The sequence below is a fragment of the Cuculus canorus genome, chromosome 9 (assembly GCF_017976375.1).
Source record: "Cuculus canorus isolate bCucCan1 chromosome 9, bCucCan1.pri, whole genome shotgun sequence".
Taxonomy (NCBI): domain Eukaryota; kingdom Metazoa; phylum Chordata; class Aves; order Cuculiformes; family Cuculidae; genus Cuculus; species Cuculus canorus.
In genome coordinates this window covers 27225531-27368098 of record NC_071409.1, presented here as the reverse complement: position 1 = coordinate 27368098, position 142568 = coordinate 27225531, and the positions used below count along the sequence as shown (strand labels likewise).

Below are 142568 nucleotides of genomic sequence, written 5' to 3'. Positions count from 1 at the left end.
AGGGTAGCCAGCCGCCCACTCCCAAAACCCTCACACCCAGAATGCCAATTCAGAACAAAAAAATGGTGTTGGAAAGGTCTCTACATGCACCAAACTACACTCAGCTCCCCTCGTTACCCTCAGACATTATTAGCAATGTTGTTTTTGTCCACATTCAAGCCTAAAAGACTCCTTTCCACAGAACTTCCTTAATTTCAAGAATCCCTATGTATCAGTCTTCATCGCAATGTCCATGATGGCACAGCCACCAAAGGGGGACCACAGCTTCTTTGTTAGGACCAATGTGAGATGATGTAGCGCCTCATTCTCCAGGCTGAGCTTACCTCTGTGCCCTAGACCTTCTGAGGTGAGATTATCAGGGGCACCAGGTGCGTAACCTGGCTCTGTCATCAACAGCGGGAAAGGAAACCTCACCAGAAAGTCCTGCTAGTGATTTGATCCTGCACATTCCACAACCTTAGGACACGGGCACGTCGGTGTCCGTAGCAGAAATTGGGATCAACTGAGGATGGATTTTAAGCATCGTCATATTGAACTTAATACCCAGAAAACCACTTGCATTTCACCTCCAAGGCCCTTATCTCTGCACAGAGAATCATGGAATTACAGAATGGTTTGGAAAGGACCTCAAAGCCCATCCAGTTCCACGCCCCTGCCATGGGCAGAGACACCTCCCACTGGACCAGGCTGTTCCAAGCCCAATCCAACCTGGCCTTTAACACCCCCAGGGATGGGACATCCACCACGACTCTGGGCAACCTGGGCCAGGGCCTCCCCACCCTCACAGAAAACATTTCTGTCCAAGATCTCATCTCAATTTCAAATGATTGGTTTCACGTGTCACTGTTCAATAAAGCCACACATTTAACAGAACTAGTTTAGACACTGATTTTAGTAACGTTTCATTTCAATATTTTGGGTTTTAAACTCAAAATGAGTTCATGGAAGGAAAGCTTTTAGGTTTTACTTGCAGAAAGAAATTCAAGCAGTTGAACAGAAATCTTCTTCAAACCTCACAATGCCATGCCTCAGTCTATCCATACCCAAATACGTTCAGATCTCTGCGCGACACCATGATTTCCAGCAAAACAGACTGCTCAGTTCCATCCTCCATGAGCATGAGCAGAATCACAGATATCCTGATTCAGGAAATGTCTTTACAGCCTCACCTCAGGAGCATCTCATCTCCCATCACTTCAGCTCCAAGTACAGATCATGCTTTACTGAGTGTAAGGTAGGATGCTGCTATGGGACGTACAGGTTACCTTTATCATCAAGGTATGTCATTGCCCTTTTCCAGGAGCCTTTTCGAGGAGACAAGGTTTCAAGTGAGTGAAGTCCCAGTCTCCTCTCTTCCAGTAGTGCACAAAAATCCCCTCAGTTCTCACACCTTTCACCCTGGGAGTCTGTCTTTTTCTAATAAGCTGTTAGGCAGGAGAACTATTCTGGAGCTATGTTGTTCCTCAAGATAGTGTGAGGGAAGCTATTTTCTGATGTAAAGATAGTTTATCTCCCTTGACAGATTTCAAGGCAGTTTTAAAACTCCTAACAATACGCTGGGTTTCCCCATTACGGCCCTGATGGCGAGGGAGCGATAAGACGTGTCAGCGTTATTAACCTGGCAATGCTGAGGAATTCTTGAGATGCAACCCAAAGCCTATTAAAATTCTCCTTGTAACTCGGGGCCAGTAAAATAAAGTGCGACGTCGTTAATGATGCCGTGTGCCTCCACCCCAGGCACTGGGGACACAGACTGGGTGCCTGCAACCCCAGATCATCTTCACCCAACACACACAGCAAGTGGAGACACACAACATCTCGATGCCCATGTTACAACAAATGCCACCAGGCTCTCCCCATCTCCTCCCCATGCCTGACCCTGGGCAGAGGCACTCACACAAATCACACCCAAATGGTTCTTTTAATGCACTGGAAGTGGCGTCCGTCCTTTCTCTAAAGCAGTGTTGCGTACACCAGAAGGGAGATATTTTTTCCTACACTGAGAACTCGCCCTTCCTGGGAACCCAGGAGCCATGCAGTGCAGTAATTCCTGATTTGCTCAACTCTGATTTTACAGGGCATTGCCTTTAACAAGGCAGCACAGACAAATCGAAGAGTCAGGCAAGGAGGATAAGCAGGACAATGCTCAGGAAGATGGCCCAGAGGATCAAGGATGGAATCTCTTCAGGATACATCACTTCCCACAGTCTTTTGCTCAGAGCCAGAGCTAAAGATGCTATCAACATCCCATAAGTCAGGTTGGTGCAGTTCTGAAGTCCTTTTCCCCGCTCACAGAATCATGTCAAGCATCTCCTGATTATTGTACATTTCGAAGCAGACAATTTTTCATAAAACACTACTTTAGCATAATGAGAGTTTGAGTTTCACGATCAGTCTATGCATGATTTCATTAGCTGGTTTGACTGAAACTAATGACAGGCTCACCAGAACAAGAAATAACTTCTCTCGCCCGAAGGGCAAAGAACAGCAAGCTCTATAGTCCACCAAACCACAGTACAACAGCGCTGCCTGTAATGTCAGCCCTTGCTGCTCTGGGTTTGCAGGGCTCTTCCGTAACGGTTCATCGAAGGAACCCCGTAGCGAGGGTCCATAGAAAGCACAGCGAGCTTTAAGAGGCAGGACAGCTCAGGACAGGAGCAATGCAACTCCCAGATGTTTGCTTCCGTGACCAGATTCCTTGTAGTGGGGAAGACGGGCATGCCTATAGGAAGAGGTCCCAGCTTGGATCCCAGGAAAATGGGGACTGGAGTCATAGAATCATGGAAGGGTTTGGGTTGGAAGAGACCTCAAAGCCCATCCAGTCCCACCCCTGCCATGGGCAGGGACACCTCCCACTGGATCAGGGGCTCCAAGCCCCATCCAACCTGGCCTTGAACGCCTCCAGGAATGGGGCAGCCACCACTGCTCTGGGCACCCTGGGCCAGGGCCTCCCCACCCTCACAGCAAAACATTTCTTCCCAAGATCTCATCTCAATCTCCCCTATTCCAGCTCAAAACTGTTCCCCTCATCCTATCTCTGCCCTCCCTCATCAACAGTCCCTCCCCAGCTTTCCTGGAGCCCCTTTCAGCACTGGAAGCTGCTCTGAGGTCTCCTCACAGCCTTCTCTTCTCCTGGCTGAACAACCCCAACTCTCTCAGCCTGTCCTCATACAGGAGGTGCACCAGCCCTCAGATTATCCCCATGGCCTCCTCTGGACTTGCTCCAACAGTTCCATGTCCTCCCTGTGCTGAGCGCTCCAGAACTGGGCACAGGGTTCCAAGTGGGTCCCACAGAGAGAGCACAGGAGCAGAATCCCCTCCCTCCCTGCTGGTCCCACTGCTCTGGATGCAGCCCAGGACATGGGTGGCAGTCTGGGCTCTCCAATTACCATCCATGTTATTTAATCTGTCCTGCATCTTTCCATGTCCATGTGGAAAGCGAGATGCTGGGTGGAAGGAGGGAAAGGGAGGCAAGCTGAAATCCCCATGTGACCACAAGGCGATCAAGAGCACCTGATCATAAAAGCCAAGCACACACTTTCCAACAGAACAGAAGCAAAATGAAAGATCAGGTACAACTTAAATATTCACAAGGTCTGATCCCACAATGAACACGCTGACAGCCAGGGTAAAGGGAGAAACAATAACCAATACCGAGACAGAAGAATCAGTGATCCAACAAAAGCAGTTCCTGCTGCCTTGCTCAGCCTAGGTAGGACAGAGCTCTGCGGGTTAACAACACTACCGCGCTGCAAAAAGAGTCAAGCTTCCAAAGAAGTGAAGAAGAGTTTCCAAAAGACAGTAGCGAGTCCCTCAGGGTGTGCGGCATGTCAGCTGCGTATCTGTGCACATGTGAAACCTGAGGAACTATCACTCTAACGTTATTTTGTATGATTTTTGACTCTGACAAAAGCTTCAGCAATGGCTGAGGTTCTCCTGGATTTCTAACCTTGAGGTTAATTGACAATTGTCACCGAGAAAGTCTCTACTAATTGGTAAGCTTAATTAGACTGAAAATCCTTGGCACTAAGCCTCCATATCTGGACAAAAAAAAAGCCTTCCCAGAATCATAACACACAATCAAGTGAAATGACCTTTCTGCACCATTGTGATTGCTATCCATTATCAGCTGGATTTGATCATTCATTTCTCATATCCTCTGATGTGCCCAAGGTAAGAGGACGTCACATATTTAAGTTCTTTGTTACCCAGCCAACTGCTCTCTGCATTGTATTTAGTTGATAACATTAATTAGCAAAGAACTCTCCAGTCCATTCCCAACTCTTAGGCAGCCGGAGCGGTTTGCACAGATCGGGCTGGTAGGGAGGAGGATGCCCTGGACCGGGAGTTCGGATGCGGTTCTGCCTCGGCTGGGGGCTGGTGGGCACCCTGCTGCTTGTTCACTCGCTCTCATTCTGCTGTCTCCAGCGGATCTGCTGTGCATTCGCACAACTCCAAGTGCAGGCTGGCACTGATCTCAGCCGAAGCTTTTGAGTTCCAGCATCATCAAACTGCTAACGAATCCCAAGTGCACTGAAAACCACTCTGCTTCCTTGTTTTGCATTAATATAGATTCTGATAATGAAAAAACGGAAAGCAAGCATAGATCTGGGGGCATTCCCTCTATACATTATTCAGATTGGCAATGCCACGCTGTCTTGGCTGGGCTAAACATTTAATTACAGATTAATTTTCTTTTTGGTTTCCCTGATGACATTTAATCCTTTCAGCTGTTATAAATGACTCTGGAGCTGGGTGCTCTTTCACCAAAGCACCAGTTTTTTCATAACCTCTTTTTTATTGGAACATTTGGGGCTTCTGATTTTTTTTAATCAAAGCTCTGGGTCGAATTGACTGCCTGGCATAAACAGCCCTGACCGCACTGACAACCGCCGAGTTATGTTCATCGAATATGCTGCCTTCATTTTTTGCCTCCGAGAAATCACAAGAATGGCTCTTTTCTTGCCAAGCCCCTTTATGCCCTTTTCTACCAGAAAGCAGATTAGATTTTCCCCAGTTCTCTTTCCCTGCAAGTCTTGTCCACCAGGACTGGCTTTTCTTTTCCCACGCTCTGCCAGCTCCACTGGTGAAAAGCCCCCAAAGTAAATATTTCAATCCTTTGCTCCTTTCTCAGAGCCCAGCTGAAATCCAGCCAGACTGTACAATTGGATTATCCTCATCCAAGGATACAGACATCTATCATTTACTGACTCCTAAAGTCAAACAAGTTATGCAGAGCTTGGTACAGCACTCCTTTATTCCATCAGGCCGTTGAATAGGAAATGACAACAGCAGTGTGATAAATGTTGGGTCCTTTCATGAAGCTGATTGACTGTACGCTCACAGGCACAAAGCTGGGCCCTGGCTCTGCAGCACTTCTTCCTCAGCCGTTTGGTTTGGGTCATGTTCGGATGCACAACAACAGACACAGCTTGGAGTGCCCAAACACAAACTGTACTACAATGAGTTCGGTCATGCTTACCAGATCAGAGCTAATGGTGATGGAACTAACACAGAGATTCCTAGCGATTTCGGTTTGCTTTGGATCAGGATTCATTTCATTGAATGATTTGAGTTGGAAGGGACCTCAAAGCCCATCCAGTTCCATCCCCCTGTCGGGGAAGGGACATTTCGTACTGGATCAGTGTGCTCAGAGCCCCATCCAACCTGGCCTTAAACCCCTCCAGGGATGGGGCAGCCACCACTGCCCTGGGCAACCTGGGCCAGGGCTTCAAAACAAAACATTTCTCCTCAAGATCCCATCTCAATATCCCCTTTCAGTTCAAAACCACTCCCTCTTGTCCTGTCCCTGCACAAGGATCAAGAGCTCCTCCCCAGCTTCCCTGGAGCTCTTTTCAGTGCTGGAAGCTGCTCTAAGGTCTCCCCGCAGCCTTCTCTTCTCCAGGTTGAACAACCCCAACTCTCTCAGCCTGTCCTAGTATGGGAGGTGCTCCAGCCCTTGGATCATCTCCGTGGCCTCCTCTGCACTCACTCCAACAACTCCATGTCCTCCCTGTGCTGGGTCACGAGGCAGTCCAAGGGCTGCTGCACTGCCGATGGAAGACCTGAACATCAACTCTTGGGCTGGGAAATCAACAAGAGGAGCGGCAGATTGCAAAGGCGCAGCGCAAGGAAATGTCCTGCTCCAACTGCTGATTCCACACCACCAAGAACCACATTTGACAGGAACAAAGGCAAACCCTCTGCACACTAGTCAGCTCTGAGTTTCTATCCGTGCCTCAGCTGTTCCTGCCCAGGGCACAGCAGCTGGCAGCACAGCAGCACCTCATTTTCCAAATGGTCAGAGAGACAGGGGACACTGGCCCTGCTTTCAGAGAAAGAATCTATGCTGCAGAAATTCTTCATGCTGCCTGCACAACTGCTTGTCCATCTCAGCATCACATTCCTACTTCTACCAACTTAAGTCTCCCCAACACTGATAGAAGGCACAGAGATAATTAAATATTGAGAAAAAGTATGCTGGGAATGGGGCAGAGATGGAGCCGAATCAGCACCTTGGCTGTTGTATGAACTGAGAAAGCCCTGTGCTGCATGGCAAACACCAGCCCATACGAACCACCGACTAACCTGCTCCAGCGAGCACCAACTCCTGGCTGACAAGCAGTCACAGAGCACAGGGAAAGGAGAGGAACATGGAGGCTGCGTGGGAAGAACTAATATTACGTAGGGAGAGGCAGAGGGCAGGGAAGCAGGATACAAATCCAGAGGCTCATTAGTTCTGCTGCTTATGGAACAATTGCCCGATCTCACCTTCATTGCTGGTTGCTGAAACAGCAAAGTTTAGCTTGAAATGTCACAAACATCTTTCTAACACCCTGCCAAAGAAAAACATCATTATAGCAAGCAACAAAACAGCCCAAAAAGGCAGGAACAAACTCCTGCCCAAGAGCTGGGAAAATAAGCAAGGTCAAAGACTGAAAGTGAGCCTAATCCCACTGATCGTTTTGGGAAAACGTTTAAATGCCCTCAGCTGCAACCCTCTGGCCACCTCTCCTCACCACCTCGAGATCAGAGCTCATCACAGTTGAGGGAAGGGATTCTGCCCCTCTGCTCAGCTCTGGTGAGACCCCACCTGGAGCCCTGCATCCAGTTCTGGAATCATCAGCACAGGAAGGACATGGAGCTGTTGGAGTGAGTCCAGAGGATGCCACAGAGATGATCCGAGGGCTGGAACACCTCCCATACGAGGACAGGCTGAGCGAGTTGGGGTTGTTCAGCCTGGAGAAGAGAAGGCTCTGGGGAGACCTTAGAGCTTCCAGTACTCAATGATTCTATAAAGCACAGTGAGGCTGAGTTTTTCAACTACTGACAGGTTGTTTGGAGGCAGCCTTCTCCTGGCCTTGTCCTGCCCCAACACCCATCCTTAATGTCACAAAGAGAAGCAAATGTTGCAAGGACTTGGCAGAGCACAGGCAGGTGTGATGCCAGCCTCTCACACACCAGCATACGTCCCTACAAACGGGGGCCAAACCCCTCTGCACTGCTCCGGCCCCTCCTGCCAAACCTATTGCAACCATCCAGTTCTGTTATTTCTGGCTAATCCTGGCCCTGTCCTGAGCCAGCAGAGCACACACCACCCGGCCCCATCTGAAAGACAAGTGTCCTGGCCAGGGAGCCTACAAGCTCCATCTGACTCAGAACCCACCCAGCACCCGCCGTGGGAAAGAGAAAGCAGTGAATCCCCTGACCCTCCTGTGTTTGCCAGGTCTTCCCTGTCACCTCCCTCCTGACATTTCCATAATCCTGCTGTGCCTGCAATTAAGAATTTAAACAAAACGCCTGCTGCTTTCCTCCTCCTCTATAACACAGAGTAACAGAGCTCCACAGGCACCAGCTCCTGCTGAAAACCAAATTATAAAAATGAGCATCCGAGGTCAGAGGCTTTTTCACAGCTGCCGAGGGATGCGAGAGATAAAAGGACAGGAGTGTCAGAATTTCCTCCTCGGGATGTGAAAGTGTAGCACGCAGCCCGATTACATATTTATTTATGGGGAGATACACTGATAGCATCTGTCAAACCTCATTGCAGAGCTAGGAATTGTGCTAGTCAAACTGCTCAGCCCTGCGAATCACCTCGCTGGCTCCAGCAAGCAGAACTGAGCCACTGGTAGGTGGGTTTAAAGGTCGGATGAACCATTCCTGGAGGAAGCCAAGGCACAGCAGAAGCCTCTCCTGCCTGCAGGGCCATTACACCCTTGGTGCAGAGACAGCCTGCGGCCACAGATGGCCCAGCTTTTAGCTGGCTTTATGCTAATACCAGTTATTTTCTGCTGGGATCAAACACAAAGGTGGGAGAGAATGGAGAGCAGCCTTCAAATTTTCACCGCAAAGTAAATTCCTTCCATGGTTTCTACAAGAGAAGATGCCCTGTGATCCAGGGGTACAGCTGGGGTGGGCTTCCCTTTTAGATACAAGCCAGGAAGCTGCACAGTGGAAAAGGATCTAGGGTGCTGGTCGACAGCAGCTGAATATGAGCCAGCAGTGGCCCAGGCGGCCAGCAGCATCTTGGCTTGGATCAGCCACGGGGCAGCCAGCAGGAGCAGAGAAAGGATTGTCCCCCTGGACTCAGCGCTGAAGAGATCACACCTCAAATCCTGGGTTCAGTTTTAGGTCCCTCACTACAAGAAAGACATTGAGGGGCTGGAGAAAAGGGAATAGAGCAGGGAAGGGTCTGGAGCCCAGGGGTTCTGAGAGTGGCTGAGGGACCTGGGGCTGTTTAGCCTCGAGCTTCCAGAAAGGAGGTTATGGTGACAGGGGTGCTGGGCTCTGCTCCCAAAGAACAAGGGATTGGACAAGAGGAAATGGCCTCAAGTTGCACCAGGGGAGGCTTAGATTGGGTATTAGGGAAAATTTCTTCACTGAAGACATTTCTCATCTGCCCTATTTTGACCGACCAATATAATTGTGCCACACGCTCGTCTTGCCAACTTAATTCCATATTGATAAATGTCTTAACTTCAAATAATGGATTGGAAGAGCCAGGGACAATAATTGCTCATTATTTTCCTATTATATTTGCTTTGGTGATATGTAAATTAACGAAGAATCTTTGTGGTTCTCTTTCGACAATTCAGTGGAATCAGCCTTTTCAACCATTGCCTTAACAAGTCTAATTTGCTAGACTTATTTCCAGGGAATTCTGCCCCTACAATTTGTCTGTTTACTCATAATCCCTTTGGCGCTCACCAACCTACAGGACCCACAACCCAGGCTCAGGACCAATCCAGATCCTGTCCAGACAGCCTTAATCTACAAAACACACAAAAAAACAATAATTAAAAAGAAACCAAGATCACAACCCTAAACTAAAAAGACTAAGCAAAACCTTTGAACAGATTCTCTTGCTGAGGATTAAGGAAGAAAAAAGGAACCTCATGCCTTTACTCAGTTACTTCTTTTCCATTTCATTGGCTGTAACATTCATCTGGACAATCGTGCAGAGAGGGATGAACACATCTATTACTGATGTATTTATCTGTTTTCTAGAGGTAGCTGATGCCCATCCTGCATTACTGAAGCTGTGTTGCTGCCGTTCAGCTGAGCCAAACGGCAGCTACAGTGAAGGACCAGGCCTGCTCCACCACACCACAGCACCTCGCCGCTGACAACAACGACATTACAGCCCTGAGGTCACTCATCACACAAAGGCAAGGTGAAGACAGTAAAGGGACTGCATGGCCCCTCTGCTCTGATGAGACATTATCTGGAGCCCTACATCCAGTTCTGGAGTCCTCAGCACAGGAAGGACACGGAGTTGTTGGAGCGAGTCCAGAGGAGGACAACGGAGATGATCCGAGCGCTGGAGCAGCTTCTGTATGAGGACAGGCTGAGAGAGTTGGGGTTGTTCAACCTGGAGAAGAGAAGGCTGTGGGGAGACCTTAGAGCAGCTTCCAGGGCTGAAAGGGGCTCCAGAAAAGCTGGGAATGGGGTCTGGATCAGGGAGGGCAGGGACAGGACAAGGGGAATGGTTTTGACCTGAAAGGGAGGAGACTGAGATGAGATCTTAGGGAGAAACGTTTCCCTGGGAGGTTGGGGAGGCCCTGGCCCAGGGTGCCCAAAGCAGTGGTGGCTGCCCCATCCCTGGAGGGGTTCAAGGCCAGGTTGGATGGGGCTTGGAGCCCCTGATCCAGTGGGAGGTGTCCCTGCGCATGGCAGGGGGTGGGACTGGGTGGGCTCTGAGGTCCCTTCTAACCCAACCCATTCCATGACTTGCACAGCAAAGAGCCTTTGCATTAGGACAGACGTTCACCACTCCCCAATGCAGGAACCTTACCAACAGGACATTCCATACCTTGAAAAGCCAGGCTGCTGGAAGTCTGTGTTGATATCGCTGTATATTTTACATGGGGAGCACAAAGGGTGGCAGAAGAAACAGAAGTGGCTTGGGATGCATAAACAGTAATTAAAGCATTTTGCTACCAGAGTGCTCCAACAAGACAGCACACCTTCCTGCCTCACAAACTACTGCTGCTGGAGCTAACATGTATTGATCACCCTGCTCCAGCATCTTCATCCACACTCTGACCACTCTCCCACTTCTGCTGGAATTAGAGATGCCAAACACCTCTCAGTGCAGAGTCAGACAGACACAGCTTTCTGACCCTACTCACACCCAAACCAGGGACACGCTTGGGACCTTGCCATTTCCCTCAGCAGGGGGAAAAAACAAACCCAAGGAGTGTTGTCAAACAGACATCTTGAACCAGGAGGTCAGAAATCCAATCATTCTGACCTACCCAAGAGCTGCCAGGTACGAAGTCCAAGCAAACAATATGTTATTTCCTTTGATTGATTTGCACATTGTGAAAGTTGTGGGTGAGAAAAGGAGAGCAAAAAGGAAACCTATTCTGGCTTGACTGCAATATCTGCTTCAACCAAATTGAAAAAGTCCTTTTGGAATGGTTCTGAACTCCCCAAAAATAAAGTGAAAGAAAATGCTGAAATGAAAAGTCAGCTCAATGAATAAGGAAGAGTTTGGGAAATGTCAGCAGAAAATACTTGTGGTTTTCTCCCCATGGGCTTTTGTTCTAAAATAATCTGGTCAATCACTCCAGAGCCATGATTAGCAGCGGCACTGGCAAATCCCCATTTTGGGCAAAACCAAAGAAAATGAGTCAAAACACCTCTGAGGACAATCCCTGTGTGAAGAGGGGAGTCCAGCACCGAGTTGGTAGGAAATCTCTCTCCTCTAAGTACTGCAAGTGCCAGGGCTCTGCAGAGTGTCCTCTCCCTTGGCTGGCCAGAGGCAGACCCTGACAGAAGGGGCAACAGGAGAGATGGACATTCACAACCCCCTCTCTCTTTTCCTCCCTTAAGCCATTCTTTAGGGCTACACCCACCTGTGTGGCCCAGCAGCACAGCCCTCCATTCACAAGCAGACTGCACCAGCCCCTGAAAGTCTCTCAATGCCAGACTTCTAAGCACAGCTTAAGGTGATCGTGCAGATTTCTGATGCAGAAGTGTGACCTGAGCTGCCTTGCCCAGGCATCTCACTTGGCACCAAGAGAGTGTCATATGCCTGCACGCTTTGCAATCCTCTGTCATGCAGGAAACCATGTATGAATTCACACCCTGGCACACTAGGACAGCTTTGCACCTTCCAGACCACTGCCAGTTTGCAGGACACTATGAGAACTGCAATTTCTCTATGCTCGCTTAGCCACGGAGCATACAGGAGGCTCTGCTGGCCTTCTTCCCCAACCATCGCATCACCTTTACATTCACCACATTCTTTGCATCAGGAGGATGTCTAACTGGTCCAGGCATTTTCTATACCTACCTAGCACCTGATTTGCACCCACACTGCTGTTCACTAACACCACAATCAATTGTTGTGTCCCAAACTGTATTTCTACAGCTGCTACTGAAGGACCAACTCTAACTGGCTGCACCTGAGCGAGCAACAGACTCGTAACTTAGACATCCCACCTGAGAAACAATCATCATTAATTACTGTGAGGGTGGGGAAGCCCCGGCCCAGGTTGCCCAAAGCAAAGGGTGGCTGCCCCATCCCTGGAGGTGTTCAAGGCCAAGTTGGATGGGGCTTGGAGCAATGTGATCCCATGGGAGGTGTTCCTGCCCATGGCAGAGGGTAGGACTGGATGGACTTTAAGGCACCATCCAACCCAAACCATTCTGTGACTCCCTGGACTGGATATCACCAGCTGGAGTACACATGGTGGTTACGCACCCATCCCATCCTGAAGCAAACCAAACCACTCATGCAACATGCTACTCTACTGAAGCTCCCTTGGTAGCAGAGGCAGAAGCAGCAAGGCCACCAGTCCCAGCCCAGCTACTGGACAATGCCTGCAGCATTTACCTCCAACCAGCTTCCAAAACTGAATCCATCTACAGATAGGGCCTTCCCACCCACAGTGTAGCTCCTCCAGAAGTGAAGAGGTGGCTCTCTGAGCGACATCGCTGAACAATGCAAGAGCTGCAGCAAGCAGCACACAAAGACTGCTCAGAAATGATCAAAGGCGCTCTCAGGTAAACTCCTGGGTTCAACCCATATAGTGTCCAGATGCATCCACCAGCCAGCACCAGAAGCTGTGGGGAGTGATACCTCTCTCAGCCAGAAAGTTCATGTACTGAACACTTAAATCCCCTGCACTGAGGTCTGTGTCTCTGCCTAGAATAATAATGCACAGAAATGACTCGCTGCCTTTGGTTACCGGCATCATGAAATAACAGCTCCCTGTTATCATAGTAAAGCATAAAAGGAACAGGAGGAGAAAAAAATATACACCCAAAAAGCACAAAAAGCCTGAAGTCGCTCAATACGGGACTCACAAGCCAGCCAGACAAACCAATCTCCGCAAATAAATGATTTCTTGCGTATGTCTTGTCCTGTGCAATGCAGAAAGACCTTTTCGGTTTTTTGCCCTTCCTCCAACCATCTAAATTCCTCTAAAGGAGGAGGAAAGGGAGGGGAAAATGAAGAGTGTTCCCACATCTCTGCTGTCAGACGACAATCTTTGCACTCTCAGCTTACAGTTTTCTGTTTTACCACTGAGTTGCTTTTGTAAGGAGCCAAATTATGAGCAGGAATCAATGAAGGCTGCTGCAGCATTTCCAGCTGCCAGAGGGAAAGATTGTTGCTGCCATCTGCAGTCTAACCTCTGGAGACAGCTTTCTTCTTAAAACACCTGGGTCAAGCTGGTGGGATGTGCCGGGCTAACAAGGTGTCATTTCTGCAAAAGAGGGGCTTGTAAAGGTTTCCAGGGAGCAAGGATCCTGACGGTCTCATGGCATCTGCCAGCTTTTGATGCTAAACAACGTAAAAGGCTTTGCCAACTCTATAGATAGCTCCAAGCCAACAGAAATTCAGCAAATATGTTATTTATAAATCGCAAAATCATGGAATGGTTGGGGTGGGGAGGGACCTCAAAGCCCATCCAGTTCCATCCCCTGCTGTGGGCAGGGACACCCCCCACCGGATCAGGGGCTCCAAGCCCCATCCAACCTGGCCTTGAACCTCTCCAGGGATGGGGCAGCCACCACTGCTCTGGGCACCCTGGGCCAGGGCCTCCTCACCCTCACAGCAGAACATTCCTCCCTAAGATCTCATCTCAATCTCCCCTCTTTCAGCTGAAAACTGTTCCCCTTGTCCTGTCCCTGCACTGCCTGATCCAGAGCCCCTCCCCAGCTTTAAATGTAGGCCAACAGGTAACAAAAGCCATTGAAGAGAATGAGGTAGCAGAGATCACATCTGGACAGTATATTGGATTTTCCTTATACCCCACGATAACAGACCCCAAAGCCTCAGTATGCAAAGGAAACTGATCCAACAACCTACACACAGGGGTATTTTTTCAGCCAGAAACATCAGGGTAACATCAAGGTTTGTGCCAACTGGGTGATCTGAATCTGAGAAAAAGATGTGCAATTAATACTTGAGCACAGATTGGATAGATGGCAATCCTCCCAAAGCCAGAGGTAACGCTAAGCATCTCTTTCTCTATAAAAAGAGAGCTTAATCTCAAAGGACTCTAGATGCTCACATTCTTTAAAGGCACAATGCCAGAACACAGAGAATAGTTCCCTTCTTTGTGAAACCTTGCCTTCATCCCATTCTATTACTCAAATCAGCAGCCCCCCTCAACAGGAAACTGAACCCAGGCACAAAGAAACAGTTCTGCCTTCAAAAAACCAAACCTGAACACACACCTCACTCTGTCAGAGCGTCCATGTACCTGCAGATATGCACACAGGCCCACAAACCTCAGATCACCATGAGCTGAAAATGAGATACTAGGAGAACTGGAAAAGGATAGGAAAAGCCATCTACAAGCAAATTGTTCCTCAGGCTTCATCCCAATCTGAAGAAATAAGGCTGCAAGAGACCTCACTGGCCCTGGAAGGAGGGCAACTCTGTCAAAAAGAAATAGATGTGGCAACAAAGGCTTTTTGCTAATTGAAGTGACTAACAGTAAATTTGCACATCTGTAAAATCTACACACCAACACACACAGTTCTCTACATAAATCAAACTCTGATTTAAGAGGAAATGAAACCCATGCCAAATTATTACTCCAAAACCGTTTATGAATCAGTAAGCCCCTACAAAAGCTAAGGCAGACTAGAACCCCTGGTTCTACGGAAAGACATACAAGGAGTTGTAAAGTGCTGGGTTCATATTTCAGTATTATTCTGGTGCTAAACGTCTACTGATTTTGACAGAAATCCATCACCCAAATAAAATTTGAGGGTCTGAACCAGAGAGTTTAAGCATAAAACTATACTGCAAAGGAACATTGAAAATCCATGTCTAAAATTAGTTTTTTTACAAAGAGAGGTGCGATACTGCTGCAATCCCTCCTTTCTGCCCTACTTGATTGTCTCCTATAGCCTCACACATAGCTAAAGGCATGTTTTTCCTGTAAATTATATTCAAGCTTAGAAGGAAGGATTCTCCATGCTCTGCCATGATGATGGTGACAAGTTTCCACCACTTAATACAACTCTACTGTTATTCAGTCAGAGAAGCCAAAGTGCTCACGTTTGTTAACCAGGTCCCACAAATGTCACGTACACACATGTAAATTTGAAAATAAATGCATTTCACAATTCTAATAATGTATTTCTGCACAAAAAAAAGCCCAGTGACATCCATCTCTTTTTAAAAGGTGTCTTACCCTCTTCCTAACAGAAGAAAAATTCAAAAATCTCCTAATCTTTGAAAGATCTCTTCAAACCTTGATGCTACTCATGCTTGAAAATAAATCCATATGAAAGAGGAGCACATGCTCTGAATTTTAACATATTGTAGTATCAATTATGATATTTATCACGCAGCAAATTAGAAGTTAGCAACCATTTATAGTACAATTCCAGTAAACATTACTGCCTTTCCCAGCATATGTACCCACCCACACAATTAATCAGAGAAAAACTCTCCCTAAATAGCTGCGAGTTTCTTCACAGGGGCGGCTTTGTTTTATCGATCTCCACGCAACGTGTTTGATAAGGAAAGATCCCACTTACCCCAGAAGGGCTGTCGTTCAGAGAATCCTATGGGAAGACCGTCCTCTGCTCTCTTACCTCTGTGCAGGAGCTACATGTTCCAGGGAGACACAGCAATGCTCCTCCTGCATTCCGAGGGCTGCAGGGGCTGCATTGGCTGGAGGCAGCGGGATGTGCCCCATGCAGCCTTGCACAGGAGGCAGTCGAGGAAAAGCATCATGCTTGCCCATGTCGCCTCCACTTCCCGAGGGCCAGTGTGGTTTCTCCAGCCACCATGTAGAAGGGTGTCCAGACAGCTGCACCTCCCTGTGGGGAACAGTACAGTCAGAGATACCTCAATACAAACAATACACGTGGAGCACCAAAGCACAAACCCAAGTTTTTTCCTTTAAAGACAGAAATCAATGTCAAATTGAACAGTGTGAAACAATCGCTTGGGCAGCGCCTCGGGGGCTGGCTCTCATGCTAGGCTGCCCGTTACCCATCAGCAGCACCGCCAGCAAACCCTGCTCCATCGCTGGGAACCACAGCCCTCACCAACCCAACAGGACGGGCTGGTGCGGGGCTGGGTTGACCCCCGGGCAGGGGGGAGATGCTAGCAGGGCCGTGAACTGCCCAGTTCCACACAACCAGGCATCATCTCCAAGGCCAACTCGGGAAAATAGGCCCACAGCCTCCCCACTGATCTCACAGCTGGAACCTTCTGCACTCCCTGCCCAGACCCCTGGAGCAGGGATCCCCTGGAATAGGGATCCCCCACAGCAGGGACCCCCCTGCACCACCTCCCCAAACCCCCTGGAGCGGGGGGACCCTGGAGCACACCCTTAAACCCCCTGGAGCAGGGGGACCCTGGAGCTCCCCCCTAAACCCCCTGGAGCGGGGGGACCCTGGAGCACCCCCCCCAAACCCCCTGAACAGGGGGACCCTGGAGCACCCCCCCCAAACCCCCTGGAGCAGGGGGGACCCTGGAGCAACCCGCCAAACCCCCTGGAGCGGGGGGACCCTGGAGAAACCCCCAAACCCCCTGGAGCGGGGGGGACCCTGGAGCAACCCCCAAACCCCCTGGAGCGGGGGGGACCCTGGAGCAACCCCCCAAACCCCCTGGAGCGAGACCCCCACAACAGAGCCCTCCTTCCCACACCACCCCCCTCCTTCCCGGCGCAGAGACCCCCGTTCGGAGCAGGCTTCCTGCCCCCGCGGTGCCGGGGGCTCCGTCCCTCGCTGCACAACCCGACAAACGCTCTGGGCCACCGGACAGCCGCGGTGCCGCCGCGGGGGCGGCTGCGAGGGGACCCCCGGGACCCCCGTCCCCTCTGCCGCCCCCTCAGCGCGGGAGCCCGGCCCGGGGAGGCACAGGGAGCGCGGTGCGCTCAGACACTGCTGGGATCGGATCCCAGAACCCCGAGATCCTAGAGTCACAGAAACCCTAAATCACAGACTCCTGAAATCCCAGAACGCCAGAACTCCAAAATCCCAGAATGCCCGAACAATTTGTTTGGAAAAGACCTTTGAGATCCCGGCGCGGCCGCAGCTGCCCCGAGCCCTGAGCCCCTCACCCGCGGCCGCGTTAAACCTCTCCAGGGATGGGGCTCCACCCGCGCGGCCTCTGCCAGCGTTTCACCTCTCTTTCAGTTGAGGAGATTTTCCCTAATATCCAACCTAAACCTCCCCTGGCACAACCCGAGGCCGTTTCCTCTGGTCCTGTCCCTTGGGAGCAGAGCCCAGCGCCCACCTCGCCGCATCGCCCCTTCCGGGAGCTGCAGGGGGCGAGGAGGTCCCCCTCGCTGTCCCTCCTGTGCTCACACCCAGGTGTGAACGACTCCTCCCGCGGGACAACTCAGGTGTTTCTCAGCCAATTTAGGGCTTTCCTTTGTTTCTGGATGAAATCTCTGCGAAACTCCTTTCAGCTGTTTTCACAGAGCAAGGGGTGAGAGTTGGGCAACCGCTGCAAGGCTTCCATGACTTGGTCTCCATGTCAGCTTTTTCCCCGTTTCCTGGGTAGCTCGGAGTGTTTTCAGTCTGGGAGGCTAAAGCGAGAATCCAGGGGAAAAAAGATTTTTTTTATATCCGACCTCGGGTTCTGTGGTGACAAATATGAGCTCTGTGGTTACAGATAAGCGCACGGAGCCCAGGAGAGTGGAAGGCGGTTATCTGCGGCTGCCAGCCCCGCTCACAGCCCCTGTGGCACCCCGCTCCGCCGACACCGAGGGGTTTTGCCGCTTCACAGGCAAAGCTTGCCGCTTCTCCCACTGCCCAGGGAAGGGAAGCCGGTACGAGGTTAGATCGCGTCAGAAACTGGGCAGGAGAGAGAAAAGAAACCAGATAGAGTAGCCCAGGGTCTCTTAGGCTTAAGCCACACAGTGTTAGTTATAGATAAGGCCCTTCAAAGACTTTGTTTTATTTCTTTAAAAACGAGCTGGCTGGAGCCACAGCTATGAATTCAGGGAGGAAAGTTCTTCCCCAAGGCCAATGTTGCCTGTCCAGATGATCCCGTAATTCCGCTGAGGTCCAGCATTTCATTTTGGCCTCCCCGGCAGACCCGACCTTGCAGGAATATTTTCTTGGCATGAAGTGCAGAGGAACTATGGAGAGAAGGTATTAAACACTTTCAAAGGAGATGAAGGCAGAAGGGTTTTCTGTTTCTCGCTCTCTACTTGGTGATAAAGAGACGACAAATTGCAAGAATTTCATAAACCCACATTCGTTAATGATCTAGAAATGCAAAGCCTGGCTACAGATACATGCTGTTCTTTTGAAGGAGGTTCTGGTGGCTTCTGCAAAAGAAAACACAGGAACCTAATGCTAATAGTACGCTAAATAATTAAGAGATGTTTTCTCATTCCTCTGTATTACAGATGAGAGTGGAAGACAACAAGGGGATTAGCAAAGGAAAGAAGATAAGTAGTAGAGAAAACTTCATATTTCCAGTAAAAGAGATGAGTTTACTACAAGGAAGTTAAAAAAAAGAAGGGAAAAAGGAAGGGTCCACAGCTGGCACTGGCAGGTTGTCCTGAGGTGGAAGGTAGAGGGCACAAGCTACGGCTGTCTGTGATGGGTGATGGCTCATCAGAGTCAGCAAAAAGCAGCGGCCCTGTGCCTGTGGGGATGCGTTGTCCCACACCTCAGACGGAGACTGTTCACATGTGTTGTCATCTCAGGGCCAGAGGGGCATGAACTGTACCCTGAACACAGGGCAACAGCCCATCAGCACCGCACGCCTCAAGAAAATGTCTTAGATTTAGGTATCTTTCCCTCAATTCCCTCTGTCTCTTTCTTGGTCCTGAAGGTAGATACGTCATCCCCCAAATTTTAAGTCGGGAGTATGAATCACCTCAGCAGCCGGTACCTTTTCTGGAGCTTGCCACCCCTGAAAGCAAGCACTGAGGCAATCTGGGAGCTAAGGTACACATCTGTCCTGAGAGATGAGCACAAAATGCAATTACATTATCCCAAGGCAAGCGCCTGGTAGAGATTTTTCCACGTCTCCCTGATTTAATTCATGCTGTTTTCCTTGAAAGTGATAGCAGGAGTGGAATTGGAGTCCACCTCCAGGTTTCAAAGCCTTTTGATATACCAGTGCTTAAAGCAGAAGCTTCGCTCTCTGCAGGAGTCCCTCCGAGCACGCCTGGTGTGCGCAGCACTCCTGCTTTGAAAGATGCCTATGGCAGGGTCCCAGGATGCAACCCCAGTCAGATCCACTGCTCATATTGGTCCCTTTAGGCCACCCGCCTGCTCTGAAATCAGCCTACAAATGCTTTGGTCTGCTGACAGACTCTGTGCTTTGCACAAGTAACTGTGCACACACTGGTACAAAGGAAATTTGGGGCTTAATATCTCAGTTGATCCACACCAAACATCCACCCTCAGTCCAAATAACTTGTGCAGCAGATCCAGACCCAGTGACAACCCACCTGGAGGAGCGTCAAGGGGATGGGGAGCTTTAGGGCTTTCATGCGTGTCAGCAAAAAGTATTTACTGTTGGTTTACTGAGGTTCTGAAGGTGCTGTGTGTGCAGGGGGGTTTTAACTCAAACAGCTTCAGATGAGGACTACTGCCCTGTGGGATGGTTCTTTAACGGGTTGCTTTTGGAGCACCTACAAGTTGTCTTTTGTTGGGGGAATGATCACACTTGTATTCTATGGGCTGAAAGTCAGTCGTTTAGTCCCAGGTTGTCATTCAGGCTCTTTGACACAGCACTGCTAGTGCGTTAACTCGAACCTCGCAAGTTGCTCTGCAGAGGTACCTGTGCTGTTGCAGGAGCAGACATCCCTGTCTAGACGCCGGCTGTTAGATGGGCTAACGTTAGGCAAGGGGAATATCATCTTCTTCCATTAAGTAAAACAAAGCTTGACCCTATTTGCAGGACAGCCCTGGAGTCTTCTCAGCCGCCCACCTCCGATTAGGGGGCTGAGGTCCACGAGCAGTCTCTTCTGGTTTACTCCTGGAGCCAGTTTACATCCCTTGCCCCAGGCGTGATTAAAATGTGTCCAAATTTGGAATTCCTTTAACAATGTAAATTCAGATTTCAAAATTGGGGCCACCCAATTCAAGATTTCAAAGGCAAGTCCCAATTTTTCGTCACCAAGAAAAATATTCTGACGATACTTTCCTTTGACCTTCTTGAAGGGTTTTAATAAGACTGAAACAATCCACATTAACTGAGATTGAAATGTTTCATTTCCACACTACTGCTCCAATTCCTGCATGATACGAAATGAATAGAGCACAGCAATTTTACAAATGGTTTCAATAATGTCCCACTAAAATGTGCCAAAACCCAATTTCTGAACAAAGGACTCTTTCCTTGAGCAAATATCTCTGCTGTTGGAGAGCCAGGTTGTCTCAAGAGGATGAGTTCAGAGAACACCCTACAACACCCAGTGCTTCCGCAGTGCTCAGGTTCTGTGCTTGGAGGCTGTGGGAATGAGCCCCTGGAAAATGCTTCGGGTTTGCAGTGCATACACAGCCCAGTCCTGATCCTTCACAGCAATTCCTGGTGCTGCTACAGGAGTAACAGAAATATTAACACAGGGGTTTGGTCACTCTACATTCGAAGAATCTGTGCATGCTTTTGCAGGGTAAGATTTTCATGTACCCACCCACATTTGGATATCCAGGAGATGCAAGGTGTGCGGCCTCCCTTATGAGACCTGTGGGTAGAGCTGGGAAGAGCAAAACCGTTTTGGGCACCCAGGTCTCCTGCTCAGAAATCACAGAATCATGGCATGGGTTGGGTTGGAAGGGACCTCAAGGCCCACCCAGTCCCACCTCTGCCATGGGCAGGGACACCTCCCACTGGATCAGGGGCTCCAAGCCCCATCCAACCTGGCCTTGAACCCCTCCAGGGATGGGGCAGCCACCATTGCTCTGGGTAACCTGAGACTGAGCCTCCCCACCCTCACAAGAAAATATTTATTCCAAAGATCTCATCTAAATCTCTCCTCTTTCAGCTGAAAACTGTTGTCTCTCATCCAGTCTCTGCAATCCTTGATAAATCCTCCAGCTGCCTTGTGCACAGCATCACGGCTCCTGTGAACAGGACAATACCCTCAAAGCAGGTTCCCTTTCCACTGTTTTTTGCCCCGGTTGTTTCTGGCTTAGCTGGACATTGCCAGTAAGCAGGATGGGACCAGTACCTGCCCAGATGTGATAGGATGTTTAAGGCTTTTGTGCCTGGCTGTTATTGATAACACTTGAGAACACATGTGCCAGTAGGCAGATCCCCTCTCTTAGCCCTCCAGTCTTGTCTGCTCATTTCCAAAGGGTGAGCATGGGATTTTATACCCTCTCTTCCAGGAATTCCAGTGTTCGGACTGTATGTGTCTCCCAGAGGCTGATGTGCAGAGCCCTGCACCACCCTCAGCATGGGAAGAGTAGGAGGATTTCAGACTGTTGCTTCCCAGGTGTATTCTTTCTTCCTGCAAATCTGTCTCTCTGTCTACCTTTCCCTTTTCTCCTTCTCTGCAAAAAATCTTCCTGCCACCTCCTGGAAGAACCTGCAATTGCTGCAGTGCCTCTGCAAAAGGGAAATGCTCAGAGCCCCGAGAGCCTGCTTCAAGCTCTCCAGGTCTGGGGGCAGGTGGGAGCTGACATGAATCCCGTCCTGGCGATGGGCGCATTTCCAGCCCCTGCACTGTCTGCATCAGGCCTTGGGGCTGGGTCTTTCCACCGCTTCTCCTCTTTTCCCTCTCCATGTGTACAAGGCCGCTTCACAGAGAAACAGAACCCGACGTCACTGGTGCCGCATGCTGCTGCTCTCCCTGAGCCATTGTCCTCTCTTCAGGGAGAGAATTCAGCTAAAGCCCAGTAGATCAGTGAGACAGGATGAGATGCATGCGGAGTGGCTTTGTGTTCAGCCAACAACACCAGGTTCGGATGTCTATTATTTGTGTCACAAAACTGATACCCAGCAATCTGAACCAAGCCTGTCTTAGCTGTTGTGCAAACGTAATAAATTACCTTTGTCTCCACAAAGGTTAAAATAAGAGTAGAAACAAATGGTACTGATTTGCTGAAGTGCCAATAAATGTTCAAGCTAAAGAGTAACAAACTGGTTTTGGCAATCAGATAAATATTGGAATGCAATTTCAGGAGGTAACTTCAGTTACCAGTTACCTTTCAGTTGTGATAACTACATTTAACATCAGCTTTGTTTCAGCTGGAATTCTCTTATACTTGGGATAATCCCCTCAGTCTTGGATTCTCACTTTGTCCATGAGCATCATTTTAGCTCACCAGGACTCCTATGTCTCTCCAGTCAGTTTTATTTACCAGCTTCGGACAGCAAAATCCTAAGGCAAGCTTTCTGAATACAACACTGCCTTGTAGGTCGTAGAAAGTGCTGAGGTTGAGAAGTTCTGCTGGGTAACAAAACAATTCACTGGGATTTTTATTATGATTATTATGTTAAAGCTCTGTAGAATCTTTCATGTATTTATCACAGGTCGGTCCTCCATGGACATAAATATCTGCAAATCTTCCAGCAAATCTAATCCTTTGAGGCTTTCAATATTTGCCATACAGGGGCTGATTTAACCACCGTCATAGTGTTTGTACAAATGCATGTAGAGCTGTACACGTGTATACTGCTTGAACTGGGAGTCTGGGATGTTCCTGCACCACCGTCCTTTGGCTCACAATGCAGAAACAGAATCATAGAATGGTTTGGTTTGGAAGGGACCTCGAAGCCCATCCAGTCCCACCCCCTGCCATGGGCAGGGACACCTCCCACTGGATCAGGGGCTCCAAGCCCCATCCAACCTGGCCTGGAACCCCATTTAGCACCAGTGAGGTTTGCTACATGCAGGGAGGAGTGAGGGCAGAACTCAGGGAGTCCCAGGGAGGTTGTCGTGGAGGTTTTGCAAGCTGTGCCATTCCATGAATGATGCTGTTTCATCCATCCTGAGGCTGGGTCTTCAACTAACAGAGCTGCTGCCACATCCCCACTGAGCGCCAGTCAAACAGCTTGCTGCCAGCCCGCTCCTCCTCTGCAGCTGCCATCGGTACCCACAAAACAGTGTTAGTGGGCAACAAATGTCTTCAATTTCTTTTGTAGTCAGAGGGCTGTTACGTTTCATTGACTTCAAGGATGGCATTTCTCTATTGAATCCTTTTGCTGGTTAGAACTCCCCTGTCTTTAAGCAGCTCCTTTGAACACTTTACAAGTCATTTCCTACTTAGATAGTGATAGGGGTTTTTTTTCCAAATCAGCTTCCCAGCCCATGCCGTAGGGTTTGGATCCTTCCGAGAGAGTAATGGGCATCTAGAGAAGTAAACAGGGAAGTCAAGAAACCTCATTTTCTATAGGTCTGTCTCCTTACTTGTTAGACACCCTAGTACAGCTGTGCTTCTCCTCAGCTTTCCCTTGGTTCCTCACCTCTTGATGGAGATTTTACTCCCCATACAAAAATAAGCGAATGCATGAAGAGCCATTAATAATTTTGACAGCGTTCCTTATTCCTGCCATGCTTGTAGGAACTGAACTGTGCCCTCTTGGCATTTGGGTGAATCCAGCCTTTCCAAGTTACTGTGGGGAGGAAAATGGGCGCAGGCACAGCATGGTCACAGCACCTTATATCCACTAGAGACCAAGCTGAGAGGCAAATTCCTCTCTGTGTGAGCATTTCTGTATGGCCTCATGTTGAAGTGAGTTTTTATATCACTTCTGAGGTGACTTGTACTGAGAAATATCATTCAGTGCCCTTTTGGGGAGCAGGGTATTACCTGGGAGATCTCGGGACAAGGTGGGGCATGGCAGAAGGGCTCCTATGCTGCAGGTCCAACTCCCACTGGTGCAGTTGCCTGGACATCCCTGGGCAAATAAATCCCCTGGTGAGCACTGCAGCCTCAGCTGCTTTGAGCTGATGGCTTCAAACACCAGGGGACACTGCAAGACTGAGCAGTGACCAGGTGAGTCCAGGTGGCCTCAGCAGCATCTGCCACTCTGCATCCCTCCAGAGATACCGGCATGGACCAGCAAACCCCTTGCACTTGACTCCTCTGCGGCTTGGCAGTGTCAGTTCAAAGTGACCCCGTGCAAGGAGAGGGGGCAAGAGACCAGAAAAGCAGGATGAAAGGAGATGTTTTCCTGTCTTGGGATGATGTCTCTGAAAGTGGGCCCCAGGAAGAAGAAAGAGAGGTGGTAGTTGGGTTGTGCATCCGAGGAGAACCCTCACCATGCCTCAAAGCAAAGTCTCAGCCCTTGCCTTGTGCAACCCAGCCAGGAAGCATGGCTTAGTGCTACCCAGGGTGGGAGGGCACAGGAGCTGCCAAAACAATCACTGCTGTGGCTGGGAGAGAAGGAGGAGGGAAGGCACTTCGAGACTGGGCCGGGTGAAGCCGGAGGAGTCTGCTGGCGTCAGCTGGAGCAGGGTGTGAGTAGCACACCATGAGGGCAACAGCAGGCATGAGTTTGGCTTGACCTTTCTGTTTATGCCAAAAGCATCTCATCATTGCATCAGTCACGAACACATCGGTGTGTTTCAACTCCAAACACTTTGTAAGGATCAAGCATGGGCTAAAAGTGACTGAAATGCTCAGCTGCATAAAGCAGAGTTGGTCCTTGCCCTGTGAGACGTCTCAGATGGCTTTTTAGCCCAGCACCTTGCTGTGTCAGCTCTTGCAAGGATCCCCCTGTGAAGAGTAACAAAATAACTTCCTTATCTCCCCTTTACATGCCTTTAAGTTCTGGTCTTTAATTAACCAAGCCTCATTTGCCTTATGGGAACCGTGCTCAGAGTTCAGCACCACAGGAAACATTTCATCTCATGATGCTGTACTAACAGCGGGCTGAGAACCAGTTACCATTACCCGCCTGAGCCAGCCCAGAGAGGATGCGACGGCTCCACCAGCGGATTACATGGCCATCTACATAAAACAGCACTGTACTGTGGGGAGATGGCAACGAAACTGAAGTCAACAGTGCTCAGCTTTGCTGAAAGAAAAGCGTGAGCTGAATGGCTTTGCTGAGTTGTGGCCCAAGAGCTGCTCGCTCTCCCCACACAGCTCTTCACAACCACCAGCCCTTCCTTTGACAATGGTGCATCAGCCGAGCTGACAGGCCTGGTGATGCTGGTCAGGGCAAAGGCGTCTCCATGGAGTGGGGGGCGAAGGGCTTGCAAGGATGCCAGAGGAGGAGCTGGCAAAATTATGTATTCAGCCTGCTGGGTGCTCCAAACACCCCCTATGTTCACCCACAGCTAAAACCAGGGCTGTTTGCTTTCATGAGGCCAATTGCACATTTAATTGGTCACCACTGATATCCCAGTATCACTGAAAGGGACAGATAATAAAGAAATCGTTCATTTAAAGGAGTAACTGCAATGCAGATCAATTTCTTCAAAACCTTCATGTGCACAGAAATCCTGTGGGATGAATATTTCATAAGGGGAATAACACTGTTAAATTAATAAAACCCCTGCATGCCTAGTTATGAACTACAATGATTGCTGGAGTTGTTATAAAAACCCCCATCCTCTTCATACTTTGTAAATCAATTTATGACAGAGTCATAGCTGGACCCTGAGGGAAACAGAGGAGAAAAAGGGACCCTTTTGATGTGAGGCTCTCTCAGTAACTGCTAAGAATTGCACGGACATGACTGCCCACCGAGGGCACGCAGCCTGGCTGGTGCGGTGGGACTGTTTCTCACGTGGGAAGATGGACATGCTGAAATTAATCATGCTGAATATTTCTTTCTGCCTGCCTCAGGCAGTAGGTGAGGGTCCTGAAGAGCTGGAGTGACCTGAGGTGATGGATAAGGGATGTCTCCCTGCTCAGTTCCTCTCAGGGAACACCCGGGTGTTGTTTAAGGAGATGATGGTGCATCAGCTGAGATGGCAAGCATGGCGATGCTGGGCTCCACGGGGTAAGGGATAGGGAATGTCTGCCTTATCCACCTCCAAATACTCCTGGGTGTCTCTAGTCCTGGGGCCACATCTTCAACCCCAGTCCTTCAGAAGGCGAGGAGGTGAAAGCCTCATCCCGGGTGCCATGGGGACACAGGACTGGGGTGGTCATCTAGAGCAGGGACATCTCAATCTGTGCAACAGGAGCTTCAGCCCGTCACCCTCATCGTCCCTGTACTCCTGGCCATGCCAGAGCAGGGGGTTCCTCCTGTCTCCCCCAGAAATCCCATCCTGGCTATAGCTGCTCCCTCCTTACCCACACTAAGTCCCATGGGAAAATAAACTTCCACTGGAAAATTCCCAGCCCACTCTGCTTCTACCTCCACTCTTTCCATCTTCACGGAAGTTCATTCTTGCTGCTGTCAGCACTTCTCCCATCCCAGCCAGTCCCTCACAGGCTTGGTGGCAAGTTGGCGAAGGCTTCTCTCCTGCAGGCTGAGAGGAAACTTGAGAGGAGCTCATCAGCTTTTACAGAGGAAAAGACAGAGAAGACTTGGAACCCCATATTGATCTTTCCCTTTGAAAATCCTCTAAGTAGCGCCAAATAAAAATAGAACAAAAATATGTATCAACGTTTTCTACTTGTAGCTGATTTGTCTACTTGGCATTATTTTCTTCAGTGGGGGAGAGGGTGAGGCGCACAAAAGGGACAGAGGCACGGGATAAATAAGTAAGAATGTAAAACCGGCTGTTTTGATTTTTTTTTAATGTTAACCAGATAATGTATTCATAATCTTCCCTGCTTACGACAGAAAAATGAGTGCTCGCCTTTTGAAGCCCTCATCTGGCAGGGAGAGATAGCAGATTTCTAAGAGCATTTTTTATGCTCCTTTGATGACTGCGAGGGAAAAAAAAATATTCCGAGAGCCGAAATGACATTTTTCTATAAATTTCACACAGCTCTGCAGGCGTGGAGGCATGGAGGCATTCATTAAGATTAGTTGGAATTACTTAAGCACCGTGAATTTTCTCCATCAAGTTGGTAACTGGAACACTGCGGATTAGTTATTGATCAGCTGCCATTAATACTTGGGGCTCTTTCCATGCCTGTTGTTGGGCTTTTTGTTGATTCTTCCCCCCTCTTTCCTGCGAGCCGGATCTGTGAAATTCGCAAATTAAACAGGCGCTCTTCAGTCTCTCCTTTGTTTTGGAGAACAAAAAATACAAACAGAAAAAAAGAAGCCCTTTGTTACTGCAAATCTTTACCTGCTTTGCTTCACCGCTTCTCCTCTCCATTCCCTATAGCGGGTTTGCATCCCAGATTTTGGGTGGCTTTCAGAGCTGATGCCGCATCCTTTCCAGCAGTGCCGGGGTCTCACAGCATGTTGTGCCTGCAGGTGGATTCAGAGAGACGAGGAGGTGGCAGCTCCTGGGTTGTGTACTGAAAGGAGATCTGGGGAATGGCATCCTGACCCTCCTGAGGGGCCACTGGAGAAAGCAGGGATGCCTGGCTCCCAGCACCTCTTCCCTACCCAGGGGGATGTGGCAGCCACAAAGTATTCCCCAGAGCTGTGCAGACCGCTGCAGCCTCTGCTGACCCATCCCCATCCACAGCCAGGGACTTGGACCAGGGGCGAGCGGCTCCCAGTCCTGTCTAGGCTTCTTGGGGGTTACTTGATTTAGCTCAGGTTGAGAACACCCCTTGAACTGCCTGGGACCTTCAAGGATCTCAGTCCCTCCATCCACCTAGCCAGGCCTTTTACCTTTATCTTTCTTTCAGAATGAAAATCTCATGTCTTCTAACGGTGCTCATTGCTAGTGAAGAGCACAGCCATGGAGCTGGGTCCTTCCAAGCCAAACTTCAGCCCAGCAAGATTGAAAATGCAGAAGTTCTTTTGTACATTTAATCATAGAATCATGGAATCGTGGAATGGTTTGGGTTGAAAGGGAACCTCAAAGTCCATCCAGTCCCACCCCCTGCCATGGGAAGGGACACCTCCCACTGGATCAGGGTGTTCCAAGCTCCATCCAACCTGGCCTTGAACACCCACCTCCAGGCTAAACCACCTCACTTTATACATTCCCATTTTTAAAATATCATTTAAAGAAGAGGGAAAGAACAATTAGAAGAGCCACGTTTTAGATACAGGGGAGAGTTGGAGTTTCTTCCTCCCTGGGCACCCAGCTCAGTGATCCATTCTCGTTAGGATAATTTACCTCCTCTCTAATGAGAAGTCAATAGTGCTGCCTTTCCCAGGTCTGGGCCATTTGAGAGCAGGAAGGAAGATATGCCAGTTCAAGCACCACATCTGCACTTGGAAGAGCCAGGTTTGGCCCCAGCCTGGGTTTCTATGTGTACTTAGAACCTCTTGTAACCTTCTTGGCACCAATTTCTGCTTGGTAGCATACAATTTATGAAACATCCCCCATATGTTTCTCTGTTGATCCCCTTGAAATCAAGGTCTCTCATTATTCTGCTCCTTGCTGCCGTGTAGCACTCGGTCAGGCTCCAGGGGCTCCTGTTGCATTAACCTCCTCTTCAGCCATACCCACAGTGCCTAAATACCCTTCCCTGTGATAGAAGCGGGAGCAGAGCCTTTATAAAGAGCCTGGCAGCTTTTCACCAGGATTCCAGTGCTGACAGAGAGCTGCAAGAATTTTACAGACCCCGATCCTTTGTGCCTTATCAGCTCTAATGAACCTATGGTCCTAATTTGAAGCTGGCTGGCTGCTGGAATTGGACACCAGAGACTGCCATCAAGGAGGAAATGTGGTGTTTGACATGGAAGTCGTCCTTCAGTTCTGCTGTCTGGCAGTGTACCAGTTTGCAAGGCTGGTAGGAAAGCTCTTAATTATCCCTCCTTAGGGATGTGTAAAGTCCCATGGAATGCCTTGCACGGGATGTCTGTTCCTTTCCTGCGCAATTGCTGTTTCATGCGATATTTGTCCCAAAGGGTGCCTAGACACGGCTGGGCGGACTCCATGCATCGCTCCAGCTCCAGTTCCACAGGGACGTTTCACCTGATGTATGTTCTCAGGCCCTACTGGGGTCCACACAAAAGCCAGGAAATATGAGCTATTTTCTGCTTGGCTTTCCGATTTTCTGCTTTTCATGTGCTTTCTTTGGGAACCCCAAAACCTTTCTCTGCTTTTGCAATGCCGCAGCACAAGCCTGGGGCGCTGGTGTGGCTCTGACAGGAGATGATGCAGAGCCAGCCGCACAGAGTACCAAGAACGACCTGACATTTGTGATCCTGCCCCTGGACTCAGCACTGGTGAGGCCGCACCTCGAATTCTGGGTTCAATTTTGGGCTCTTCACTCGCAGAAGGCTGGAGAGAAGGGAACGGAGCTGGGGAAGGGGCTGGAGCCCAGGGGTTCTGGGAGTGGCTGAAGGCCCTGGGGCTGTTTAGCCTGGAGGAGAGGAGGCTGAGGGGAGACCTCATCGCTCTGTGCAGCTCCCGGAAAGGAGGTTGTGGTGAGGTGGGTGCTGGGCTCTTCTGCCAGGTAAGAAGGGATAGGACAAGAGGAAGTGGCCTCAAGTTTCACCAGGGAAGGTTTAGACTGAATAGTAGGAAATATTTCTTCACTGAGAGGGTTGTCAAGCACTGGAGGAGGCTGCCCAGGGCAGTGGTGGAGTCCCCATCCCCGGAGGGGTTTAGCAGATGGGTGGATGAGGTGCTCAGGGATCTGATTTAGTAGTGGACAGGTACGGTTGGACTGGATGATCTTAAATCTCTTTTCCAAACAAACAATTCCATGATTCTATGATTTGCATTCCTAGCTGGATCAGTTCTTATATAAAGAAATGTTGTTTCCAATATAACCACTGGTCTGGGCAACCTGGACCAGGGCCTCCCCACCCTCACAGAAAAAACATTTCTCCCTGAGATCCCACCTCAATCTCCCCTCTTGCAGGTCAAAACCATTCCCTCTTGTCCTGTCCCTGCCCTCCCTGATCCAGAGCCCCTCCCCAACTTTCCTGGAGCCCCTTTCAGCACTGGAAGCTGCTCTAAGGTCTCCCCGCAGCCTTCTCTTCTCCAGGCTGAACAATCCCAACTCTCCCAGCCCGTCCTGGTATGGGAGGTGCTCAGAGTATGCAGAGACAAATGAAAAGGAAAAGGTAGTGCACATGTTTTTAAGGCTGCGTTGCTTCATCTCCCAGTTTTCCTCATGAAAAAACACTTCTTGAAGCGCAGTAAGAGCTTTTCACACTTGGAAACTCAAGCCTTTTGAAAGCTTCCAATGGTTAATCAGAATGAATAGCCACATGGTTTTTAACATTAAAAGGCAAACTCCCACCCCATGTGACATTTCCAGGTGCTCGTTGGCCACATAAGGCTCCTATCGAATGGTTGAACAGTTGAATAACAAGCAGTCTGACAAAAATAAAGTCTTCTGCAACCAACCACACAACAGAAAAAAAGTCCCGACTCGCCAGCTCCATAAGTTTCTGCATTCACTTAACTTTCTGAAATAATAGGTATTAAATGTTCCCTTTTTGTTGCTGAAAGGGGGCTGCAGATAATTTAGAGTTTGTTAGTCATTAATTTCAGTTCCTCTCTTCCTCCTCGGGCCATATGCTTGGATTGAAGTAGTGGGAATATCTTAAACAGTGCCAATGAAATATTTAGGAATGTCTAAGTAGATTCAGAATAAATTTTCTCTAAAATATGCCCCAAACAAAACACCAGATGGTTTTCAGTGCCGGCTGGGGTAGATCCTCCACTCCGCTAGCCCATACTGCCTAGGGACAAGCATGGAATACAGTAGCAGCTCCACTGCATGTGGGCTTCTCCTCCTGTCTGCAAGTCCAAGGCTGAAGAACTTGACCTCTCTTTCCAAGTGAGTTTACCCACAGCAGCCCAAAGACTTGTTGTTTTCCCAGAGCACCCATGAAAACCATTGGCCGTTTCCATGAGCTCCCTGGCCCTGGGGCCAGAGGAGTCTCCCTCCTGATTTAGCAATGGTTATAGCCAGGCAGTTATGAACTGGGTCATTCACAGGAAAAACACAATAGAAGAGCATCTTCATTGCTACGTGACTATTGATATACCACAGCTCTGCTAGAAAGTGAATTATCTTTGAGTTGTGTGGCCCTTTGTCGTCTACAGTGGGACATGACCAGAAGGTGCACAAGTTATTAGACAGAGGAACAGCTGAGAGGTTGACACACGGACGTGGACTTGCAAACCTGTGGTGGGATTCAGGTGGCCACATTTCTTCAGGAAGCTGAAGCAAAATACCCCTTACATCCTTGGACTGTATAGAATCGTAGACTGTCCTGAGTTGGAAGGGACCTCCAAGGACAATTGAGTCCAGCTCCTGTCCCTGCACAGGACACCCCAACACTCACACCGTGGGACTAAGGGCATTGGCCAAATGCTGCTGAAATACTGTCAGGCTTGGCGCTGTGACTGCTTCCCCGGGAGCTGTTCCGGTGCTCCACCACCCTCTGGGGGAAGAACCTTCTCCTAATGTCCAACCTAACCCTCCCCTGGCACATCTTCCTGCCCTTCCCTCAGGTCCTGTCATTGGCCATCAGAGAGAAGAGCTCAGTGCCTGCTCTTCCTCCTCCCCCTGTGAGGAAGCTGCAGCACAATGAGGTCTCCCCTCAGTCTCCTCTTCTCCAGACTAAACAGAACTAGTGACTTCAGCCACTTCTTACACGTTTCCCTTCAAAACCCTTCACCAATTTTGTGTCCTTCTCTGGAGGTTTGCCAGTAGCTTTAGATCCTTTCTAACCTGTGGCACCTGACGTGGCTCTCCTAAAGCCCCATCACCAGGTGTGCTTGCCATCCACATCAATGTCCAATTTGTTTTTTGAAGCCTGCCAAGTTTTCAGCCTCAGCAAAATCTCCTGGCAATGATTTCCACAAGCTAATTGTGTGAAAAGAGTATTTCAATGTGCTGCCCTCGTTCTCAGACAACGAGAACAGAAGTTCCCAATCTGCTTGCTTTATTTCTCAGTGTATTTTGCATGCCAGTGTTGCCATGTATGGCGCTACCATCCTGTGGAGGCCCTTACACGCTGTCAGTAGGAAAATCTGCGGCAGGCTGAAAACTGAAAATGATAGGAGAATATAAAGTAAATGTAAAAGCAAAGCAAATAACATTGGGGCAGCAACACTGATTGGCTTTTCCCTCCCTTGAATTCATTTAACGCCTCTGTTTCCCATGCCACATCAGCCTGCGCTGCTGTCCAGGGACTTTGCTGAGAAAGAAGACCACGTAGCTGTGAAGTAAGATGACCTCTGTGTCTGGCACGTTGTCCTCTCCGCCTTCAGGTGACCTCTGCAGAGGGGACTTCTCATCAGGCTGTTTCTCTCACCTCCAGCCTCTCTGGATATATCTGTCAAATGTGTTTTACACATGCACCGGTGCAATCTCTTTCTCCATTTGTATTCCATCTGCCTCCAAAAGTTCTGAAAGCCTTGCCTGGGCTGCCTCATTTGTATGCACTTAATCTGGCTTTATCCTGTTTTATGAAGCGTCTTCTTTAAATTGATTCAGGCAAAAGCATAGCAGGGGCTTTGCATAGATTTCGCATGCATGACATTTCTGCACAGTTGGTCCCATTATACACCATCCTGAGCACATTCTGTCCATAAAACCACCATATTAAACAAGAAAAAAACGCATCAAAATAAAGAGAGCCATGGAAGGGGGATGAACAGAGCTGACCACTGTCCACTTCTCTGGTGTAATTAAGGGTAGCAATTTTCCAGTCTTCACTCCTTGAGGCTCCAGTTTATGTGGCATGAGCTTCATATGCCACCCATGCAGGGCCAGGCCTTTCTCTGCTGAGCTCCACAGAGCTGGATCAGACCCTGCTCGTGTCCCTGAGACTCTCTGAGATGTCTGCAAGGGGTTCTTGGTATCTCAGGGTACTCAGTGTGGGGCACCAGAGCATGGTCACCGTCCTCAGGAGCACCGGAGGCATCAGGAGCACCTCTTTGCCTGAAGCTCCTCCACACTGGTCGAACACCACACCGCCAGCGGAAAACCGCTGTAAGAGTGGGAATTCGGCCATCCTGCCCTCTGTGATCCTCACAAACCAAACCAATCCTCAAAACTCCTGGAGTCACCACTGAAACATTTACCCCTCCTCCTGGAACACGTAGGCAAAGGAAAGCCTGTGCTTTCCACGGCTCTGCAACCTGAGCACTCGCAGGTGTGATGAGGCGAACACCATGTGTTCAGGGTGGCTGGGCAGCAACAAAAAAGGTAATTCAATTAGAGAATTAATATCTCTTTAAAGGTCTGCTAATGATTTAACAATATTATTGTTATGTTAGGGTTGGGGAATTAGAGAACAAGTACTTGTGTTAATATGTCAACACATTAAAAACGCAGCTCCATTTAGGCAGACACTTGGGTTAATGTGTTACATATTAAAAAGTCCAATTTCCTTTGCTGGCTACAAATAACAACGGAGATTATTGACGCTGAATGATTTGCAATGTACTGTTTTACTTTTCACTTCTTGTGTTTGTGCGCTCTGCTTGATTTATAATGATTGGAGCTCTGGCCCTATAAATTTTCTGTATTAAGAAAACATGAAGCTGGTTTTATGATACAAAAAAGAAAGCGGAAAAAAAAAAAGCATGCTGCCTTGCACAGACATGGGAATGCTCGTGGGACCAGGTCTCCTATAAAACACAATAAAACCATTCTCATCATTATGTCAGCATTTTGTTGCTTTAGCAGGAGCCCATGGCCCTGTGCCTTGGAGCTCCTGCACCTCTGCGTGACTGCTGCCCGTCTCTGCTTGCACAGAGCCTGCCTCTTGCTTGGGACATCCCCCCGGAAGGCCATCCCACAGATTCTGGTGCGTGCGACATATCCCACACCTGACGGGACAAGCGCAAGGCAGGGCTGCACTCTCGCTCCGAGGTCCTTCATAACCAGCATCGTCAGAGAAACCTAAATCACAATCCCTCTGCTCCTGAGGAGCAAGAAAAAGTCTTGGCATTAGTGGCCTTCCCTCTGGTTGAGCGCTGAAGGCAAATCCACTGACCAAGAGCAAATGGGACAGTTAGAAAACCAGAGCCTCTTGAGGATAAGCAATGAATATGTGTAATTTTTTTGAACAGCTAAGAACAGAGTGAGTTTTGTATTGATAAAAAGGAGGCAAACATACAAATATTATCCTCCCAAGCCCCCAACCAGAGGAAAAACCACTCCAGTTTCTCCCAGGACACTATGCTCTCTGTCATGGGTAAGCCAGAGCTGGCCAGCCTAATATCCTTATGTCCATCTTGACTTTCTCCCTTGCTTCAGGCTAAAGCAAGGTATGACAGGAGACATCAGATAGGGAAAATATTTTAATATTTCAGCTTAGACAATCCACCTGTTTGTGAGAGCAAAACTAGGGTGCAATCTAAGGTTGTGTCCTCATTAAAAAGGCATTGTAATGACCATTATTGCCCTGGAGACTCACAAATGTTAGAGCCTGGAGAGGTACTGTGGGCATTTCTGACTTCTAATCCAGAGAAGAAAGGTTGATAACCTACCCTGTGACACTGCTGCGTCACACCCCATACCCATTGCTCATCCTCATAGAATCATGGAATAGTTTGGGCTGGAAGGGACTTCATAGCCCATCCAGTTTCAACCCCCTGCCATGGACAGGGGCACATCCCACTGGATCTGGCTGCTCAAAGCCCCATCCAACCTGGCCTTGGGTGGCCTCCTGCATGACTCAGACCTCCAGGAGGTACAGAGAATTCAAGAGCAATCCTTAAGTTTTGGTTGCCTTTAAAGTTTACTGGTGAACAGAAGAAGATATTTATCTGCCTGTCTGAGCTGTGGTTCAAAGACCCTATAGCAGCATGTACACTACAGAGATGAATTCAGTGTATGTTTCTGAATTGACTTTTTTATATACTCATCATCAATAAATCCTCAAAGGCCCTTGTATCAGAATGGAAACGAGCTATGGAAATCATTAGATCTACAGTCAGTAATTGATAACACGCATTTCAAATGCGGAAATGAATTAGCTTTTGGCTTATGGGGGGATTTCAGGCTGTATCCAATTTCATTAGGCAAGAAATTCAAATGATGAACGAATAGCCTTTATTGTTCTGCTTTTAAGAAGGAACCGTCTGTTATATCTTCGCCTCTTCTGAGCCAATCTTTTCTGTTGCCTAAAAAGTTTAAAGACCTCAAAAGTAGTCTTATGTTTTAGTGAGATGCGAACTTATGATTTCCCACACAGAATCACAGAATGGTTTGGGTTCGATGGTGCCTCAAAGCCCATCCAGTCCCACCCCCTGCCATGGGCAGGGACACCTCCCACTGGATCAGGGGCTCCAAGCCCCATCCAACCTGGCCTTGAACACCTCCAGGGATGGGGCAGCCACAGCTTCCCTGGGCAACCTGGGCCAGGACCTCCTCACTTCCATTGTGAAGAATTTCTTCCTTGTTTCTAATTTAATTTTCCCCTTTCCAATTTAAAGCCAAATTGTTCCAATTCAAAGCCACATCTTTCACCTCTCCAGAGCTCAGGGTTCTCAGATGAGTTTTACTCTTCAGCAGACATGGGGGGATTTGTACCACATCGTCAACATTTAAGTTCCCCTGTCCCTGCCACAACATCCCAAGATTTTGCTCAAGCAATTGAAAGGGCTCTGGGAAGTGAGAAGTGAGCTAAAACTCTCTGCCATCCATGTGTGGTGGCTTCTCTCACCATGTAAGTGCTTACAGGTCCTCTTTCTGCTCAGAAACTTTCCAGACGCTGCTCTCTTTAACTTCAAAACACACAGAAAAAACTTGCAAGGAAGCAAGTTCTCAAACTTCTGTTGGATGAGGAAGTACAGAAGGGAGTAGCCCTTCCACCCCGAGATGAGTTGCAGGATCCAGACTCCTTCTTCTCCCCCTCCACCCCACCCCAAGCTGGGACAGCAGGGGTCTGGCTGCGCTTGAGCACATTTTAGTGAGCAGAGAATGTGAAACAGTTGTTTCTGCTGCTGCTGGGGCCAGTTGAAGTGTTTCAGCTTGGGTTTCGACAGTTAAATAAAAAGAAAGGCATCCCTCCCAGCTTTGTTTTGTTTTATTTTTGCTGCAGGAAGCGAAGTTGCTAGTCGCAGTATGTCACAGCCCAAAGTTTGCACAACTTGGAATTGGTTTGCATTTTCAGAAGAAGAAAGGCAGGAAAACTACAATTATAGGCTTCTTTTGTAAAAAAAAAAAAAAAACCCCAAAAACCCAAGAAAAAAAACAAAACCAAAAAAACCCAACATAATTTATTATCAATATTTAGAAAAATCCTTCTTTTTAAGTGCCTTGAAACACTTCTTAGAGGTAAGGAAATGATTCCTCTCATTCTTGAACATATGACTCACAGAGAGATGTGAAAGGACACACATCAGTCTAACATCTGTCATCTTCAGGGTGGTCACATAGATTTTATGGCTGCTGGAAGGAAAGGCAAGCCCCTTGACCTGATGACTCAAGAGATCCTGGTATAGGTGTCTTCAACAGGTGGGAAAAGCTGAGCACTGAAAGGACTTTTAGTTTCTCTCAAGCTGGTGGCAGTCTGAGGAAGAGATAGATGCCGCATGGGAGAGCAATGCATGGCAGCTCAGAACAGTCGGTTTTGTTCTTCATCCGTCTTTAATAAGGATAAAAAAATGTATGGACTCTATGTAGATAAATCTGAAATTTGTAAAATTTATAGGAGAAAAAACAAAGAAAGAAAGAAACCCCCCCAGGTCTCCTTTTGTTTGCTCTGGGCAGAGTCCCAAAATCACACCAAACTGCAGGAGTGCTCTTAGCTGGCCTGAAAACACCAAGGCCATTAGAAGAATTGATTCCAGACCTTTCAAAAACATCATTTAAAATTACAGAGAAACCCACATGGATAAAGAGTATTAAAGTCAGAGTCCAGTCCTCAAAGGTTAGGAAGTCTGAGACTTAAGGTTGCTTGCAAATGCACTTCCAACAGCGCGATGGCAAAAAACAGAGCTGGGAGTTGAAAGCCAACCTGGAAGCATTTCCCATACTGCATTGTATGTGTTTCTCAGTGAAGGCAAATGAGGTTTGAAAAGTTGTCTTTAGCCCATCTTAGGCCCGAAGGCGTTCTTCCACCTCCCCTTGCTCTGAGGCACAGGGGGACGCCTTCTTCACTGGATCCCGTGCCGGAACACTGCTCTGCTGCTGCTCAGCCCGTGGCTGCAAAGCAAAGTTATTCTGGCACTGCTGAGCCTTCCAAAGGCGGGAGATTGTTAGCAATTCTAATTGAAGAAGGTCCAGAAACATCAAAAGTCCTCTCCGGTTGCTGTGAACCCGCGGGGTCGTCCCGATATGCCAGAATCAATAGTACCCGTGCCGTATTGATTTTGAAATTTGAGATTAAAGCCAATCATTTTCTCCTGCCAGCTGCCATCTAGAAAACCAAAGTAGGAATGAAAAGTTCTCACCGAAAGAAAGAAAAGCAAAACAAGAAGAAAAGGGATTGAGTTATGTTCCTTTTTTTTTTATGAAATAATCAGCTTTAGCCAAGATGAGTTTTAGGTCTCAACACACTGAGTGCAAACAGGGCTGTTTCATTATCATCCAGCCAATGATTTTGGGATGGAGGATTAACAACATCTTAAACAGATGCTTCCAAGGAACTTCGAAAAATACATAGAGTGGTTTTTTTTCCTCTACTAGGGATTAGAAGGCTGTGCACTAATTAGTTCTGAAATATTTTGGCTGGATTACTGTGTACTGCTGTATGAAGGAGATGTAACTCTCTCTCTCTCTAGTCTGGCTAATGCGTTCCATTTTGTATTTCAAATTCATTTATATTGTCTGCGGATTTGCTAGAAGTATAAATAGAAGAAAATCCCAGTTTTCATTTGCCGGGAATTTGTCGGTGCACATTCTTTTGAGAACCATCTTGAAATAAATGACTGGGGTTTTTTTTGAATGAAGACTGTGGCCGACGCAGAGCTAAAGCTGTGCCCTACACTCTGTGAAACAGCCCCCAGCCTCACCTTTGCAGTTTTGAGGTAATTGTCTTGGTCGATATTGGGGGGGGGAGGGGAGAATGAGTTTCTTCATTAAGAGCTTTTTGCCTGCTCCTTGGTGTTTGCACCAGGTCTGAAACAGCTGAGCATTCTCACAGGGTGACCACAAAACCCAGCACAAGGCAGGAGCACTTAACACCTCTCAAGAGCAGCAACTGCTCCCTGCACAGCGCGGCTCAGGTCCCTCTCCAACCACCTGGAGCGAGGATGGAGATTATTGAGGGCTGGAGCTGCTCCCACATGGGGACAGGCTGAGAGTTGGGGCTGCTCAGCCTGGAGAGGAGAGGCTGTGGGGAGACCTTAGAGCAGCTTCCAGTGCTGAAAGGGGCTCCAGGAAAGCTGGGGAGGGGCTCTGGATCAGGGAGGGCAGGGACAGGATGTGGGGGAACGATTTTGAGCTGAAAGAGGGGAGATTGAGATGAGATCTTTAGATGAGATGTTTAGATGAGGTGTTTTGCTGTGAAGGTGGGGAGGCTCTGGCCCGGGTTGCGAGAGCAGTGGTGGCCGCCCCATCCCTGGGTCATGAACGGACAAGGCAGAATCTTTTAGCCAATCAAACAAAAGTTTATTATGAAAAATTTATTACGAAGTATTCCATTTTTGCAAAGCAAGGAAGCGGCGCCGGGCACAGGCCGAGAGGCGCCCCTGGCCCAGGCGCCCCTCCCCGGTTAGACAGTGCCGGAGAGCCGTTACCTTTCGGAGCCAAAGCAGTTAAGAATAAGGCCCACCCGCCCCCTCCCACCAGAACAATAAGGCCCACCCGCCCCCTCCCACCAGAACAATAAGGCCCACCCGTCCCCCTCCGCCCGGGCTGGGGCTGTCAGGATGGGGGGAGTGGGGCGAGCAGAACCCGCACCACAGGCAATCTGGCGTCACTGAAGAAATACATTTTGGATCTCCACCCCCCCCTCAAGCCATAAAGTGCCAATAGCCTGTTTATTCCCTTAATATTTGATCTAATTTTTGGCTTGAGGTTGGAACTTTTAATCCACTTTTCTTTCCACCATTTTTCTGTACCTAAATTGAACCCATCCCATGGCTGAACTAAAACATGAGCAATCCACTAAATTTTGAACAATCATTAGTGTTTTATCTTTCCTCCCTCATAGTCCATCACGAGGGTCTTTAGGGGTAGCATTACGTGTCCTTATTTGGCATTATTCACTGGCTCAAAGCCAACCTTTCTTCCCCGTTTTTCACACCTGGAGTTGTTCAAGGCCAGGTTGGATGGGGCTTGGAGCAATGGGAGGTGTCCCTGCCCGTGGCAGGGGTGGAACTGGATGGGCTTTGAGGTCTCTTCCAACCCAAACCGTTCCATGATTCCCCAGCTTTCCTATAGCCCCTTCCAGTACTAGAAGGCTGCTCTAAGGTCTCCCAGTAGTCTTCTCCAGGATCCAACAGTTCCATGTCCTCCCGGTGCTGAGCACTCCAGAACTGGACCCAGGGCTCCAAATGGGTCTCTCAGAGCACAGGAGCAGAATTCCCTCCCTCCCTGCTGGTCCCACAGCTCTGGATGCAGCCCAGGACACGGGTGGTTTCTGGGCTGCGAGCGCACATTACTGGGTCATGTTGAGCTTCTCATGCACCAGATTCCAGGAAACCAGAGCTCTTCTCATGCATGGCTATCTCTGATGCTGCCAATCGCCACATTCTATTTCACTCCAGCAGTAGCCATTGCTCGTCTTGGTTCCAGAAAGAGGAAGGGTATGAAGTATCTACAGTATCTCTTTTATTTTCGAGGTCAACCACTCATTCAGATTTAGCAGCCTTAGAAGAAGATGAAAGCAAGTATCTTTATGACGTAGCCCAGAAAAATCTACAGTCCAAATGAACCAATTTCAAGTAGCAAGAGAAGTGGGCTCTTGAGGTCTTAGCTGTTACTTTTTTGCGTTCTGTGGCCTTGGAATAAAATGTAATATTTATAGAAAGGCAAACTGTGTGCATTTCGACTGACATTTGGAGCCAGCCTTCTTGTTTCTAAATATTCATGAAGCAAGTAGACTGTAAGCATCTCAACAGCGAGGAAAACACTCCTTCAGTGTGTTTTCCACATAGTTCTCTTTTGCATTTATTACATTTCCTGTATTTAACCGTCCTCTCTTCATTATATGGGTTTTGAGATATGGAGCTGTGTAAAATTGGCAATCTGCTGTAGCGAAACGCACGGCACACTCATCCTGTGCTCGGTCCTCCGTGTCCCCCTGCTTGGGCTGGCAGCGTGCCGAGTGCCGGCTCCCACCTGCCGCGCCACACAGGCTGCGCTGTTCACATCTGCCGCCGAGCATCGCCCTCCGCACTGCACCGTGGGCACAACCTGCTTACATATTGTCTGAACACACACATAGAATCGGTTCGTACACACCCAGGAATGGGTGAGGCACAACGGCTGGTGTTGACATGGGTGACAGATCAGGGGGTTTGCTCCTTTGGGACTCAGGTTTATCATAGAGTCATAGAATCGTACAATCATGCAATCATAGAATCATAGAATGGTGTGGTTGGAAAAGACCTTTGAGATCATTGAGTTGATCCATGTCCACTGGACACCTCATCCACCCATCTGTTAAACCCCTCCAGGGATGGGGACTCCACCACCTCCCTGCGCAGCTTCTGCCAGGGCCTGAGAATCCTTTCTGTGAAGGAATGCTTCCTGATGTCCATTCTGACCCTGCCCTGGTGCAACCTGAGGCTCTTTACTCTCATCCCATCACCTGTCACCTGGAAGAAGAGCCCAGCACCCACCTCACCACAACCTCCTTTAAGGGAGTTATAAAGCGATTGAGGAAATCTGGGATAAAAAGAAGATGGAAAAGGGTGGGAAGTAGAGGGCAGGAGCACCCTGCCATCCTATAATCTCACGAGGTGGGTAATCACACCCGCTGTGTTACTCAAGGTATCACAGGCTGAGGCACAGCTGTGCTCCCACGAAGCGCCCTGGGCTTGGGTGGATTCTCCTTCCCTCCCACGTTGCCATCACCACCCTCTCCGACTTTTCCCTCACTCTGTGATCTCCTCTGAAGTGGCACAATCCCCGAGATGAAACAGTGGTGTGGGCTGATGCAGGAGCATCGCACTCTCTATTTCATCCTCTCCTCCTCCCCTAACAGCCCCACCGCTGTCGCCCCTTTGCCGCGGCGTGTTGGGCTGAGAGCCGCAGAGAGCCGCCCTCGCCACCATCTCATTTTGAAGGTAATAGCTCATTTAGTTCCTTTCACAATGAGCGTAAAGCCAGGTTATTTCCCCGCTATGTGCTTTGCTTTGCTTCTAACAACACCGAATTGTCAGCTGCCATTTCGCTGCTGTAATGCAGCACTGGAAGCTCCTTCTCTGGCTCGACCCCAGTTCTTCGCTGTTGGCCATGATAAAGCCAAATAATCCAGTGCTGCAAAATAAGATGTGGAGCCAGATGAGCAGCATGGCAGAGCAGCTTCCCCTTCTTTCCAGGGCACCCTCAAGAGTTAAAACTGTGTTTTATTAGCACATAGATGTAATACATCCAAGCTAGGTAGCTCTGCACAGGCAGCAGGGGGAGGCAGACCAGATAAAAATGTCAGAAAAGGGTCTTAAGGCTCCTTTTCTGCTGCATCCTTGGAGAAGATGTCCTTATAGAGGCAGCTGCGTGTGCTGGACGAACCCCATGCACAGTCCTCAGTCCCTCTAGAGAGGCTCTTGCCTTCCCCAACTTCTGTGCCCTGGGGCACACCAGGATGCCTGGAAAACACAGGTCCCTGTGATGCTCCCCTTTCTGCAGAGCCACTGAGGTCTCAGCAGAGATCTGGCTGATCTGCCCCACTAGGAAAACTGCTGGGTGGTCCTATCGCTTGTTCCCTTGCTGACCGCCCTCTCTCTGTCATACTTCAGGATTTTTGGCGCAGGATCCAGTCAAAAGCCTTGGGAAGCTGCAGGAAAGCACATTGGCAGAACACTCTCCTCTCCATCCTTTCACAGATCTGCGAGGCATGAGTGCTGGTTACAAAGGACCCTTCCCTAGAATATCTCCTTTATCCAGGGGTGCTAACCCTTTCCTTAGCCCTGTTTTCCACCAAAGGCCAGCCTCCCCTGAGCTTGTTGTGAAGATTCACCTTGCCCGTGTCCCTGGTGCCCAGGCTGAACAGAGTATTTGGCAGCTGCTCAGGGCTGGGGCTTCTGGAGACGCGCTGTTTGCAAACAAAGAACAAAATAATCTGTTTCTCTTTTCCCTTTCCCTTGATTGCCCTTGCTGGTCTCTGCAGGCTTCCTGCGGCTGCTGGGTTTGGAAAGGTCTGTGGTTTCAGTTTTCATGTGCTCCCCACGCCTGTCCCATCTGTTGGGGCTCTCACGTTCACCCTAGCAGGGCGGATGCTCTTCTCCATCTTCCATCTTCCAGCCATAGCCTCTGCTTTTCACTTCTTTTTTCACCTTTTCCCTCCTTTTGGTTTGCGAGCGTAGATTCTCTCAAGCTCAGGAGGAAACCAAAACACCCAGGGACCTCAGAATCCATCACACAGGATTTCTGCCCACCCATCCCCTTCACCCACAGATTCTCACTTCTTTTTGCAGCACTGACCTGGTTTATATGTACATATCTTTGATCTCTGAGGGGTTATTGCAGCAAAAAGAGTAAATGATGCAGCGATGAATTACAAAAAATGAATACCTTAAGATGAACCTCGACACAGCCCCGTGGGAATCCCCGCTCCGCAATGGAGAGCCTGTGATTTATGACTTGGATAAAGATCTCCTGATGGAGGGAAGATGCAGTTGCAGGTAGGCAGGAGAGATGTCACATCATTTATGGGCTTTGATTTTGGTGCTAGAAACACGTATATCAAAGGCTATTTATCAGAAAATGAAGTTATTTTGTGGCAATTTTAACATACTATCACTGAAAAAAGTTTGCTTTTCCAGCAAGAAACTTCTGACCAAGTAGTAGATGTGGGTTTTTTGCCAAAATATTTAGATTTATTCCTAATTATTCTGTCTCGGACAGCAAGGAGTGCTGCATAATGCTCTTTTTTACTCTTAAGGTATAGGACTGTCTATCGATACTTTTGGAAGATGAAGAATTTGGAGCCTCTAGGCCTGGGTGTGATAAATTGAGACTGTCTGGGGCGAGATAATTACGAAAGTGTTGCAATTATCATTGTTCCTCATTGAAAATTGCGGGTGATTTGCATGCAAGGCTGTTGGGTTTGGTTTCAAGAAGGTGAACAAGCTGGATCGACAAATTTGTTAAATCTGCTTGAGAAGCACAGTTTAAAATAATAACAATAATTAGAAGTAATATAATTGATCTATTTTGTTCCGTGCATGACAGGAATTCACTTTAAATTGAACCACCAAATTATGGCGACATTTAGCATACTAAACAATATTGCTTATGAAAACGTCTATTTATATCTGCCAATAATTGTTATCTAACGATGAAGGATGCAGCAGGCTGTACAGTAACCTTGCGGTGCATTGGGGAGAGGAGATTTAAATCACCAAACAGCCGAGATGCCACAATAAAAGACTCCAGATCCAAACCATCACAGCAGTTCATTGCAAAGCATGTCCCCAAGTAACCCACCGTGGCTGGTACCAGAAACAGTCTCATTCTGCGCCTACAAGAGGTTAAATGAACTGCAGCTGCTTGGTCAGCCTGGCATTTTCACTGGTATTTGCTGTTTCGAAATGAAATAAAATGAACTTGGAGGCATGGGGGGAGGGTGGACTGCAAAAAAAAAAAGTCAGTTTGAGGGAAACACAGTCTTTGAAAATGAAAATTATAGAAGCTGTAGCATGATCCTCGGAAAATGAGAGGGACAACTTTCTTTTTTCTCCTAGAGTTTTTTAGAGAGAAGCAGCAGACATCTCCAACCAGCTTTTTCAAAATGTATCTGTGACTTTGGTCTGTCATTCGTAGTTAAATTATAGTAAGACTTGTATTATTGGTATGGTATGGTATGGTATGGTATGGTATGGTATGGTATGGTATGGTATGGTATGGTATGGTACGGTACGATATAACGTAATATTTATAATGTAATAATTACATATAATATCACACTGAGGAGGGGGTGGGGGGAGGCACTGGCCCAGATTGCCCAGGGAAGCAGTGGAGGCCTCATCCCTGGAGATATTCCAGGCCAAGTGGGATGGGGCTCTGAGCAACCCAATGTGGTTAAAGGTGACCCTGCTCTTGCAGGGGGTTTGGTCTGGATAGCCTGTAAAGGTCTCTTCCTACTCAAAGCATTCTATGATTCTACCCCAGAGAAATCAGAGCTGGCTTTTGGAAATGATCAACGTGTTCAAACCCAAACGGAGAGATGAGACTCAATGAAAGGCTCAGAGAATGCTTGCCCAGGGCCAAGCTTGTCCTGTAGCTTGAAGAGTCCTTTCACCCCAGCTCCACAGCTCTTCCGGCTTCTGAGAGTAGCTCCAGTGGGCAGGTGGAGGAGGCTGGCGTATGGGGCTTGCAGGCTGTGCCAAAGCCACCCCATGCCTTGCTAGTCTGGATAAGACAAAGCATTTGCCCTCCCTCCTGCCTGAAGGAAGGTTTGGAAGAAGTCCCATTATCTCCCTTGGCCTGGAGGGCAGCGTGCCCAGCTGGAGCAGTCACTCTGGTGTGAGGTGGTCTGCACTATCCCCTGCAATGCCCCCAGGAGCCACTGTCCCACAGCCTGTGGTGACCCCCCCCTGCAGTGCTGTCTCTTGCAGTAAAAGGTGTCTTCAATTATGGGCTGGGTGGAGAATGGGTTGATGGCACCCCTGGAGAGAGGACTTGGGGGTGCTGTCCTCATATAGGAGGTGCTCCAGCCCTCAAATCACCTTCGTGGCCTCTTCTGGACTCATTCTTTCTGCGATTTAAGCCTTGGGGTGGAATTCATGGCGACATATCTTATAGGACAGACCTCCTTCCTTCTCTGCTTTCTTACATTTGTGACCAATCAGATTTGCCCTGGGTTTGCAATAAAGAGGAATCTCCAGCACCTATGGCTTCTGAGTCAAACTTCTTCCTGGTACCCAGGATCTGGCCAAGGGTTAGGGTTTGCAGTAATTTTTGATGTGCTGACAGTCCGGTGGTGAAGGTGTTAATCACACCGGGGCAGCTGTGTTCCTATGAGATGCTGAATTGCAGCAGCTGAATCCGAGGAGCACAACAGGGCAAATTGAGACCCAAAGCCTGCTCAGATCACAGACCGATATCCTGGTGACAACTTCATCACACCTGACTTAGATGTCTCTGCTGTAGATGCCTCCAGGAGAGCTTCTCTCCCTTGGTACTTGGTGGAGTTGAGTCAATAAAGTTAATGGAGCTCAGAGAGGGACTCATCCGACCAAAGGAGATATTTAATTTTTTTTTCCTGTTTTAGGAAAAGACAGATGATGTCTCAAGCTCTGCAGGCAGTGAGGGCTGCCTGAGTCCTGGCAGAGGTTCCCTGCAGAGCCCACGTCCAGGCCAAGGCATCCCAGCCCCATGGCTATCATAAGAAAGTTGGTTTTACCTCCTAGAGCTGGTCTCTGCTCTGTGTCGGGATGAATCCATGTGCTTGCCAAACTGCAACCCATCATTTCCAGCACTGAAAGAGGCTCCAGGAAAGCTGGGGAGGGGCTTTTGATCAGGGAGGGCAGGGATAGGACGAGGGGAACAGTTTTGAGCTGAAAGACGGGAGATTGAGATGAGAATTTAGGAAGAAATGTTTTGTTGTGAAGGTGGGGAGGCCCTGGCCCAGGGTGCCCAGAGCAGTGGTGGCTGCCCCATCCCTGGAGGGGTTCCAGGCCAGGTTGGATGGGGCTTGGAGCCCCTGGTCCAGTGGGAGATGTCCCTGCCAATGGCACAGGGTGTGATTGGATGGGCTTTGAGGTCCCTTCCAACCCAACCCGTTCTGTGTTTCTATGACTGTGGTGGGCTGGGGCCGGCCGGCTGAAAGGTGGCTCCGTATCTGCCTTGGGGATGGCTGAGCTGTGCACAGCGAGCCCCTTGAAACACCGAAGTGTTTCCATTTGGGTATTTTGATGCTTAGAGAAGCTTCTATTCAGGCTTTTCATGAGAAAATATAATGTTTTTGTGGAAAGTGAAAGTCAAAACTAAAGTAGGAGAAATTCAACCCCAAATGTTTTTACCTCATGGAAATGAAACATTTCAATACTGTCAAAACAAAACGAGAAAGTTGAAACAATCTGTTTTGATTCTTCCCAGTCAGAATCAACACGTTTCCTTCAAAATGTTTTGACTTCAGTCCGACTGCATTTTCCTATGGGGGAAAAAACCCACAACATTTGTCTGAAATGTTTTCGACTGGCTCTAGTGTTGAATTTCTTACAAGTACCTTGTAGCAGGTCTAGAGAGGTGGTGAGGGAGCAACATTCCGTCAGATTAGATATTGAAAATGCATCCATGGTCACTGCATTATAACAGAACAGGAGAAAAAGACACCCAGTGCCTTCAGCATATTACAATAAACTAGAAGAGTGCCCTTAATAAAATGGGGTGATGATGGCATGTCAGCCTTTATGACCTTCAAATGGGAAGTGTTGTCCTGCAGAAGACACACTGGACTCCATGCAGGGAGAACAGGAGTATGTGATGGATGGTAACAGGTAACAGAGGAGGAATTTGCATAAGTGAATTACTCTGAGTGTAGAAAAGGAGGGAAGAAGAAATTGGAGGAAGCCAATAGAATCATGGAATAGCTTGAGTTGAAGGGGACCTTAAAAGCCTATCCAGTTCCACCTGGATAGGTGAACAGGCGTCTCCCACTGGATCAGGGTGCTCAAAGCCCCATCCAGCCTGGACTTGATCAGTTTATTACCATTTTATTACCTTAGTTTCAAACCATTACTCCTCAGCCTATCACAAGAAGCCTTGCTAAAAAGCCTGCCCCTAGCATTCCTGGAGCCCTTTCAGCACTGGAAGCTGCTCTAACGTCTCCCTGGAGCCTTCTCCAGGCTGAACAGCCCCAACTGTCTCAGCCTGTCCTTGTACAGGAGCTGCTCCAGCACTCAGAACATCTCCGTGGCCTCCTCTGGACTCACTCCAACAGTTCCATGTCCTCCCTGTGCTGAGGACTCCAGAACTGGACCCAGGGCTCCAGGTGGGTCTCCCAGAGTGGAGCAGAGGGGCAGAATCCCCTCCCTCCCTGCTGGTCCCACTGCTCTGGATGGAGCGCAGGACACGGGTGATTTCTGGGCTGCAAGCTGCCACCAAGCTTGTCTTGATCTTATGGAAAGACAATGAAAGACCTAACTGGGAGATGAAATTGCAATGTCAGTGTCTGAATTCATTTCCAAAGGATGTACAAGCACTGTTCCTGGGTTTATAACCTCATTTCTAATCACAGAACATTGCCCAAGGGAAGGAAGATCTCCCTAGGAGGGGTACCCAGACAAGTGGCCTCATGGTGCCGAGGCACCACCAGCCCTACAACTGGGAGGGGTGTGACCAGAAAAACCCTGCCAACACCAAATTCTTCAGAGGCGGGTGCTGGAGGATCCCATGTTCGTAACTAAAACTCAACCAGTCCACGTTCCTCTCTATCCGCAGGCATTTCAGGTTAGCAAAACACACAGGAGAGGCTAGAGGGCTGTAAATCAATGCACGGGTTACAGATGGGGTCCCAAACCACAGGATCACAAACTCCCTGCCTGGTCACAACCTCACATTGTTTAGAAGCATCTCATCCCTTCATCTCTGGCTGCTTCACTCTGATCATCTGAGAACAAAAGGCAAACTTTTCTCTGCTTTTCTTTTAACTATGTCTTTCTGGCAGACCAGATGCCTCCAGTCCTGACGTCTTGGCATATGGGTGGCTGATGTACATGGAGACAGGCATGTACTTCATGACTTTTCTGCACTGTTATTATCTCTTGATCTGCTGATTGCATAAAACAGACAATCTTTTATTTTTCTGGTGCTCTGCTGACCCAGGGTCACACGCTGTCCCCTCAGGAAAGAGGATTTCACCATTATATTCAACATGCAGTGATGATTGAGCTGCTCTGGGGTCAGGGAATTAAACCATCCTCTCGTGGTGGCATGAGAGGAACATTATTACCTCCACAGCAAGGTCAGATCTTTTTTCTGTGTTAATTAATCAGCAAAATTAAATAGTTTATTCAGTTAATATTTGTCCCTGGGAAACCAAGTCACTTATTAAAACGAAGCAGGGAGTCAGGTGTAGTACGACATGCACCATGGAGACCTGGCGGTACCTCTCAAGCTCACCCTTGGGCACCATCCTGACTCTCAGCCAGGTATTTCCATTCGATGAGGTGGATGTGCCACGCTGGGGAAAGAAGAATCAGCTGGAGCCTTCAAGGTCTCATCACAGATGATGCAAGTCTGTAGAAGGACCCCTGTGGACATCAACAGACTTTACCTCAGAGTGTAAGAGTTATTGGTTGTTGTTTTCCTCACCCTGTGCTAAATTCTTTTAGAAACCATGAAAGCTATGGGGCTGGAGCAAAACCTCAGCTTCATTTCTCACCTTGGTGTGCTTCAACCACTGATAGCAGCCTTTGTTAGGGAGGAAGAAAAAGTGTTTAATGTCTGCTGGTGAGGACTAGGGCTGAGACAGCAGACTAAAGAAAACAATTAAAGTAAGGCAGCACGTAGAAATTAACCTTTAGAGGATAGAACCAGATAAAATGACTGCTCTTCCCCAGCCTATCTGTACCAACAGCTGCTGATTCATTTCTCCGTGGTGCTCATTACCATGCTATAAAGCATGAAGAAAATTAGTAGGTAGCTCGAAGAGTCCCAAGCATTAAAAGATTTTATTTCCTGGGTCCATTTTCTGTTTTGCTTTGCCATTTACTTGCTGACTTCCCACACAGCTTTGCCCAGGCATTTGGGGATGTATTTGCCTCTTGTGCATCATCACGACTTGAAAAAAAATGGGTTTACTTCTGAAGTGGCTTATTTGCTGTAACTCAGACACCTCTGAAAGACCTGTATTGCTTTAGGTAGAGGGGGTGAGGGGTGAATGACCAGCAAGCTCCAGATACAGCTCTGCTTTCAGTGAGGGCATTGCTCGTTTGTTTCTTTCTCTCTTCCACTTTTGACTTTTTTTAAGAGTTTTAGTATTTGGGAGAGTGCTTTCTTTCAGCAGCTTAGGTTAAAGTTGGCTGAGAAAGAGCCCCTCCCCAGACTTCCTGTAGGCCCCAATGTCCAGATGCCTCTGACAGCACTGGGAGATGGGATTGAGGGTAGAATATTGAAAGCTTGCGAATATTTTCCTACATGTGATGGTTGATGTTCTCCTTCCACATTATCTCCCTCTTTGTACTGCTTTTACGTGAAGAACTGAACACCCAGAGACATTCACAGTGGGTTCCAGTGTGAGCTTTGTGCCCAGGAATTCTCTTCTCAGCTCCTGATGTCTTCACGGGCATTGCTGGAGAACTTTTCCTACCCGTGCACTTGCAGTGATAGCCAGTTGTCCTTTCCTCACCCACCTTTTCAAAAGCATTCTAGCCACACGCGCTCCTGAGTTATTGAAATACAGAAAAAGACATTTACTGAGATGGAATCGGGAACAGAAATGCAGTCGGAGCTGAAGTGTTTGTGCAGTGGCGCAGAGCCAAGGGCAATTAGCAAGCGACATGAATCTTTCTTGCTCGCCACTCAACCATGTGCAAATGGCACTTCTTGTCCTGTGGGTTAAGGAATGGCAGTTTAGTCTGTCAAGTCGTGCTAAAGTTTGCTGATTGAAGGGGTTTGGGGCTGCACTATTACAAAAACTGTGTTTCAAAAAAATGTTCTTAATCCCTATTTTATGAGGCACGCACTGAAAAAGGCAAAGCCATTTCTTTTTGGAGAAGTAGCAGAATCAGCAGCCAGCGACAGGAACACATTCGTACCCTCCAGTTTGAACAAAGTCAAATTGGAAACTACAAATAAAGGTGTTTATGTACTTGTGAGGGCTCCTGCAAATTATCTTGGGCTTTCACCAGGACCAGAATAACAGCTCAACGAGGCGTCCGTTTCCCCTCCTGCCTCCAGCCCCATTTCTTTCCCACTTTGTCTTTCTTTTTTTCCCTTTATTAACCCAGTGATGTGGGTTTATATTGTGATTTGTCCAAGACCATTTGCTGCTGGAGACAGTGTGTCCCACGGTGGGTGGCAGAGGAGAGGCCAAAGGATCAGATCAAAATTCGTGACCAAAACTGCACGCAGAGAACTTACTTTTAATTGCAGCAGATAGAAGCTATTATGCTGGGGCCTTTGCTTTTTTAATAGACTCCAGCCAATATCACACTCCTAATGTGTTCATAAAACACTCACACTCCATATGACCCATTGATCTCCACCGTGCGGGATGAGGGGCTGAGCTGGACCCATTAAATTAACAATGGGCAAGGCTCCAGGTACTCCGAGGTTTGTTTTGCCTCTGAGAAGAAGCTGTACTTGAGCTCTTTGTGCTTGTGCTGAGGGACTCTGTGCATTATTTTGGGGTCCTATCCCCTCCTCCTACCTTCCGCAGGCCTCCTCTGACCCGTTGCTTTCTGCTTTGGGGCATTTTTCCACCTAAGCCCAGCACCCATCCTCCCTCCCACCACGCAGGCAGTGCAGAGATAGGACAAAGGGAACGGTTTTCAGCTGAAAAGGGGGAGTTTGAGATGAGATTTTAGGGAGAAATGTTTTGCTGTTCAGGTGGGGAGGCCCTGGCCCAGGGTGCCCAGAGCAGTGGTGGCTGCCCCATCCCTGGAGGGGTTCCAGGCCAGGTTGGATGGGGCTTGGAGCCCCTGATCCAGTGGGAGGTGTCCCTGCCCATGGCAGGAGGTGGAACTGGATGGTCTTTGAGTTCTCTTCCTACCCAAAACATTTGTTATCCTATGATTCTGTCATCTGAGATGTCCACACAGGATTGGGAAATAAGGCAGAGGAATTATGAAGTTCAGATATCCTCCCTCAGTGGCATTCAGTAGCCCAGGCATTTCTGTGGGCAACTGAAACTGTCTGAGTCCCTTTTCTGCCTGCTGACAGCACCATAAATCAACTCAGAGCTGAGCCAAATTTCATCTCTGCCTCACTCCCTACCTCTGATCCCTCTGAACTGGGTTGGGAATTGCAGAGGTAAGTCCATCGCTCCTTGTCCATTGTGAAGAGCACTGCAGAAAAAAGCCAGGGCAAACGAGCCGTTCTGGGGTCCAGGACAGAATCTGCAGCAAATAACACAGATGAGGAATGTGAATGTTCAGAGTAAGCATAAACACTGACCTGTCCTCCCTGAAATCAGTGAGGGGTGGGTGGGAGCCCACGTCAAGCTTCCTTCAGTGGAGAGAAAAAGGAAGACCCTAACAATGGGATGAAAGACGTGCTGCTATGGTGAAGCCAAAGGAGGGATGCAAGATGTTCTTCACTCCCGGACTCTGCAGTCCTCACAGGATGCTCCTAAAATTTGATGCTTTTTTTAGTTCTACAAATAACTCCCAAAAGAGACTTGAAGTGCTTGGTGTGAGTCTTCCCAAAGAACTTTTCCCAGTTATCGGCACAATCTCCTTTAGAGCCATGTGGCAGCAGCTGCAGTCATTGATAAATTTGATCTGTGCATTTCTCTGGGCAGAATCCTGTAAATACAAGAGTCTCATTTCTCTCTCCTCCTCTGGTTTGTTTTGTTCTTCTTGTGGACAGCATGACAGATTTTGCTTTGATTTCCTCTTTCCTTCCTTTTCATCAATGATCTGGAAAGAAATACTACTTACAAGGATTCTCTTTTAATGGAATTAATTGAAATTATGTCAAATGCCACAACTTGCAGTGCAGGATATGAAGTACGAATTGTCCTCACCTCCGTGCACTTCTAATGACACAAAATGTGTGATTCTATAGCAACAAGAGGCGTTCATGGTAACAGCCCAGCATTGACACTAAGGACTGATCTCAGTGCATTATGTGCTACGTACCCTGCAGGCAGACAGCGCATACTGGCCCGAAACCAGGAGCAATTAGGCTTTGGCAAGTTTATTTAAATCCACAGAGAATGAAATCAACCCCAAATATGATAAACATAATGTCAGATTGTCAAACTGAGTGATGAGTTAGCCTGGGGAGAATTCCCGGTGAGAACTGAATGCTGTTTGCCTGTGGAGGACAGGTCAAGCTAAAACCTCACCTGCTGAGCAGAACAGCACTGGGAACTGGGCTTCTGTCTGGAGCTCTGGAGATTTTCAGCTGTGAAACGCAGTGGAACTTCATGGGACAGGACAAGCACTGTGTGGTGGCACCAGTGCTTCTTGTCCCTTGCCTTTCCAGAAACAACAGTTGAAGCTGAGACATTCATTGAGGAGTTGGGAGGCTGACTTGCGTGTCCTTCCCAGCAGGTTCTAGTGCCACCACTGCCCACCTTTCATCAATAAGCCCTCCTGAACATTCCACAGAGTCCTCCTGAAATTCATGTAGAATCACAGAATGTCCTGAGTTGGAAGGGCCCCACAAGACTCATGAGTCCAGCTCCTGTCCCTGCACAGGACACCCCAACACTCACACCGTGGGGCTGAGGGCGTTGGCCAAACGCTGCTGGAATATGGTCAGGCTCGGTGCCGTGACTACTTCCCTGGGAGCTGTTCCAGTGCTCCACCACCCTCTGCAGGAAGAACCTTCTCCCAATGTCCAACCTAACCCTCCCCTGGCATCTTCCTGCCATTCCCTCAGGTCTTACCATTGGTCACCAGAGAGAAGACCTCAACGCCTGCTCCTCCTCCTCCTCCCTGTGTGAGGAAGCTGCAGAGCATGATGAGGTCTCCCCTCAGTCTCCTCTTCTCCAGGCTGGACAGTCCCAGTGACTTCAGTGGCTCCTCGCACAGCTTCCCCTCTAAACCCTTCCCCAACTCCATGCCTTCCTCTGGACACTCTCCAGCAAATCCTTTAGATCCTTTTTATCCTTTGGCGCCCAGAACTGTCCACAGTGTTCAAGGAGGGACCACAGCAGAGCAGGGCAACCCTGCAACAAGGTTGTCCTGCTGGCTGCCAAGGCACTGCTGGCTCCTGTGGTGATACCCACGGACCTGCTGTCTCCTGCCGGTGCGTTTCACAGTTAAATGGGCAGCCGGAGCACTGCTCAAGGAAGAACGTGCTTTGTGCTGTAGGGCCAGCTCACCACCTTTAATCTGAGTGCATTAGATGAAAGATGATCCTCTTATTCTCACCATAAATTACTTAGCACGTTGTCACTTCCAGCTCACAGCTTGCACTCATTCAGGAGGATAATACAGAAATAGCAAGTTCCACCTGCAGCCTGAAACCAGTCTGCGGCTTCCCTACACTCCAGGGGACAAAAAATGAAGTGGACAGAGTGAGGCGTGCAGTGGCGTGAAGGCTCCTGAGCGGTGGGAGGACTAATGAGGAAAATTGTCAATCACTCGGTTGGACAGAGAGAGGCTTCTCCATCCTGCGTGGGCTCCTGTCAGCTTGTGTCAGGGACAATAAGTCTTGCCTACATTACCAGGAACAGCCTGAACTCCGTGTCCAAGTAGGTCCCCATCCTAACTGGGAGAAAATAAACAGCTCAGACCGGTACCAGTCTTAGAGAAGAGTTAGCTCTCACTCCAAGTTTAAACAGCATCAAGGCTTCCTTCGTGGCTTTGACTAATTAGCATTAAACCTAAACCGTTTGTTAAACATTTTAAAGTGTAAGGATGTATTTCTCGCTCTTCTGCATTAAAAACTCTTTTAGGAAAAAAAAAATCTACAAATGCCTCAATTCTTTGGGTTTTTGTAGCTGCTTTGGAAAGAAAAGAGCTTTCATAATAAGCATAAGAGACTCATGCATAAGGAAACAGAGATTTCATCTGTGAGTACGTGCTTGCAAATGATCTTCCCAGGCATATCAGATCTATTCAAATCAGATATCAAAACACTCAGTGCTGCGCACAGCCCAGGACAGCATGGGACAGGGACAGGACCGGAGCTGTGGTGGTAAATCCTTTTGCATGTAAAACACAGTTAGAGTTTCACGTGACCAGCTTTCTGCTTTGAACTTCCCAGGGCAGCTGGTGGGAAGAAGCAAAGGCAGGAGGAATTTCTACTTGATGTACTGACCTCCTCTGCTATGCCGTGGCTTTGCCTTGTGTCAGTGGGGGAGAAGGGCTGAGCTCAGCCTCTCCTGAAGCCTCGTCCATGACCACACAGAACTCAGAGTGGGCTCTGGGTATGCAGGTGCATCTGCAGACTCTCGAGTCTGTGGGACATGGAACAAATACATTTATCTGAGAGGAGAACCAAACAAATGAGATAATCACTGGCTTTATTTGTGGAAACACGCGACAGCATAGCTGGCATCAGGAGCACAGCTGCTCCTCCTGGCAGCAGGAATAATCATCCCTATTGAGGACCAGGGCAGATGCAGAGGTTCTGAGCTTTGCGGCCACTCTTATCCATCTGGGTGACTGCAGAAACAATGGGAGACACTACCGTGGATTACAGCCAATGTCTTTAACCTCGCAGAGGGAACCGCAGTTGATTATTCCATAGCATTACGAGGCCCTCGCAACATTATGGGCTGGTTTGGTCTTTCTTCTGAGAGTCCAGTGACCAAGAGCTGCCTTGACTCACTTGGACTGTGAGGAAAGTCATGTTTGAAACTGCCGCAGAAGGGTAACTAACCTGGATAGTAGATTTCGTGGTGAAGATGAAATGCTGTGTGTTCATAATGCACTGTGTGGTCCCTCAAACTCTGCCGTTTCTCTGCAGAAGACAGCAAACATTTCCACTGCCAGCTGGCAGAGCGCTCCCGAAGGGAAAGCAGACGCTCTCCTAATCCTGCCTGATATAGGGAGGCTGTGTGTGTAGACGTGACATTACATGAGCTCAGAGGAAGACATAGACATTCAGATAACTGCTTGGTAGAAGGTCAGAGGGAAATCCTTGCATGTTCATCCCCCATGCTTGGAGTTACCAGTCAAACCAGCTCGGACACCCACAGTGTCTGGAGGTGGAGGGCAAATTCCCACGCTTACAGCCTTCCCTAATTCGTTCCTTAACACTCCCACTCTGGTTGCACTTATTCTAGAGCTTGGCAATGAGTCTTCTACTACCCAAACCTGAATCACTGCTGAAAAGGCTACTGATGGAAACTGGGGAGAGCTGCTCCAGCAGGCTGAGGCTGACCAAGAGAAGCCCTGCTACCAAGAATTAGCAAGGAAAGGCAATACTGTGGAGAGGATTAAAAAAGAAATCAACTTGGCAGAGGACAACCTCCACCCAGGGCTGCAAGAGCAGCAGGCCTTGTCTCTCTGGTACTTCCAGATTTTCCCTCAGCAACCTCTGCTCCTCTCCAGCCAAGCACTGAGCCCATGTGAAGGAAGACCTTTAGAGGTTTATAGGTTGGACAAGTGTGGGCAGGTGTTTTACAGCTATGTCAAAAGACATCTCTGTGACCGCAGGGAGACTCCTTGCCAATTTTCAGATCCTCATTCCAGGCACTGGAGGTGTAGAGTTTCTTGAAGGAACCATTGTCAGAATTTGTTTAACACAAATGAAACCATATTTTTTCCCTGATCTCATTCATATTGATCCCTCCTATGAAACAAAAGAACATACCAGTTCTTTTCTATATTTTACAGGCTGTAAAGGTCACCCTTGATATCTACTCAAGCCAAAATATGAATTATGGCTAATATTTCATACCTGAAGACAGAATCTAGCTGTTCCAGGTAAGGAGAAAAGAGACCAGGATGTTACCAACATATTTATATTTATGGGTATGGCAGAGAAAAACCCTGAACAAGCACTCTGTGCCGACATCATTTAATGGACCCTACTTTTCATCCCTCTTCATGGAGCTGAGTTGAGTTCCTTAAGCTTCACATCATGAAGTCATTTTTGACACCTGGATGCTTTAAGAGCAGATTTGTTTGAATGTGCTCTCTGCTTCTTGTTGGACTTGAAGCACTTGTGAGGAAGGGCAATAGTACCCCAAGTGTCAGTCTTGACATTTCAAGTCAGTGACATCCAGCTCTCAGGCTACGGATCCCAGCTCTGCTTGTAGAAGGGGTGGGAGAAATGGTCCTGTCCACTTCCAGGACTAGAGCGATGTCCAGAGCCCTCCTTGCTTATTACCCAGGAGCTCCTTCACAAACTCTGTTTTGATTTCCAGCCTATGGTGCCAGAGTCAGAACCCTTTGTTAACTCTCTGATCAGTGGAGAGAGGAGTCTCCTTGGGAATGACTCGTTGCTGCAGTCAATCTGTCCTCACCACCAGGGCTGAAGGAAGTCTGAGAAGACACACCTTCCAGGCAGGGCATGAGGGATTAAATGCCAGATGGTGACAGCTCCTGATCCAAAGGGTTCCTGAAGGCTTAGAAGGCGTGGGCAATTCATCATTGCATTTAGGGGAGGAAAATGAGGCACCGTAGAGCCCTCACTCAAGATGCCGCTCTAAGACGGGCAAAACCAACAAATGAGGCATCCTCTGATCTTGGATGAGGTGCCAAATGTAGGAGGGACCTCTTTGGCAGTGAATTCTGGGCTCTTCTTCCCATCCTGCCTGAAAATGCTGGGTTTGGTAGAGTCTTTGTGATGGCTTTTCTTTCCTGATTGTACCTATGTGCATCTTTCTCTTGAGACAGGGAAGTAGCACTGATATCTGCCAACCTTCCTGGCCATCTGCCTGGGTTGCCTTGCAGAGAAGAACAAATTCTTGTCTGGCTGAGGTAAATTAGGGGTTGTTTCTCCAGATCCTTTTCCCTTTGTGAAACTCACATACATTTCAGAGGCTGTACTGCTGAGTATGCAAATGAGAAAGCCCTTCTTGGAGAAAACCAACCATGAAATGCTGCACAGAGCCACAGGACAGAAAAATGGGAAAGAAAGAGATTACTGAACAGGCAAATCTGGTCCAGGTAAGGCTCCAGGTATTAGCAGGTGGAATAAAATAAGGTGAATGCCGAGATAAATGTGGTGCCTCCTGATGTACAGAGACAAAAGCACATGGTCTGTACAGTGAACTCAAGCTTTTACGTCTGTCTGTTCTCTGGGAACTTTTGGAAAGACCATCCTGCTTGTGTTTTTTGGAAATAGAAGCCAGACTGCATAAAAATCATTAGGAGCTGCGTGGTTTTTTTTTTATTATCTGTGATTTTTTTCCTTGTGCTAATGGATCCCAGACGGTTCCAAACAAAACAATAATAGCTGAGGGGAGAGCTGGAGGGATCTCTTCCTTTGCCAATGCTGAGCGATTGAGCATCTAATCATAACCAGGAGATGGGAACCAAGCCCAGATCCCTTCAATGTCTGGTTTCCAGGACAAAGGAAAGAAAGAAAGGAAAGCACCCCAAAGTGTTTGGATCCAGCCATTTCAAATAGGACTCAAAGGCATTCACGCCTCTGAGACCATTAGGGCTCTTCCCATCCCTTATCTGGAGTAATAAGCGAGAGTGATATGCTAGATCAGAGCAAGGAAATGCAAAAATTCCCACAGCACCCTGAGCTACAAATGCAATGGGATTCCTGGAAAATCCTCTCTTCCTGTACAAGAGTAAGAAGATGGCAAAGGGAGAGAGCAGAACCTGGCTCAGACAACAAGGGTTCTCCTGCGTGCTCTTTATGCCAAAGCACACAGTGACTTCAGAGAGTCCGCACGGACTCAGAGGCAGTGAGGGGCAGGTTTGTGGAGAAGAAAATCATGAACAGAAAGAAACTACACCCAGACAATGAAACCCCTGCTGCTGGAGTCAGAGGAAGTGTTCGTGGGGAGCGTTACCTGGCTCAGAACTTAATTCGCATTGAAATAGATCCATCACCTACACAGACTGTAATCTGCCAGGGTCCAGAGAGATTATGCTGGTCCAGGCTTTCCCCCTCTCTCTGGTCAGCCCAGTTCACCACAAAATCCACTAAACTGCCTGTTGAGGTGGGCTAGATCCATGTTGAGGAGCTGTTATCTTCACAGCTGGGAAAGCCCTGCTCTCTGGTGGTCATTACACCTCATCCAAGTGAATGCAAGTGGATGCAGCCTCTTATTTTCAGTACGCAGCAGGAATAGTTCTACCAAGCAGTATCCCTTACAACTCATGGAACATCACTCACCGTCAGTGTAGTTCAAGTGTTCATCACTGCACGAGGCAGAGATCAGAGACAGGACAGGCACCCGAAGCAAATAGGTTAAGAAGACAAAACAAGTCTTGTCTCATTAACATACAGCAGGTGGGAACCTGGGGAACATCAATGATTCATTGAGCGCTACACAACGATGTTCACGGCTCTGCACAGAAGTCAAGCAAATACTGATGATTTCGGCAGGCGGAGAGCGATCCTTAGGGGAGAAATGAGTGCTTAAGAAAGCCAGATTGGATCCTCTGTTAGTGAGGATCAGTGTCTCGGAGCTTGTTCAGAGCTTGGCACTGAGAGGAGGGGAACACCTGGGGCACACACGAGTATGTAGGAGAAAAGATGAAATATTCCATTTACCACATCTCTGGCATCTGGTGAGCCAACTGCTCCATCCTTGGTGTCCCTGTTTATTAGGAGTGTATTAACCTCTGGGTGAAATGATAGGCCTCAGCGACTTCACAGTGGCCTTTCCGCTGTTTGCAGCGACTGCTAAATACCGCAGCAGATAATGGTATTTATTCAGCATGGAGCTAATGTCGGATTACGACGAGTCCCCCGTCTGGAAATGGAGAGAACCCCCTGCAAGAGGCTGGCATGAATTCATTACGAAGCAGCGCTGCTCGAATACAGCATCTATGGCGAATATGGAAGCAGTGACCTTCATACAAAATGTATCGCATAATGCTGTCTATTAAAATAATCATAAACACAGTAAGCAGTAAACAAAACAATCTAAATGTGGCTTGAAAATGAATGCAGGGAGTGGATGGTAGATGGAAGAGGGATTAAAATGCCATTTAGGTATTACAGGCAATGAAGGGGTATTTTTGCCTTCTTTTCAAACAATGTTTCCAAAATCAATATTGGGGGGGGGGGGGGTTGATTAGTAACATGGTGAGTAATTGCATCGGTTTGTCACTGCTCGTGTTCGATGTTAGAGCATCTATTAAGAAAGGAGGCTGCTGGAACCGGCCCCAGTCAATATCTGTCCATGCTACAGCAAAAAATCCTGCAGTCTGGCTGAATTTGCTATGCTTTTTGATGAAGCGCTTCGCCTCTGCCAACATCTGTCCTTCTCATCATGATTAGACCAATAGGCTTCGAGATCAAATCACCACCATGCCAGGCGACACATGGACCTGCAGAGCAAGGTAATGCCACTCTCTGAGCTATGCGGCAGGGAAAGGGGGCTGCGAAGACCCTTCCCAAAGGGCAGCCAAGGGAAGAAATGTTTTGCTGTTCAGGTGGGGAGGCCCTGGCCCAGGGTGCCCAGAGCAGTGGGGGCTGCCCCATCCCTGGAGGTGTTCCAGGCCAGGTTGGATGGGGCTTGGAGCCCCTGATCCAGTGGGAGGTGTCCCTGCCCATGGCAGGGGGTGGGACTGGATGGGCTTTGAGGTCCCTTCTAACCCAAACCATTCCATGATCCTATGACTTCAGTCACTGCTTTTCTCTTTCACACACCCACGGGTGCTGCCTTTGTTCCTGGGTTGGAGGATGCCCCAAACAGCTGGACATCCAGCCTGTGCCAGGAGAGCTGCCAAGCACAGGAGAGGTCTCAGGGTTTGGGACGGAGACTGTTTCTGCTACCTCAGTAACCAATCCCACCCTCATCCTCACAACATGAGTGCTCTGAGGTTTGCATTCTGCATCCACCTCATTTCTGTTCCTGCAGCTCTGCTCTGCCTTCATTTCAGGCTCCAACATAATCCCTAGAAACACATTCATTTTCATTTTGGCCCTACCTAGATTAGCTACAGTCTCTGGCTACACGAGAAAAGAACAAGGCAGAAATGCGGCTCCAGAGACAGCCTTTTGTTAGAGGTTTTAATATATTTTGCAAGTTCCAGTGAAGTTTGAATTTCTCAATTTTCATTTTCTCCCTATGTTTCCTGAGCTCTATGTCACGTCTCTTTTTGATGATCAGTCTTTTTTCTGTCCTCTCTGCAGGTTCTCAACTTACTGCTAATATATTTTTAGAGATGGTTAATCACCCTGTCATAGCTGGAATTTCTTGCAGACCTATTTTCTCTGTTGCTTGTCAGACAGCTTCCAGACTGCCTCCAGACTTTCGAGCCCCCAAGTTTTCTGGCAAGTTTCTAGCAAGTTTCCTGAATTTTCCCGAGTTTGCCCTTGTGAATTTGACAGAGATCTACGTTTACTTCCTTCCTTCAATCCCAAATGACCTTCTGATGGTTAGTCACCACTTTTCTTTGGCCAATTCATTAGCTGTAACCCAATCTGAAATGGCAGTGAGTTTGTTGAATTGGATCCTGTCTGAAGAAACCTCGTCACATCCGCAGTCTTGTCTACAGATCCAGGATTGTTCTCTTGAGCCCCAGTTTCCTCCATATTTCTGGAGGTCCCAGTTGTCCTCCACCTCTGGGGAGGTTCAGATTGGATATTGGGAACATGGAAAGGGTTCTCAGGCCCAGGGAGGTGATGGAGTCATGATGAGGTGCTCAGGGATCTGGTTTTGTAGTGGACAGGTATGGTTGGACTTGATGATCTCAAAGGTCTTTTCCAACCAAGCGATTGATTCTATGACTCTCTGCATCGCTGACATCCCCATCTTTCCCCTGTGAGGTGCACCAGGCAATGCCACAGTGACAAAGCAGGGACCATCACATACCCACCAGCAGAAATACTCACCCAGACCTTCCCCGCCTTCTCTGTTCCTTACACCACCTTGTCTGCTGCCATTATTTCCTCTCCTTTGCCCTTCTCTGTAATAAAAGTGTTAATTGTATGATCTCATCTAAGGGTTTCTCCCTTCCTTTAGTGGTGATGCTCAATGAATGAGGCAGTTTTGACACTTGCTTTTAGACTCTCTTTTCAGAGATCCCATACCACTGAAAATCACTCACCCTAAGAAACCGCTTTTTAACTGAGTATTACCAATGCGTAACCATAGATGCTTTCCTTCTGATTAGCACTAATGAATCTAATAGCATGCTTTTATCAGTATTCCTTCACACTCTATAGTTTATTGATGTACTTTGGTGCCTATTTTCTATAATGAAAACTATGAAATTGCATATCTATCATGACTAAGTAGTGATGTAACTCAGAGCCAGCTTTAATTGTTGATTCTCTCAGTGAGAAGATGATCTTAGAAGCTATAACTACAAAAAGCCATGGAGTTATTTTTTTCCTAATAAATAACCTGCTTTCCCATAAAGGCAGAAAATTCAAACTGATAAAGGAAAATAAATTTTCATACAGAGCATAATTAGTTCATGGGACTTCTCACCACAGAAAGTCATTCAGCCCAAGAACACAGTGAGATTAAAAAAGCTCAGGCGTTAAATGGGGAGGCAGAAGCCCACAGTTATTACGGCGATGGCCTCCAGTTGTGCCATGAGGGATTTAGATTGGATATTAGGAAAACTCTCTCTCCTGACAGAGTGGTGAAGCCCTGGCAGAGGCTGCCCAGGGCAGGGGTGGAGTATTCATCACTGGAGGAGCTCTAAAACTGTGCAGAAGTGGCACTTCGGGACGTGGTTTAGCAGCCATGGTGGTTTGGGGCTGACAGCTGACTTGATCTTAGAGGTCTTTTCCAACCTTAATGATTCTATGCTTCTATGGCTGAAAAGGGTTTGGAAGTGATATAAAGCTGCGTATCTCAAGGTTGTTACTCTCTTCCAGGGTTCAGGGTGAATCCTAAAATAGGGCAGGAAAATATTGGGTTTGGTGCTGAGGTTTCTAATCAAAGAGGTTGATTTTAAGGGCTGAATGATACTGGATCGGAGTGTGTTTCCAGCCGAGCAGTGGGAGCAGCGGGCTGGGGGCTGGGGGGTTGGCGTTGTTCAGTCATGGTCAATGCAAAGGCAGGAGACTCAGCCGATGGCCTGACGTGTCCCGCAGCTCATCCAAACCCACCCTGGCTATGAACACTCAGTCCTGACTGGGAGACCACTGACAACCGATTTTTGAGTTACTCATGACTCTTTCGACCATTTGGGGTGGCTGTTCCTGCAACATCTATGGTCAGAAGTTTGCTGGACAAACCAAACCGTGGCTGTCATTCAAGAGGCAGGTAGGGAACAGTCTGCTCACCATGCAGGCAAGGGGACAAAGGCTTCATCCCGCTTTCTCCTGGGTTTTACCCGAAGTCCTTGTGCGACTTTCAACTCCCGTGCCATGCTTGGCCCTGGATTGCACTGAGGGGACACAGGGGACCTGACTTCCCCGGGTCAAGCCAGCTGTGCCACATCTGGAGGGTGTCACGCCTGAGACGGAGTAACCCTGACATCTAGTGGCTTCCAGAGCCCCAATCCTGCACATCCGCAGCCGTGCAGAGTGGGGCTGAGCAGGAGGCACCACAGGCTGTCTCTGAAGGCCACCTTCCATGGATGCAGCCAACAGAGCCTTCCTGCAAGGCAGGAGAAGATACCGGCATCCATCACTGCTCTGAGGGGCATCGTTAACAGAGTCACCACTGATAGATTATTTAGCCCCTGTTGTTTTTTCAGCATGCTGGTGGGTGTTGGCCCTCTGGCTCCAACAGCCCCGGCCGGGGCAGGGCAGTGTGCCTGGGAGCCTGGACTTGCCAGAGGGATGCTGCTCCATGGCCTCCTTGGGAGGACAAAGCATGGGACAGTGGGTTTCACTGGACAAAGACCTGTGGAGGCTCCGGAGCCTAGAAATGCTCCAGCAATGCTGCAGGAACAGGCGGGAGGAGGCACCAAGAAGGGGAATGGGGGAGGGATTTCAGTGTGACCTCTTCCCAGAGATCAAGGGAAGGGTTTTGAGCTGAAAGAGGAGAGATTGAGATGAGATCTTAGGGAGAAATGTTTTGTTGTGCGGGTGGGGAGGCCCTGGCCCAGGGTGCCCAGAGCAGTGGTGGCTGCCCCATCCCTGGAGGGGTTCCAGGCCAGGTTGGATGGGGCTTGGAGCCCCTGATCCAGTGGGAGGTGTCCCTGCCCATGGCAGGGGTGGGACTGGATGGGCTTTGAGGTCCTTTCCAACACAAACCATTCCATGATTCTGTTTAAAAGGAGGGTTTACTCTGAGGAGGGGTAAGCGATGCTCTTCCATGAGCTGGAGCTGCCCCACTGTCTTATTTGCATCTGACCCCCATCTCACTGTGTGCAGCACATCCTCACATGGCGAAGCAAGGAGATGGTGCAAGGATGTTTGCAAGGAATTTCTGCTCGTCGCTGCTGGCAAAAGGCTGTGCAAGTCCCTGTGGGGAGAAAGATAGAACATGCCGTGACCAGGGTGGTAAATGTGAGCCTCTGGGCAGTCCCCAGGGAGCATCCCGACAGCCGACACGAGCTGTGCCCCCCAATGGGCCGATCCCGCTCCCCATGTCGAGGATGCGCTGTAATTTTTTACTCCCTTCCAGCTGTGTTTACAGTCACAGGATTTCTTCCTTCTCATGAAAGTCACTCCCAGGGTGAAATTTGAGTTTGTAAATTATTAAAATGTTATCAAGAGCATGCAGACTTGCCCATTTTTTTTGCTGTTGGTGAATAAGCTGATGTATAATTCAATTTTCCCCCCACAGTTTCTTCGGTAATACTTAAAACTTATACACATACACACACGCAGAGACAGACCCAAACCTTATTTCCATTTATTTTGAAGCCTCTTTGGGCCAGAGGCTTTATCTTCCTCTCTTTCTGCGCAGGGCTGAGCAAACTTAGGGTGTTGTCATTATGTGAAAAATATAGAATAATAATAAATGCAGAATTTTTCATTTCTGAATGTATCTTCATAATGAATTATTTTAATGGCACTTTCCGAGAATGAAATAGCAGATGAGAGCACATCTATGGTGCCCGATTGTTACTGCTCATTATCACACAGCGCAAGAACCAATGCTTCCACTTACAGTTTCCTGACAAGATCGCCTTTAGTAGAAAAGAACTTGCTTATAATTTTGCTAGATTTTAATTCTTTGGGATGAAAATTCTTCAGCCAAGTGCCCAGCAGGGTTCAGTTTCCTTGAAAAATAAAGTAAGAAAAATCATGTCTTTTCCTCCTCTCTTATTTTAACACTTTTATAACCTTGAGGAGTTTCCATGCTGCCAGGGAAAAAGGCCCATGCTGCTTGGCAGAGCGGCCGACGCGGCCAAAATAACCCCTGAAAAAGCCAAAATTTGTAGCTTTTTGTCGGTGACTGGAAGCTGAAATCTCAGAAGTTGTGCTTTTACCAAAGGAGAAAAGCAATGAAGAAATGAGAAGGAGAGAGGGCAGATGGATGAAAGATGAACAGTGGGACAGGGATGGAAAGAATGCAGAGGAGGAGATGGCACAAAGTGCGGTAGTGGCTGAGGATGCCAAAAAAAACATGACTTGGACTAAAAGGTGGAGCTAGGAATCATAGAATGGTTTGGGTTGGAAGGGACCTCAAAGCCCACCCAGTGCCACCCCTGCCATGGGCAGGGACACCTCCCACTGGATCAGGGGCTCCAAGCCCCATCCAACCTGGCCTGGAACCCCTCCAGGGATGGGGCAGCCACCACTGCTCTGGGCACCCTGGGCCAGGGCCTCCCCACCTGAACAGAAAAACATTTCTTCCTGAGATCTCATCTCAATCTCCCCTCTTTCAGCTGGAAACCATTCCCCTCATCCTGTCCCTGCAACAAGGTACTTTAGACAATTGTGTTCTCCCAGCTCTGCAATGCAGACACGTTCTAAGTGCCTCCGCTACGGGAGGAGCCCCTCCTCACTGGTGGTGTTTCCAAATCAGAACTGTCCCGACCATTTCTACCCCAAAAATCCTTTCAGATCATCACCCTCATGCCAAAGCAGGACCTGTCATGGGGCTTATGCTTGGAGCTTTAGCAGTGTCTACTCTAATCCTTTGTCCTTCAGGAAGCCACTCTGCTCCACTCACTGCAGCTGCGTCACCTTTCAGCAGGACACCGCCTTTCTCATCATTGCGAAGGTTTCCCTGTGCCCCAGGACCTGCACATCCTCCCGACAGCCCACAAAGCGTTTTTGGTGGCACAGCTCCACATCTCCACAGAGCTGACACATTTGCTCAGCCGTTGGCCTTGGGGGGCCCAAACAGCTCCTGGAGGGGAGCTGGAGGCTTTTCATTAGCAGATGCTTTTCCCACTGCACATCTGGCAGGACTGGCACTTCGGGAGCATCAATGACATGCTTATGTGCAAATGCTACCCAGGAACATATTTTATAGTGAAATGTAGTTTGCTAAACACTCTCATGTGTTTGGTTAGAGAGACTCAAAGGCTGCCAGAAGGCTCCGCAGCAATCGTGGGCTGTCCATCGATACACAGCAGGGTGATGCCTGCAGGAGATAAAAAAATCATGGGAGAGGATGATGTATGGGGGTGTAATTAAAGTGAAATAAGGTGTACACAGCTCTCTGAGCAAAGAGCACCCAGAGGACAGCCGGAGAGGAGCAGCTCTCAGCTCAGCCTGACATTTGCCATCCTAGATGCCAACATTTCTGACAAAAACTGGACTCCACATGCTGAAGAAAATTCGTAATCAAACCCGATGAGGAAAGAGGATTGTTGGCTGTCACCACCAGCAGCAACGGACCCCACCATTAAACACAAGGAGTTAAGGTATTTTTTTTGCTCTTCCTAATGGAAGCCATTCTATCAAGATATTTCTCGTGCTTCTGAAATAACAAATAGGCTTTTTATTGCATTTCCCTTTCCCATCTCTTGTTAATGACTTTCAGTGTATGATAGGAACTGCAAATACAGATCAGCACCAGACGGGGACTTGAAATCCATATTCATAAATCACAGAATCATGGAATGGTTTGGGTCAGAAGGGACCTCAAAGCCCATCCAGTTCCACCCCTGCCATGGGCAGGGACACCTCCCACTGGATCAGGGGCTCCAAGCCCCATCCAACCTGGCCTGGAACCCCTCCAGGGATGGGGCAGCCCCCACTGCTCTGGGCACCCTGGGCCAGGGCCTCCCCACCCGCACAGCAAAACATTTATCCCCAAGATCTCATCTCTGTCTCCTCTCTTTCAGCTCAAAACCGTTCCCTCATCCTCTCCCTGCCCTCCCTGATCCAGAGCCCCTCCCCAGCTTTCCTGGAGCCCCTTTCAGCACTGGAAGCTGCTCTAAGGTCTCCCCACAGCCTTCTCCTCTCCAGGCTGAACAACCCCAACTCTCAGCCTGTCCTCACGTGGGAGCGGCTCCAGCCCTCAGATCTGCTTCCTAACAAGGTGTCCTCTTGACCCAGACAGGTATCTCCTCCTTGTAAGGGGTTGTTCTCCTGTTGAGTGGACTTGTAAGTGGAAGGAGACAAATAGCAGTGACACAAGCCATGACTTGCTTTCCCATTTATGGAAGGCAAACTTGGATGCAGACTCTATCTAAGCATTTAATTACATGCAGAAATTACTTTTCTCTGCTGATCCTAGAAACGTTCAAGCATACTGGATGACTTTCATGCAAAGAGAGTAAATATTTTTGCATCCATGTGAAATTTTCGTAGTCTTTTTTTCCCCTTTTGCTGCACTCACTCGCTCGCGTTCCGTTTGTTCGCTTTTAGCAGCGAGAAAAAATAATTAACTGGAACAATACATCACAGAGAGGCATCACAGGCAGCGAAGTCATCACAAGCAGTGAAGTTGTTTAGCCTAGAGAGGAGAATGAGAAGTGATTTGGTTGTGAGGGGTATCGTGAGAAGTAATAAGACTCTCCTGTCATTTCCTCTAAGCGATGGGGATGCTCAGCTGGAGCGCAGTCCTCTCCTAAAGCAAAGCAGAGGCAATATTTTTAACTCCAAGCCTGGCACTGGCATGGCAAGTGAAGAAGAGACCTGACTAAAATTCAGCAAGGTCTGCTGCTGTCCTTTCAGGCGTCACAAGTGAGTGATTTCTACTCGAGGTGCAGAGCTGTTACGCCGAGGCCTGTCCTTCTACTTATTCCTCAGACAACCACGCTGATTTATAGCTGTGGACTCGCCTCAGAGTCGTTGTTTACAGTGATATCTGCTTTCCAGATAAATGGGTGAATTGGATAAATGGGAATTGCTCTTTATGTGAAGAAAGCCTTGTCAGTAAACATGCATTATTGCTGTGATTAGCTGGAGGAATCATATACATTTTTCATGCTTTTCTAGTTGCACACTTCCTCTAGTTCACTCCTGAAAGTCCATCTGTTTAAACGAGCTTGTGGCAAGCGCTGATCAATAGTCTGCACTCTGGGGCTGCCGGCAGCGAAGCCGGGGGGAGCTTTGGGGCACATTGGGAGCCAGAGGATCGGGGGACAGGAGGGACCCCTCCTTTCAGGGGCTGCCCTGGAAGAGCTGAACTGAGCCTGAGATTGGTCTCCTGACTCAGTTGCTGCTCAGCTGGGGCTTGACCCCCCAAACCTAACAACAAATCCTTGCTTGTCCACTCAGGACGTCTCAGCTTCCCCGCCATGCTGTGCTCTTGCAGGGCAGGAAAGCTTCCTTAGCTGTCTTGGTGATGGCCAAAAGTAGTAACCTGTGGCTTCAGGGAAGTCCTGATGGGACTTGAGACCCCCAAAGAGGGGCAGAGCCTGACACCTGCCAGCCAAGTAGACATCCCTAAATGCCCATTGCTGAGTACAGCCCCAAATCCCAACGTAGATGCCACCACCGTGCTGCTGCAAAGAGGCTTTTCGGGGTGGTAGCCCTGAAAATGAAGGCCTGGAGGCAACCTGTTCACCTGCCTGGGACCTGCAGAGCCCCGGGGGCACCAGCTGCCTCGTCCCTACCGGGCGGGAGCACAGCTGGTGCGTTTGGGCAGCCGGACCGGGCTGGAGATGGATGGTTTTGCAAATGGATGAGGGAACTGCTGTTTCTTTTTGAGCCTGTTCCCACCTTCAGTTCAGCGTGAGCCCGTGTCCCAGCCCGGCAGAGGTTCTTCTGATATGCGTGTTCCTTAATTGCCAGAGCATCTGTCTCACACCAGGAGTGTGAGGGAGTGTGATTTATTTTGCAGGCTTTTGGGCCACCGTCATGAATGTTTTGCTGCAGACAGGGAAGCTGTGGCAGCTCTGCATCCCACCCCCAGCAGCACAGCTTTGTCTCTGCAGACACAGCAGCTTCATCCGGGGCGGGCGCGCTTGGCCCCTGCACCGAGAACCCTCATTTGCTCCAACTGAACCCGCAAAGCCTATAAAAAGATCAACGTTTTGTTTACTTGAGGCTTCGTAGAGACTTCAGCATTTCAAGAGCAGTTATTTGTCATGAGAGGCTGATCGGAGAGGTGGTTTCTGTGTGCTGGAGGGCACAGGGCCACCGCTGAAAAGTGCAACTTCGGCAGCACGAGAACGGGAAAGTTGGCCTCAGCTTGCCAAAGAGGCAAAAATTAATCAAATGTGACTGCAAATCTAATGAGAACCCATTTCTTCCTCCATTCCAATTTAGGATTGCTAATACTGAGCACGTTTGCCCAGACTTAATTGAATGTCCTTGTCTCTGATGCTCTTTGACAAGGAAGGCAGTTTGCAAAAGTCTGTCGAAGGAACAGAGCAATTTCCAGACCCAAAATACAAACTTTCCTTTGAAATACAGCCTGTGCATAACGTTCGTCTCATTTGTTAAACGCCTGCTTTATTTGCCTACTTCAGCTCATCAGTGCAAATATTTGCCCCTCTCATCACACTCATTAAATTCTTCGCGTTTGATCTGGGATCGAGGGGGTGGTTTGCTCTGGGGTTTGCCAGCGCGGGAGGAGCTGGCCCAGCCCTCGGTCCACAGCGTGTTTGCTAAGCAGCAGGTTTGCAGCCCCGCGAGCCGCTCAGGGCCCCACTGCTTTGTTTATTCAATCGACTGGGTTTGTTTGGTGAGAAATCCACACTGCCTCACACCGGGAGCAGGCATGGCCCGGCACGGCCCCAGCTCCTTGGCTTTCCAATCAAACTGAATCTCGAGAGGCTCAGGATTCTTTTGAAGGCTCTCCAGAAGGCCATGAAGGGGGCAGTGTCGAAACCTAGGTTTAAAGAAACATGACTGAAGCCATTTCCCTCCCTGCTTTTCCATCTCTTAAGCCAGAAAGTAAACTCAAATACCACTAAGAGCGTTGCAAGTGGAATTCGACCAGTAGAAAGCACGGGCATGTCTCTGCTGAACGGGACTCATGTTATTCTTGTTGGAGGAGAGGAGAATGAGAAGTCTTAGAATCACAGAATCACAGAAGGGTTTGGGTTGGAAGGGTTCAAAGCCCATCCATTCCCACCCCTGCCATGGGCAGGGACACCTCCCACTGGATCAGGGGCTCCAAGCCCCATCCAACCTGGCCTGGAACCCCTCCAGGGATGGGGCAGCCACCACTGCTCTGGGCACCCTGGGCCAGGGCCTCCCCACCCTCAGCAAAACATTTCTCCCTAAGATCTCATCTCCATCTCCCCTCTTTCAGCTGAAAACCATTCCCCCTCGTCCCACCCCTTCCCTCCCTGATCCAGAGCCCCTCCTCAGCTTTCCTGGAGCTCCTTTCAGTGCTGGAAGCTGCTCTAAGTTCTCCCTGGATCCTTCTTTTTTCCAGGCTGAACACATAGCCATGGCCATGTGTTCCTTGAACTCCTCTAGCAATAAAGACACCACCACTGCCCGGGGCAGCCGGATCCAATGCTTCACTACTCTTTCGGTAAAGTATTTTTTTTCTGATATCCAGTCTAAACTTCTCCCCATCCTCCATGTCCTGAGATTTAAGTTTTGCTACTGATTCCAGGCAGGTTTTTCTGCTGGCTTCAGGCCAGCTCTAAAGAGAAATGTTAAAACTGTGTGTTCCTGGGAGTCTGCTTGTGTGCCGCAGGGAAGACCCATGCTCTGGTACATGAGGATGATCTTAGTCTATAAAGCATCCCTGTGTAACAAAGAGGGCTTCACCCGTTGATTGTGCTCAAAATTAGTGAGAATGCTTCAAGATAATCTCTCTGTACAAATCCCTCCCTCCTACACCCTGGGAACAGGCAGAAATGGGAGAAGGAATCAGCAGAGATTCTCCAAATGTTCAAGACCAGTTTCTGAGGACAGTTCACAGAGTCTGGTTTTGGCTGTTGCTGCAGTTGCTCTGAACAAAGAGATGAACAGACGTTTGCCCATCAATACAGCAGGTCTTGCTCCTGGTGGTGGATGTGGGAGTCCTGGAGGAGCAAGAACCCTTACCCACTGCAGCTGTGTTCACATCGCTCTGACGAGCGACTGCCTGGACATTTCTGTTCCTTTTTGGTGGCTTTCCGTCACTTTTCATAGGCTCAACTCACACCACCTTCTTTGGAGACACTCTGCAGAGCACGTTTCTCACGCTTCCTGCTGCCCCACAGCCACTGTGTGATGGGATGCCCATCCCGCTTGTGTTCCAACGCCCCGTGCCTCACCGAAACCTTTCCCACCCTCCATGGGGGATAATTTTAATTGACCATTTGAGGTTTACATCTAAAAAAAACCCTCATTATTATGCAGGAGCACCAGAAGTGCTTCTAGAATTAGCAGCTACTCCAGGTTGCCCTGTTCATTTTGAAATATGCCACTTCAAAGCCCTTCAAGGGCTTGATTTGGGAAGTAAATGGGATTCAGAGCAGGTGAAACATTAAGTAATTACAAATTATTGGAACACTTCATGTTATGAAAGCCCTTCAAATAATTTTAAATTACTTTGTACTAATTGTGATCAGTGCTCCATTCATTTCCAAAGCCCTCTTCAAACGACAAGCCATGGAGTATTTTCAGAGTTGGAACCCAGTGCTCGGTTTTAAGGAAGAAAAAACATGAAAAAATTATTTTTGGAATGATGCACTTATGGAAAAGATTTGAAAGAAAATAAAGCACATACCAGTTGCATTTCACAGGTTCTTCCGTGTTGCCCGGAGCTGCATGCCAAGCCCACGCCAGGGCCAATGTGTACAGCTGAGGCCCCTTGAGCAGAGGATATTCACCAATTATGCCACTCAGGATAACTGGGAAAATGAAAAGCAAGATTAGAGTAGAGGAGAAGATCAGGCAACCATGCTCCTGGCAAGAAACACAGGCATAGATGGAGAGAGGGAGAGCACAATGGGCACCCTTCCCAGGCACCCTTCCTCCAGGACTACCAGGAAAAGCTTTTTCATCATCCGAGCCAGCATCAGACCACAGGCACTGAGGTATTTTCCACCCTGTCTTGTTGAAGAACTGCTTTGGGATTCTCCATGGGCCTCTGCGAATGGAGCTGTTGGTGAGACACGTTCCTAAACCCTTGATGTCGATAGGAATACTTTGGTTGGAGATCCAGGCTCCTGGTAGATTTAAGAGTTGTAATGAGTGATTTCTCACCTGAGGTCTCCTTGTCTGACAATGGGATGAATCATCCTTTAGAGGTGTTTGTCTCACCAAACTCATCCCCAGTGACACATCCAGCCAGCTGACTAGAGAGAGCTGAAGCCACACGGATGTGAAGGACCCACAGCCTATGTGAAGCTGGTGTAGATGATGACTGGAAAAGTTGTTTAATCTCCAAAAACATACATTAGTTTCACTACCATAGCTGCACAAAAGTGTGTCTTGAATGACTAATAATAAGATTAAACCAACCCATCTGATGAATGCTTGAGGAAATCTGTCTTTAGGTAAGCAAGCATGCGGGCAGCTTATGCAAATTCATACCCAAAACTGTTAAAAACTCATCCTGCAGCGTAACTACTGTTTCTTTCATCACAGATTAAATCATATTACTTTGAACTTCTTTCCAAATCCGTGATGAAGATGACTGCTTTGCGTGGTTTTGTCTTATTAGCAAAAGCCTCAGGTGTTCCCTGGCAGATTCTTTATGGCACGCTGTCCCAAAGGGACAAGCCGGGAGGTCACTGATGGTGTGGCCCATACTTTGGAGGTTTGATGGTCAGAAAGCACAAGTGTGGTTCATGACATTAAGGAGAGCGTGTTCCTATCAACCTAAAAAGAAATAAAACTATGCAGCTTTTTTTTAGGGTTTTGTTAGTTTTTAAGAATGGGAACAGAAGAAAAGCTCTCAAAATCCCAGTGCTTGTGGCTCCTCACCTTGCTTAGTCTATCTCAGCTTTTCGCCGATGATCTTTTCAGTTCCAGGTCTGACCATCCACCCTCATCAGGCCCTGTGGTGTCACTGGGATGCTGTTCTTCACTGGAGGAACTGCTTTGTTCCCTGTTTAGCAGCAAAGGTCTGACTGAGGCAAGAATATTTTCACCTCTTGGTATTTATCCCCTTTCTCATGTGTTTTATGTGGCACTGCATCAAATGGGTTATTCAAAGGCTCTCTAAGAGGGCCTTTGCTTGAGTGAGAAAGCATCTTTCTGTGTCCACTGAAAAAGGTAATGGAAATCACAGTGTTACAGGTCTTCCCACCTCCCTGCACCTGGAGGAGCCCTCTCTCCCTCCTGCTGCTGCTCCTCTTGGTGCTTATGCACCTCATTATCTTCTCCTTTCCCTGTGAAAATGCTGAGGGCTTATGAAGTTGATGGTTTGAAGTACCAGACCATGTTGACAGGCTCCTTAAATTCTCCTTAAGGAGGCTCAGTGCCAGTTCTTAAGCCTTCGTGTCTGTCTGGGTCTCGACACAAGGTGTGGATGTGAAACCAAACCATTTGCTCCTTTCTTTGAGTGAGGTCTTCAGGGCTGAATCAGAATGTTCTGAGTTGGAAGCGACCTGTACAGGTCACCCAGCCCAACCCCTGCAGGAACAGGGACATCTTCACCTCAATCGGGCTGCTCAGAGCCGGGTCCAGACTGACCTTGGATGTTTCCAGGGATAGCAGAAATGTTTTGCTGTGCGGGTGGGGAGGCCCTGGCCCAGGGTGCCCAGAGCAGTGGTGGTGCCCCATCCCTGGAGGGGTTCCAGGCCAGGTTGGATGGGGCTTGGAGCCCCTGATCCAGTGGGAGGTGTCCCTGCCCATGGCAGGGGTGGGACTGGATGGGCTTTGAGGTCTCTTCCAACCCAGACCATTCCAAGATTCTGTGATATGGTTCTATGTGGGATGAAACTAGGCACAGTTTAGAAAGGATTACAGGAGATCTTGCCAGCCAGAGCGCAAACCTCACTGCCTTAGGAAACCAGGCTGAAAATGTGGAGGAAAACCAGCACAAAATCAAAAAATGGATAATTTACTAATTACAATAATGATAAAACTCAGTCATTAAAAAAGCAGTTAAAACTGCGACAAACAACTGCTTCAACTGTTATCTGAACAGTATTTATAAGGCCCAAGTTCTCAAAACCCATGAAAAGGAATAGCTCAGGATATCATAAATTTTATATGGCTCCCATAGCAAACCTGCACCGAGTGTAGCAGAAAATGCATATTTCATCACCACTCAGCAGCCTTCGCTTCCATGCAGACTGCGGGCATTCTTTTCGGTGTAATTTTATAATACGTACACAACTCAAAGCCTCTTTGTAAAAGAAACATAAAAATGATGCATGCGCATATTAAGGACTCGAATTCATCAGTCTGAAATGTAAGTTCACGTACACGCTGAATGGGACCATAAATCAACAGTTTTCTCCTTTAAACCATATATGCAACCTTATTATTGAGAAAACCTATTTATGAACACCAGTGCGAGCCATCCAACTGGCATGTGAAAAAAATATTTCTTATCTGAAGGAATTACTCAAAAGATACATCATGAAAGCAAAATAAAAGCAAAAGCCGCTAATTAATAATATGCAAGGGCTTTGGGCTGAAGGAAGTGGCATTAGGAGGAGAAGGTGTTCATGTCATATTTAATAAAAGCAGCACCTGTAGCTGGTTGCAGGGGTCAGGTGGGTGTTTGAGTCTGACAATAGGAAAAAACTCTGTTGGAAGTAAGCCTGATGATCTTTCAACCAGATGGGAGCTCCCTTGGCTTCTGTTGAAAACTGGTGTTTCTTATTTAAAAAAAATCAAGACATGAGAAAGCACAATCATAGAATCATGGGATGGTTAATGTTGGAGAAGACCTCAAAGCCCCTCCAGTCTCACCCCCTGCCATTTCTCCCTAAAATCTCATCTCAATCTCCTGTCTTTCAGCTGAAAACCATTCCCCTCGTCCCTGCCCTTCCTGATCCAGAGCCCCTCCCCAGCTTTCCTGGAGCCCCTTTCAGCACTGGAAGCTGCTCTAAGGTCTCACGCAGCCTTCTCCTCTCCAGGCTGAACAACCCCAACTCTCTCAGCCTGTCCTCATACAGGAGCTGCTCCAGTCCTCGGATCATCTCCGTGACCTCCTCTGGACTCGCTCCAACAGCTCCACATCCTCCCTGTGCTGAGGACTCCAGAGCTGCACACAGTATGGGGTGAAGAGTAGGGAGAAGATCTTGTCCACCTTCACAGCCAGGTACCCGCCTCCTGCTTTTTACGCTGCCTACGAAGGATTCCAGCCCTGGTGAGAAGAGGAGCCGTGCCTGCCTTCATCCCTGTCCTGGCTCCAGGCAGAGGCTAATGCAGTTCTGGGGTTTGTGGGGGAGAACGGGGCGCTCCCCGTAGTCTCAGCCACAGCCCCTTGCTGACATTCTGCAACTGCGTGGCTAACGGCTCATTAGTATTGAAATTGGTTCATACATAGTTCGCTTGCAATTGAGGCTCCAATACTTAAGACCCTGCGATGCTATGAATTTATGCCCAGCTGAAATCTGTTACCATACCACAGCATAGACATGCAATTTCATAGAGAGATAAGATATAGATCTGCTGTACTCTGGTGATTCTCTTTCAGAAGTGTACCTTGTCAGACCATAATTTGATATTCTTTTACCATTTCTATGGTGGGGGGGGAAGCCCTTTAATTTAAAAAAAAAAAAAAAAATCACATTTTCACCCTTTTGTTCAGTAATGACACAAATAGTAAAATGTTCAGATTACATCAGGGAATGGAAAAGCCCCGTGGAGAAAAGACACTGACAAAAGCTTCATTTTCAGGTAAAATTGCATGAAGCTTGGGCCACTGCACACTCCGAGCGGTGTGGGCGTTTCCCCCCCTGCCTTTCATCCCCATGCGTCCCTCTGAACGTTAATAGATTTTACATGGGGACATTTAAAAGGGCTGCAGAGAAATGGGGTTTTATCCGCTCTAATGTCTTCCAGAAATCTCAAAGCAATTTACAACTGTGAATAATAGACAAGTAGTTTGGTGGGAGCGGGGACCGGCGGATCGGAGGCTGACTGCAGCTGCAGCTCGCATCCTGCTATAAAATCAGCTTTAATCAGGAAGCTTTTGGTAATGTATATGTCTGTGCGTGTGGTTTAGTTTGCCTAAAGCTGCTTGATATTTTCTACCCCTGTGTCAATAATCATGTAGAGAAAAAGACGGGGAGGTCCAAAGGGGGACGTGCAAACCTTGCTGGTGAGGTCCTGCACCCGGGTCAGGGAATCCCAGACACAAATCCAGGCTGGGAGGAGGATGGATTGGGAGCAGCCCTGAGGAGAAGGGCTTGGAGTGCTGGGGGAGGAGAAGCTCAATGTGAGCCGGCAACGTGCGCTCATAGCCCAGAAACCACCCGTGTCCTGGGCTGCATCCAGAGCAGTGGGACCAGCAGGGTGGGAGGGGATTCTGCCCCTCTGCTCCGCTCTGAGAGACCCACCTGGAGCCCTGGGTCCAGATCTGGAGTCCTCAGCACAGGGAGGACACAGAACTGTTGGAGCGAGTCCAGAGGAGGCCACGGAGATGCTGCGAGGGCTGGAGCAGCTCCTGTACGGGGATAGGCTGAAATCTAAGTCTCACCTCTCCTGACTGTTGTCTGCCCCAGCAACTTTGCACGCACAAACCCTCCTGAACCTGTTCACCTCATTCCAACGCAGGGTCAAGCTCTAATTAGGCTTTATGTGACTGAGAAGAAGTCATTAGCCCTTCCAGCCTGGAGAGAACAGCGCTGCAGCTATCCAAGCAGTGCCCACCTGCACGGTCCCGCTGCACCTGCGATACCGCAGGGCCGGTGTTACAAGGTTAGTATTACAAGCAGCTTCTTTTTCTTTTCTGTCTAGAGCTCATGATTTAAACCTTATCAATACCGCTAAACTTTTTAATGTATATCAATTGGCTAAAGTTCACAAACAAAGCAAGAATCGATGAGTGGAATAATAAAGTATTGATCACGTTGATGCTAACCGATGAACCTTCAAATCAATAATGAACACAGATCGCGTTCCCGCAGCAGATTCAGTTACTGTTCACTTGGTGGCACGCTCTGTGGGATGGCAGGTGGGCGGGGAAACCATTTCAGAGCTCCCCACGTTCTGCAAAGAGCTGCAGCCAGCACTGCTCAGTGAGCGTGTTTCCCCAGGCACCAAGCACTCCTCAGATGGGCTCTCAATTTCTGTCATCACCCTCTTAACCTTTTCTAAGCCTGTTTCTGGCTGGAGTTTTGCTCTGAAATGCTGACAGGAAGAACTGCTCCGTTGCAGTTGCCTGTGCAGTGTATGAGTATTTGCCTGCTTCTACCAGGAATCCCTCAGCGGGAGTATTCGAGGGCTGCAGGTACGGTCTCAGGGCAGGATCACCTCAAGGGTTTGCTGTCCTAGACTAAAAACCTGGTCTATTGGCATCAGGCTCCCTGCATCAGGCAGGAAGTTTGCTTTGAGGTTCCCAAGAGAAGAAGGGCAATATCAATGTTAATGTTGATTGATCAATATTAATTTTGATAATGTTGGTTGCACCTGTATGAATAGGCACAAGGACAACTATGTATGAGCTGGACTCAGACCGGTTTAAGACAGGAACGAGAAGAAGTTTTCCAGCTGTGAGGCTCCTCAGGCTTTAGCTGAGCCATTCTGGGGAAAGAAACCTCGTCCTTCCAGCGTGGGTGTGGTGCCCCAGGACCCTGCCAGAGCTGAGGAGGTGCTACACCTGCAGCTGGCTGTGCTCGGGAGATGCAGCAGGACCACACTCCCTGTGCTCCCCTGCCACGCTGCAGCCCACGCCTTCCAGCCAGGGCGCAGGGCCAGGCTCAGCCCACGGCTCTAGGACAACTCTCCATGGGACAACTTTATACAGGGATCCTCAAACCCTAACCCTAATGCTCCTTCCACAGAGTTGTCCCCGTGCAGAACTGTCCCACAAAGTGTTGGCTTGGGAAGAGCTGTCCTCATGTAGAGTGGGCCACAGAGAGTTGTCCCTTCCCGCAGCTCACAGCCGGTTCCTAAAGTACATGAAACTGCACAGTTTCCACCACTGATGCCTTTGATGCTGGAGATTTTACACCTTGTGCCCCGTGCAATCTCAGGTCGACACCAGCGCACGAGCGCTGGGAGGTCGACCCCAGCTGACGCCTCACCCACTGCTGTGGGGCTCTCCAGAGAAGCAGGGGCAGGTTTCTCTCTGCTCTCTGTTCCTCGCTATGAAAATCATGGGCAATTTTGTTTTCACACATCAGAGAAGAAAGCTGCCCCCACGCCTGGTCCAGACAGAGCTGTGATATCAAATTGTTCTTTTTAGAGGAGCATTTAGTGTTTCCAAAGGTTTAAGAGAGCAGGAGGCAGCTCATTCGGTTATTCGCTTGGGCTCGGAGCTGTTAGACACAGATCTTAATGGATAGTATTGATTGAAAGAAACAAAGCAGCCGTTTTCTTTCTTTCTATCAAGGGATTTCTAGGCTAAGATGAGAAGAGTTTTCTGGCTTTCCCTCTTAACAACAAAATACCATATTACAAAGTGCCCAGAAGTCTCTCAGGATAGCACAGCACTGAGAGAAACAAATGTGCAAGGAGTTAATGGGATAACAAATTAATAGAGAATAGGATTAGCGAGGGACACAGGCTGGTACCAGGGCTCCCGAGGTCTCTGGTGTCGAGGTTTAATCCAGTCTTGGCACGTTGTCCTCGCTGACAGATGAACACAATGGGAACCCACCTGATTCCTGGTGCCACTGGGATCCCCAATGGCAGCTGGGAGAGCAACGGCGTTGTGAACGGCCAAACTACAATTTTAGAGGAAATCAGTGCCTGCATTACCTGGAAATCCAATGTAATTCTGTCCTGTAACATCTGAGAACTGTGATGAAACAGCAGGCTTGAAAACAGTTTTAAAATCATTACCTGACTCTCTGTTGTCCCATGCAATTTTTCCATCCATCTGCCAGTCATTTTGAAAGGTCGAAAGCAAGGACATGCAAGTGTGGGGACCTGAGGCTCGCTGCTGCATCTAATTCTGGTTTGCTGTCGTCCCCAGGCCGATGGCTCTGGCCGCCCCCAGGCCTCCTGAGCAGACCATTCCCACCTGGACAACGGGGTGTGCCAGACTCAGCCACCCCATCAGTCACCGCAGAGGTAAGAGATGAACCCAAACCCATTGTTGTTGTCACCTTCCTCACCAAAAGACTTTGAGACCTATCTCCAAGCTCAGGATCCACGTGGACTTGGCAGAGGATAATTTTACCAACAGAGCAGCCCACGGTCTTTCTCCTTGCCCCGGAGGGTTCCAGCCCCTGAGTGTTCATGAAAGCAGCGGGAGCTGTGATGTCTATAACCCCTGCTGTATTCATTCCAGATTTCCAACTATGTAAAAATCCCTTAGGCAGCTTTTCACACCTCAGCCCTCTGCTCCTCCCACCTCGGGCGCCTTTGAAAGCTCTCCTGCCTCTCATAAAATATTGATCTCAGGCCCTTTAAATGAGTGAGAGACCCTAGTATCACACCGTCCAGAAGCTGTGCTGTCCCTATCAGCAGGAAGGCAAAAACCAAAGGGCTTTCATATCTCCTCGGCTTTTGACAGAGAGAAGAGGGATGGGTCACAGGGTGGGACCTTTCATTGCCTTTAATGATGATGCTGATTTTGGATGGGCCATGAAGGTCACTGAAGTTTAGGAGGGATATCTGCCCCCCCATCCTCTCAGCGGTGGTGCTCAGTTGTGAGTGCAAAGCTCTGCAATACTTCATCCAGCTCTGTAACACCTCCTAGACAACATCCTCTCTCTTCCTGACATTGATGAGTCACTTATTATCTCTGATTTTTTTTCTTTAAGGGCCCCCTGCCTTTCCTAGATCATGTTAACAAGACAGCTAAGGAGAACGGTGGCCCTGGGGGTCTTCATTAGTTCCTCCTGGATTTATGTTCCCTGCCAGATTAACACAGTGGTTTTGGCATGGCTGCACAATGATGGGGTCACGGGGAGTTTCCACAGGTCGAGACCTTGATCCTTTGATTTATAGCAAAATGAGGGGGGAAGCTCTACAACTGTTCCATTGTTGCAGGGCTCCAGGAAGGAAAAGGCTGGGATATCTGCACAACTATGCCCGAGGTCTCCACAGCGCTCCAGGTGTAGGGACATGCAGTAGGATGGAGCTTCGGAGGACTGGTCCTAAAGGAGAATGTGTAGAAGGTGGAGACCAAATACAGAGTCTCCCATTGCTAAAGGGTGTGAGACTGCTATAGCCTTCCGGGTGAATCCCAGGAGGGGAGCCCTGTTTCCATGTATCCTTTTGAAACTGAGATCCTGCAGAAGTTCCACCTCCACCCTGCCTTGGTGGTGAATGAACAGGGCAACAAGCGTTCCCTATGGGTTGTATTCAGTCTTCCCAGAAGAGAGCCAAGCTGGAGACTTCTGAGTGGTCTCTCACCCAGCTGACCTACACCTTCGAGCTCTGAGCAGCAAACCAGGCTGCAACAATAACTTCTCTTCCCTTCTCTTCTCTCTGCTTTATTTCCCAGTACTGGCACGTTTCGCACTGCCCGTTTCATCCTCATCCTCCCACCCACGTGCAAGGGCACACTTTGTGCCTCCCATCACCTTCTCTGGCTGACCCCATGTCTGCGAGGGCACCTCCAGCACCATCCTTTCTTTGGCAGATGCTCTCAATGCTGCCAAAGGCAAATTCGGTACTGGTTAGCAATGGAAATGCTACCATCTGCAGGATTCCCCCTCACCTTTCCTCCCCCATCAGGACCAGGGAATTTCTTGACCCAGAAGGGCTCTTAACACCAGGTCCACCACAAAAGCCAAAGGGTGATGAGCGGGTTACTAGAAAAAGCCCCCCAGAGTCACTCAGCTGGGAAAAATGATCACAGCTGCATTCAAATGAAAGCATCCTGATTTACACCACTGGGTCCACGCTACTTCAGAGCAGCTGGGGCCAGGCTTGGGCCAGGCTGCTATAAAAAGAGATTCTGCCTTACCAGCCCTTCCTCTCCTACAGCTCAACCCCATCATTTAGTAAGCGATAGATGACCTGAAGAAATTCCTGGGTAGCTGTGAAATGAGAGGGAGAAAGAAACAATTTTATCACACAGGCTGCATCTGGATGAAGAATTGATTGCACTGGTACTGAAGAAAGGTAAGAAATCTAGAAAGCAGCAAGAATGATGCATGGATTTGAACGTTCAGGAGGCATTATAATGGCTAATGATGAAATGAAGGGTTACAGTGGGCTGCTAACACCCACATTTCTCTGAAACAGCATCCGTAGACAAATTCAATATTTAAAAGTCCCCCTGAAGACTTATTAAAAGTAACAAAATTGTTCCAGGATTGAGGAGTAATGAGCTCCTCCAAGCTCTTTTCAGAGTCAAAGAAAATCACGAGTCCCATTCTTGGCTCAATCTGTTGCAACACAAGTGAAACTCAGCGTTTTCCTATTAGGTGTTTCTCAAAGCCTCTTGTTTGCTTGATGTTCTCTGCTTTACTTTAGATTAAAACATGTCTAGCACACAGAAAGGGCTGGAGAGTGGAGTATTTAGCTCTGGCCAGGCAGAGCAGCCACTGCTTTAGTGTTGTATTCATAAAGTTTTAATGTACTTTCCACACCTTCCCATTTGAGAAAGGAGCTGGAACAATCTGACGTGACGTGCGGGGAGAAAAAGGTGCCCAAGGTGTTCCTTTGGCCCTCTCCAACTTCTTGTTGAATATTGACGGGAGCATTTTGTACCGCCGTAAGTTTGATACACGGCAAAGGAATGCGAATCAAGGTGTTAATGCTCAACGCAAACAGATTCCCCGCTGTTTCCTGAGGTTTTAAAAAGGTGATCAAGACTTATTAGGATTAAGGGCTTATTTCAGCTGAATTGATCAGATGGCATTTGGGTGTAATTTAAGCTAAAAATACAGGCAAGGAATAAGCAGATTTTATTTCTGTACAGAACTGTCCCCTCCTCTCCCTCTTTCTCTGCCGTGCACACACGTGTGCATTTGCACTTACCCCGAGCAGCGTTGCCTGGTTTGGGGTGGGGGGTGGTTTGTGCCCTGGGAAAGGTTATTTGGCCTGGATCTGTAGTGAAGACACCGATGCCGTGTTCCTCCCCCACGTATTTAACGTGTTCTCTTCCCAAGCCGCCGGCCTGGCCGGAGGCTCCGCGGCTGTTGCTCACAGCCTCGTTCTTGAGCCACCAGGCGCAGGTTTAGCTTCCACTGTCACTGTTGTTTCACAGTTGCAGCGGTTGGTATTTTTTGGAGTGCTTACTGCAATGTGTCCAGGCGGTGAAAACCAGAGCTGGAAGAGGAGGAGAGTGATGCTCTTTGGCAGAACAACATTGCCATCTCATGGTGCAGACACATCCCTACAAAGTCTGCAGCGATGCTCCTGTCCACAGACTTCAAGGTCGCGAGCTTCAAGTGTGCGCGAGTCACGTTGCAGGAAAGCCAGGTAAGTCAGCGAACTTCGCCGCTCTGCTTCCAGCCTTGGAGACGGAGGGCTTTTACCTGGATCGCCCTCAAGAGAGGGTTGTCGGCCACCCACCGGCAGCCTCTCGAGGGCCTGGTTTCCCCAGTGACAGCCCTGCTGCTGTCTCTGCACCCGTCACCAATTCGGAGTTCTGTTAATTCTCATTTTCTCAAGCTTTGCTAATAATTTCCCATGCGGCACCATATCAAATGCTTTATTGAACTCCAGATAGATTAGATCTACCAAATTTCCCTTGTCTGGAAAACCAATTATCTTATCAAAGGAAGATGTCAGCACAGCCTGGCACAAACTGCCTTTGGTAAACCTGTGTTGCACTTTATCTCATTTTTCTCAGTGTCTTTAATTAATGTTTCCTTCAGAATTTGTCCTACAATCCCGCTTATGACTACAAACGGGTTAACACATCTGTAGTTGGCGAGCTCATGCTTTTCATTTCCCTTATCTTCCATTACTTTCCTTATAATCCATTTGCTTCTGGGGGTTCAATCAGTGCCATTTGACCCACAAAACTCATTAGAAATCTCAGCTCTCCTCTCTGTCCACCACAGGCCGCTTCTCCCCGGATGGGATGGAGAATTCTCCAGTCCCTCAGGGTCCGTCGTGGTCCCCCCCAGGGTCCTGTTGTTCACTGCAGATGTGGCTGCTTTCATTCCTCACCTCTCATTCTGCCTTTGCTCTCCAATTCGCATCACCTTTGCCATCAAAGATTGGTTACGTGTTTAATTTGGAGGGAAAGCTTTCACTCCCATTGAGCTTGGCTCTGCTTTTGCTGGCCGCCCGCCTCCCTTTCTGCCTCCATTTATATAATCCATCAGCAAAACGTCAATGATTTCCTCTCACGTGGGTACGGTCGCGCACAGCCTGGCTCTAGCCTCCCCCTTGCTCGACATCCCTTTCTGCTGCCCTGACCTTCTTTGTCCACCCCTGTCATCTCCCCATCCCCTCTCCCTATTCTGGAGATCATAGAGTGGTTTGGACTTTTAAAGTTCATCCAGTTCCAAGTCCCCTGTAGGACCGGGGACATCTTTAACTCAATCGGGTTTCTCAGAGCCCCATCCCACCTGACCTGGAACGTTTCTGGGAATGCGGCCTCCACCACCTCACCACCCTTGGAGTAAAACTTTCCTTCCTTAAATCCAGTCTAAATCTCCCTTCCTTCAGTTTAAAACAATTGCCACTTGTTTTGTCACTAGTGACCCTACTAAAAACTGTCCCCATCTTTTTCACAAGCGCCCCTTTAAGATCTGGAGTCTCTCTCAGTCCCCTCATGTGAGCACAGGTTTCTAGAGGGAAGGCAAGAAGGAGTGCCTGCAAGTTGGCTCCTGAAAGGGGGTTGTGATGAGGCAGGTGTTGGTCTCTCTTCCCAGATAACAAGCGATAGGACAAGAGGAAACGGCCTCAAATTGCACCAGGGCGGGTTCAGATTGGATATTAGAGAAAATGTCTCCACTAACAGAGCGGTGAAGCCCTGGCAGAGGCTGCCCAGGGCAGGGGGGGAGTCTCCATCCCTGGAGGGGTTCAAAAACTGTGTAGAGGTGGCACTTTGGGACATGGTTTGGCAGGCACAGGGGGTTGGGCTGAGGGTTGGACTGGATGAGCTGAGAGGGCTTTTCCTTAATGATCCCATGATTCTGTAACAGATCTTCCTGGCTCAGAGGCACCTCAGCAACTCCCAAATAACTGCAAAAATTACTTTTGCCCTTGGGAGAGAGAAGTTCCTGCTCTAAGCATACCAGTGCAGGGATCTGCTCGTGGGAAGATGTCACGCCCTCTCTGATGTCGCACACAAGTGGTCAGCAGTGTTAATTAGGGTAAGTTCCCTGTGAATTTTAGCCAACATAATGTAATTCTACTTTGACATGGCATGCCTGAAATGAAGGTAACGTGGAAGTGATTGGTTCCTCTGCTCTGTTGTGATGGACAAGGGGACTGTATAATTGCAGAGTTATTCCAGTTTATTGCACAGAAAAAGTCCTGAGGTCTGGATAGTGGCCTGCTGAGATTGTCATAGGTGGCAGCAGAGCAGTTTGCTATCACGCAGGGGCCGTACGTTTAAATTTTGCCTGGCTTTTGTAATAAAGGTCCCCTCCAGCTGACCCAGCTACCAGCAGGTGCTCACTCACACAGGCTGGGGAGCAGAAGATGCTCACAGTGATCCTCTTGGCCCCTGTGCATGCCTAAAAAAACCCCAAACCCTGGAAAACACAGCCTTCCCAGCAGTCTGCTAGCTTTGTTTTGGCAGATGCTCCACCAAATGTTGTGTTTTGGCATGGTGGGATCCCATCTTTTTTGACTCCATCCTGTTGGACTCATGTCAGAATACGCTGACAAGAAGACTGGGCCTCTCGGAAAGCCTCGTGGTTTGCCGATTTTCCATCTTGCGATGTCGTGGCAGCTCTTGGGAGAGAGGCACCGTGTTGATCATGAGGAAAGCGAGGTCTGGATGGGGGCTTGCTAATCACCAGGAGAGGAAATTACTACAGTGAAGAGCAACGCGTGGCTTCTACCACAAACCTTCCAGTGGTGGTGGGGAGACCAGGCCATGCTAGCGGAGTTGCTGGAGAGCCTCCCAGGCAGCTCTGCAGCCCTTTCTGCCTTATTTCCACCACCCTTGCTGTCAGCTAGCTGGGAGAAAGCCATCTATCACAGCCCACCCACTCCATCCACTGCTTATCCAGATTTCGCTTGCAACTGCATAATTTATGGTCAGTTGGTTCATCTCCTCTGCTCTTTGTCAACGCGCAGCACTTTATGGATGAGCCCGTGAGAAAGAAATGTGCAGAACTGCAGGGAAAGCCCCTCCTCCGAAGGACATGAGCCAAGGAGGCACACGTGGGCCACCGGAACCAGCAGGCTAAGAGGTGGCGATGAAGGGGTGTGGAGCAAACAGACTGGGAGCCTTTCACAGTCTGTGGATCAAGAAGTCCTTCTGCTGAGGTTTGGTTTGCTTTCCTCCCTCTGTACCTCGGATAAAGCAGGCAGAAAGCGTGAAGCTCTTATTAGAGGCAGAGCTCCCAGAAATCAAGAAAAGTCACGTGCCCCGGACTAAATTTACCTGAAAAAAAAACTGGTAGTGTTATACACAACCTTGTAATGACTTTATTTCTGTTATGATTGCTGCTGTTGTTCTGGCTAATACCTTTCTCACTTAAAAAAATCCCCAATGCAGCCCTGTAGCAACCACTACAGAAATATTATTTGCTTGTCTTATTCTTCAGGTTGTGCCTGCGCTGGAGGCGGTAAATGGTTACAATCACTCAGTACATAATAGAGAAATTCATTCCAATAATAATAACAACATTTATTATTTTTGAAATATAAATCTGATGAATTCATATTTTCAATATAGAAAGCTCTGTTTCCTGCCTGTCCACGAACTGGTGATAAAATCAAGCCTGATGTTCTGATGGACTTTTGCTGTGGAGTTCTAACGTCCTTTCTCCAGAGGGGCATCCGTCACTGCTCAGCACCCAGCTCCTGGCCCTGCTGGGGCTTGGATCCACCTTCTGGCAATGACAGCGCTGGGGTCGGGTGCTGCTGCTCACCCCGGCACGCGGGCAGCGCTTCCCTTCAGGTATCGCTGAGGGGACGGCAGCGGCCACTCTGTCCCCACAGCGCAGAGCGTGGGGAGGGCAGGGATTGGCGTGGGGCTGCGCAGCCGCTCGGGCACTGTGCTAACAGAGCTTTTGAGGGGCTCTGGATCAGGGAGGGCAGGGATGGGATGAGGGGAATGGTTTGGGGCTGAAAGAGGGGAGATTGAGATGAGATCTTAGGAAGAAATGTTTTGCTGTGCGGGTGGGGAGGCCCTGGCCCAGGGTGCCCAGAGCAGTGGGGGCTGCCCCATCCCTGGAGGGGTTCCAGGCCAGGTTGGATGGGGCTTGGAGCCCCTGATCCAGTGGGAGGTGTCCCTGCCCATGGCGGGGGTGGCACTGGATGGGCTTTGAGGTCCTCTTTCCTTGCAGGGAAAGATCTGCACAGTCTGAACCTCAGTGGCTGAAACACAATCCACAGCACGTAAACTCCAGTTTTCACTCCAGTCAGAGGAAACAGAGCTGGTTCTAATGGGAGGAGATTTTTAGACCGCGTTTTGCCAAGTGAGGCCCCCGAAGTCTAATGGTGTTTGCACTCTGATACGCTGGCACAAAAAGCCTCCGTGACGTAAAGGCAGACTTGGGAGCACCCCAGACTGAACCCCTCTAAGCTGCACCGACAGCATCACATTGTGCCTTCAGTCCACGACCCCCGGGGAAAAAAAAGCGAGTGCTGAAACCACTTCCAGTCGGTGAGTTCCCTGAAGTCCTGGCAGGGTGATGTACAAATGAGCATGGTGAAGGCTGACTGAATTAAAGCATAGGAAAGCTATGACAACGCTCACGTGTTGGCAGGGTGTGATGCTATCACACGCTGGGAAGTTCTAAGAGCTTAAAGTAAAATTAGACACATGAAAGTAAACTCTTCTCATGGTGCAGATACGGTGACTGCCTTTTCAGTCACTACATTTGCTTTATCTCTATAGCAGTATGGACATTGCAAGTGTTAGAAAGATAAATATGGAAACCTTTAATCACAGATACCTGGCTTTACAGTTGCCTGTAATTTGGCACAGTTTGGCTCCTTGCATTCCCTCCCCTGGTATTTTTCCTCCATGCATTAGTGCCCTGCCTTCCTCTAAGCTGACAAGCTCAGCCTCGAGAGATGCAGCTCCGGGTCCCTCTGCTTATAACAAAGTGATAGGAGTGAGCTTCCTTCTCCTCTGTCACGGGTGTGTGAGGTATAAGTGCTTCGCTCTTTCCCAAGCAACAGCTATTGATTTTTTTTTTTTTTGTAAAATAACTAAGAAAGCATTATTTTATAACCTCTCCCCCTCTCAAAAGGAGCAAAGGAGTTTCCTACCCTATCTCAAAAAGACAGAAGCTCTCAATACACAGCAAAAGATAACCGTGCTGCAAGTTAACACCCGCGAGTGGGATCCCTGAAGGCATTTGTACTAAGGGAGCAAATCATAGAATCATGGAATGATGGAATGCCTCAGGTTGGAAAGGACATTTACAGGTCATCCAGTCCCACCCACCCACCCCTCCCAGCCCCCCGCAGGAACAGGGACATGTTCCTGATAGGGTTACTCAGAGCCTCATCCAACCCGACCTGGAATGTTTCTGGGGATGGGTCCTCCACACCCTGGGCACCCTGGTCCAGGGCCTCCCCACCCTCACAGGAGAACATTTCTTCCTAAAATCTCATCTCAATCTCCCTTCTTTCAACTTTCTTCCCACCCCCGCACTCACAGATTTAATATGAAAATATATTACACAATATATTGTTTTCTAAACCTTACCAAGGGTCTGCTCAGGTCTGTGCCTGTGACCACTGCCCGGCTCCGGAGTTTAACTACCTTAGGGCTTATCTTCTGCTCGCACTTCCTATATCTCCCTTTGGAAACACAGATGCTTGTCCCAAATGAGCAAATTGATGTAATTGTTTGATGAAGTAGTTCCAAAGATCTCTTTCTAGAAATTTTCAGCCCTGAGAAAGTTTCCCAGAGCAGTGGTGGCTGCCCCATCCCTGGAGGGGTTCCAGGCCAGGTTGGATGGGGCTTGGAGCCCCTGATCCAGTGGGAGGGGTCCCTGCCCATGGCAGGGACGTGGAATTCGATTATTTTTTTCAGCTCCCTTCCAACCCAAACCATTCCTTGATTCTATGATTATGAGACAGCGAGGAGTCCAGCCCTCAAAAGCACATTTCAAAGGCAGAGATGCTCATTTAGGAGATCCGAGCCCATCCAAATCCCGGGGCTCTGCCTGTAAGGGTGCAGAGGAAGACAGAAGACCCCCCCCCCCCCCCCCCCCCCTAAGGCAAATAACCCCCTTTCCACCTCGAAGCGCTTTCCCAGCTGCTTGCGCTACGCCGCCGGGGCTGGGAGCAGCCTCTGCTCACGCACAGCCCTCTCGCTTTCTGCTGCACGTTGAGCCCGAGCACTTTAGCTCCTGGTTTCGCAGCCTCCCCCGTGTGCTGGCGATGGGGCAGCCCCGGCTCCGCGCCACCCCTTCTGCAGCAGCGGACTGCATCGCTGCCGAGTCCAGGGCGCTGCGCATCGGGCGATGGGGAGCTGGTGCGGGAGGAGGGGGGATGCGTTCATGTGGTGCGAAATAAGAGCTGGGCTGAAACTCTTAATAGCAGCTGCCTTTTGTTCCCATGTGTGCCCCCATGCGAACGCATCCTGCAGGCTCAGACTACCCATGGGCACCGGGAAGGGATGGAGGGATGGATGGATGGATGGATGGATGGATGGATGGATGGATGGATGGATGGATGCATTCAGGGAGGCTCCTGGCTTTGAAGCCTGGCCACGCTGTTTCGTTGGAGGTCGAACTGCAAACGATGGACTTGAGTGAGTGTTTGCCGAAGGAGAGGGTTCCTCGCGGAGAGGCGTGTCGGGGCGCAGAGGCTCCTCACCGACGTCATCGGCCCAGGCACTGCTGTGGGGCTGGAGCCCTCCTTGCATTCTCACCCCGGGCGCTATCTGCTGATTAAGCCCTGATTATCTCGATGGTTTTCCGTGCGGGCTGTTTGCTCTGCGCGGCTGTGGCAACATCAGCCGCTCTTGCATCCCCTGCCAGCTCTCCGCAGCAGGAAACACGTACGCAGGAGCGCAAACAAAGCCGGGGCGGCCGGGGCAGCTCCCTGCTGCGGGGCGCGGCGGCTGCCCGGGAGCGAACCAGCAGCCCTGCGCCATCGGAGATAACTTAAGAGCAGGGGTTTGCTACCATCACAAGCTATGGAGGGGATGAGCCGAGCGCTTTCTGGTGGCTTATAACCATCAGGCGGTTGCTGTTGGTGGAGAAAGGTGGTACTCTGGGTGGAAAATGGATGGTTTGGCCCTGCCTGTGTGCCTGCAGCGCGCAGGGATGCAGCACCGTTTCGGTGGACAAAGCTTCCATCCCTGCTGGCAAATCTGCCCTGGATGTACAGCCTTGCCAAACAGCAGGAGAGGGAGGTGAGAAGGAGCAGGAGGAGAGCTGCGAAGCCTGATTGCTGTGGGTGACCGGGAGCCAGGGGTTTGCATCCCAGTGGGATGCTCTGTCTCCTCGGCCGGGCCGGGGAGTTCGCTGGTGCTCCCCTCACCAACCCCGCTGCCCAGCACAGGGCTGGCACTGAAGTTCACGCCCCTTAGATCTCAGGGCCGAGAAAGCTCTGGGGATCCTTCCAACCTAAAGTGGGTCATCCCCATCCTGGGAACGTTCCGGCGGTGCTCCTGTAGTTCTCAATGTATCCTCCCGAGTGGGGTTGTGGGGACAACCAGGCTCTGGCGGATCAGCAGAGCTCCCTGCCTGCCTGATGGCTAACGGGGAGCTGAGCAGGCACCGAGCGCCTCGGGCAGCCAGTTCAGCATCTGTGGTTTCATTTGGGATGTGCTTGTGTAGGAGGCCCTCTTGTTGCTTTCCTTGGAAATATTCACAGCATCAGCTCCTCTCCAGCATTGCTGTTCTTTGCTATAGCCCGAACGGATCTAAGCTGTGGTGCAAAGTAGCCTCCACAAGTGCTGTTCTAGATACAAAGGACCTTAATGTGCCATAAACCACCCATAAAGGTGCTAATGGTCTGACTTTTGGCACCTACTTTGCTCAGTCTCAAGCACCTCCCCTGACCCTCCGAGCAGCAGGGCTCACATTGTGCTGCCCGGAGGACCTCAGTCTGCAGAGGACCTCACTCTGCAGAGGACCTCAGTCTGCAGAGGACCTCACACTGCAGAGGACCTCACTCTGCAGAGGACCTCACTCTGCACGCCCCTGCGCCCACACCTTCGAAAAAAGAGCCCTGGCTCCTCGCTCAGTCTTATCTCCGCACACCAAGAATGCAAACATCAGAGCTGGTGGAGAACAGGCCATGAGGCTGCTCCAAGCCCTGGCAGGGCAGAAGATAGTGGAGAGGCAGAGCAGCTCCTCTGGCACAGGGAAAAGGCTCTCCGCCGGCTGTGGATTCCTTCCAGAGTGGTTCAGCTTGGCTTTGCTTCCCAGCAGACTGCACGCTTCGGGTCCTTCTTGTAGCCAAGAGGTGAGTTTGGGTTTCTCTCTATGAACATGCCCAGTTGTAGAACCAGAAAGCAGGTGAGAAGCGGTGTGGGAAGAAACCTCTTGGCTGGCGTGCGCTGCTGGGGCCTGGAAAGACTGTGCTAATTACCCTCTGTAGTGAAAATGGTACATTCTGCTAGAATCATGGCATGGTTTGAGTTGGAAGGGACCATAAAGACCATCTAATTCCACCCCCCCTGCCACGGGCAGGGACACCAAGCACTGGATGAGGCTGCTCATTCCATGATCATCTCATTCTATGATATTCTTCTACCGGCTTTCCATTTGAAAGAGGTTTCGAAATGCGCCTGGTGTTAAATCTGGAAGGCAGTTGGCTTTGAAGTGTACGCACATGCCTGACTCGATTGTGGCTCTCATTTACTTGAACAGATTCTGTAAAGACACGGGAGTAAAGCAGCGCGGGTCCAAGCGATGCCGTGTGTTGCAAATGGGTTTTTCCCCGCGGTTATTCCCTGCCAGGAGAAATAGGGACCCTCGCCCAGCTGGAGGGGTCAGACCCAAATGCAAATCCAGCTGGTTCTCGGAGGAAACGGGGGAAGAGGCGAGAGGATGGGAATCTCCCTTTTGAGTCTCGAGGGATGCTCAGGAGCCGCGGGGATGAGGATTCGGTGGCAGCGGGGTTTGGCTTTGCCGGAGGACCGGGATATGGGTTGAATTTATAACGTTAACGTAATGTAACGTGATTGACAACGCGGGTGACTCGCTTCAAGCAGACTAAAGCTCAAACCCCACCTGAACCCAAAGCTGCAGGTGTTGTTATTTGTGGATTAAAAAGGAATCCTTTTGGCAAATGAGGAGAAGACTTCATCCCCGTGAAATCTGAGCCCATCTTCCATCCCTGGAGGTGTTCGAGGCCAGGTTGGAAGGGGCTTGGAGCAACCTGATCGAGTGGGATGTCCCTGCCCGTGGCAGGGGGTTGGAATTAGATGATTTTGAAGGTCCCTTCCAACCCATTCTGTGATTCCAGGCTGCCCCGGCGGTGCGCGGGGCTGCGGGCATCCCGGCGGGCTGAGTCGCTCCCTCCTTCGGTGGAGTCCACGGACACATCCCTCTGCCGCTCCCCTCCACACGTGGCTCGAGGCCGCCTCCTTGGAATTATCACCCGTTCCTAGGAATCTCTCTCGTAGTCTCCCCCCCCCCCCCCCGTGTTCATCCCGCACTCGAAGTACCGAAATTACCCCATGAAAAGCGACCCCTCCGCGTCCCGGAGGGAATCCATTCAGTGCCCGGGATTCATTTTTAACATTCACTTCTGCAGCCCTTTTAACGCGAGCAGGAAGGGAACATTTTGATAGCAGCAGCCTCCAGGTCAAATGGGATGAGAATTCCTAACTCGCCGCGTCGGGGGTTTGGAATCCCCGCCAGGCAAAACGATTTCCCGCAATGAGGCGACGAGGACCCGCGTTCCTCCTCACAGCGTCGGTATCTGTCGGAGGTTTAACTTATTCTCTCCCTACAATTTGCAAATAAAATGCCTCCCGGGCTATTTTAAACGCGAACGGCTCTGGCGGCTCCTGGAGGCTCGGGACGTGGGACCTCCGGGCCATCAAAGGAGAAATATTAATCCCGTACTGGGGGTGTTCCAATGGTCCCGTTTCTAATCACAGCAAAGGCTGAGCCTTCTGCTTCAAGCACACATTGCCGAGAGAGTGCATCGAGAGGTAAAAATTGCACAGAGCAGAGGGGGCGCAGACCCCGGGCTGCACCGGAGCAGCGATGGGCGCAGATTAGGTCAGAGCTGGGAATGGGGAAAAATAACCCTGGAAACCTGACCGGGCTGAGAGCAGTGAGGGAGCTGCTGGGGGGCAGCTTCCTAAATTCTCTTTTATTTGGGGTTTCTATTTAGTTTGGTTTTCTGTTTTATTTGTTGGTGAATGAGAAGCTCAAAGTGAGACAGAAAAATGTGCTCACAGCCCAGAAACCACCCGTGTCCTGGGCTGCATCCAGAGCGGTGGGAGCAGCAGGGAGGGAGGGGATTCTGCCCCTCTGCTCCGCTCTGAGAGACCCACCTGGAGCCCTGGGTCCAGTTCTGGAGTGCTCAGCACAGGGAGGACATGGAGTTGTTGGAGTGAGTCCAGAGGAGGCCATGGAGATGATCCAAGGGTTGGAGCAGCTCCTGTACGAGGACAGGCTGAGAGAGTTGGGGTTGTTCAGCCTGGAGAAGAGAAGCCTCGGGGAGACCTTAGAGCAGCTTCCAGGGCTGAAAGGGGCTCCAGGGAAGCTGGGGAGGGGCTCTGGATCAGGGAGGGCAGAAATGGGATGAGGGGAATGGTTTTGAGCTGCAAGAGGGGAAATGGAGATGAGATCTTAGGGAGAAATGTTTCCTGTGAGGGTGGGGAGGCCCTGGCCCAGGGTGCCCAGAGCAGGGGTGGCTGCCCCATCCCTGGAGGGGTTCCAGGCCAGGTTGGATGGGGCTCGGAGCCCCTGATCCAGTGGGAGGTGTCCCTGCCCATGGCAGGGGTGGCACTGGATGGGCTTTGAGGTCCCTTCCAACCCAAAGCATCCCATGATTTTATGATTTTCAAATGGCTGGAGTAAGGCAGAAGTTTGCGGCTGAGAAAGAGGTAGAGAGAGAAGATGGAAAGAAAATTTGTACTTCAAGTAACATTGTTTATTTTAATCTCACTTGTGCTGTTCTCCGAGCCCTCTCGAGGTGGGCTCCGCAGACGGTGTTTATGCTGCATCTGGACGGCGCTGGGGCTGCGGCACTCTGCAGGTCAGGGAATGACTTGTTACCAAATCATTTGTGTTTGCTCTCCGTTCTCTGTCTTCTGTTCAAATTCGATATCTCCAGGGAGGGCCTGGGTGTCAGATGCTGCCTTTTGTGGCAGGGGCTTCTCTGCAGAGCACTAGGACAATGGGAACAGGTGGGAAAACAAAGGGAATAATAATAGTAATAATGATAATTAATATTTAAGCTGCATTTCCTCTCTGCAAACCTGCCGTCTTTGTCCAGCAGAGCGCACCCACAGCTACAGTGGTGCCTGGTGGCTTCAGCATTGTCACTCACTTCACCCCTGGCATCTCCTCCCACGATGTGGTGGGAACCCAGTGTGTAATGAGAAACCGTGCAGCGGCGATGGGAAATGACAAAATCTGCTGTGCAGCATGGAAAGCTATTCTGCTGGGAACTGTTATTGCTTTAATATTTAATTCGATGAGATCTAGCTCCAAGAAATTGATTGGGAGCTGCCAGAACTTCAAGCATGCGCTCAGCGCTTGCAGGGGAATTTCCATGGGGTTTGCTACACCACGGACTTCTCTGTGTTCTGGCTGGGTGACATGGGAATGCGTCTCATTAATTATCTGAGCACACAAAGCTGTGTTTCCTCCCATTCCCTTTAATTAACTGAGCTATAAAGACTTCCAGGGCTTTGCTTGGACATTGGGTTGTCAAAGCATCTCCTCTCTCTTGGGCCCTGGATCATGATCTCTGCAGGTGGCAACCAGGTGGCACTGCAGGAGGGAATTCTCTGTGTCACCAGCCCGTCAGACAGTGCCACACAGAGAAGAGGCAGGATTGAATCTCACCAGCACAAACCCTCTGGTGCTGTGCAGGCTCATGGCGTGGTGAGACTAGGAATGAAGGGCTGGGCCAGGCTGGTGTGGTCATAAGATGGGTCTCAACCTAAGACTTGTTCCTTCTTTGTCCTTTTAGGTGGGTCCCATTGGCCCCAAGCTGTTTCGGGGACTGAGGTTCAGCCATTGGCAGAGCCATATTTCCTCTGTGCATCAGACGCCTCCTTCAGAAATCCCTTTGCATGTTGTCGACAGTTTGGGTGTCCTCACCAGGGAGAGGGGCTTTGAGGGAGCCTGATTGCCAGCGTGACGGTAGACAAACAATCACAAAATGTGGATTTCTCAGAACTATAATCCAGGTAGGTCCCAGTTCTGTGCTTGTGCAAACCCAACTGCTTTCTATCTTTACATTTGCCTCTCTCTGCTCCTTCTGCAGCCCCTGTCCCTGCTGGACCCGAGTCCCTCCCAGCCTTCAGGGTTAAAGCATGGGCTGAAACCCAGATTGGGAAAGAGACCTTGGTGCCTACATGCTAAGGGTTTTGCTTTGGCTCACGCATCCTGGACTGTAATCATGACCTTCTCACTGGCACTCACAGCCCCCATGATCACCTGATTCCACCAGCACGTTTTGCTCCTTAGATCCCTCAACATCTCCTGCTGTGGACAAACAAGTGTTGATGTGATGCTGCAGTGCTTGGGAACAGTTTGCTATGCCAGCCTGCCCCACAGATGGGCTTGGTGGTCCTTGCCTTGTCATGGAGTGAGGTGATCCTTCTCGCCATGCTCTCCCCTCTCTTCTCCATGGTCCCTCCGTCTCTGTTAACTCAATGACTGTGTTGTGAGATACATTTGCATGTTCCTCCTCTAAAACCACTCCTGGTCCCCCCTGCCTGGCTGGGGGTGAGGAGGTGGGACCCCAGCACTTCACCTTGCAGGGCAGAGCCCTCTGCACCATGAAGCATCTCACCAGGCTTGAGCTGGGGAAGAGGCATGAGCTTCACCACTCTGCCTCCATGCTACACTGTCCAAAGCCATGTCCCACCAATTCCCTGTCCTGCTAAGTAACAACACCAGTGTTTATTTTTGCTGTTCCTTTTCTCTCCTTAGCGTCCACATCCAAGGCATGACCCCAAAGGCCCAAGGAAAGCAAGAATGTTGAGGAAAATCCAGATATGCCTCTGCTTCTTCTTTGTCTCAGGCATTTTGTACGAGATCTCCCTGCTGTCTGGCTGTTTCTTCTCCTACATGCCTATGTCCAAGCACTTCTTGACACCTGAGCAGGTCTTGAATCTCGGCAAAAGCATCATTTTTCTGGAGACAACGGAGCGTCTGGAGCCAACCCCACTGGTGTCCTGCTCTGTAGAGTCTGCTGCCAGGATTTACCAGGACCGGCCTGTCATCCTCTTTATGAAGGGACTTACGAATGACACGGTGTTGGAATTGAACTCCAGCTATGCAGCCTTCTCGCTTTTGTCTTCCATGAAGAATGTCTTCATTTTTCCTCTCCAGATGGAAACTGTCTTCCAGGAGACCCCTCTGCTCCAGTGGTACAACCAGGTGAGCATTATAATAAGGGAAAAATAGGGAAATAGGAAATTAGTTCTAAATAGGGAGGGGAAAAGTTCTGAAGAAAGCTTCAACAGAATGGAGGAACGCAGGACTGGCTCTGTGGAATGAGTCACTTTTGGCTTTTTATTTCAGAATAGATTCATTTTGGCCACGTTTTGCAGTGTATTCATCTATCTGCTGATTGGACACATTATCAGCATTTTCCTCCCTATCTGGAGAACTGGATTTTTTTGGCAAAGGAAACATTGGTAAAAATAGATTGCATATGTGTTTTGATAAAACACCGCCAAACAATCTTTCTCAACAGAAGCCAGTTGAACAAAACGTGCTGCCTGGGCGCTCGTTAATGCTGCCACACAGCGACAAAGCCCGCAGTAGATAAGATGTGGCAAACGTTTCACTTTTTGTAATGAAAATATGCAAACCCAAGGTGGGGTCTTGCAAGCTCCACCCTGGAAAGAAGCTCCTGGCAAACCTCTTGCAAGCAGCTTCTGTGGAATGTGTTCAGCTCTGTCTCCACGCAGGGCAGGCAACATTTCCCCCAGTCTTCCTTCTCTTGAGAGAAAATGACTCTCGATGAAAACCCTCCAAGCGTTTCAAAGAGGTGGGAGCAATCAGGGAGTGTGTTAAGTGGGTTGTGTCCCACTGGAATAGCAGACAACGATTCATGGTGTCATTGATTTCCCATTGTCCACTCCATCGGAACACCCGAGGAACGTTCCTGCTTTCCTTTCTACTAACAAAGCACTGCTCAGTACTGACCCCTTATCTTATTCCAACACCATTCAATAGCCGGAGCAAAAGCAAGCGGCTGGTGGCATTTGCGGTGCAGTTTTATGGTGCCATTTGCAGCTCGATGGGTGCGTGTAGTTCGTTCTCATCACTGTCTCTCCTTTCCAACTCTGCAGGTGGTCCCGGAGCAGGAGAAGAACTGGATCCATGTCAGCTCTGATGCCAGCAGACTGGCGCTCATTTGGAAGTACGGGGGTATCTACATGGACACAGATGTCATCTCCATCAGGCCCATCCCTGAGGAAACCTTCCTAGCAGCACAGAAGTCAAAGTTCTCCAGCAATGGGATCTTTGGCTTCCCTGCCCACCATAAATTTATTTGGGACTGCATGGAGAATTTTGTTCTTAAGTACAACGGGAAAATCTGGGGGAACCAGGGGCCCTTTTTAATGACAAGGATGCTCAAAACCATCTGCAATCTCACAGATTTCCAAGGCACCGAGGACCACAGCTGCCAGAACATCTCCTTCCTTAATCCCCAGCGATTTTACCCCATACCGTACCCAGCCTGGGGTCGGTACTATGTGGTGTGGGACAAAAGCCCCAATTTCAGCCACTCCTATGCGCTGCATTTATGGAACTTCATGAACCGCAACCGGAAAGCTGTGGTTGCAGGCAGCAACACACTGGCTGAAAATCTGTACAAAGCCTACTGCCCCACCACGTATGAGGACCTGATCCAAAATGCAAAGCTAAGGGATTTCACAGACTCTGAGGATGTTGTGTGACGTGGCATAAGGAGGAGGAGGTGATCCTTCCAGCCCTTCCCATCCTGGGGTTAAAACACAGTCACCATTGGTGTCAGCTGGCTTTGAAGGAGAAAGACAGACCTTTTCAAACCACTGTCCCTACTCCCTTTGGACACTAAGGAGCATGTGCAGAATGGTGGTGGGTATTCATCAGACATACCCTCCCATGACACTAAGGTCACCTTTGCCTCAGTTCTGTTTCCTTGTAGGCGCTCATGAAGCAAACATTCCTGAATTGAAGGGACTTAGGGGCCTCACTAGTGATCTTTTCCAAGGAAAAATTTCCTAAGGAGATGCATGGCCTCCTGAGAGGAACTTCAGAGGCACCTCTGCACCCCTTGCTGCTGGCAGCTAGCCACGTCAAAAACGTTGCAGTCACAAGAGGTTTCGGACTGGGCTGAGGCCCCTGAGGCGAGTGGAATGCAAAGGTATCGCAGGGGATGGATGACAGCTGGTGAAGCCCTAAGCACTGTCTTTTCCTTTGTCTTTTTCTCGCATGACTTTTACACCCTACGTTTTTGAGAGGGACCTTACCAGTGCAAGCAAAAATAAAATGGACAATAAACCACCGCTCCTCTAAATCTGCTTTCTCCTGCACGCCCCTACGGTCCCATTTTTCCAATGTTTGTTCTGCACTCCCGCTTTGGCTCTGTCCAGGAGGGGCTGCACTATCCCATCCTCTGAGCTCAGGTCTGGCTGTAAAGAGTCGCATCTCTTCCTGGAAAGGAGATGCTGAGGCACCAAGAAACGGTAGGGCTGATCCTCCAGATCTCCCAAATCCCTTTGAAATAAGTGGAGATCAACCCACCTAGGAACAAGGTGCAACAGTTTAGAAAGGTCACACTTATCCAGATGTGCTACCTATTTTTTGCCTTCTTATCTCCTTGTTCTGTTCCCATGTTGCATTTTTTTGGACTCCTTCCCTCTTGCAGGCATTCTGCTTACCCCAAAGGCTCTCGTTCCCAGAGTTTGCTGCTGCCAGCCCCCAGGAGCTGCCATTCGCATGGGTCACAGCATCCCACCAGCCTCTCTGACCTCCCCCATGTTGCTCCGCTTTAGAATCATGGCGTCATTAAGGTTGGAAAAAGCCTCTTAAGATCATCAAGCCCAACCGTCCGCCCAACACCACACTGTCTACCAAATCATTTTTGGGGCCATGCATGCCTTGTCCAAAGTGGGACTGAGCAAGAGAAATTCCCTTTTCACCCCAACAGGGCACTCAGTGACTTTTTTGCCATAGGAGATCAGTCATGGAATCATAGACTCACAGAACGGTTTGGGTTGGAAGGGACCTCAAAGCCCATCCAGTCCCACCCCTGCCATGGGCAGGGACACCTCCCACTGGATCAGGGGCTCCGAGCCCCATCCAACCTGGCCTGGAACCCCTCCAGGGATGGGGCAGCCACCACTGCTCTGGGCACCCTGGGCCAGGGCCTCCCCACCCTCAGCGTGAAGAATTTCTTCCTAATGCTTAGTTTAAATATCCCCCCCCCCCCAATTTAAAGCCATTATCATCAATGCATTCCCTTACATTTCCTTCCTTCCCAGGGTAATGCGAAGCCACCCAGCTCCCTGAAAAGAAGTCCAGCTTGTAAAACTCTTCCGAGCCTGCCTGAACAGCTGGTTTTAACTTGGGAGCAGAAAGGCGGGGGTGGACTGGGTGCCCGTCACCGAATGTTTGCCATCTGCACAATGCTATCTTCAGTAAACACAGCGGCTTAATGAGCCCGCTGCGATCGGGCGCTGCACCGAGGAGTCTCAGCTGCGTAAATCGGGAGAAGGAAGCCCTCTGCGCTTTGTGCTGGGTTCAGGCATGGAGCTCGAGTCTCCTTCCAGCCCATTTCCACCCAGGTCGCTGCTCGGGTCAGTGGGTGCCGAGCGCCGCGGGCTCTCGGAGCAGCAACGTGGCAGGGTGGAATATTTTGCCATTCCCCCTCCCAGGGTGCAGCTCTCATGGCTCAGCCTGGGGCCATGAGCTTCACGCCTCAGTGCTGTCCACACTGGTTTAGCTTCTCTCCCCACTCCATTCCAGCCTGTGGCATCAGGAGCTGCTTTTCCTCCATGACTTGGACTTTCCGGAGGGGCTGCAGGGGAGGAGTGTAGAGTTACAGCCCAGAAAGTCCTCCCTGTTTCCATATGCCTTCAGCCAACCCCTGGCTGCTTCCACCTCTCATCGCCCACGTTCATCGCTCCTGTTCTCGTCCCCTCTTTTCTGTTTCTGTCTCAGGCAACGAGTGAGTATTTACCTTTTTCTTCCCTGTGGCTCAGCTCTCCAGGCCCGTGGGTGATGTTGTGTCCGCGTGAGGCGGGGACGGGCAGAGATGTGACTCTCTGGAGCTCCCTTTGCAGATGAGCTCAGGCGAGAAACATTTCCGAGGCTCTGCTGGGTTACGTAGCAGCTTCGCTGCGGAGGAGGCCTGACCCTGTCTCACGTCTCTCTCCTGCTTGTGTGGGCCATCAGGGCTGATGGCAGCAAGCACAGCTGACCCCACCGAAGGGCCTGCATGGTGGGGGTTCCTCCTGCCGCTGCCTGAGTGCACAGCTGCCGCTTGGCACGAGCATCGGGAGATCACATTTTGGCAAGAGAAGCTGAGGAAGGGAAGGAGGTGATGACTGCTTTTGGGCAGAGTCTGAAGGAGGTGGGGAAGCTGCTTGAGCCGGTCATGAGCAGGGCCTGGGTCTCCTGAGACCTTTCTGCTTTGTGGTAAGGCATCTCCTAAAGGTTGCAGGCTGCCAGATCCACAGGGGAGCAGAGGGATGCTGGCACCTGGAGCACCCTTAGGCTTTGCAGGGAGTGAGGAATCATAGAATGGTTTGGGTTGGAAGGGACCTCAAAGCCCATCCATTCCCACCCCTGCCATGGGCAGGGACACCTCCCACTGGATCAGGGGCTCCAAGCCCCATCCAACCTGGCCTGGAACCCCTCCAGGGATGGGGCAGCCACCACTGCTCTGGGCACCCTGGGCCAGGGCCTCCCCACCCTCACAGCAAAACACTTCTCCCCAAGATCTCACCTCAATCTCCCCTCTTTCAGCTGAAAACCATTCCCCTCATCCTATCCCTGCCATCCCTGATCCAGAGTCCTTCCTCAGCTTTCCTGGAGCCCCTTTCAGTAGTGGAAGCTGCTCTAAGGTCTCCATGGAGCATTCTCCAGATTGAAAAACTCACCCTGAGAGGCCCCACAGTGGTGATCAGGAAGGGTGGAGCAGAATTAAAAAAAGGAGAGATTTCCCTGCCAAAGGCTGAGGGTTACAGAGGAGAGGGCCATGCAGCAGCCTGGCCCAGCAGCTGTGAGCTGGGACAGCAGACAAACCACACACTGCACGCCCGGAATATGAAAGCCCATCATGGTCTGTCCTACCCAGCTCTACCAGCGCTTTTATGGAGTGGAGATGGTGCACGTGGCTGCCTTCAGCTCTGAGCTCTGCTGGGTGGCACTGGCTGCTTCCTCCACAATGGACCTGCAGCCTGGAGGCCAATATCCTCATCACTCAGTATGCAAAAACCTCAGTTCTAGTGAAGGAATATCAACGTCTCCCCTTGTAGAGGCAATGACAGCTTTTGCCAGCAGCTCCATCACATCAGCTGATGTTGCAGTGTGGAAGTCAAAGCACTTTTACTGCTTTACTCCAGGCTGAGGACCTGTCCTCTGCAAAAGCAAGCAAGAACTGAAGAGAAGAAATAAATCTTCAGGGTTGTGTTCCCAGCTTGTGTAATGTGGTGGTTTTACTGTGCCAACATCCCCATGGAAGCCAAAGCTGAGGTCTGAAACCTTATATCTATTGTTTGGTATGAAATAGAGGGGAAAACCCAGCAGGCTCCAGTGCCCGCAGGTGTGCCTGAGGCAGGCGATGGGGCAGTGCAGCCGCGCTGCCAGGCAGCAGGTCAGCATTGGCAGCCAGGTGAAACACAGCCGGTGTTGGGGCGCGAAGACCTTGTTAATATTAACGAGGCTACACATCAGAGCCTGCTTTAGATCGTTAGGGGATTTTTAATTAGTGGTCCCTGCAACCTCCTCCTCTTTTGGAGTGGTTAATGTGATAAAGCCTTCATGAACTACTCATTCACCTGCAGGGACCATGTGTCACTACCCGAAGGGGCTATGGGACGTGCAGGTATGGGTTAGGGGTGTCTGCGTGTGGGACTGGATGGGCATTGAGATCCCTTCCAACCCAAACCATTTTATGTTTCTAGAGCAACAGTAGTGATCTTTTCTGGTCGTACAAACCTGGAAAGGGAAGGGGCTTGCTGATCTGGCATGAAAAGAGAGCAATGAGCAAACCCTAGAGAGAAACTATGGTTAACTCAACGTCACCCTGATCTACAGCCATCTCTAGAGGCTTCCATGCCTCACATGCAATAAGGAGAGGCTCCTGTGGGAGGCAAAAAAGGTATTTAGGTGCCTGATTGAGCAGCCTAGAGAGAGGCAAAGTTGTGAAGGGACTTATGCAGGGCAGGTATTTGGGGGAAGAGCAGAAGCCTCTGTCTCTGAGAATGAAAGAAGACTTTGCAGTGCATCTGAATGCTGCTGAGCTGGACTGAGGACAAACTAGCCTTGCAAGGGCATAAGAAGCACCGTGCAAATGAAGCCACTCCAGCAGTGCGAGTAGCAAAGATCATGGGGTAGGGGTGAAAAACCATCCCCAGGGGACAGAAAATGCTCCTGGGCTGGCAGACGTCACTGGGTGCAATATCAGCACCAACCATCTCCACCCTGCACAACCCCAGGTAACTCTGGGGAAACCCCGTGATTGCTCCAGCATCAAAAAAAAAAGATGTGAACAGGATCGTTTCATCCCTGTGCGGGCACCAGGAATACCATCTCTGCTAGGCTCTTGGTTGGAAAACCCTGCATGCAGCGTGTTCAGCCCGGCAGCCCCTTGTCCTTGCTCTGCCCTGCCTGTGCCACCCTGACTCTGAGTGCTGGTGGTCTTGGAGAAAAGCAAGTGCGACCCTTGAAGCCTCCCACTTGCAAACAACGTTTTAGGACTGATACTAGAGCAAAAAAACCCTGATTTTTCGCACTATTTCTGCTGCAAACAGGCAGTGATAAGCACTGCTCCCTTTGAGTTAGCAGAGCCTAGGAAAGCTTGGCTCTGTTGCACCACCCACGCAGTTGTTCGTCGTCTCCCTGGGATTCCTGACCATGTTTGTTCTTGTCGGGTGAGCACAAAAGTCGCTGCAGGCTGTGAGGAGGCAGAGGTGCGTTCTGGGCTGGCTGGGAGCCCCTTCAGCCCCGTACCCAGCACGCCAACACGGCAACGCTGCTCGACTCCACGTCCTGGGGCTCAGCCTGTGCGGAATCCCCAGCCACAAACACGGTGAGTGGCCTCGCAGCAAAGAGAGCTTTGAAGAAATGAACTATCTTAAAGGTGGCAGGGAGGCACAACGGAGGGGAAAGTGTGCTGCGAGGCAGCAGCAAAGCCCTAGCTAGAGAATAAGAACAAGACAGGTCTGTCTTGTAGGTTTAAAATGATGTATTTACTCCCATTTTCCATCCCCCGGGGCCAGTTTTCCACCCCTATCCGATGGTTTCTGCTACACTGGAGTTGCTTCATTTGCACAGTGCTTTTTGTGTTCTTGCAAGGTTGGTTTGCCCTCAGTCAGATATAAAATGATGTGCTTTAAATACAGTTATTTAATTAATGTTTAGGGCATAGCTAGGAAAATGAGCGAACACCACTTCTGGAAAGGGTCTGGGTTGGAGCAGGGCACTCGGGAGGCAGCAGTGTTGCGATATGAAAGTGTGTGCAGTGCTTGCTGTGCGTCAGTTGAGAACAGGTTAATGCTGTTTCCTAAGAACAGGCACATTCATTAAATCATAGACTCATGGAATGGTTTGGGTTGGAGGGGGCCTCAAAGCCCATCCAGAGCCACCCCTGCCATGGGCAGGGACACCTCCCGCTGGATCAGGGGCTCCAAGCCCCATCCAACCTGGCCTGGAACCCCTCCAGGGATGGGGCAGCCACCCCTGCTCTGGGCACCCTGGGCCAGGGCCTCCCCACCCTCAGCGTGAAGCACTGGAACACATTGTCCAGGAGAGCTTTTACAAGTTCAGGGGGAATTTACTTTCAGGAGGGATTTACAAGTTCATTCAGAATGGGTTGTTGTAAAGAGCTGTGATGTGATGCTTGTAGGAGTCCCCGTTACAGCTGGTGCACAGACTGAACGTTCTGTGCAGGATTTAGCAAAGCAGTAGACAGCAGCTCTGGGTGGGGAGGGAGAAAGAAAGGGGTTTGTTTGCTGCCGCATAAAATAAGCCCTGACCCGCTCCCCAGTGCCTGCAGGGTGTGCAGGCTGGCAGGGGCTCCAGCAGAGCGCGAGGGTGGCAGTAAGGTCAGCCCTAACCCATCCGTTTTGCCTCCCAGCCCTTTTCTGCAGGCATTCACCACCTACGGCAGCAGCCTGGAGCTGTGGGGATGCCCGGAGCAGCTCCAGGACTCACCATCCCGGTGGACATCCCCGCCTTCCACTTCCAGGCCCGCCGGCTCAGCATAGACTGGCGTCGCCTCGGTGCCATCGACGTGGAGCGGGTGGCCCGGGAGGTGGACGTGGCTGCTCTCCAGCAGCACATCACCAGTATCACCTTCTGCAACCTGGACGGGGAGCGGTGCCCTCACTGCGGGCAGCCAGCCGACCCCATCCTGCTGAAGGTGCTGAGGATGGCCCAGCTGAGCATCGAGTACCTGCTGCACTGCCAGGAGCGCCTGGGGACCAGCCTGGCCACGCATGCCCAGCACCTGCGAGCTGCCCACGCCGAGCTGGCTTGCACCCAGCAGCAGGCGGCGGAGCAGGCGGCACAGCTCCAGGGGGCGAAGGAGGAGAACAGGGCATGGAAGAAGCTGATTGCCACACAGCAGCTCTTCCTGCGAGCTGGCCCCAGCGCCTACTGCAAGGTGCGTGGGGGGAATGGCTTTAAATTGGAGGGGGGAAGATTTAGATTGGACATTAGGAAGAAATTCTTCATGATGAGGGTGAGGAGACCCTGGCCCAGGTTGTCCAGGGAAGTCCTGGCTGCCCCATCCCTGGAGGTGTTCAAGGCCAGGTTTCTTCCCTGACTTTTTCCCCCTCTCCAGTGCCACCTCTGTGACAAAGCCTTCATGAACTACTCCTTCCTGCAAGCCCATGTGCAGCGCCGGCACACAGAGGCCACCAAGGCGGGTAAGCACTGGGACAGTTGCTCCCTTCGCCGTCCCAGGTAGGTTTTCCCCCCACTTCACATAGATGCTGGAAACCAGAGTGGCCATAGGAGGTTAAAGACAACTTCTTACAACTTCATTCTTCTTTGGCGTTTCTGCGGATGTTGACTGAACACTTTTTCCTTGCTGCCCTTTCCTCAAGCACAGATAGGACGGGTGGTCAAATAAGAGACTGCATGTGCATTTACAGATCATCCCTGTGCCTCAGTTTCCCCTAAGGATCTTCTCCACCCAAAAACTCACAGAATCATGGAATCAGTTGGTTGGAAAAGACCTTTGAGATCATCCAGTCCAACCGTACCTGTCCACTACTAAACCAGATTCCTGAGCGCCTCCTTTACCTGTCTTACAAACCTCCAGGGATGGGGACTCCACCATCTCCCTGGGTGGCCACTGCAGGGACCTGAGAATCCCCTCAATGAAGATTTTTTTTCCAATCTAAACCTGCCCTGGTGCAACTTGAGGCCATTTCTTCTCGTCCCATCACTTCTTACTTGGGAGAAGAACCCAGCACCCACCTCACCACAACCTCCTTTCCAGGAGCTGCAGAGAGTGATGAGGTCTCCTCTCAGCCTCCTCTTTTCCAGGCTGAACAGCCCCAGGTCCTTCAGCTGCTCCTGGAACCCTTGGGCTCCACCCCCATTCCCAGCTCCATTCCCATCTCTGGATGTGCTCCTGCCCCTCAATGTCCTTCTTGGAGTGAAGGGACCGTGGGGATGGAGCTGCGTTGGGGAGCACAGGACGCTGTTTTGGTAGAGTGGTAGAGGGATTCATCTTCCCTGTGACCTTTTATTGGCAAGGAATTGATGCTCCCTTGCAAAACACTTTGAAAGCTGCAGGTGTAATGTGCTGTGTGAGAGCCACTGAGCCTCGGTACAGCTTCACCTGCATCCGGCACTGGGACTTGGCAGATTAAAAAGATGCTTTTGCTGTTGGCTTGCAGGCTGATGCAATGTGATGAGCTGAGCTTTGCTCCAGAGGCACCTTCCCTTGTGCAGCCTAAAATGTCCAAGCAGGGCGCTTTGGCTGCTGGAGAGACCAAACCTGGTGCAAAGCTGCGCTGCTCCACAAGCAGCTCATGTCTCCAAGTTTACAGAAATTAAAAATAAATAAAAATAACCAGAAACCACATGGCCAAATGCATCCTGGGGTTTCCTGCAGCTCAGCTGCTGCCTTCACCACCCTGAGATCCTGCAGCGGTTTTGCTCCATGCTTTAGTAGGATTCTCCACCCCACGCAATGCAAAATCCCAATAGGAGGTGCAGGTTGCACCCTGCTCACAGGGTCTCCGTTTCCCTGAGCTTTGCAGAGCGGCAGAAAGTGAAGCAGGTGGAGCAAATGGAAGAAGAGGTGGAGGAGCTGAAGGCAAAACTGCAGGAGACGCAGCAGCAGCTGGAAGCAGAGAAGCTGCGCAGGGAGCAGGTATGGACTGAGGGCACCACTGACCCTTTGGAAAAAACAGGGCGGGGAGAAGTTGTGAAACGCAGGGTGTTTTTAAAGCACAGGTGATAAAGATGCTGCAAGATATTTTCTGGTGGAGCTTGCATTTATTTTGTTGGAAAACTTGTCCCCTGTGGGTGATGTCCTGTGGAAATCAGGACCAAGTAAGCTGTGCTGTGTCGAGCTCCCCATGGGGTGCAGGCAGGTTCTGAGCAGCGAGGGGCGCAATGAGAGCTGGGCGCTCATCCCCCTGGTGCCAGGGCTGAAACCTCAGCCCTTGGTTCTTTTAATGCAGCAAAGACTTCTCCTGGGCTGATTTTGCCACTCCCTTTAGGAAATGGAGAGAGCTCGCCAGCAAGAAGAGGAGAGCAGGAGAGACTGGGAAAGGTGGAAAGAGGAGGAGAGGACAAAGCTGCGTGAAGAAATAGATGGCCTGAAGCAGCTCTTCCTGACAACATTCAAGGATGTGGCCAGCAGGAGCAGCGCCATGGAGGCGGTGAGCAAGCACCCTGCACGCTCCTCAAAGAAGGCAAGGGGATGTCCAAGCCTACTGCCTCACCTGGTCCAGGTGGCATCACAGGATCACTGCCCAAAGAGGCCTCGTTTCTTTGCTCCTAGGGCACAGAAGTGTTTTACGGCTGGAAGAAGTGGCTGGCCAAGTCTGGGCTCCTGAGGAGGAAAACAGAGCCTCCTGTGAGTCACAGAGTTCCTTCCTCTCTCTGCTCCAGAAACTGCAGGAGCTTCAGGCCAGAGAGACAGCAGAGTCCAACCTGGGGACCCTGCAGAATGATGATGCTGAGGAAGCACAATGGTGGGCATCGAGCCAGGCAGAGCCACAGAGTGAGCGGGAGAGGATGGCAGGGCAGGTGAGTGGTGCTAAGTGCCTCCATCCCTACTGCGTGTCCCAGGAGGTGCCTTTGGATGGAGATGGGCCCACATCCATATTTCTCAAAAATAGGTATGTTCATAGAATCATAGACTGATAGAATGGTTTTGGATGGAAGGGACCTCAAAGCCCATCCAGTCCCACCCATGCCATGGGCAGGGACACCTCCCACTGGATCAGGGGCTCCAAGCCCCATCCAACCTGGCCTGGAACCCCTCCAGGGATGGGGCAGCCCCCACTGCTCTGGGCACCCTGGGCCAGGGCCTCCCCACCCGCACAGCAAAACATTTCTCCCTAAGATCTCATCTCAATCTCCCCTCTTGCAGCTGAAAACCATCCCCCTTGTCCTATCTCTTCCCTGCTTGATCAAGAGCCCCTTCCCAGCTTTCCTCTAGCAAAGCCTTTCCAAGACGTCTTTCCCGTGCGTGGTGCTTTGAGCTGGAGTGAGTTGGGAATGGCACTGCCGTTACGGTGCCAGCTGACCCAAAGGGAAGCTGAATTTCTCCAAGCATGGATGCAATTGGGTACCCCTGCCCACAAGATGCCCACAACCCAAGGAGAGATATGGCTGTGTTTTTGAGGCAGAGTGAATGGACAACCAGGCACAGGAGATCGAGGTAGGTGCTAGATGTCCTTGGCAGCTCTCAGGCACCTCGCTCACAAAAGGCTTTGTTTCCTTTATGGTTCAAAGCCCAGAGATGGTGGGTCTCTTCAGAAGAACCAAGGAAATAACTCTCTGGGAGAGTTGAGAACCCACTTTAGGCTTTTGCCATTTTCTGCTCCTTTTTTTGAATGCACTTAATAATATCACTCTGCAGGGAGAGGAAAAATTGCCTGAAGGTATAGACAAAGAAATCATCTTTGAATGACGCCCAGTCTGTTTCTTTACAGATTGAGCTGCTCTCTGCGAGCAAACCTGAAGGTAATGATCACATTTTTAAAGTGAATCTATTTGGGTCTAGATAAATTTCTCACAGCTAACATTCCTTCAGACCACAATGTCTTCTCTGTCTTCCTCTACAAAAACATGCCATGGAGTCCTCTCGGGTGAAGCCATGAAGTGGACACCTTCCGGTCCCTTGCCCGTCTTCTGCAACAGCACAGAAACTAACGTGTCTCTTGGGTGGGTTTTGCATTGTAGCCATATCCTGAAGGAATGAGGTTTCCCTCAAGCGCTCACAGCAAATGGATGACCTTGCATCCTTCAAAATGATGCTGGTAGTTACTTGCATAAAAATAGTGAGCTGAGGCATGCTGTGGTTTCCTCTTTACAGTCTGGGTTTTCTGTAACCAAATGCAAGGGAAAGAAAATGAGGACTTCTCAGATTCTCAGTGCTCAGCTGCAGGCACGGCCAGGTGCTGCTGCTCAGGAAGCCAAAATAAGCCATGAAGCAGCGATGGCTGTTAGCAAATCCCATCACTGAGCTCAGCCCTGAAGGGTAGCAGGAGGCTATTTGCCCTCTGACATCCTCCAGCCAGTAGCCTTGGTGGGCGAGCAGTCCAGGGTTTACCTTGGGGATGTTCTCCAAGGGCTAGTGACAGCCCTGGACCCCAAATGGACAGAGTGTCCGTACTTTCTGTATAGGAAGACCAGGTGGTGATCAGTGCTTGCTTCTGCACTGGGGCCTCAGCTCCTCTTTGAACTTCATAAGCTCCCTTCTTCCCTGCAGTGACCCAGGAGGTGACCAAAGTGGTGACTGATGAAGAGCCATCAGGTGGGTACCAGAGATGGGATATTACCTATCCCAAGAGCACGAGGATGAAGACGGTGTTTGGCTTCGGCTGTTGTGCGGTGAGGGTGAGGGGGTGCTGGGCAAAGCTGGCAGTGATGAGGTGATGGGCTGGGGACAGGAAGGATGTAGTTGCTGGTCCCTCCTCTGAGGACAGACTGAGAAAGCTGGAATTCTTCAGCCTGGAGAAGAGAAGGCTGTGGGGAGACCTTAGAGCAGCTTCCAGTACAGAAAGGGGCTCCAGGAAAGTTGGGGAGGGGCTCTGGATCAGGGAGGACAGGGATGGGATGAGGGGGAAGAGTTTTTGGCTGCAAGAGGGGAGACTGAGGTGAGATCTTAGGGAGAAATGTTTTGCTGTTGTGAGGGTGGGTTGGCCTTGGCCCAGGGTGCCCAGAGCAGTGGTGGCTGCCCCATCCCTGGAGGGGTTCCAGGCCAGGTTGGATGGGGCTTGGAGCCCCTGATCCAGAGGGAGGTGTCCCTGCCCATGGATGGGGTGGGAATGGACGGGCCTTGAGGTCCCTTCTAACCCAAACCATTCTATGATTCTTGGCTGTGCAGAGTACAAGAGCACCATGACCAGCCAATGCTTCACCTGGGAAAGCTGTCCCAGGCAGCTGCTGGGCTGTGGATGAGGTTTTGGAGAAGTTGTAGGCAGGAATTAATCAAACTAGAGGAGGAAGTTGTCCCTTTGTGTAGGGGATGTTGTCTGCTGAGAGTAACCAGTTTCTTGCTCTGGGACTGGTGGGACCCATGTCCACAAAGAGGAGGAAGAAGCACCAGCCCCGTCCCCAGGGCACAGACCATGTGTTGCTGTGCGGGTACCAGCACCCACCTTTACTCCAGACAGGGAGAAGGCTTCCCTGGGTGGGAAGCAGAGGCTGCTGGAAGCCCTACGGAGAAACCCAAACCTTCTGAAGCAGTTTCGCCCCATCCTGGAGGAGATGTTGGAGGAAAAGCTGGAGCACATGGGTGTCAAGAGGGTAAGTGCGCCCTTTCAGTGCCAGCAATGCTGGCCCTGAGCCAGCGCAGGGATGCAAAGATATTTTTTTTTTTTTGAGGGGGGGGGCAGGGGGGGAATCTGAAGCTCTTACAGACATTAAAACCAATCCCCATCTCGAGCAATCACCCTGAGAGGCAACTGGGAAAGCGGAGCCAGGATCACAGAGAAGCACAGGGAATAAACAGCTGTGCTCGCCTCTGGAGGCTGGTTATTAGTGTCTCTCCAGCAAATCTTCCTCACAAGCAGCCTTTCATATGCTGAATTACTCAGGGCTCCCTCTCTTCTGGGGAAGGAGGGCATTTGAGGGCACAGCAGCCCCTGTCACAGGGTTTCAAGGGGACTTTTACTGTCCAATTCCTTTTCACGCCAAGCATATTAATCAGCACCTCCTAGGAGCCTTCCCGAGCTCCTGGCAATGCAACACCACCACCTAGCACCTCACAGAGCTGCTGCAAGGGCAGCAGGCTGGCAGGCAGCCCACGCGGCATCGCTCCTTCCGCCCCTGTTTCTGAGCAAGGGTGCGATTCTCTTTGGTCCCATGGCTGAACAATGACTTCTGGTGTCATTATTCACTGTAAGGAGCACTCTTATATCCTAGAAATTGCCCCAAATAGCAGAGATTTACTCTTCAGTCATTTACTGGTGAGGGCTTTGCATGTTATGACCAAAGCCTCACTGTCGGTTGTTTGCTTGGGGCACATTGTGGTGGGGAACAATGGGTGTCAGGGCTGATGAGAGCGTCCTTGGGGTTTGGAGAGGGCTCGGAGCTTGCAGGATGCTCTTGAGATATGGGCAGTGCTGCCAAGGCCTTGTTTCACACATGGAGCCATGGAAGGACAACGTCAGGCCCTCAGCCATCCTCTGCTTTAGGTTGTGAAGGGGATCTCCACTCCTACCTACAAAAGCCTTCAGGCTCTGGTTAGCCTTGAGCAGCAACAGAAGGCTGAGATGTTTCCCAGTCTCCTCCGCCTGAGGCGTGAGTTGGCCCGAGCAGTGACAGCGAAAATCAAGCGATATAAGAAGCCCAGCAGTACCTTGCCTCGACAGCTCTCCATCATCCCAGGTGAAGTGACCTCCTCTCCTCTCTAGATACCAATCGTGGGGACCGGGGGCCAACCAGTGATGGTCATGGGATGTCATTCCCTTACCCCGTGAGCCAAGAAGACAGAGAAAGGGCAGGAAAGGGCACTTAGGGTGATGCAAATCTCTGCAATTGCTGTCTGCGTATTGACCTCGTGTGGGTTGGCCTGCTGTACTCGGGGTCGGGGGGGAACACTAGCTGTCCCCGAAAGCCCCAGCAGAGTGAAATACAGGTCTGGCAATGATTGCAAGTCCCTTTTCCCTCCTATTTCTACACAGCCCCATGTTGGGTGGTCCGTGTGGCTCCTCCAAGGTCAGCCCACAGGATCACCAGGCAGTGGGTGGTGATTCCCCTTGCTCTCTTGTTACCTTCCAGCTCAAAGCCCAAAGAGCTCCAGGTCTTTTCGAGGGTCACAACCCACAGCAATACCAGCATCAGCAGAGCCTGAAGCCTTGGTAATCCCCCAACCTGCTCCTTGTAGCAGAGCCCGCTCCACCCAGCACTCTCCAAGGACTCTCAAGGACACGCTGCGGCTCGACAAAGCCAGCAGTCCCCACCGAGGGCTGGTGCCACAGCAGAGGTGAGTCCCATTGCCTCCTTTCATTCTTCAGGCAGATGGGCAGTGCCTGGGACCCTTGGCCACAACCTGGCCGCAAGATGCTGCGTGCTGCCCAGACACCAGCGCCTTTGGGAAGTGCCGAGTCGGGGGTGATGTGGCACCTCGGAGGAGGCTGTTTAGAAAACACATTTCCTGGGATCTCTCTGTCCATATGGGCTGACTCAAACAACTCAGACCCCAGAGCTTGTACCCCACCATGTGGTGCTGGAGGTAAGCTTGGGGCATTTCCCACTGGTAATCGGCTCCTTTTTCCCCTCGCAGAACCTCTGCAAGGGCAGGACGGAGTTCTCTTGGGGGTTTGGAGCACAAGTAGTAAAGATATAAAAGTGAAGATGTAAATGGTGCAGACCATGCAGACGTAATATAGAGAGGGTGTGAGATGGCAGCAGAGAAGAAGGGGAGCTCAGGAAATGAGTTACTTTTTTGCTCCAGGAGCGAGAAAAAGCCAGAGTAAGGTTTTAAGCCTAAACAAAGGAATATCAAAACACAAGGCATGGTATGGGTGTGAGTATTTGTTGGAGACGCCAGCAGGAAAGTGTTTGCAGTGTGACGGATCTGTGCACACCTACGGTGAACGCAGAGCTTCTTCACAGGCTGCCCTGCATCTGCTTCAGGAGTGGGGCAGGGGATGCCAGAGTAGCCCGGTGCCCGACCCTTTTCTTTGTGCTTTAGTTCAGGAGTGGTGCTGGGAAGGAAGGATCCTGCCACGTCCCCTGCGAAGCGAAGCTCTAGGCAGGAGTCAGCACTCACTGCAGTGATGCCGGAAGATGAGACGGACTCTGACAGGATGGACCTGGACTCACCGGAGGAAACAGCTGGGTCAGGTACCACATGTTCTTGTAGCTACTGCTGCACATCAGCTAGGTGGTGGGGTGCTGTGTCACCTTCTTCCTGGGCATGAGGTGGGACAAGTCAATCCCTGCCATCCTCATACCCAGGCATGCAATGGGGCGCTGGTGGCTTTAACCATCTACAACGTGTGTGCTGACCATGCCAGAGTGTTTTCCTAGGGCTCGATAAATCCTGAGGCTGTTGCTTGGCACAGAAGGAAAACAGGCTGTCTAGAGGATGCAGGGAGCCACACAAGACCCAAAGGGATGGCAAATAACAAGGAGGAAAGCTTGTTTTAATGGTTGGCTCTATAGTGTAAAGACCAATATGAACTATGTGAGTGACCCGATTTGGTTGAAGATGTCCCTGCTCCTGCAGGGGGTTGGACTGGATGACCTGTAAGGTCCAATCTAACCCAAAGCATTCCATGATTCTATGGTTCCAAGTGACAAGGAACTGCTGTTGGGCCTCTTGGAGAGTTGGGGGGGCAGCAGGAGGCACCTCTTGCCTGTGCATTAACAGCTGCAGTACTTCTCGTGCATGGCTTTGGTGTGTCCCAGGCCAGAAAAGAGTTGTGGGTGCTCTGCCCCACACGACTACCCCGGCTGCCTCTGCAGATGGAGGTTTCCTCCAACATTCTTGCAAATGTGGGAGCGTTACCCAGCCAGCGCTTGCATGGGGAAGAAAACCCCCCTGCTTTATCCTATGCAGAAAACATTTCCTTCCTGAAACAGCTCCGTTGGGGTGGGTCCGGGCAGTGCTGGTGAGTTTAGAAACCAGCTCATCTTGGGGCTGTTAGTGGTCCCCTCCCTTCCCACTAAGACGTGCTATCACATTGGAAAAAAATTCTTTACTGTTAGAAAAAACCTGTTTCTTGACAGAATGGTGAAGCCCTGGCAGAGGCTGCTCAGGGCAGGGGTGGCGTCTCCACACCTGGAGGGGTTCAAAAGCATGTAGAGGTGGCGCTTGGGGACGGTGGGGTTGGGCTGACAGTTGGACTGGATGAGCTGGGTGGTCTTTTCCAACCTTAATGATTCTATGATCACTGTGCCTTGAGGGTCCTCATTTAATCCACTCTGCCCTGCACAGGGACAGCCACATCCACAGCACGGAGGCTTCTGGAGAGATGCCAGGATGCAGCGGCACGGAAACCTCCCAGCAAGGTGAAACGCTTCCAAGCCGTAAGCTCAGCATTGCAAAAAACGAGCTAGGCCACCAAGAAACTCCAGGTACCTCACACAAATGGCCACAGGGACATTCTCTGACAAAATTTCCAGGAAAAGGTCATGTTAAAGCCTCTTCTCCACTTGTATCCATCAGCAGTGCTCCAAGGCACAGCCTGTGCCCAGGGAGACGGAACTCACGGCAGCAGAGACTTGGCCCTTGGCCCCATCACCCTCTTCCAGGCATCTGTCCTTCTCTTCTCTTTGTGTTTTTCCATTCACCCTCTTTGGGGGGAAAAAAGAAAAATCAGTTTTCATGCAGTTGGGAGCAGAATCCTAAGTGCCAGGGAATCGAATTGAGAAAAGGTCTCTGGAACAAATCTAGAGATAATTGGAGCGATGCAATGGCAAAATTATTAAATTAGTAAAACGGGACTTAAACATAACCTCAATTCGTGGGGGAGAGCTGATGTAATTGAAGTAGCGTCAGAATCCAATTGCTTTTTGAGAGAAAAAAAATTTATAAAGATTTTACCCGAGGAAGGCCTGGCACAAACATGGGGAAAATTCTTTTTTATTGCAGTGGAGATGAAATTCTAGGTCTTCATCTGGCAAAGTGAAAAAAGGAACTTGTGAGCTATGGAAACAGAGAAAGGGGCTCCCATGTTGTGTCCAGATGCAAAGGTGTTCGTCCCTCTTTGTTCTAATTTTTGTATCAGCCTGATGGGCAAGAAAACATAGAATGGTTTGGGTTAGAAACCCCAAAGCCCATCCAGTGCCACCCCTGCCATGGGCAGGGACACCTCCCACTGGATCAGGGGCTCCAAGCCCCATCCAACCTGGCCTGGAACCCCTCCAGGGATGGGGCAGCCACCACTGCTCTGGGCACCCTGGGCCAGGGCCTCCCCACCCTCACAGCAAAACATTTCTCCCTAAGATCTCATCTCCATCTCCCCTCTTTCACATGGAAAACGTTCCCCTCATCCCATCGCTGCCCTCCCTGATCCAGAGCCCCTCCCCAGCTTTCCTGGAGCCCCTTTCAGCCCTGGAAGCTGCTCTGAGGGTCTCCCCTGAGGCTTCTCCTCTCCAGGCTGAACAACCCCACCTCTCCCATCGTGTCCTCGAACAGAGCTGCCCCAGCGCTCGGATCATCTCCGCGGCCTCCTCGGGGCTCTCTCCAGCCCCGTTCCTGCTGCTTTGCGGCGGGGCCGGTGCGGGGCTCTGACGGGCAGCGGCGGGTCCCGTGCCCGCGGCCGCTGGATGGTGCCACAGCACCAGAAACGGGCGGCAGCCGCCCCGCAGCCTCGGGAGCGGCTCAGGGCCCGCGCTGCGCCCTCCGGAGAGGAGCGACTCCCGCTCCCCTCCACTCGTGCCCGGAGCGAAGTGCCCGAGGGTGCCGTGAGCTTTCCGAGCCTCGGCGGCTCCCCCGCACTCGGCCTCGGCCTCTCTGCGGTTGTCTGTGGCTTTTTTCCTATTCTTTAAGCACTCCAAAAAAGCAGAGGCGGGGAGGGGAGAGAGCGGCTTTCCTTTGTGCTGTGTTTCTCTTCACTGGTGCTCCCGAGAGCAATGGAAAAGGTCTCATTTTCCTGCTCTGGGAAGAACCTTTCTTTCTTGAGTTGGTGAAACTCCAACCCAAAGGATGATTTTAAACATAGCCGCATAAGCCTGACTACTGCTCGCGCCTCTCTGTGTAAATTTAAGTGTGTTTTCTTACTGCTTTCTGTATTTTGTACATTTATGGTAACGCTTCTATGATCTTGATCCCTCAAAAGTAGGAGATTTTGGAAAATGCATTAGAAAAAAGTAGCATTTCATGTTTGCTCTTCTCTTTTCCAACCCTCTCCACCACTGGTTCAAACTTCTACTGTTCCCTAGCATTGCGTATGGATTTTAATGCCAGGGAGCAGAGATCCCAGCCAGCGCTGAGTAGAACAGGGTGAGTTAATTTAATTTCACTGACCAGCAAATGTTTCGTCTAGGTAAGCGTTCACAAACAGCAGGAACCCCTCAAAGACTGTCAGTCCATACCTCCCAATGGTGCACACTGCCCTGGGTGCTCGTACCCACCGCCACGATGTGGCTCTGTAACTGAGCGCCTTGGAAAGGCGTGGGGTTTTTCCATTTTAATCATCCAAGTCTAAGAACTACACTTGCCTTGTGTTAGTCATTGCTTACAGTGCTCTGGCCGGATGTGTTACTTCATGCTTAATTTATCAGCTGGTGTTCTTTTTGGTGAGTATCGATCATAGCAAACACTGCTGGCGATTAATTAAATAACAGAGGGATGTTTTCAGAGCACTGCGTTGGTAATGGGAAAAAGAACTGAGCCCCTTTCAGGCTGGGAGAGTTGGGGTTGTTCAGCCTGGAGAGGAGAAGGCTGTGGGGAGACCTCAGAGCAGCTTCCAGTGCTGAAAGGGGCTCCAGGAAAGCTGGGGAGGGGCTCTGGATCAGGGAGGGCAGGGATAGGACATGGGGGATGGTTTTGAGCTGAAAGAACGGAGAGTGAGGTGAGTTCTTAGGAAGGAATTTAGGACATGTAGGGGGCACAGCTATTGACCCCTTCCCATGGGCACCAAGCGGCACAGCTACACTGAAATCATTGGTCAGGCTCTTGCCAGGATTTTAACCCCATTGGAATCTCATGGTCTTTAAATTAACATGGTTTGTATTTTGATTTTCTCAATGACATTTGTCTTCTATTTATTGGTAACATGTTTATAAAGCCTGGGTGGGACAATTAGTAGCCAATCAACCCCAGCCCTAACAGTTGCTGAATGCAACACAACTCTCCCAAATACCATCAAGCTGAAGAAAATAAAGGAAAAGAAAAATCTTATCCGATTTATTCAGCTGGAATATCTCAAACGGCAAGCTATTCTCCCATAATATTTGGGGCAAGTGCAGTGTCATAAATCTTAGTGCTATTAATCCATAACCTCATTCATCTCTGTTCAGCTATATAAAAGCAATAACCTTGTCACTATAGGAAGGAAGATTGGGCTTTTAATTGCATATAGATTCCAGGAGAGTTCTTATCTCCTAGTCCAATTTGTAGCTTCAGATACGGGGCTTTGCTTCCCTTGGTCAAAGTCCATGCAAATCATATAAATGTTGTAGAAGGAACCTATATGGGCTCTGCTGGCAGATAATGCACACAGCCTTTTCAGCATTGGCTTTATTAGACAAGCCTATATTTAATTAGCTCCTCTCAAACAGGATATGCGTTTTTCAAAGGACAATCAAATTCATGGAAACAAAACCATTTCTGTGCGTGCGCACGTGGCCAAGCACAATTCCCCTGCCTCGCCTCCCTTGGCTCTGCAGGTGCTACCAAATGCAGCCTTCGCGCTGCTGCTTACTGTCAATAAAGGCAAAATAATTGGCCAGGGGGTCTTCTGTGCCTCACCAGGAACAACTGCTGGAGGAACTGCTGGATTGATTCATGCGGGTACCTGGGCTCCAGTTATTTCCATGAGATAAGGTCCACTATGACCGGTAAAAGAGGGGAGCAGCCGTGGCATCAGGTGATGGTACACAGCAAACAGACTCATAAATAAATGATTCTCTGCTTCAGCATTTTATATTTTTTTTTTTTCAGTGTTCAACACGTTAAAGTTTTTTTATACCGCAAGTTTTCAGCCAAGGTAAGGAAATGAAAACTGATGCTGGAAGATTAGAAATCTAGCGAGGGCAGGAATTCCTGGATACAGCTCAGTCTCAGCTCTCTGCCCACAATCTTGTCATCTACACGCTTGCACACATCAAAGTGAAACCAAGGGATCACCATCTTGGCGAGTTTGTCAGAATAGCTGTGTTGCATAAAAATAAAACAACTTCCAAAGGTTCCATGGTATTCCATGCAAAGGTTCCTTGGGATTTCATATGCATGCTTGGTTTTGTTCTAATGCAGTTGGAATCTTGGACCTGAAATTTTTCCACATGTTTTCTACATTTTTCATTACCCTGTGTACCTTTACCTAACCACCACTTAGGGGGTTCCTATCTAAATCAAACATTCCCGCTGCTGTTCAGCCCCTTTCCAGTGGAGGCTGGCAGGACTCAGAACATACCAGCAATTTTTCTGCCCTCCTAAGAACAATGAAGTATTTACAAATGTTTAATTGCTGCCTCAAAAGTCAGGGAGATGCTGACCTGACCAAAGTGGCCTCAAACCCCTGAAGACCCCTGCACTTGCTGGATTCCAGTCCTCAGTGAAGCAAGGGTCCCAGCAAAGACCTCTGATTTCATTGCATCAGTGAGTTGAGGGTCCCTCAATATTTATTCATCTGATTTTTCTGACTCTTAGAAAGGAAGAAAATAAAGCACCTTATCATCTATTTTTCCCTCAACCATACAAACCTGGAGCCCTCTGTCCAGTTCTGGAGTCCTCAGCACAAGAAGGGTCTGTTTGAGCGATTCCAGAGGAGGCCATGGAGATGATCCGAGGGCTGGAGCACCTCCTGCACAAGGCCAGGCTGAGAGAGTTGGGGTTGCTCAGCCTGGAGAAGGGAAGGCTGCGGGGAGACCTTAGAGCAGCTTCCAGTGCTGAAGGCGGAAGGCGTCCCTGCCCATAGCAGGGGGTTGGAACTGAATGAGCTTTAAGGTCCCTTCCAACCCAGAGCATTGTATGGTTCTATGATACTTGTCCATACTTTTCCCGTGAAGATGCAGAGCCTAGGCTGAGTTTACCCGAGTCAGTAGTTGCTGTTCTTGACAAGAAGAAAAAAAGTAAAAACAGTGATTTTGGTCTTAAAGACTTTTTCTTTTTTTAATATTCAAAAAAAAGTTACCGACAAAATGAACAAACAAACAAAAAAATAAAACCAGCATGCAAAACAGAGGCAGGAAAGCTGAGTCTACACTGTGATGGGGAGAATGCATCATAAGGAATATCGGTGGTTTTTCAATAGGATAGGATTTACCTCTGCAAAACTGAATTGTTCTCCTTTAGAAACAGATCTTTAAAACAAGTCCATCACCAAATACGAAAGGGAGTCAGCACTGACATCAAGAAGAGGCAGCAATTTACCCCAGGTGGCAGCAGGGACCAAAACTTCCAACCAGCAGGTCCAGCCTGAGATGGGCCCAAGAGCTTCCGTTGGATGGAAGCTCTTCCCACCTCTCTGTATGATGGTCATCTCCTCCAGCCCTCATCTCCCAGTGCTGCACCCTGCCAGGCGTTCTCTCTCCTCACCTCATTGACCTATCCGAGGTAGAGCCTCTCCCCAACTCCTGGAGATGTACCTCCATGTGGTGCTGGAGAACTGGTGGTTAGGGGTGGCTGATGGTTATGAAGAGCTGGCAAGAATCGTTTGTGCTCCCTGGGAGCACTGACGTTTAGTGAGAGCCTGCTCCCACTGAACATGGAAGCCACCAGAGATGCCAGCTAGATTGGGAGCTCCACCTGCTAAAGGTTCAGCTCTGGGGAAATGTTTGGTTCTACCTCTGATCCCTCCAGAACATGAAACCATTCAAAGGAGTATCAACATTTCACCAAAACAGGGTTGCTGGTGAACTCCCACAGAGAACTTACAGTTACTACAAGTGGGACTAAAGCCTACTGCAGATATCTATAAAAATGGCTGCTTTGGAGATTTTGGACCTCTTTTCTCTCTCTTTTGAACTTATCCCTTAGTGCCCTTTGCTCTGCTCAAATCTATTTCCCAGAGGTTCACTGGGATGTGCTCTGGAGCTGAGTGGGAGGACCTGCTAATGAACCACAGCTTTCTCCTCCCACAGAAGCTCTTGCATCTCATCCTTCGACCCCTTTGAATAAAATTCCTCTCTGATGGGTTGGTTGGAAGGGTTGATATCCCATCTCCACATCACTGGGGGAAGAATAAACACAAAAAAGTCCTGATGCCAGTATGGAGTTACACATCTAATGCTCCCTGGGATTCCTGCTCCAAATGTAACTCTAATTAATTCTAAATGAGAAATTCATCTGGCTTCATTAAAGATGACATCTGCAGGAACACCGGTTGCACACAGAGGTTTTCAGCTAATACAGCAAATATCTATCACAGGAATAACAATGGATTACGGATATTCCCTGGAGAGATCAGAAGAAATAAATACACTTTAGTATCAGGGGTTATAGCAAATGTCTGAGTAATATAAATCTGATTAAATATCCCAGCAGATCAGCATTGTTGTACAAGCACCGAAGCAAAGGTGTGTCTGAGTAGAAACAGGCACCAGGGAGGGCAATGTCCTGATGGTGGGGTCTGTATGCTCTGGCCCACCCAAAGGGACACTACTGTTTTCAGCCTGCTCCAAAGAAATAGTGAGTGGCAAAACCAGAGCTAAGACACTATGGTTTCAGCAAAGCCCTGTTTTTGCTGATGGACAGAGGACACTGAGGTCACAGAGTGCTGTTCACCTCTCCAAACTCTGAGAAAGTAGGGGATGGCATTGCCTAATTACAAGAAAATCTGCTCAAAAGGGGAAAAGGCATCACTTTTACATCTGGGCTGGTACAAACTGGGAATTTTAGCCTGTTAGAAGAATTAGAAAAGGGTACAAGGAACAGTGCTGGTCCTGGATATCAGAGTTTGTGTGTAAAAATACAAGCAACCTGTCCTACTCTGAGAGCATAAAAAGGCATTATTTTTGTTACAGACCTCCTCCTCCTGGTAGGCAGTCAAATAAACCTGATGTTCATAACAAGCTAGGATACCACCTCAGAGCAGGGGAAACATGATAGAAAACCGAATCCTATTGAGATGCTGCTTTCTTTCCCTAGACTTTTTGCTTCTGAAGTGAAAAATACATTATAAAAGATATCACATCTCAAGGCCAGAAGTCTACTAGACGTAGTCATATTTTGAAGGGTACGAGCGTCTTCCATCCTCGCTTCGAGCAGCTTCTTCATATCCTGCACCCTTCCTAGCCTTTGCTTCAGGTTCATACCCTGAAGCAACCTTGTACGGCCCTGTTCTGTAGGAGATGTTCCGCCCCGATGCATTGTAGGACACCGCTTTGTAACTGGAAGAGATGGGACAGACAGAGGATTTGTGACTACTCAGTGTTGCACCCTGTTTTCTCTTGAATTCTAGGCAACTCCACACCGTGTTACCCCTTGGAGCCACTCAATGAGCTCAGAGCCAACCATCCATGAACAGGCTGCAAGTCTCATATTTTACTGTAAACGCATGCTTGCTTTCCCATGACTAAATCCTTGGTTGATGAAGGACCCATCTACACCAACCAGCCGTGTAGGCATACAAGGCCCTACCTGACATAAATCACAGCTCAGTTGATGCAATCTGTACCTACTAATGATCTGCCTTGCAGTTTGCAATCAAAGCTGCAATTAAGAGGCCCCACTTAGCCAGCACGTGACAAATTTTAGATTTTAAGGTTGATTCTTCCTGTCCTTTCTATTTGTTTGCAAGTTATGAAGTCAGGGAAGGGAAGCAGTCACTTTAGACCCATGATACAGGGCAAACAGATGTGTCAGCCTGATAACTCTTGGAACAGGGCTATTACACATAGATATGTCTTGTGGTGTGCTGGCTGGATGCTATCCCAACACCCATGGATTCAAGCAATACCTTCCCGTGTCAACCACCAACTTACCGGGTTTCTTCTGGAATCAGCCCTCTGCAAGCAAGGCACATCAAGATGCCTCCTACAAGGGCCAGTCCACCAGCTACCCAGCCAACAAAGAGGGCTGAGCCGAAGGTGTACCTGCAAAGGACAGAGACGTGGTTGGTTAGCGCTGTCACAGTGGTGTTCTGAAATGAACTGAACATTGCTATTTTCTCTCTGGCTCTGCTGAAGTTCCGATGTGCAGGCTCATCCTCAACAGGCTTTCTGCCTCCCTCTTGAGTTGCGTGAATAGAGACATTCCAGACAACTTGCTTGGACAAGTTATCTCCAGTAGAGAGAGGAAAAAGACTCAATGGTTCTTCCATGTCCTAAGACTAGACTAATATGCACCCAGAGCCTGACTTTCCTTCAACTGCAGCACATCCTGGCCCTGCAGGAGATCTGCACTGCAGAGCATCCTGACCCAGATCACCACCTACCTGTTCTGGACGTTCTGCATTCCCTGGTACATGTTGGCCGTGGACATCCAGAAGTTTGTGACTAGCATGTTGGCAAACACAGACACTCCGGTGATGGCACACAGACCTGAGATCAGATAGAAGGACAGACTGAGACCCACATAGTGACCCACCTAGCAGTGGCCCAGGTGACTGTTAAGGCCAACAGCAACCTGGCTTGGATCAGCCATGGTGTGGCCAGCAGGAGCAGGGAAGTGATTGCCCCTCTGGACTCAGCACTGGTGAGGCTGCACCTCGAATCCAGGGTTCAGTTTTGGGCCCCTCACTACAAGAAGGACATTGAGGGGCTGGAGCATGTCTGGAGAAGGGGAATGGAGCTGGGGAAGGGGCTGGAGAACAGGGGTTCTGAGAGGTGGCTGAGAGACCTGGGATTGTGTAGCCTGGAGAAGAGGAGGCTGAGGGGCAACCTTATTTCTCTCTACAGGTAGCTGCAAGGAGGTTGTAGTAAGGTGGGGTACCAAGTGGTAGGACAAGAGGAAACAGCCTCAAGTTGTACCAGGGGAGGCTCAGATTGGATATTGGGAAATTTTCTTTACTGACAGAGCGGTGAAGCATTGGAAGAGGCTGCCCAGGCTTTTTATACATTTGCAATCCAGCAGTAAGAAAGCAACTTCACACTCCAAAATCCCAAGTCATACCAGCAGGAATTTTTCTATCCCATGCAGCCTGGCCTTAACCCCTCCAGGGATGGGGCAGCCATCACTGCTCTGGACAACCTGGGCCAGGGCCTCCCCACTGTCACAGGAGAACATTGCTCCCTAGGACATCATCTCAATCTCCCTTCTTTCTGCTGGAAACCATTCCCCTCATCCCATCCCTGCACTCCCTGATCCAGAGCCTCTCCCCAGCTCTCCCGGAGCCCCTCTCAGTGCTGGAAGCTGTCATGTGATAACTCAAGTTATTAAAAATTTAGAGGTTGGGCTACTGCAATCCCAAGAGTCTTCATAGGGTTTTTTTATGTACGAAGCCTGAGATTCTTCATAAAACCATTATGTATAAATAAAGGCTAAAATAACACCATGCATATAACAAGTCAAGGAGTACAATTTCCTTTTAATCTGTGGGCTGTGTTTTCAGCCTTCCTGTGTTCTGTCCCATACAAAGTTCTGGTTTTCTTTTACTAAGCAGAGCTAGAAACCCCTCGACCCACGAGGCCAGGCTGAAAGTCAAATGCCAATAACTTCATGCAAGCATCAATGCTTTGAGTTCCTCCAGAGGATCTGATACTCATGACCAGAACCACACCAAGACTCTCCAAAGCCTCAATTCCAGGCAATTGCAATGCCTCGCCCATGAAAGACACGATACCATCCACTTACCAGCAATAATAAACATGATGCCAGAGGTCAGAGTCATATTGGCTTTTGCAGAATCCTCCATGGTGCCGATACGGATGCATTTCAGAGCAAAAATGCACACAAGGAGTCCAAGGATGCCCAGAACAATACCCACGATCATGAGGGCCCTCACAGCCTGGAACATTGCTGCAAAACAAATCAACAAGAGTCATGCTGAACATCTGCAATAAGATGCATCAGAGACTGAGAGGTTTTTAAAGATCGTTTCTGTCTAAAAATAAACATATCAAAGAGGGAAACCTTGCAAAATGGGTACCAGATCTCCTCTCAGCGTTAGCTAGGGCACTGCTGGGAATGTGGCTGTTTTTCTCTGCTTCCCAGAGAGTCTGACAGCTTAGACATAATTATTTTGTGATGTTCATTGACACTGGTCACAAATCAGCTGAAATTAATGGAGAGGATGTGACTTGTTTGGGATGTTCCACAGCCTCTTCTTGCCCTCCCACGAGCTCTCACAGCCCTGCATTTGGTTTTGATGTCCCCTGCACACAACTGTCCATTTTCAGAGAAGGTTATATGGGCTTGTGATAAACTGAGAGGAGAAGGCAACATATTCTACAGCTTCAGGAACTTCACTCAGCCTGCCTGTCACCCCTTCTGCTGGGCTGTATGCCCAACTGGAGCAGAAGGCACTGGTGCAGGAGAGCAGCGAGTAGACCCTGCTGGTCTTGCACAGGGAGAGAGAAATAAAATGCTTCTAAACCCTCCCCAGGAGGCAAGGGAGGGTGCAGGGTGCTCACAGGGATCTTCTTTCCTGTGGGGTACCATGAATCCGAGCAGAACCGCACCGTCTCTGTGACGCATAAGGAAGCCAGCAGTTTGCTTCTCACAGACTGGGAATACACCACCTTCTCCCACCTGGCAGTCCCAGTGGGGCTGCTGCTCTTATGACTCAATTTGCCCTTATCAGCTGATAACAAGTGCTAACGAGCCTGGATTTTCAATCTCCCATTCATCAGACCCCAGGTGTGAGCTCATTAGTTGTTATTCATCAGAGAACAAGAAGCTGGCGGATACACATTATCAGCCCTCAAAGGCTGCAAAGAAGAAAGCTGGGAAGAGAAGGAAATCACAGTACTCATTTGTCTTTACAGTTGCTTAAGTTTCATTGCAACTGCTTTTTTTTTTTTTGGGGGGGGGGGGGGGCGCAGGCAGGAGAGGCTGATACTCTAGCACAGCCCAAGATCCTATGGATCATCGTAGAAAGTCCTCATCCCCAGGATAGTCCTTTGTTGCTGGGATGCTTCTTACAGACCATATGGTTCCTGGGTGCCATCACTCTTCAAGAAGTGACTCTAAGCTAAGAGACCTTGCAGAAGTCTTTGGGGGTTCACAGGAGAGACATTCCCGGTGCATGGGATGCCTTTGGAAGGACACAGCAGGCAGGCCAAGCCAAGCAGCTCCTTCTGCTGGAGTACTGAAGTCCAAGTGTGGTGAATCTCCATTGAAAAGGAGCCACCACAGCTGTTGGAGAGGGGGGAGAGAGGAACACAGCAAGGCACAACAAAAATAATGCAAAATAGCCATCAGCAGGGATTCCTCTCTCCATGAAGTGGACTTATGGACCATCTCCACAAAGGGACAAAAGGAAGGAGAAAGGGCTGTGGCATGAAGACCTCTTCACTTGGTTCATGGGACTGAAAGTGAGAGCTGCTTGGGAAGAGAACACTGCAGTTTCAAGTGAATCTTGGTATCCACCGAAAGCCCTCTGAACAAAGCTGCTTTCCAAAGGTAAATGACCTCCTCCAGGGGGAAGGAGTGGAAGGACTTAGGCAAACAAAACAGGAGACGAAGGGAAAAAAATTGGATGAGGAGCACTGGGTAGCAAACAGCCTCCTGTTTAAAGTCAAGCACGGAAACTACCTGCCCTTTCATTTTGCATGAGGTAGGACAACTTTGCTCCACATAGTTCTACGGGTATAGCTTCACACACCTATGGCTGCTCAATTTGTACTCCTGATTTCTGTATGAAGGGCTGGCATGCGCAGAAAGTAAGAATGCAAGCTTATTCACCGAAATAGTTGTTGGTGATCTGAAAGCACAGTCTGCATCGCTGTGTTTTTCAAACATAAGTGAAATGGGAGAATTGTCACAGTGATGCTGCGAGGGGCCAGTGAAGTAAACCAACTTACAGTCATACCAGCTGATATCACCTACATTTCTGTTACTGCTACAAAATACAAAGGTGGAAATCTAATTTAATGACTAGTTATGGCTAATGGAACATAGAAATTTTAGGGGGAAAATGAGGTTTTAAAGTTAACCAAATTCAAGCAGTCATTCCTTCTTTAAGTTTTAAGGTACTCATCAACTAAAGGGACACAAAGAACAAAACTGGTCTCTAAGACACAACAGCAAATGCCCGTGACTGCTTTGTATGTTTCCTTATTGCTGTATGACCTAAAAATATCATATAAAAATAAAATCATGATTATGATAAATGGACATGAAAACGACGGTTACCATTGCCTCATCGCTCTTTTAGAACACAATCACTCGCACACAGCATTGCAGGGGTATGGATAGATATCGATCAACATTTGTACCTATAGATCAATAAAGATGAGTTTTATGCTGTCAGGCAAGTGGCCCCATAGGAAAAGTGACTCCAAACATCAGTTTTGCTCTTCCAAATGAAAAAGAAGTCACGTAGCAATCCTGAAGCTGGGGACACAGAAACACATTTATTCCATCACACCCCTCGGGACAGTCACAGGCTTCTCTCAAAACGCAAACACCGCAGTAGCACCTGCTTGTACCTCTTCACAACGGTTCACCAAGAGTAAAAACCCCTCTCGGGGTTGTATTTATTGCTCGCTGGCAGGGCACAGGCAGGACAGGGCACAGGGAGGATGACGAGCCACACTGGTCACTCCTCTGCTATGGGTCCGGCTCGCTTAGGAGCACTGGGACACCCTTGCATGCAGTGGGGTGGGAAAACAGCTCTTTTTGTAAAGCAAGCATGGAAATGAGAACACAACACCCCTCCGCAACCCACTTCCCCGACCTCTACATCTCCCCAGGTAACACAGACTGGCTGAGCGCACCATTCCCCTTCTTCCCCTTCCTAACATGCTGCTCACAAGCAGATTGCTTTAATCCCGGTTTTCTCTTTGGAAAAAAAAAAAAAGAGGAAACCATTTGTTTTCCGTTATTCTGTTAAGAATGCAAAACTGTACACAGCTGTTCTCTTTGTGTTGTGATTCAAAGGGACAGAGGATCAGTTGGTTTAGCCGACTCGCTCCCCTCGCCTCAGCAGAGCTGCGATTTGCGCCTACAGTGGGGCTGAACCTGTCGTGCTCACCCAGAGATCACCAACACATGCTCGAAGCTGTCCCCTCCACCAACTGAAGGTACCATTTCAGAAATAAATATGCATGCATTTTTATGCTCATACACTGAGGAGCCTGGAAATCTTATTCCTCGTGAAGTATACTTTAAGATGTCTGCTCCTGGTTTTGGGTGAGAACCATGCAGAGCTACATGAGAGCTCCTGGCTAAACCTGGTGCATCTTTTGTCCCTACCTGGCAGTCCAAGAATGGTGAAATACGGACGGCACTCTGTAAAGCCGGAGCTTTGCCGCACGCAGCTCCTCCACAGTCCCTGATATTGGAAGACGGCTGTGACCGGGTTGTCATATAAGTCCTGTGTGCTCCACGAATCCATGGCAGTGGACACAATGCACCCCGCAACACCCAGCGACGAAACGAGGAACCCCATCACCTGGCAGATGGTTGTGGACATGGTGTCTCCCTTGGAGAGAGGAGGGGAGACAGCCCTGATGAAGCCGCAGACCTAATGGGAGCACCGAAGTCCTCTTGAATGAGCCTCCAGAAACACAGCAGCTCTTATCAGATGCTTTCCATTCAGCAGTGTGTTTGCTCAAATTGTTTTTGCAAGATAGTCCAGTTTCACTCTCACTGGATAGGTTTGTGCTGGCAGGGCCAGAGATATGAGCTTTTGTCCTCTAGAGGTGCTTGTCCTTCCCCGGCTAAACAGCCACGCTCCATCTAGTGTTGGGCAACCCACTTGGAACATGCGCTGTTCCCTGCACCCAAACCCTTTGCTGTCCATCAAACTTCTCCTGCATGCTAGGAGAAAATTCTTCACAGTGAGGGCGGGGAGGCCCTGGCCCAGGTTCCCCAGAGCAGTGGTGGCTGCCCCATCCCTGGAGGGGTTCAAGGCCAGGTTGGATGGGGCTTGGGAGCCTCATCTAGGGGAGGTGTCCCTGCCCACAGCAGAGGGGGCTGGAACTAGATGATCTTTAAGACCCCTTTCAACTCAAACCATTCTATGTTAAATTGGAGGACTGGGTGGTTGCATGAATACCAGTGGAGGTGGCCCTCCCACGCACCATGCCTGCGTGTTTGCTTTGTTGGGAGGGGAGCCACCACTCCTTCCTCCAACCCTTTCTGCTGGTTTCATCTTCATCTTCATGCAGCTGGAGTGGCATTTCAAGCCAAGAGGGACCTTCTCTCCTCCTTCTCCCCCTCTCCATCATTTCCATACCTCCAAGCCCCACCGTTCACCCCAACACCTACTACGGTTCGTTAGGGATATGGGTTTCTCCTGCTGATGGGGAATGCCGCTTCTCATCACCCCTCTTACTCAGAGGCATCAAAACCTCAGAGCAATGGTGGAGCAATCGAGAAGTACCGTTGACAGTCTCTAGACATGCAAGAAAGCCCAGATGATGTGGTCTGCCTTTGAATTTAAAGGCCACATTGAATCATGTCTCTGAAGAGGATGACCCAGCACAGGGCTGCACATTCCCCCCTGCAACCTCACGTGTGCTCCCTCTCAAAATAGAGCTGAGTAAGCAGCCTCAGTACCAAGGGTCATCCTGCAGTCCATCGCCAAGAGGCAAACAAACACCCAGCTGTGCTTAGCGCTCCAGGTGCACCTACAGGTAAATTCTTCATGATTTGAAGAATTATTGTGTTTTGGAGGGTTTTGATTCACTCATTCCTGAGCTCGTTGCCTAAGGTGTCATCCCAGCATTAGCTGGTTGCCATTCCTGATGCTCTGATTAGCATCATGCTTGTAAACACTGGGAACTCAAAGCTCCCACAAATACCTTCCTTGGTTGCTGGTTGAAGCAAAGCTCTGGAGAAAACACACAAGCTTATTTCCATCCCAGCCCTTTCCCAAACCCGTTTTCTCTGCCTTTCTCTAAGGTTCTTACATTAAGCTTATCGTTACCTGAAAAGCGGATGAGTGATACCAATAGCTGCAGAGCATGCCTAAGCATCTTTAGTACAATCTGACTCTCATCTCCAGCCACCCCGGGAGATGTCCACAGCCTGGAGTGGTTGAACAGTGGGGGTTTATCTCCAAACACGTGCCTGTTGCTCAGTCTCCAGCGAGGTGGTTGAATGCTTGGGACAGTGGGCTTGCAAAGCCACACGGTGATGCTGAGCAGTATCGAAGGAAGGGATATGATGGGGAGACAGCTCTTACAAAGGCCAAACGTTCTCACCAAGGACCAGGGAACAGGGCTCCCACTGACTATTGGTACACCCACAGCGGTTTACCCAAACTAGGAAAAGAAAGGGTATTTTGTGACCACTCCCCTCTGCAACCTTTATTTCAGCTCATACTTGCTTTATCTATCCAGGCGTTGACTCTATATTATCTGAAAACCGTCCACTGGGCCCATTGCAACTGCTGAATGTTATCACCGCCTCTCCCAGAAAAATCATCTACAGCTCATGTTTACTTTTAAATTTGCAAATATCGCTCACACCCTACCAGTCAGTTCCAGCTTGTTCAGACCCGAAACAAAGCAAACCCACCCTTCTCTTTCTGTTCCTCCATTGCTGTGATGACCATAACACCCAGGAGTGTGTGGTCCACCTGTTCAAAGCTCGAGAAAGTCTGACTGGCCTTTCTGAATCTCAGTGAGGAAAGAGGCTAACGGAAAACCCTGCCTCCGACCCACTCTGTCCCTTTGGTCTTCAGGTGGTTCAGAGAAGCTTTAGAGGTCCCTCAGCAGAGTTGGGGTGCGTGCAGATTTGTCCTTCCCTACACGTATACGAGTTGTAGACCAGCCCCACATCTTTACAGCCTCTTGCCATTTCCCTTGCCTTGCTCTTCTTTTGGCCCTCAGCCCAGATTCTTTACTATTATTTTTCACATCTCTCATTCTTTCATGATGTAAAGGCAGGAGACAGCAGCAAGAATGTCATGCACATGTCTAGCTTCCTGGCATCCCCCCTAGGCTCTCTCCACCTCTCCCACCCTGAGGGTCACTGGGGATCAGGGTGGCCAAGACCTCTCTAAGGGTTGCATTACCATCCCCACACCTTCTTCCGCTCCTGCTGTGATTGCAAACCCACTTCAGCCTCACACACACCCCCAAGAGATTATATCAAGTCACCAGCCCACCTGGACCACCCAAACCCTTCTGTGCATGAGATTTGGTCTCAAAAGACTTTAAGCAAGTTACAGAAATTGCCTGCAGACATTTCAAAATTTGGAGCTGAACTGACTGGGTTAAAGGATTTTAAGTAGCAAACAGATCTTGGAAGAGACTTTGCCATGGCCACCACCAGCAGGGGACCATGACACAGCAATTACCAGTGCCCGTTCTTACAAACTTCGGGCATAAAGCAGTTTCAGGGCAGAAAGCTGTTTCTTTTGATGGAGGGCCACCCTGTCTCCAAAATCCCCAGAGATTTTCCCAGGTTACACCACAGAACATGTGTTGGTTCTATGAAATAAAAGAAAACCTTGTCAGAACATCGATACAGAAGAAAAAAATCCAGAGATGCCAATCTTAAGTCTTCATAGAATCACAAAGTAAAATCACAGAATGTCAGGAAGGGACCTTTGCAGGTCATCCGGTCCAACCTCTCTGCAGGAGCAGGGACACATTTAACCAGATCAGGTTGCTCAGAGCCCCATCTAACCTGGCCTTGAATGTTTCCAGGGGTGGGGCCTCAAGGCCAGGTTGGATTCCCAGACATGAATTCTCCTCATGGAGCATCTACCCATCTGTGCTACCCTGCACCAGCAAAACTCAAAGCAGTTGTTTTATGCAAATTCCTGGGCAGTGGTGATCATGTTCCCATGGGCTGTTTTAACTTCAAGCCCTCTAGCAGCACACACCCTTTCACCAGTTGGAGAATTTAACTAGGTGCTGTCAGACTCCCAAAGTTTGCTCTTGGAGAAGAAAAAAATATTATTTTTTTTCCAAGTTCACCAGCAATTTGTTCCCCAGCAGAGAGATGCTTCAGCCTTTCTGAAAGGGTCAAAAGGGGGTTTGACTTGAGAACAAAATGTACTTTCAAAAATAGCTGAACCAATCTGGCTGAAGAGGGCTGGAAATAAAAGACCAGGACAGACAACAGGAAAATTACTGCCCATGTTATTGAAGTTTAGCAAACCTCTAAGGAACTGAAAAATGCTCCTTTTAGTGGGCCTGCAAGAAAGGTAGGGAGGTACTTCTTACAAGGGCACGGAGTGATAGGAAGAGGGGAAATGGCTTTAAATTGGAGAGGGGAAGATTTAGATTGGACATCGGGAAGAAATTCTTCATGCTGAGTGTGGGGAGGCCCTGGCCCAGGGTGCCCAGAGCAGTGGTGGCTGCCCCATCCCTGGCGGGGTTCCAGGCCAGGTTGGATGGGGCTTGGAGCCCCTGATCCAGTGGGAGGTGTCGCTGCCCATGGCAGGGGGTGGGACTGGATGGGCTTTGAGGGGCCTTCCAACCCAAACAATTCCAGGATTCTATGATTCCATAGGTGCCTCCCAACTTCCACACTAAGCGAAACCCCCAGGCTCACCAGAGCTCAGCTATTGCTATTTGCCTATTATTTGCATGTTCGAATTCAGATCATGTCCTCCAGACAAGTTGGGTCTGCCAACATGCCAAAGCACGTAGCGAAAAATAAGAAAGGAAAGCAAAATCAGAACAAGCAGTCTTAGTCCTCAAGTGACATATTTCACCAGAGACCAACTGTTTATAGCCGAGCCATAAACCACCTGTGTTATTTCTCATTTTCATCTATTATCTTGATTTTTCCTCAATCTATTTGAAATTAAAATTCCCAACTAAATTGAAGATAGATGATGGGCAAGACAAGTTTAATCTTTGCTATGGGAGCAAGGGATTGAGGAAAAAGTCCTCAGAAACCAAAACTTCATTGATGTACTCAGGTCACCTCACTGCTTTGCTAGAGTCCTATTATTTTTATTCACTCCAGCATTATTGTTCCCAATATAAATTGCCATTGTCAGAATAATAAATAGGGGTTTATAATGGAAACGCTGACAAACCATTAACTATGACACAGTTAGCGAGGGGGGTTTAATGGAGATCAAGGTGCAGAGGGGTTAAAATAAACACTGAGATGATCCACTTAAATAATATCTTAGTAAATTAATAATTTGATTTTTAGCACCGTTTCCCCCCTCTGGTTGGGATGCAATTGTCCTGTAGGAAGAAGTGCTCGTAGGAGCGGCTGAATTCTGGAGATGGAGCCCGTCTGCAAAGCCCAGCAGCAGGGCGCTTGCTTTGGCACTGGCTTCTCCAGAGACTGGAGGTGTCAGCCAATCCATAATGGGGGGGAGACGCGGGGACTGCGGGAGAGCAAGGGAGGAGCAAGGCCTGTTCATTAAAAAGAAAGGGAAACAATATCCACCTCGCTTTGTAGGTGAGCGGCGGTCACAGAAACCATCTCACTGGGACAAAAGCACATAAATATTCATATCCCCACGCTCCGTCGGGGACCAATGCCCCAACCCCGCTGCAGCGACATCAGGGCATTCACCCACCTTCAGCTTTAAAGCTTGTGGTTTATTCTTTGGGCTTTTTTTAATTCCCTTTTTTGAGACGAGAACAATAAATGCAGCAAATCACACCTGGTTGTTGCACCCCAAGAACGTGGGTTCTTTGCAAACCCAGACACTGGGGACTGGATCCCCCCTCTGTCCGCAGCTGGGAGGGAGCCACAGAGTTTACTGGATGCAGCCGAGGAGAGACAGACTGCGGTCCCCCAGCCCGTCTGCTCCCCAAACACTGCTGTGTATTTCCATTTTAGAGAATTAATGCCCACCCTACAGACACTGCTCTGGAGGCTTGGGAGCTGCAAACTCTGCTCTAGCTTCTCACCGCCGTGCTGAAGGTAGAAACAGAGGTAGTTCAGAAGAACAAAACCACCTTCCCAAATCAAGCATTCTGGTTTCTGCACAGCTCTTACTGGGGGCTGCATGACTGGATGTCCAGGCAGAATTGAGGGCAAAATCAAGCCCACATCCTCCTAATAAAACATTTGTCTGCATCCAAGACTGAGCATGAACAAACAGCAGCATTGAAAGGCACTGCTCCAGCAAAGGGAAGGTGCTCATGGGCATCCCTGGCCCCTGCTCGGCGATGCCGCAGGACAGCATCCAGCCACCGGCTGGGAACCAGGATCCAGAGCTGAGCGGCATGGAAATACAGCTCAGGGGGCGAGACACTCCTCCCACTGGGGTCTGAGGCCGCAGCTGCGCTGGGTTATACTGGTTTGATTTGTGCAGAGATAGACTATGGGTGAAAGAAGCAATTTTTGTGCACAATGCTTATTTCTGTGCGGTTCAGGAAATGCCATTTTGCAGAAGTTCTGCAATGATTTGCTGATATAATTGGCTTCTTCCCTCCATTCTTGCTCTGTCAAAGCACAGTGGCAAGATGGGTATAATAGCCCAAGTGCCTCTTTTCTCACTGTATTAAGGCAAGAAGAAAACCCAGATAATCCTGTTGTAACCTAATTGTTTGCACCCCCACATACTCTGGGCACAGCCAGGCCAGGAATGATACCCGGAAGAAAAAACTGGAACCAAAGGAGAATTAGGGCGAAATCCAGCCTGGTAGTGTTAGCCCATACAGAAATACAGCGAGGTGAAGTGTGGCACATCCTCTTAGGAAAGGATCCTCTCTGATGCCAAGAATATTAGTGGTTTCTGGTGGGAAGCCATGCACAGCCAGGCAGCCAAGCCACCCAGGACATGGGGCATGAATCCCTCCATGCAGCAGCCACTGCCTGGACAACACCTCAGAAACCTGTGAGAAGTTTTACTGAACCTGAGCTTTGCCATGGGAGAGGGTTTGGCTTGAGATACCCCCAAGGGACCTGTCATCCAGGCAGGGCGAGCACCTGAGGTTCCTTCTGGCTATAATTTGGGTTCCCTGCTCTGTGCCAAAACCCACCCCTGACCACCGCTCACGTGTGGCTTCAGGCACATGCCTACAGCTCTGCCTTCCCGCCACTCGGCCCTTTTGGCCAGCAAACCCTACCTGGAAGCCCCAGGATGGTGAAGTAACCGCGGCATTCGGTGAAGCCGGAGCTGTCCCGGACGCATGTGCGCCAGAGGCCCTGGTAGTTGAACACTGCTGTCACCGGGTTATTGTAGAGGTCTTGGGTGCTCCACTGGTCCATGCACGTTGATGCAATGATGCCTCCTATTCCTAAAGCAGACACCACAAAGCCCATGGACTGGCATATCGTCACAGACATGGTGCTGAGCACTCACTAGGCAGGTCCTCAGGGCGCACAAGCTTCCACAAGCTGGGTCTGGCACACTCAGCCAGGAAAGAAGGTTCTTTTAGCTGGAGGCACAGCCTACGTCACCAGCGGGAGTCAGGAGAGGTCTAGTCCACACCATACAAACCTACCCTTTCTCTTTATCCATTTTGATGAGATAATTTTCCCCGCTCGGTACCAAGAGCCGTTTGTTACACATGGTGTGAACGCCTCGCTCTCTGTTTACCTTCTCCCTCCAGGCAGAGGTGCAGCCAGTCTTGGGCAGACGGGGACCAGTGGGTCCCTCTGAAACAGCTCCTGGAGAGCTTCTGCAGAAGTGACTGCACGCTGCCAGAGGCCAGCAGCAGAGATGCTTAAATCGGATGAAACAGATAAAAATTATGGAAAGCCTAATCCTTTCCTGGCAGGGATGATGCTTCTGAGCCAAGTGAAGAGGCAATTATTAGCCTGTCTCTCTCTAGGGACATTTGCCCAAGCAAAACATATAAGGAAAGGAGAGTATATAAAAGAGGATGGCGTACAGCAAAGGACAGTGCACCGCTGGGGCAGATGTCTGGATGGGCCTTACTGCTTGGTGAGGTCAGGCTGGGAGCCCACAGGAAAGGCAGCTGTTGCTGAAGAGTGAATGGTGTGAACCTGCAGTTTGGACCAGCTTCTCCAGAGAGAGACCTCTCCCTTGGACCTCATCTTGGGAGGACCAGGTCTGGCAGGCAGAGCAAGACAAAAACAGTAGAAGTGAAGGTATATCCTTATTCAGTATTGCTTTTTCACTGTTATACAAATTTGGACTGGTTTAGATGGACAAATAATGAAGACGAGGCAGGTACATCGCTATGCCTTACTGGGAGACAAGAGAACCTTGAGGACCTTATCCCAAAAAATCACTCTGTTGGGTATTGTGTTCTTTGCCCATTCTGCTTCACTCTTCACCACTTCCTTCCTAGCCCCAATTTCCACTGATGCCAACCTGTTTGCAGCTGGAGAATGAAGGGGGGATATCAGTCCCTGTGAGACAGGGGAGATGTTGAGTCCTATTTCAGCATTGCTGGACTCACACACAGCACGTGGAAGGTCTCGGAAGAAGTGGAGCCCAGTGGGGTGAGATTTAGATGACAGAAGTGGACCACTACTGCCTGGCTACATTCACCCTGGCTCAAGGACCACTGTGTCTCTCCCAGACACTAGATCCCATGTGTAGACGGGCTTCCCGGTGAAGCTGCTCCTGAAGAACCAACCTTTTGTGTGGGCACAGTCATAGGCTCCTAGAGATCATTTTGGGTTTGCACCTTTTTGAAAGAACCAAGCTAGCTGGAAGGGAGCTTGAAGAGTCATCCAGTCCTTTCCCACACCCAAGGCAGGGCAACTGTACTGCTCATAAATCTCTGACCTGCTGTCAGAAAGCATCCACAATGCAGATGCTTTTCTCACCTGGGCTAATTTATCCCAGAATATCAATTCTAACAATTTTATGCCTAATACTGAAGTTCATTACGTATCATCCATGGAATCATGAAAAGCTTTCCTGCAGCCCCTTTCAGCACTGGAAACTGCTCTAAGGTCTCTCTGGAGCCTTCTCTTCTCCAGGCTGAACAACACCAACTCTCTCACGCTGTCCTCATAGCACAGGTGCTCCAGCCCTCTGGAGTCCACCCGGCTCTTGAAAAGTAATGCCTGACAGTAGACATGAAAGAGAGAAAATTTAACCCCATGTGTCTCACCAACAGTCCTTTGTTTTAAACATAACATTATCCAATTTCCTCGCCTTCCCTAAAAGAACAGTGTTGGTGATTCACATCCATTTTCAAAATCCACTCTCTTTCCCAGAGCCTTTCTGAACGCAGCGATACCCAGTCCTGGTGACGCACCTCCCCTGCTCCATGGCATGGCTCTCATTACTTTCGGTATCGGTCAACATAGCTTAATCATGGAAAGCTTTCCCAGTATCACAGAGCTAAATATAGCGTGTAGGACTAAAGCGCAAATACACTCCCTGTGTTTGCCACAACCAGGATCACCTGGTGACAGGAAAGAGTAGGGACAGCCAGGCATTGCTTTCACTACATTAAATAAAAGTGCAGGTTTGTCTTGCAGTCGATCAACCCGCAAAGCCGGAAAAAACGCATCTCCATTTTGTAGCCCTCAGTCCCTGGGTGGGAAGTGCTACGCGCATGCAAAGGGACAGATCTTGGCCAAGTCATTGTTCAATAACTGTGCCAATTCACAGCCAGAAGAGGAGGGTCCTGGGATGTGAGCAGCATCACGCACAAATAGAAGTTTCCTAGTTGCAGCCAAACGGATCGTTTCAACCACTGACAGCATTTCACCATGAAAATAATTAAGGACTGAACTCCTTCAGCCACCTAAAGTTACCAACTTGAAGTGAGAGAACCACTTATTTCCCTTGTTCAAAACTCCCCAGCACCTTTAACAACCATTTCTCATGTTGAAGTGTGATCCGCAACTCTCACTCATGTCACCTGGGAGGATTAACCACCATCCTGGGCTCTTGCCTTTGCTGTTTCCCCTCCTCTGCCCACCTTTCACAGCTCCTCTCATCCAAGCAATTCCTTTTTGACTGAAATAAAAAGCATCCTGCCCTATTTAGGTTTTCCTGTAGAAGCTTATTCCTCAACTATGGATTTCCGCAGAGTGATATCCATGAACAAGGACTGGTCCACCCTCCAGTGAACAGTGTCAGAGTAAGGTTTGGTAGGAAATACAGGTGCTTTTAATGAGCAGGATTTTCTCATTTTAAGGGACAACAGAACCGTAGAGTCACTGAGGTTGGAAAATACCTCTAAGCTCATCCAGTCCAACCATCAGCCCAACATCACCATGTCTGCTCAAACATGTCCCAAAGTACCGCATCTACACGGTTTTGAACCCCTCCAGTGATGAGGATTCCACCACTGCCCTGGGCAGCCTCACTGCTTTACTGAAGAAATATTTCCTAATATCCCATCTAAACCTGCCCTGGCACAGCTTGAAGCCATTTCCTCTCATCCCACCACTTGTCACTTCGGAGTAGAGCCCAGCACCCCCCTCACCACAACCTCCTTTCCAGGAGCTGCAGAGAGTGACGAGGTCTCACCTAAGCCTCCTCTTCTTCTAAATGCAAAGAATTTAAAAAAAAAAAACAAAACAAACAAATAAAAAAAACCCAGAGGGTGAAGAGTGGCTTTTCTTCATGTTTTGTTACTTAATTTAGTATCTTAAACAGAAAAATTAAGCTTGTTCCAACCTATTCCCTAGGTCTGTTAAATTTCTGGTACAGAGCAAATAATTTCTTTTATTTCTAAAAAACTGAAAGAATGCCAGTGCAAATCCCTTCTGAAGAGCTGTCACCCCTGGTATGAAAAAAACAGCGGGAGATGAGAATATCTGCATAAGGTCAAAGATCTCACAGCATCTCCTCTCAGGATAAAAAGAGCCGCACCAGAGCTGAAATCTACAGAAGCATAGTTACAAACATATTTTTGATGCTACAAATAAGATTAAAGCATAAAGATGCGCCTATGAATATTCATGTGCTTGGTGTGCACCATCAAGCCTCGGCAATGGTTTGATGCTTTCCCCTACCTTCCACCTTGAAGAGACCAGGTGGTCCTACAGATAGGAGAAGTGGGCTGACTGCAAGGTAACTTTAACTCCAGAACACCTAATTTCCACACTCTTTTCTTGGGTCTTGAACCCACGTAAGTTTTCCAAACCAGCAGGTTAGGGGGAAGGACAAGAGATACTGAAGTTGAGGGAGATGTTACAATGGGTGGAAGACCTGGAGTCTGTCTGTCTACAGGGCCTGATGGCCTTTGTGGGAAGTGTGGCATGAAGAGATGTGTAGAGAGCCAACATACCTCTTTTCAGGTCAACACCCCGAGATGGACCTTGGCAGAGATAGTCCATTGCTTGCTGGGTGATGCTTGTCCACGCTGCCGAGGGCACTGCCTGGCTCTGCTTCATCCTTTTGTTTTCCTCCAGATTGAGGCAGAACCAGGAGAATCTTCTTTGTGCTGATAGAACAGCCCCGGAGGAAAATGACCTGCCAATGCTGCTCTCAGGAGTGGGATTTTCAGCAATTGATAGTGGTGGCAAGTTTGGCTTTTTCTTTGAAATGGCCTCAAATTATCTATGGAAAAATGATAAATAAACTGTAAAACCAGACAAACAATGGAGTACAGAAATACTGTAGTTTTGCATCAGTACAATGCAATATATCAATACATTAATATAACAAGAAAAAATATATATATGCAACTCAGAAATAAAAAGTTCTGGGAGGAGACCAACTTAAAACTAAACTGAACAGCAAAGAGGATAAAACCATGAATTTAGACCTGCAGCATAGCTTGGGCCAGGCCTAAAGTGTCAGTTATTGCTGGTAAAGGCTACATGACACAGGCTCATCTCAGTCACCATCCTCCCACAAAGCGTGCATGGTGAGGGCAAAGCCTTCCCTGGCTGGTTCTTTAAAGGCCTCATCAGGGGTGATGCTCCCAGCTGCTCCTGTTAGCCCAAGTTCCCCCAGCTGTGCCCACCAGCTCTTGCCACCGCCCATCGCCGATGCTGTGACTGCTTAAGTGAAAAATGATACCTCTTTGAGAGGGGAGTTGGTGTTATTCTCTGTGACTTTGGGAATTTAGTCACTGCTATCGCCTCTAGGAAGGGGAATCCCATGGGATCTTGCCAACAACCATCAGCTCCTTCACACCAGCAACATCTGCTCTCCATCTAACACCCCTCCTAACCAACTCACAATCTCACCCAACCTATTTCTTCCAGCGCAGCGGAGAAGGTTTCTCCTGAATATGGGATTTGTCCCTGCCAAGGAGGATGTCTTGACTGCCTAATTATTTTATTCATAAGCTGGCTGTGATTTCAAAGACATCTAGGTGACCTATCTAAAGCTAAGCGAATCCCTCACCCAAGAGGAGACCCGCTCCTCTTGATCCCTCCGGGGAGCCCAGGCTGGGTGGCGGAGGAGCTGCCGAGGGAGTTCTGTGCAGCTGGACAATGAGAACCACATTGACAAAGTGTTCACATTATTGGCTGATAGGTCTGCATCAGTCACTCATTCACAAGCACAAGGTCTAAATTGCAGAACCAATTAACGGCACTAATAGCCCTTGCCTGAATTAATCTTTGAGACAAAAGAGGAGAGAAGTGGAAGAGCTATTAGCAAATCAAGCTGTACCATCCCTGCTTTATTGCGGGAATCTAAGTGTCTGTATTTGGCTATTATGAACTGACTGCAATTACAGCCCTCATTTAAAATGATTAAGTGGTTATAATTATTTTTCAATTAAAACTTAGATCTTCCATTTATACAACATTGCAGGCTTCAATTAAAGTCCTTTTTCCTCTCTTTTTTTTTTTTTTTGAGGAAAAAAAGTACCACTGTGCCAAAAGAATTTTGCATCTTTTCTACCCAGTAAGAGCCAAATAACATGCTAATAAGGCTTTTGTTTGCATCCCTCCTTCCCAGCCTCGCTGAACTCCTGCACGGTGAAGGAGATAAACTGCCAGGCACAGCACTTGCAGTACCTGCCTGGGGTCAACAAAAACGAGCCCGGGAAGTGATATGAGCCTCGGCTGCTGCTCTGAAACAAGATACGCACGAGTGAAATGGTGGGTTAATCATTTTCAGGGCTGGGAACCGCAGTACTCATAGAATCACAGAATGTCCTGAGGTGGAAGGGACCCACAAGGACCATCGAGTCCAGCTCCTGTCCCTGCACAGGGCACCCCAACACTCACACCGTGGGGCTGAGGGCGTTGGCCAAACTGCTGGAATATTGTCAGCCTTGACGCCATTTCTGCTTCCCTGGGAGCTGTTCCAGTGCTCCATCACCCTCTCAGGGAAGAGCTTTCTCTTAATGTCCAATCTAACCCTTCCCTGGTGCTTCTTCCTACCATTGCTCACAAGATCTTGGCTTCTCTCTCTCCAGATTAGTTTTTAAAACCAGACCTGGAAGAAGCCTTCCTGAGCTCATCCGCAGCCACATTCACTCCAGTTCTGTGTTTTCCAGCATGTTCTCTCTTTCCAGAAATCCCTTGTGGGTCCCTTCCAACTCAGGACATTCTGTGATTTTAGGATTTTCATCTGCAAATTTAGCAAAGTGAAAACTTTTTCTACTTTTCATTTCAAAATGACATTTCTATTTCTAACTTTCCTTATAAGATCATAAAGGGATTTAAAAGAGGAGAGCAAAGGGAAAGGAAAGGATGCAAAAAAGAGCTTGAGAAGAAATGTGTTGGTCCAGCAAAAATGTAATTTCATGTGATTTTTTTCAGCCACACGCCCAAAAAAATTAATTTATGTATTTCATTACCTGTAGGAGGTTGGAGACCTCTAATGGTGTTACTTGCCCATGACTTCTACCGCTAAGTTTGACTCAGGAGCATTAGTGACCAGGCAAGAAAAGCAGCGACCATCAAAAGAGCCAGGCCACACCAAGACACTCCTTCCGTCATTGAGTGGTCTCTAACATGGAACATCACCATGAGCTTTGTCCTCAAAACGGTGGGCACACCAGAAAACTTTATATAGAGCAAGCTTTGCAATTAGCCGGGCAGGGCCAGGTGTAAAGGGGGACTCAGAGGAGCAGGAGAAGGGTTTGTAGCCCAGGAGGGTACAGAGGGCAGAGCTGCTCTGCACGTTTCTGGTTTTCCCAACAGCTGAAGCAGCAGCCGTGGCTTCACTGTATCACTGTATCAGGGTCTTCAGCCAAAAAGCGACAATTAGGTCCCTCACGAACTAATTAGCTCAACCGTGACACCTCTTTGCACAAGCCCAAGAAAGATGATCTTCTCGGGAAGGGTGAGGTTCACACAAGCTCTCAACTCCTACACCCCCCATCCCCAGGAGGAGGAAACATATGGGCAGGAGAGCTTCTATGCACCAGAAAGTGCTCAGGGGAACACTTTAGTTGCTGATTGTTTCCCCGATTTGTGATAAGGAAACACCCTGAAGAAGCAGCAACACAAGAAGTAGTGTTTGAATCACAGAATCATGGAATGGTTTGGGATAGAAGGGACCTCAGTCCACCCAGTGCCACCCCTGCCATGGGCAGGGACACCTCCCACTGGATCAGGGGCTCCAAGCCCCATCCAACCTGGCCTGGAACCCCTCCAGGGATGGGGCAGCCACCACTGCTCTGGGCACCCTGGGCCAGGGCCTCCCCACCCTCACAGCAAAACAGTTCTCCCTAAGATCTCATCTCCATCTCCCCTCTTTCAGTCCCAAACTCTCCCCCTCATCCCGCCCCTGCGCTCCCTGACCGAGCACTTCCCTGGAGCGCCTTTCAGCATTGGAAGCTGCTCTAAGGTCTCCCCACAGCCTTCTCTTCGCTCGAGGTGGTTGGAACTGGGTGGGTTTTAGGGTCCCTTCCACCAGTAACCATTCTCCCATTCTAAGATCATGATTCTGTTCTTGGAGTGACGGGAACACACGTACAGAGCTTGGGAGAAAAACGGACTTCTTGTGGTGGTGAAGAGGGCACAGATCAGCCCCGTAGATCTGAACCCGGGGAGCAAAAGTTCCACTACAAAGTAGTTTTGCAGAAATACCAGGTGGAAGGCGGGGGGGGGAACATTGACCATGGAGGGAGATGGCAGCACAGCCCCTGCCCGGGGGTGAGGGCCTCCCGCCCGCTCCTGCTCCACACCAGGCCCCTCTCGGCAGAGCCGCGCGCTGGTGGCCACAGGATGGCAGCAGAAACCCACCGATGCGGCGGCGGTCTGCCTTCCTCCGCCGGCTGTGAGGGGCTCGGCCTCCTACAGGCACCACACCGGATCGGTTTATTGTCTGGAGGAATTTTCTGCACTTCCCCAGCCAGGGACCTGCTTTGGTGCTTCAAGGAGATGGTACAAAGATGAAGGACGGCGGTGCCCACACGCGTCCTGTGCCCCCAGCGCGGGTTCCCTTCCCAGCGGGGATGTGGGCACCCAACGAGGGCAAAGGGTGGGAGAACTCTGCTGTTTCATCTGAGATGCTGCAGAACAACCCAGCACAGATTAAAAATATATAAAGGCCGTTTGCTCACCTTGTCCACCTCCCTCCTCCCCCCCACTCTCTCCCTCCAGGACATCGGTCACCCAACCTTCACGTCCTTAGGCTTCTCAGGCTTTCCAGCCCATTTCAGGTGCGCTGTTGCTGTTCTTCGTCTTCCCTCCTTTTTATCGACTCCCACTGTGGATAACAGCCGGTGGCCGCGCTGCCCTGAACGCACAGCCAGGCACCTACAAACCTGCTCAGGGCCCTGGAAAAGAAAACCACCCTCCCACTACCCCCGCCTGCCCCTCCATCCATCACCCGCCGCCTCTCCTGGCCAAGGCGGAGACCACCATACAGCCGCAGCTTCGCCTGAGCTGCGTTTCCACCTTTCCATGTGCTTCTCCTTGCTGGAACAGCCGGGGCTGAGCAGTGGGTGCAGGGGCTTTGCAAACTTCAAATTAGAGATCCTGCCTCTGCCCGGACCTTTCTACCTGTTCTCTCTGTAATGGCATGGTTATAGTCTTCCCTCTAAAAGGCAAATATTAGATGTTTATGCAGTCAGGTAAGGTTGGTAGGCCTAGAGCTTCTTTATCTTTTTAAATGTTCCATGGTTTGGTGAACCCGAATTGATTGTCAGTGTTCAGCCAGTGAGCCAACACAGAAATTATAGAATGATGGAATGGTTTGGGTGGAAGGGACCTTAAAGCCTCTCCAGTTCCACCCCCTGCCATGGGCAGGGACACCTCCCACTGGACCAGGCTGCTCCAAGCCCAACCCAACCTGGCTTTGAACATCTCTAGGAATGGGGCAGCCAGGACTTCTCTGGGCAACTTCCTCTCCTTCTGGATGAATTATCTCCCTTTGAACTGTTCTTCCCATCTCCTTTTCTTCTTCTTGTCCTCAGTTTACACGGTGCCTTTCATTTTAACGGTTCACTGCAGCTTTTGTAATGAGACAAGGGACACTCTTGGACCAAGATGACCAAGGAAGTCTGAAGCAGACCATGGGTTTCTCCAGACCATAAGAAAAGCACCGTGCTCCGGAGACACTGCACCTGTATGACACTGTTACCCCAGACCTCAGGGTTGGGGAACCACAAATGAGGCTAGAAAGGGGGATATAGGAACAAGAGCTGGTGGTTGGACAGGTAGGGTGGCCAGGTAAAGGTCTATTCTCCCCATGCTGACCCTAAATTTTCTTATCTAGTGGTGTTGAGTAGCTGTGGAATCGGAAGAGTGATAGGGAAAGCAACTGGGATGCAGTAGGACTCCCTGACATCCTGGAAGAGCAGTAGTGCTTCAGTTATTTGATGCTTGGAGGGAAGAATGAGCCCACAGTAGCCATCCTCCTCTGTGGCTGAAGGTCCCAACAGTGGGTCCTTGGCAGCCCCTTACCAACAGTTTGAAAGGCAGGCAGTGGATCCAAATCCACCCAGAGGGTCCAAATCCACCCAGACTCACTGCTGAGGTGAATAAATGTCTGTCAGAGAGCTTTCTACACCACCATGAGTTGGTGGGGTTTTCCAACTCCCCATTAAGAAAGTCCATCCACATCTAAACATAGTGTAAGTCCTGTTTCTGTTGAACAGAAGCTCACCTCTCTCTTTAACCAACATCATCAGCAGAAAGACCTAATACTGAAAGAGTGTAGAGAAGCAGGTAACCATGACACTGAAAAAAAGCGGTCCTGTTGTGATCCCTTTGATTTGGCCCTAAGAAATTCCATCAAAAGATGTGCCAAATTGCTGGCTCATAGAAAAATAGAAGTCATTTTATCCAGATTTTGGGGAAGATGTATCTCCCCCTTCAATACAGTATCCAGTGAGTCCATAACTTCATTGTTATGCTTTGTAGATGAATGATATCTTACCAGAATTTTTGCCAGTGGTGGGTCCTTTGAGCTTCTTTCACTTGAAGGATACAAACCCAAGCAACATCATATCACTGCACAGTTACCAAGGTAACTGGAGAGAAAGATACAACTGGCTGGGGTTCACACTTTGTGATCTCACTTCATTAGCTCATTTCTTTCCATCACCTTGCTTTTCTAGCTCCAGTTCTCCCTTTGCCTTCAAAGCATACAAGAGCTGCAAATCTGCTAAGTCTCCTATGAGAAAGGTGATAGCGCCCAGCACTGTTCTGCAAGGAGCAGGAAAACCACTTGTGAGCCATTTGTCACTGAGATTCCATCCTGGAAGACATTCATTCGGCTCGGAAGGAGAATGATGGGGTAAGCGAGAGCATGCACTGAGAAGTCCTCCATGTCCAGGAGCCAAGCTGCGATGTCCATCCTCCTCCCACACCTGGCATTAATTCATTCTTGGGCTCATGATGTGGGGCAAAGCAAGAGCAGTGGGGAAATGGTCTAGGGGGGATTAACTCATCCAGGAGTGCAGTGTGAGCAGATCCCATGGGGATCTGCCATAGCATCACAACGGGTGGGTGCTAATACCAGTAACAGAGGAAAATCAAACTGTGAATAGACCCGACATTCAGAAGAACGCTGCATAAAGGTGCAGCAAACACAACTGTTCCCTAACTGCACTGTTTAATAAGCAGGCGGGTGTTAT

The 142568-nt window shown here is 49.5% G+C and overlaps 3 protein-coding genes across 3 annotated transcripts; 2 read left to right on the top strand and 1 right to left on the bottom strand.

The window, feature by feature from the left end:
- Positions 1–81242: 81242 nt before the first annotated feature.
- Positions 81243–97449, top strand: A4GNT (alpha-1,4-N-acetylglucosaminyltransferase). Its single transcript, XM_009570188.2, is given in 5 exon segments — positions 81243–81345; positions 93133–93207; positions 93210–93352; positions 94101–94550; positions 95471–97449. Coding segments are annotated over 5 exon segments (1383 nt in total). The 3' UTR covers positions 96083–97449.
- Positions 97260–114452, top strand: DZIP1L (DAZ interacting zinc finger protein 1 like). Its single transcript, XM_054074570.1, has 14 exons — positions 97260–97277; positions 98113–98337; positions 102472–102999; positions 103180–103264; positions 104612–104724; positions 105077–105238; positions 105471–105608; positions 106520–106550; positions 107299–107343; positions 108202–108338; positions 109229–109421; positions 109815–110019; positions 110731–110882; positions 111979–114452. Exons 1-14 carry the CDS (start codon positions 97260–97262, stop codon positions 112098–112100), a joined length of 2154 nt encoding a protein of 717 aa, XP_053930545.1. The 3' UTR covers positions 112101–114452.
- A 4254-nt stretch (positions 114453–118706) lies between these two features.
- On the bottom strand, positions 118707–125456 carry CLDN18 (claudin 18). The gene is made up of 5 exons (XM_009570165.2): positions 125008–125456; positions 121444–121608; positions 120086–120191; positions 119634–119744; positions 118707–119039 (listed from the first exon to the last, which is right to left on the bottom strand). The coding sequence occupies exons 1-5, from the start codon at positions 125225–125227 to the stop codon at positions 118862–118864; spliced, it is 780 nt and encodes a 259-aa protein (XP_009568460.2). The 5' UTR covers positions 125228–125456; the 3' UTR covers positions 118707–118861.
- Positions 125457–142568: the final 17112 nt, after the last annotated feature.

Coding starts and splice junctions, on each gene's coding strand:
- DZIP1L (XM_054074570.1), top strand. Junction 103,265..104,611: donor CACAGAGGCCACCAAGGCGG/GTAAGCACTGGG, acceptor TGAGCTTTGCAG/AGCGGCAGAAAGTGAAGCAG. Junction 110,883..111,978: donor GGAGGAAACAGCTGGGTCAG/GTACCACATGTT, acceptor TGCCCTGCACAG/GGACAGCCACATCCACAGCA.
- CLDN18 (XM_009570165.2), bottom strand. CDS start 125,227: ATGTCCACAACCATCTGCCAGGTGATGGGGTTCCTCGTTTCGTCGCTG. Junction 121,609..125,007: donor CACCATTCTTGGACTGCCAG/GTAGGGACAAAA, acceptor TTTGTTTTGCAG/CAATGTTCCAGGCTGTGAGG. Junction 119,040..119,633: donor CTGATTCCAGAAGAAACCCG/GTAAGTTGGTGG, acceptor CATCTCTTCCAG/TTACAAAGCGGTGTCCTACA.